The sequence below is a fragment of the Ammospiza caudacuta genome, chromosome 25 (assembly GCF_027887145.1).
Source record: "Ammospiza caudacuta isolate bAmmCau1 chromosome 25, bAmmCau1.pri, whole genome shotgun sequence".
NCBI classification, from domain to species: domain Eukaryota; kingdom Metazoa; phylum Chordata; class Aves; order Passeriformes; family Passerellidae; genus Ammospiza; species Ammospiza caudacuta.
This window is the reverse complement of record NC_080617.1, coordinates 2834508-2975502: the sequence shown is the minus strand read 5'-3', so window position 1 is coordinate 2975502 and position 140995 is coordinate 2834508. Positions and strand designations below refer to the sequence as shown.

The 140995-nt window shown below is 55.8% G+C and overlaps 1 protein-coding gene across 1 annotated transcript; it reads left to right on the top strand.

Moving 5' to 3' along the window:
* Positions 1-41159: 41159 nt before the first annotated feature.
* On the top strand, positions 41160-84962 carry FOXO6 (forkhead box O6). The gene is made up of 2 exons (XM_058819820.1): positions 41160-41582; positions 82884-84962. The coding sequence occupies exons 1-2, from the start codon at positions 41160-41162 to the stop codon at positions 84300-84302; spliced, it is 1842 nt and encodes a 613-aa protein (XP_058675803.1). The 3' UTR covers positions 84303-84962.
* Positions 84963-140995: the final 56033 nt, after the last annotated feature.

Below are 140995 nucleotides of genomic sequence, written 5' to 3'. Positions count from 1 at the left end.
GCAGCTCCCATCTCTGCTCTGGGACAGGGACAGCAGCCAGGGCACGGCTGGGGCTGGGCCAGGGCAGCTCAGGCTGGAGCTCAGGGCAAGGCTCTTCCCCCAGAGGGTGCTGGCACTGCCCAGGCTGCCCAGGCAATGGGCACGGCCCCGAGGCTGCCAGAGCTCCAGGGATGCCCAGGCTGGGCTTGCTGGGGGCTCTGGGCAGGGTTTGGGGTTGGGATTGATCATCCCTGTGGGTCCCTTCCAGCTCAGCACATTCCATGATTGTGTGAGAGTGAGGGATGGGGGAGATGAAGGATGGGGGAGAAATTTGGGCGGCACTGCAGGGATGGCCAGGGTGGGGCTGTTGGGGGGTCTGGGCAGGGCCAGAGGATGCACTGGATCATCCTGTGGGTCCTTCCATCCCAGGGTGTTCTGTGATTCCATGGCTGATAAAATGCTCCTGATGGAATCAGATAAAACAAACCCTCTCCTGCCCAGGATATGGGGATCACTCCCCAGCATTCCTTATCTGCTCCATTTTTCAAGGCAGCCTTTGGGATATGCCAGGGCTGCACGGGATGTCTCCACACAGCTGAAAAAAGTTAATTAAAATAAATAAATAAAACAAAACAAAACAAAAAAATAAAACATTAAAGCCATCTGTTATCCTCCCACAGTGACATCCACCACACTGGATGCCCTACAATCTCCCTGTCCCACTGCAGCAGGTCCTGTGCTCCTGGAGCTCTGCAGGAGGAACACTCACCCCACCTACCCCAGCCCAGGACACTCCAGCTCCATTCCTGCTCAGCATTGCAGAGAGAAAGCAAAATTCCTTGTCTGGGAGATGTAACAGGGCAGAATTGCATTTTCCAGCACTGAGGAGGGCTCTGTGAACAATGGAGATTAAAAAATAAATAAAAGCTATAAAAACTGCTCGGCAATGTCCTTTTAAATTATATTTTTTTCCTGAAAATATGCAATAAATCCCATGCAAGAGTCATAAAAGTACCTGAAATGCTCCTAGAAAGATTTATGGGCACCTTACCACTATTCTCAATAAAGTGAATATGCTGGTTCCAAAATAATTTCTCATCACCCATACTTCAAATTCCTGAACTCCTTTCAGTGAGCCTATCCCAAGAATTACTGTAACGTCAGGAGGGCTGTATTACATCCCCTCAGAAATAACCCTCCTGTCTGATTTATACACCCTGGGATCTTCCTGCTTTGTCCACGTTGCTGAATCCAGAAATTCTCAGCCCTGACCCTGTGCCAAAGAAGTGTCCCTGTAACTTTTCCAGGGAGCTGAAATAACCTCATCATGTCTCAAAGCAGTTTGGAAACTTGGCTTTTGGGATGAACATTCCTGGCAGGGAGCAGGAGGGGAGTCCTGACACCTGCAGATGGGATGGTGTTGGTTGTTGCAGACATCTTTTCATGAAAATCCTTTCCTTAGGATTTTTCCGCCTGAGAATATGGGAGGCCTCAGGAACAAAATGTAAACATTGATTATCTGCTGCTGTGGGATGCAACAGGTGGACCTTTGATTGGCCTCATGTGGTTGTTTCTAATTAATGGCCAATCACAGTCAGCTGGCTCAGACTCCCTGTCCAAGCCACAAACCTTTGTTATTCATTCCTTTCTATTCTATTCTTAGCCAGCCTTCTGAGATGAAACCTTATCTTCTATTCCTTTAGTATAGTTTTAATGTAATATATATAATAAAATAATAAATCAAGCCTTCTGAAACATGGAGTCAGATCCTCATATCTTCCCTCACCCTCAGACCCCTGTGAACACCGTCACAGTTGGTCAAGGGAGGTGCCCAGGAGAAGGTGGGGACAACCTCCCTGTCGTGATGGAAATGGAGACAAAGGGCTGGATTGGGACTGGAAGGGCACAAAAAGTCACAAAAAAGGGATCCTGTCCCCAGGGCCACCTCGTGAGAGCCCTTGGAGCTGAGCAGCCTCTGTGGGGGACAGGGAAGGGCCTGCATGGCTGGGTTTGGGGTTTGCCACAGCCACCTCTGCTCGTCCCCTTCTCCTCTTCCCTTCTCTACCTCATGCCTTGAGGGGCTCCCTGGAACAGGGGATGGACAAAATTAAGAGAATAAAGTGGGTTTTTATTAAAGGGTTTTTATTAAAGGCCTTTTATTAAAGGTCTTCAACAAACACACCTTGGGCAGCCAAAACCTCCCAGAGGCTGCACCCAAGATGGACAATGGTCACCAATATATCAGACAATTATCAGTTTGGTTTGTTCACATATTGGGGTTAATTCTCCAATTACACCTTCAGGTAATGAAGTAATTTACCCCCAGATTGCTCCCCCCAATTCGTTTTTGTTTGCACTTTTTGAGGTCTGAGGCTGAAGGGTATCCTTGGATCTCAGTCCCAGAGAAGAATTGTTTTGTCTGAATAAAAGGGGAGAACAGCAGCTGACAGGCCATGGAGTTTTGGAGTAATACCCTACAGCAGTACAGGACCTGAAAAATATAAAAGCTAAAATCCTAAGGCATCAACCAGCCAAGGCTTTCCATCCGTCTCAGGTCTGTCCCTAAGTGCTGCTGTGGGGCTGGGGGCTGTGGCTTTGCCCCACAAACACTCAGAAATCAGCTATCAGCACAGGGACAGGCTGTGGGATGTCTCTGTGCCCTCCTGTGCCTCCACAGAACCTCAGAACAGCTCGGGATGGAAGGGCCTTTAAAGGTCAGGTGTTCCAGCCCTTGTTCTGCTCCACTCTTGCAGCTTTGCTCCCCAAATCTCTGCCCTGGGCAGAGCAGTGCAGCCTCTGGGATGTTCAGAGACAGCTGCCAGAACCTGGCAGCACCGAGCTCACTCAGGGGTGAAATTTATTGAGGAGAAAGCAATAGCACTGGGGAAGAAATGCCCCAAATGTCTGTGGTTTATGTTCTTTCCCCAGCAGGAAGAATGGCTTTTAATTATTTGATTAAACCAGCCATGACATGGAGGAGATTTGGGCTGCTCATCCTCCTTCCCACCTTTCCCATTTCTTTCATTTCACCACTGGTAACCCCAAAAATGTGATGCCCAGATTTACCAAGGACTCTGGGTTTATTTTAGCTTTTCATCTTCATTCTTTGCAGCCCTTTTTACCACTTTTCTAATGTGGAGAAGCTTGCAAAATTGGACATTAGCAAAGGGAAAATTACAAAAAAACCCCAAGGAACAAGGCTGATGCCCTTCATCCTGTGGTAACCAGGGTCTGACAAAAGGATGTGGAAAATAGCAATCAGCTAAAACACCCTGAAAATGGGCAAAGGAAAAAGGAAACAACAACAATGGAAAATTAAAGAAAATCACATCCGTGGGGGTGTTGGTGAAATGATGGATTTTTGATGAGGGGGAATTGTGGTGAATTTCTTGGGATAAAAGTGCTGTTCTCAGAGGCACCTGGGGAAGGTGGCCCTGCTGGGTGGGCAGTGCTGGGAAAGCAGCAAAGGCTTTTTGGGAAGCTCCTCCCTTGGAGCCTGCATCCCCAGCAGCACTGTGGGAACCTCATTGTGCCTTTGTTGTGGGATTTGCTGGTGACAGGCAGTGGTGACACAACCCAAGGGTGGCAACACAGGGCAGGGAGGGATCCCCAGGAGGGCATCAAATCCATCCCTCACCCTTCAACAGGTTCTTCACTGGAGGGTGAACGACTATCCTGATTTGGAAGGTGCTGCTCTCTTATCTCCAGTGCTGGGGGCACTTTTGGGTGCCATAATATGAGAAGGACTTAGGGCCATTAAAAAGTGTTCAAATGAGAGACCCAGAGCTGCTGAAGGGAAAGGAAGAAATGAATTTCCATTATTTAATGATGTAAATTATATACATTTTTATCTATATATTATATAGTATACAAATATATTTATACATTATACAATAAACAATATATAATATATAATAGACAATAAACAATATATGATATATAATTAACAATATATGATATATAATTTATTATATAATATACAACATACAATATACAATATACAACATCCAATATATATTATATATTACATATTATATATTACATATTATATATTACATATTATATATTACATATTATATATTATATATTATATATTATATATTATATATTATATATTATATATTATATATTATATATTATATATTATATATTATATATTATATATTATATATTATATATTATATATTATATATTATATATTATATATTATATATTATATATTATATATTATATATTATATATTATTATATTTAATTATATAAATTATATAAATTTATATAACTAGAAATTATATGAAAATCCAAACCAAACAACAAAACAAAACAATACTAAAAACCTCCTTGCACTTTCAGAGATGTTTTATTTACATTTATAAAATATTTATATATTATATTATATTATATTATATTATATTATATTATATTATATTATATTATATTATATTATATTATATCGTCAATATATTTTACATTATGTATAATATAATATCAAAATATGTATATATTATATAGTATAAAATATAATTTATTATATTTAATTATATAATTATAGAAATGTATATAAATATAAATTATATGAAAACCCAACCCAAACAATAAAACACTAAAAACCTCCTTGCACTTTCAGATGTCTCAGTGCTATTCTCTTATTTTTAAATGGTAACTGCAGAGTTGGAAACTTTGATCTAGAGCCAGGGAAGGAAAGATCTGAGGCCTGGGCCAGAATCTGTGTCCAGCAGTGCCTGAGCAGGGGCTGAGGGACACTTGGGGCACAGGGTGGAGTGGCACAAGGGACACAGATCCATCACTCGCCTTCCAAAGGCACAAAGATCCTCCTTGCCCCAAAAAGCTGATGACAGCCTCAGAAATCAGCCTTTTCAGCCCTGACCAAACCTCTCTGTGCTGTGAGCACTGAGAGATGGAGCCTCCAATTTGGGGCCATTCTCAGCTGTCCAGTCATGCATTTCAGTGGTGAGATCTGGGTGTTTGCTTTTCTGCACTGCCAAATAAATCCTGCCTTAAAAACACATTTATTCCTCTCCACTGGTGCCTTGGTGAGAGTCGCAGCTGTGTCCCTCAGATGCTGCAGGAAGCCTCTAAGAAAGAGCCTGAATGAGGGATGCAGGACTCCAGGCTGCTCTCCAAAATGCAGTTTATTGTATCCAAGGTGTTACAGCAGTCCAGGGTCGTGGGTGACAGACCTGTGCCTACAGCTGTCAGCTCCAGCTGCAGGCAGGCCTGGACACCCTGAGGTTAGGTTACAAATGCATTATATTCATTTCTTTTGGTTGCAATGCATTATACACTTTCTTTGGGTTACAATTCTTTATATACTTTTCTTTTGGTTACAATGCATTATATACTTTTCTTTGCTGAGCATCACAATACAGCAGAACCAATCTATACCTTAACTTTTATCTATAGCCTATCATAACTACTATAATTCCCCTATTCATGTTACTGTTCTCCAATCACCAAAAGTTAGTACATTACAGTTTAAGCTAGAAGTTGGTTTTCAGTTTTCTTGCAGGGGAAAATTCTGAGACTTTTTTCTACTTGCAACACTGGCAGATTTGTTTGCCTGTGCTTTCTGCTTGGTAAAAACATCTTTTTGCTTGGTAAAAACATTTTTTATCAATTTCCCAATTGATAAAAACATTTTTTTGTGTGAGGTGGGTTTATCCTTTGCTCTAAGTCATAAAACCCCTTCTAACTAACATAGCCTCGGTTATCCTTGGTTATCCAGTCAGACTGGCCCAGCCATTCTTTACTTCTATATCAAAACTTGCTTTCATTTCTATTCCTTCTTCAGATTCTATATTTTAAAAAAATTTTTCTGCCAAGCATATACATATCTGTGAGACTTCCTTGTCAAACTTTCATCCTTCCCTACACCCCTGGAGCACCCTGGGCTGTCCAGTCCTGCTCCAGAGTTTGAGCCAGTCCATGCTGTGCTCCCCAGACATACCCTGAGGGGATGCAGCCGCCCCAGAGCCACAGCCTGACGTGGGCAGAGCTGCCTTGACCTTGAAGCAGTGGTGCCTGAGCCAGGAGTGATTTTCCAGCTGGTTGCCCTTGGCTGCTCCAGTCAGGGCTGGAGCTGACTGCCCTGCTGTGGGGAGTGCCAGGCTCATGCCTGCCTGTGCTGCCTGGAGAGCATCAGCACAGAAATAATCAGGGAGGGAAAATCCAGCGTGGGGAGGAGAGGAAGGACAGCAGCACACGGCCTCTGTTCTGGTGAGAGGGAGAGAAAACCCAGCACTCAAACACTTCAGCAATTAATTGGGAGTGTGACAGGGAACATGCACGGACTGTAAAGCGCTGCTGTGTCTGCAAGAACAGATATGTGAGGGAGGGCACAACACTGGGGATGGGAGGCTTTCCTGGCATTCCTTGACATTCTGGAGGTTTTTTTCTGCAATATTGACCTGCCTTAAGGGAGCTCAGCTGCCCCTCCTTTTGCTCCCTACCTGCCCTGCAGAGCCAAGAGCACCCTGTGGGCTCTGCCCAGCCCTCAGGGCACTGGCACCTGCTGCCCTCACACCCCACCCCTCTGATGCCTTTTGGGGACTACATAAAAGCACAGGCCGGGCAAAATTCAGGCCATAAAAGGCAGTTTTATTTATTGAAGGGCCTTCAGGGATATTTCAGGCAGATGAAGCCCCCCTGGGGCTGCACCCAAAAAATGGACTCAGGGGTTTTCATGCTTTTATAAGTTTGGGCCATTTGTATATAGGGGGTTCATCTTCCAATTAAAGCTTCAGGTAATGAAGTCATTCACCCCCAATTTGCTCCCCCCAACTCACTTTTCTCATTTAAATTTCTTAGGGGCTGAGGCAGTGAGGTGTCCTTGATTCCCAGACCTGGAAAGGAATTGTTGTGTCTGCCCAAAATGAGAAAGCAGCAGCTCACACTGTGTGTGGAGTTTGGAGTTACACACTAAAGAACTACAGGATTATGAATATATGAAAAATATAAAAGCTGAAATCCTAAGGCATCACCACCCAAGGGCAAATTCTCTCCTCCAGGGTGGAGGCACACGGCACAGAAAGAGCAAGTAAAGTTATTTGGAATGTTTGGGGCTGAGCAAACGGGTGGGTGAGGCTTCTGTGCCCCCTTTCCCTGCATCCCTGCCCCACTCCCCAGCGAGGGGACACAGGGACAGAGGACAGGGAGGGTGTGAGTGCTGCAGAGAGGCTCCTGTGTCTGCTGAGCTCCCTGTGGGACCCATGTCTCTAAGAATAAGTGTCTGTGTCTCCATGGCCTCCGGAAAGCAAATCAACAGCACTCGTTAGCTGCCATTTGGGCTCCCAGTGTCTCCAGCCTATAATTCAGTGGCTTGCACGCATTAATTGTCAAGCTTGGAGTGCTACAAAGAAGCCCAGCCTGGCTTTCTTGTGGTTTGCACTGGCGCCTCGCAGCGCAGCTCTCCATCCTTCAGCTCAGGGACTTGGCACAGCAGCCTGGGCCCAGGGCTCTGCTCTCTGAGCTGCATCCCTGCTCCACGCTCTGCTTCCAGACAGCTGCGCTGCCCCTGGGCTACCTGGGGGCTCTTCTCACCCTCCTCACCCCTTCCTCAACCTCTTCTACCCTTTCTAACCCTCCTCTACCCTTTCCTCACCCTCTTCTAGCCTTTCTCACCCTCCTCACCCCTTCCTCACCTTCTTCTGCCCTTTCTCACCCTCTTCTACCCTTTCCTCACCCTCTTCTAGCCTTTCTCACCCTCCTCACCCCTTCCTCACCTTCTTCTACCCTTTCTCACCCTCTTCTACCCTTTCTACTCTTCTTCACCCCTTCCTCAGCCTCCTTTACCCTTTCTGACCCTCCTCACTCCTTCCTCACCCTCCTCTACCCTTCCTCATCCTCCTCACCCCTTTCTCATCCTTCCAAGCAGATCTGAAGGGATTCATCCATGAGCAAGTCCCCATCCCAGGTCCATCTGCAGGAATTCATTCTCATCCCCAGGCCTCTTTATTAGGGAAGAAAATAAAAGGATAAAAGAAACAATGCAGTGAACTAAACCAACACTGGCAGAGTCAGAACCCAACCTGACACCCTGTGGGTCAGGCTGTTGGCAGCAGTGCCATTGGAATTGTGGCTCAGCCCTCCTGCAGTGTCAGGGCTGGTTCTGCTGGAGCAGGGATCCTGCAGAAAGGTGCAGTCTCTGCCTCTGAAGATCCAGGGGCAGAGGCAGCTGCTGTTCCTCTGGGCAATCCAGTGCAGAAGCCGTGCTGGTGTTGCAGAATCTCCAGATTCTATCCGGGTAGGAATGCTTGGCTCCTCCCTCTGGGCTCCCATCTCCCAATGGGATGCTGTAGTTCTTATCAGCCATGCAGGGACATTCCATAGCTGTTATCAGCAGGTGTCTCCCCAGAGGGAAGAGTGGGTGTGGAAGAGATAAGGCAAACTGCCCATGAACAGAAGCCAGCTGCCATACAGATGGTAACAGAATACAATAGAACACATCTTGCCCTGCAATCTGGGACACCCAGCCATGGCTGTGTTCTTGCAGGTCATGCCAAGCCCAGAGAGAGCAAACATGTGCTCACAGTGAGGGTCTGCAGCTGTGGGGGCATGTCCAGCATCTCCTGTCACTCTGGAGGCACAGAGGCTGATGAGTGAATTAACAAAGTACTTCAGTTTTTGTTCTTCAGCCTTTGCAAAGGGCACTGAGACATTCAAGCCCTGCCCCAAGAGCTTGGGTGCAGCCTGGAGCAGAGCCCAGTGAGTGCTGGGGGTGGATTTGTGCTGTCCCAACTGCAGCCCCTCAGTTCCTCAGGCGGGGAATTCCTCAGGCATGCTCTAAGCTCTGGAAACACCCAGAGGGTTTGGAACCAGCCCAGGGCTCTGCTTGCACTCACCCCTGCAAACCTGGCACTCCAATCCCTCCCCTTCTCACCATCCTCTCAGATCTCTGGCCATGAGAAGAGCAAAGCCTGGAGAAGAGGAGCTCAGGGAGACCTTCTTGTTCTCTACAATAAAAGGAGGGTCTAGCTGGGGGATGTCAGGGTCTATCCCAGGAAACAGGGATGGGACAAGAGGGAGCAGCCTCAAGCTGTGCCAGGGGAGGTTTAGGTTGGATATTAAGAAAAAAATTCTTTGCTGAAAGGGCTGTCAGTCCCTGGCGCAGCTGCCCAAGTCAGTGGTGGAGTCCCCATCCCTGGAGGGACTCTGAAAGAGGTGGAGATGTGGTGCTTGGGGCCATGGTTTAATGGTGCAGTTGTCAGTGTTAGGGAAATATTTGGATCTGATGATCCTGGACATCTCTTCCAACCTAAACAATCCCATGGTTCTGTGTTTCTATAAGAAAATGGTGCAACATGCTGTAAAACCCCTCGAGATGACACCTAGCTCTCAAAGGGATCCATTTGTATCCTTGTTCCTTCCCGTGTGCATTCCTTGCATTCACTGGTGCTGAATTTAACCTGCAGCTGTATTTGCCAGCAGCTCCTGTCTGGGTTCAGCCCACACACCCCAGCAGCTCTGTGATCTCTGCCCAGCCAGGTTTCCCCACGAGGAGTGGGAGAGCAGCACACCCAAGGCACAGCTCCCCCCATCCTCAGGCAGGGCAGCTGGGCCACCCCAGGGGCTGAGGGGTTGTGAGCAGCTCGAGCAGAGGCTGCTCTGGAGGAGGGAAGGGGCTGGCAGCTCCTCCTCCTCCTCTTCCTCCTCCTCCTCCTCTTCCTCTGTGAGCAAGGCACGAGGCTCGGGTGGGAGTGATAGGAGCACAAGTGCCGCAGTGCTGGGAGCAGATTTCCAGCTTTGTGTGCTGAAAAATCACTCTGATAGACTGATATTGCAAATCCCCAAACCCTGCACTCCCCACCAGCACAGGCCAGCCCTGCTCTGCTCTCAGAACTCAGTGCATCCCTCTGGGTGTCCAGAGTTGGGGAGCTCAGAGACCCTGGCACACAGCCCAGAACACCTGGGGATTTGATTTTGACCCGTGGAGCAAGTTACCAGCTTTGTGTGAGGACCTGAAAGTCACACAGGTTTGAATAGTGTAATAACAAAATGATCACAGAGTGAAAATGTAGATTTTAGGATTTTTGGTGTGGGGGTTATGGGGACAAGATGGAGGAATCTGGGCGTGTCCAGCCCTTCTTCTTCTTCCTCTTGTTCTCCATTTTCTGCAGTGATGTTGGCACTTTGGGATTGGTTTAGAGTAGAAGTGCACTGTCTAACACAGGTGATAAGTATTGGGAATTAAGTGTAAATATGTTATAGGTAGTTTGTAGTATAAAAGGACACCACAGAGAGTGCCTGTGGCTGCCCTGCTGAGCAGATCTCAGCTGGGCAGAAAGAAAATTTTATAGTTAAGAATTAATAAACAACCTCAAGATCGAAAAGTGAAGAGTCCAGACTCGTTCTTCAGCTGTGCAGGCTGAAGCAGAGACATCCTGCACATCTTGGGGCAGCAATTATCAACCAAAAACCCGAGACTGCCTGCCTGGGTCACCTCCCTGGCCTTCCTCAGGCGATGCCACCTCTGCCCTCCCCACTCCTGTGGCACTCAGTAGTTCAGTGCTTTCACCACCGGGTTCCTCAGGCCTCCAGAGCTAAATCCACCTGGTTCTGGTGCTTGGCTCCTGCTTGTGATGGATGGTTCAGTTTGAAATGCTTCCCAGATCCCCATCCCCAAAGAGCTGCTCTGGCACTGGCACCTCACACAGCTCCCCCTGTGAACGATGATGCAGATCATTCATCTGTGTGACCTTTTCCTCACCGAGTGTTTCTCTTACATCTTCACCATCTCTTGGCCCTGCAGACTTTTTGGCAGGCTCTTTGCTTCTGATGTATTTGAAAAAGCTTTTATTACCAGCTTTTACACCATTAGCAAGCTGCTCCTCCAAGTCATTCCTGGCAGGATCTGCCAGGCTTTAATTTTTAGCTCACTTGCCTTTGTGCCATCCCATTATGTGCACATGGAGAGGGGGCTGGTCCCAGCTAAACCTCCTGGGCCTCCTCTCTCTCCTCATTCCTGAACCACTGGTGCTCCTGGTGCATAAAAAAACATGGATGAAACCTTTTTATTCTGCTGCAACATTTGGTGCCTTTCTTAAAGATTCCATTTCTGGAATCAGGTAAATCCCTGGAAAATTCAGGGAAAATCTGGAATCCCTGGGAGATTCAGCTTTTGTTGTCACATTTTTCCCAGCTCAGAAGCAAGGGGAAAGGGAGAGATGAAAGGTGAGTGGAACAGGAGCTGCCTGGAAGCTGCTGTGGGGAGCAGGGGATGCTCATGGATGGGGATCAGAGATCAGCAGGATCTAGCAGTGGAGGTCCCTAAAGGGGAGATGGGATGTGCTATGGGGTCACAGGAGCTTGTGCTGGGATGTGGCTGAAGGCTTGGGCCTGCCAGGGCCTTTATGTAGCATCCAGCCTTGGGCTGGCAGCAGGAGACATGTCTTGTAATGCAGTAATTTACCCCAAATTTCTCTCCCCAACACACTTTTCTCATTTACATTTCTCAGGGCCTGAGACAGTGAGATGTCCTCAATTCCCAGGCCTAGATGGGAATTTTGTTTGACCAAAATGGGAAAGCAGCAACTCACACTGCGTATGGAGTTTAGTTTAAAGAACTGTGGGATTACAAATATATGAAAAATATAAAAGCTAAAATCCTAAGGCATCAGCTTTGGGATGGAAACGTGCCTCATGCTCAGAGCCACCTGCTCCTGATGGTGCTTGTGGCTCCTGGGACTGGAAACTCAGCACTGCTGGCAGCTTCTCCTGGTGCTCGTGGTAAATTCAGTGCTCATAAATCCCTGGGGATGTGGTTAAACCTCCATGGTGTTGCTTAGATGCATGTCAGGGGTTCACAGGGACATATCCAGGAGGATGAAGACTTTACCTCAGTGCTCTCCAAGGGGAGCTGCTGATTGTGGGCAGTGTTGGGAGCATTCTTCATCTGGACAATTGAAATAAGAGATGTTAAATTCCAGAGCTCCTGATCTGTGTGAGATTACATAGGCAATCACACACACATGTAATCCTTCCTTCCTTCCTTCCTTCCTTCCTTCCTTCCTTCCTTCCTTCCTTCCTTCCTTCCTTCCTTCCTTCCTTCCTTCCTTCCTTCCTTCCTTCCTTCCTTCCTTCCTTCCTTCCTTCCTTCCTTCCTTCCTTCCTTCCTTCCTTCCTTCCTTCCTTCCTTCCTTCCTTCCTTCCTTCCTTCCTTCCTTCCTTCCTTCCTTCCTTCCTTCCTTCCTTCCTTCCTTCCTTCCTTCCTTCCTTCCTTCCTTCCTTCCTTCCTTCCTTCCTTCCTTCCTTCCTTCCTTCCTTCCTTCCTTCCTTCCTTCCTTCCTTCCTTCCTTCCTTCCTTCCTTCCTTCCTTCCTTCCTTCCTTCCTTCCTTCCTTCCTTCCTTCCTTCCTTCCTTCCTTCCTTCCTTCCTTCCTTCCTTCCTTCCTTCCTTCCTTCCTTCCTTCCTTCCTTCCTTCCTTCCTTCCTTCCTTCCTTCCTTCCTTCCTTCCTTCCTTCCTTCCTTCCTTCCTTCCTTCCTTCCTTCCTTCCTTCCTTCCTTCCTTCCTTCCTTCCTTCCTTCCTTCCTTCCTTCCTTCCTTCCTTCCTTCCTTCCTTCCTTCCTTCCTTCCTACAAATTTCCTCCATAAAACACCAAATTTTGTCCCCTGACTGATGCAGACTCTGAAGCCACCTGCTTTGCAACCTCTGGGGAACTTTAACTGTGTCCTTGGTCCTGAAGCAGGTGGTGAATCCCCTCACATCCACTGTGTCCATTCCAAACACCCTTCCAATCTTTCCTCCCACTGCAGCTCTCTGGGTCTCCCAGGGTTGAGGTGGGCACACCTGGAGCTGCTCTCTGGGCTCTGTTGCTCTTTGATACTGAACATTCTGCTCCAGCTTTGGCTGCCAGCTGCCAGGGAGCAGGAAATGAATGGATGAACAGGATATTCCCAGGAGGAGAAGGAGATGAGCCTTCAGCATCCTCCTCCTGCCTTTTCCCAGCTTGCTTCCCCACCTCCTGCCACTCAGCAGCTTTGGGTTAGATCCCAGAGCCCCAATCCCTTCCCACAAGCTGTCCCCTCCCTGGCTTGGGGAACCAGCACATGCATGGCTGGAGAGGAGGGGGTGGCATGGGGGGATTTGGGACAGGACTCCCACCACAGAAGGACCCCCACCTTGGTCTCAGGCTGAGCCCTGCTTGGGCCAGCAGGGAAAGCCAGGATCTGCAGGGTTGGAGGAGCCCAGGTGTTGCAGAATTGCAATGCAAGATGTTTTCCATTACCATCTGTATGGCAGATTATCTTTTGTCAAGTGGGCAGTTTGCCTTATCTCTCTCTGACTGACCACATTCACTCCTCCCTCGGGAGGGGACACCTGCTGATAACAGCTATTGAATGTCCCTGCATGGCTGATAAGAACTACAGCAGCCCACTGGGAGATGGGAGCCCAGAGGGAGGAGCCAAGCATTCCTACCCGGATAGAATCTGGAGATTCTGCAACACCAGCACGGCTTCTGCACTGCATTGCCCAGAGGAACAGCAGCTGCCTCTGCCCCTGGATCTTCAGAGGCAGAGACTGCACCTTTCTGCAGGATCCCTGCTCCAGCAGAACCAGCCCTGACACTGCAGGAGGGCTGAGCCACAATTCCAATGGCACTGCTGCCAACAGCCTGACCCACAGGGTGTCAGGTTGGGTTCTGACTCTGCCAGTGTTGGTTTAGTTCACTGCATTGTTTCTTTTATCCTTTTATTTTCTTTTCCCTAATAAAGAACTGTTATTTCCTGCTCCCATATTTGTTGTCTGAGAGCCCCTTAATTTAAAATTTATAGCAACTGGGAGGGGTGGGGAGGGTTTACATTCTCCATTTCAGGGGAGGCTCCTGCCTTCCTTAGCAGGCACCTGGCTTTCCAAACCAAGACACCAGGTCTCCCCCAGCTCCAAGAGCCCTCCAAGGGAGGAGCAGGGGAGCTGAGCAGCCCCCACAGCCCAGCAGCAGCAGCAGAGGTTGAGGTTCAGCCCAAAAACAGCTCCAAGATCTGTGTTGAGATCTCCCTGGGAAGGAACACACAACCTTGAACATTTCAGTTTGATCTGAGGAAGGTGAGAAGCAGCACCTGAGCCAGCAGCAGGGTGAGCCTCCCCTGGGAAGGCAGGTGTGGAATTAACTCTCGCCTTGCTGCCAGGTGTTCCTGCCTGCTCGGGGTCTGGGGGGGTGACAGAGCCCACAGTTCAGAAAGGAGAACAATTAACAAGAAATAAAATACCAGCGAGCCCTGAAAATCACCTGCAAGATAATAAAAGGAAAACAAATCTACCCTTTTTCATTGAGAGCCCTTCTTAGCTCAGCAGATTTATTGTTGCCTTTTTAAATTTTAACAACTTGCAAGGCCACTGTGCTGGCTCCCATTACATTAAAACTTTTGCTTTTTATTCCCTAATTCGGAGCAGAAGAGAAGTGAAATCACCAGGCAGCGAGAGGTTTGCAGCTGACAGGTGCTGCTGTGAGAGGAAATAGGTTTCTCTCAAGGTGTCCCACTGGGCAGCAGGCAGTGAGAGGGGGGCTGCCTTCCCCTGCTCCTCGTGGGGAGTGGGGGCAGCAGGTTCCTGCAGTTTTGGGGGTCCCTGGAGTGAGACTTTGCTGTGAGGATCAGCTCCAGCATTCCCACATCACAGCTGTGCATTTTCCAGGGCACATTCTGGTATTGGAGATGCAGTTTCTGAGTGCCTGTGGCTCAGGTTTTGAGGTTATTTTTGTTGTTGATGATTTTTTTTGGTTTTTTTTTTTTTTTTTGGTGGGGTTTTTAAAGTTTTTTTGTTTTTGTTTTTTTAGGGTTATTTTTGTTTTGTTTTTGTTTTTTTTTTGGGGGTGTTTTTTTTGGTTTTTTTTTTTTTTTTTGGTTTTTTTTTTTTTTTTGGGGGTGGTTTTTTTTTTTTTTTTTGGTTTTTGCTTTTTGGGTTTTTTGAGTGTTTTCTGTGTGTGTCGTGAGGTGGCTCGGTGTGAACCATCTCTGTGCTCACACAGCTCTGTGGGCTCTGATCCCTCCCAGAGGTGATGAGGCCTTGGTCCAGCAAGGACAAGGTGATGGAAGATGTGCTTGACCACTCCCCTGACACAAGACACCTGCCAAGCTCCAGGTGGCTCAGGTTTTGGTGGGTGGTTTTTTTTTTTTTTTCCTTGTTTGTTTGTTTTTTGGGCGTTTTTTTTTGGTTGTTTTTTTTTTTTCACTTCAGCCAAACTTCATCTGCAAGATGAACCACCAAAAAATCCTTTCCCTTGAGTGCCTTGCAAGCTTTCCCCAGGTGCCACTGTTTGGGAAGGAGCTGGGAGGCCTCAGAGGGATGCCCATGGTAGTTCCCACATGCTCCAGCAAGCACAGGGCTGCCACACTCCCTCCCTGCTGTGTGGCACTGCTGTCACTCTGCTCATCCCTTACACTCTCAGTGGTGACCCAGGGCTCCATGGGCATGTCCAGCAACCTCCTGGGCTTTCAGAAGGCCTGGGTATGGCAGTGCAGGGAGATGTGTGGGCTGCTGGAGCAGGATGGGCTTTAAGGTCCTTTCTAACCCAATCCACCCAGTGATTCTGCAGTTCAGTGCTCCAAGGGGGCAGCCAGAGCCACCCTGGGGCTGGGAGTCTTGGGCCTCTGTGTTGCTGGCTCTGTGCACTGTGAGTAATTAATGCAATTTGCTGATCCTGGAGGCAATCCAGTGACTTCTTCATTAATGAGGGACAAGGACCTGTCAGTCTGTGCCAGTCTCACAAGCAGGAGGCATCAGCTCAGCAGGCCTGGGGCTGGTATTGAATTTGCAGGGAACCCCAATGAGGGGAGAGAATGATGCATCTGACTCCATCTTATCAGAAGGCTAATTAATTACTTTATTATACTATATTATTCTATACTATATTACACTATATAACATTACGTCTAAACTGAATGTGCCAAGCACCCAACCCTGCACACACTGCACAGAATCTCGTGACTGTCCTGACAGTCCTGATACACACACACTGATAGGCCAAGGAACCAAAACCCCATCACTGTGGGTAAAAAATCTCCACATTGCATTCTACTGTGGCACAAACACAGGCACAGCCAATGAGATAAGAATATTTCTTTTCCCTATTAAAGAACTGTTATTTTCTTCTCCCATATTTTTGTTGCCTGAGAGCCCCTTAATTTAAAATTTATAGCAACTCAGAGGGGTGGGGAGAGTTTACATTCTCCATTTCAGGGGAGGCTCCTGCCTTCCTTAGCAGACTCCTGTCTTTCCAAACCAAGACACCAACCTGCAGCCAAACAGCTCCAGGGCCCATCTGTGGGCTCTGCTGAGCAGTGTTCAGAGCCAGCCTTTCTTTCCTTACAAAGTAAGGATATTTCAGCAGGAAAACAGGTTTTCCTGACCTGGCAGAACTAGTGTCCCCAGTCCTGCAGGTGTCTTCAGTCTGGCATCACCCACATGCCACAGGGAGCTGCCAGCAGCAGCCAGGGGTGATGCCCGGGCTTTGGGTTTCGTCAGGGTGGAAAGGGGAGCGAGATGGCACAGGCAGGGCTTGTGCAACCACGGGGAGTTACTCATGGTCACAGGCAGCACCAGGAACCTGCTTTTCATGAGCAACTCGGCTTGCTAATGAGGCCTGAATCTGGGTCAGGCATTTCCCACACTGGGGATGGGTGGACACGGGCACTGGCAGAGCAGCTGGGCACCAGGAGACACAAGCAGAGCGCCTGGGAACCAACAGGGGCAGAACACTCAGGAACCTGCAGAGATAGGGGCAGAGCTCCTGGAGATGGGGGCAGAGCAGCTGGAGAACAGAGCAGAGCACCTGGGGACCTACAGACAGGGGCAGAGCACCTGGAGAACAGGGCAAAGCACCTGGGCACCTGGAGATGGGGGCAGAGCATCTGGAGAACAGGGGCAGAGCATCTGGGCACCTGGAGAACAGGGCAGAGCACCTGGAGAACAGGGCAAAGCACCTGGGCACCTGGAGATGGGGGCAGAGCATCTGGAGAACAGGGGCAGAGCATCTGGGCACCTGGAGAACAGGGCAGAGCACCTCGAAAACAGGCAAAAGCACCTGGAGACAGGGGCAGAACACCTGGGCATCTGGAGATGGGGGCAGAGCATCTGGGCATTTGGAGAACAGGGCAGAGCACCTAGAGAACAGGGTGGAGCACCTGGGCACCTGGGGACAGGGCCAAGGATCTGGGAACCTGGAAAATGGCAGAGCACCTGGAGACAGAGGCAGAACACCTGGGCACCTGGAGATGGGAGCAGAGCATCCAGGAACCTGGAGAAGAGGGCAGAGCACCTGGAGAAGAGGGCAGAGCACCTGGACACAGGGCAGAGCACCTGGAGAACAGGAGCAGGAACCTGCAGACAGGGCAGAGCACGTAGAGAGAAGGGCAGAGCACCTGGACACCTGGAGACCAGGGCAGAGCACCTGGAAACAGGGGAGAGCACCTGGAGAACAGGGCAGAGCACCCAGATCGTCTCTGGCTGCCACAGCCACGGGTGAATTTCTGCAAGGAGCTCTTGGCTCCTGCCTCCTGCCAGTTTCAGCAGGCTGGGGTGTGTGTGTCTCTGCTGCTGCTGTGAATCTGGCCCTGAGATCATCACAGAAACTTGGCTTTCAGCTGCAGGTGTCTGATGGGGACAAGTCCCTTCAGGCCCTGGCTCCTCCTGGCGACCATGGCCGCCTCTCTCCTGGGAGCAAAGCAAAGTTGCTTTGGAGATGATGCATTATTTTCTTCAACACAGATCAGCCAGACTGGGTGCTGCCCTTCCCGAGGTCATCCTGGGGTGGGGGAGAGGCTGACACCAACCAGACCATGCCAAGGGCAGGTCCTGCCCCAGGAGAAGGGAGCTGACACCTCTGAGGTGGCTGCCTGGGTCACCCCAGTGCTTGTCCAACGCTGCCAGGGTGAGAAATCATTCCCTGACACCTCCAGATGGCTGCTTTCCACATGCTCCTGCCATGCTGGGGAGATGCTCCAGCACCCAGGTCTGCTAATGCCCAGTGCTGCACCATGGGGCAAACAGGAGGCTCCTGTGCAGGATATGATTTATTCCAGTGTTACTCTGTTCTTTGACCAAAATTTTCAAGACTGGGTCCAGCAGCCTCTCTTGTTTGTGTGCATTCCTGGGCTGTGGATGTGAACATGGAAATGGTGCAGCAAACAGAGGTTAAAGCCCAGGCAAGTGGCAATCAGATCTTATATCCCATGTGCCAGCTGCGATGCCCTCACCTGATCTGCAGGTTACCATTTGCTGAATGCCCAGTGCTGCACCATGGGGCAAACAGGAGGCTCCTGTGCAGGATATGATTTGGGTATTTTATTCCAGTGTTGGTCTGTTCTTTGGCCAAAATTTCCAACACCGGACCCATCAGCCTGTTTAATTTGTATGCATTTCTGAGATCTGGATGTGAACACGGAAATGATGCAGCAAACAGAGGTTAAAGCCCAGGCAAGTGGCAATCAGATCTCAGATCCATGTGCCAGCTGGGATGCCCTCACCTGATCTGCAGGTTACCCTCACCTTGCAGTCCTTTAATTCCTTGATCCAAGCAGCCCATTCCATGGAAATCAATGTAAACAACACTCCTGTGGTTCTGCCTCTCACCATCAGCAGCCCTTGAGTCAGATGGTCCAAAACCTGCTCTCATTTATTTATTTTTAAAACGAATCCAGCCTAGAGCAGGATTGCCCGGATTAGCAGCTGAGCATTCCCCTGCCTTTACAGCGACCTGAGTGGGTCGCAGCTGGTGAGAGAGAGACGGTGAATCTTGTTTCTTGAATCAGAAGGCTTGATTTATTAATATATGATATAATACATTATAGTTATACTAAAAAGAATATAGAGAGAGGTTTGCAGAGCTGCTAGCTAAGCTAAGAAGAGATAGAAAAGAAACCACAACAAAGTTGTGGCCAAGGACTCAGTCCCCTGGTTTGAACTGGTGATTGGCTCTTAATTATAAACATAGAAAATGAGCCAATCAAGGTGAATCCTATTGCATTCCACAGCAGCTGATAATAATTGTTTACCTTCTCTTCGGGGGCCTCTGGCCTCCTGAAGACGCAGAAATCTGAAAGAAAGGATTTCTGTGGAGAAATGTCTGCGACACCTGCCTGCAGAACATGCCCAGCCAGACGGAGCCACGCTGACAGGAATGCTGTCCTGCAAATGTGACAGGGATTTCCGTGCCCTCCTGGCTGCTGCCATCTGAGCCCATCTGCTTGGCTGATGCCAGCTCTGCCCAGGAGTGCCAGCCTGGGGCAGGGGTGCCCCAAGCCTCTGCCTCTGCTGATAGAGCAGAGAGGGAAACCTCCCTGGGGCAGGGTGCAGGACGTGGCCTTTGTTAGCGAAAGCCCTGCAGGTTCGGGCTGGGGGATGAAGCAGGGAGCTACCAGGAGAAATGCCAGGGCAGGAGTGATGGACTGGGCTACAAAATTGGGCTGTGAAATCTGGGTACAGAATTGGGCTATAGAATTGCTATGGGAAACTGGGCTATAAAGTCTGGGTACAGAACTGGGCTACAAAATCTGGGTAAAAAATTGGGTTATAAAGTTTCTGTATAAAATTGGGCTACAAAGTCTGGGTACAGAATTGGGCTATAAATTTCTGTATAAAATTGGGCTATAAAGTTTCTGTATAAAATTGGGCTACAAAGTCTGGGTACAGAATTGGGCTATAAATTTCTGTATAAAATTGGGCTATAAAGTTTCTGTATAAAATTGGGCTACAAAGTCTGGGTACAGAATTGGGCTATAAATTTCTGTATAAAATTGGGCTATAAAGTTTCTGTATGAAATTGGGCTACAAAATTTGGCTGCAAAATCTGGGTACAGAACTGGGCTATAAAATTGCTATGTAAAATTGGGGTACAAAATTTCTATATAAAATTTGGCTACAAAATCTGGGTACAAATTTGGTCTATAGGATTGCTATATAAAATTGGGCTACAAAGTCTGGGTACAGAATTGGGCTAAAAAGTTTCTGTATAAAATTGGGCTACAAAATTGATTTAAAAAATCTGGGTACAAAATTAAGCTATAGAATTGCTATGTAAAATTTGGCTACAAAATCTGGGTACAGAATTGGGCTATAAAATTGCTATATAAAATTGGACTACGAAATCTGGATACAAAATTAGACTATAAAACTGTTATATGAAATTTGGCTACGAAATCTGGGTACAGAATTGGGCTATAAAGTTTCTATATAAAATTGGGCCACAAAATTGGGGTATAGGATTGCTATATAAAATTGGGCTACAAAATTGGTTTAAAAAATCTGGGTACAAAATTAAGCTATAGAATTGCTATATAAAATTGGGCTACAAAATCTGGGTACAATATTGGGCTATAAGATTTCTACGCAAAATTGGGCTACAAAATTCGAGTACAAAATTGGACTAGAGAATTGCCATGTAAATTTTGGGTACAAAATCGGCCTATGGAATTGCTATGTAAAATCGGGCTACAAAATCAGGCTACCAAAACCACACTGGTGTTTTTCCAGGTCTCAGAAGACACCTTGTGTGGGAGCATCCCCAGGAGCATCCCTCATGGTGTCCCACACGAGCGGATGGGCAGGAGACGCCCCCATGCACACAGGAAAGCCCCAGTGGCTCTTCATGGAGGGCTGCTGTGGTTACAACCCGGTGACAACCAAGAGAATTCTCAATCCTGAGCAGCCTGGAGGGCTGGACTGGCTCTGAGCCCTACAGGACAGAACAGGAGCCCCCCTCATGCTGGGTGAGCCCTGGATAGGACCCTGGAAAGGACCTGTCAACCAACCAGATTTGGGAGTGTGTGATTCTGGGGCCACAGCTGTGAGCGCTGTGGGTCCTGGTAGTGCTGGGAGCTCCTCACTGAGCTGGGCAGGTGGGCAGGACAGGGCAGGGTGGGCACACAAGGCAGGGCAGGGTGGGCACACAGGACAGAGCAGAGTGGGCAGGACAGGGTGGGCACACAAGGCAGGGCAGGGTGGGCAGGGGAGGGTGGGCACAGAGGACAGCACATGCAGATGGGCAGGACAGGGCAGGTGGGCACACAAGGCAGGGCAGGGTGGGCACACAGGACAGAGCAGGGTGGGCAGGGCAGGGTGGGCACACAGGACAGGGCAGGGTGGGCAGGGGAGGGTGGGCACAGAGGACAGCACATGAAGATGGGCAGGACAGGGCAGGTGGGCACACAGAGCAGGACAGGGTGGGCACACAGGACAGAGCAGGGTGGGCAGGGCAGGGTGGGCACACAGGACAGGGCAGGGTGGGCAGGGGAGGGTGGGCACAGAGGACAGCACATGCAGATGGGCAGGACAGGGCAGGTGGGCACACAGAGCAGGACAGGGTGGGCACACAGGCAGCAAGTCTGCTGCCTGCTGCTGTTCCCTGGGCACACAGGGCAGGACAGGCAGTGTGTGCACAGAGAGGAAGAAGCTCTTGGGAAGAACCTTCCCTTTGCTCCCAGGTGATGCTGAGCACTGGGAAACACTGTCACTTAATAAAAAATAAATAAAAATCGCTGTGTGGCAGAGCAGGCTGTCCTGTGTCCCTCTGTCCCTGTCCCTGCTGCAGGGAGCTACCTGGATCCCACAGCTCTGCCAGTGCCAGCTCCCTCTGCTCCCTGCCTGGCACAGTGGGAAGGTGCCCAGCCCCAGCCTCGTGCCAGGGAAGCCCGTTTGGCTAAACAAGTTTTCACCGACACCTTTTTATTTTTTTTTTCCTTCAGTGGAATCCTTCCAGCGATTTTTCAATTGCTCTGTGCCAGTGGAGAGCAGCCAGCTCCCTGCCCGCTCCTGGCTGGGAGCAGACAGCTGGCTCTGCCCTGAGCTGGCCTGCCAGGCACTGTGCCAGCTGGGCAGGACGTGTGTCCCACGCTCCCAGCATGGCCAGCGGGTGCCAGGCAGCTGCACAGCCCTGGCATCACTGCCAGCTTTGCCCCAGGACAGGCTCTGCTCTGCCCAGGGAACACAAGGGTCTGGCCCACAACCTCATCTGCAGCTGCCCTGGGTCCCCTCTGTGAGCCCAGAGGCCAAGGGATGGCAGTGCCAGGCTGGGCAGGTGCTGGGCACCACTGACCCAGTGGGCAGGACCTCTCTGCATCCCTCTGCCCACTGGGTCACACTGCTCTTTATCCCTCTGCCCACACCCAGCACTGCCCTGCAGCCCTGGCCCTCACTGCCAAGGAGCTTCCCAGGACCTGTCCCTGGGGTTAAAAACTCATTTTCTAAAAATTCATTTTCTAAGTGGTGCCCTGGCATCACTGCCAGCTTTGCCCCAGGACAGGCTCTGCTCTGCCCAGGGAACAGCAGGGTCCAGCCCAGCCCTCATCTGCAGCTGTCCTGGGTCCCCTCTGTGTGCCCAGAGGCCAAGGGATGGCAGTGCCAGGCTGGGCACGGTGCTGTCCCACTGGGTCAGACTGCTCTGCATCCCTCTGCCTGCTCATCCACACCCAGCACTGCCCTGCAGCCCTGGCCCTCTCTGCCAAGGAGCTTCCCAGGACCTGTCCCTGGGGTTAAAAACATTCTCTAAGGAAGATGGGCAGAGATGAGAAGAGCAGAGGCTGCATGGAGGAATGCAGGAATAATTCTGGCGTGTTTGATGGCTTCCCCTGTCAGCACAGAGCTGGGGGTTCCTGCCTTGCTCAGGCCAAAAGTGACACAGGATCCTTGTGCCTGGCTCAGCACAGAAGTGGAATAGAATTGGACAGAAGAAGTGGAACATCCTGGGCTGGAGGGACCCACAGGATCATCCAGTGCAGCCCCAAACCCTGCCCAGACCCCCCAACAGCCCCACCCTGGCCATCCCTGCAGCGCTGCCCAAATTTCTCCCCCATCCTTCATCTCCCCCATCCCTCACTCTCACACAATCATGGAATGTGCTGAGCTGGAAGGGACCCACAGGGATGATCAATGCCAAAGCCAAACCCTGCCCAGAGCCCCCAGCAAGCCCAGCCTGGGCATCCCTGGAGCTCTGGCAGCCTCGGGGCCGTGCCCATTGCCTGGGCAGCCTGGGCAGTGCCAGCACCCTCTGGGGGAAGAGCCTTGCCCTGATCTCCTCCCTGGCCCAGCTCCAGCTCGGGTCCTATCAAGGTTTGGACGTGCAGGATCCTGTGATTCACTGGGAAGCACAAGGGAAGGAAAGTGTTGAGCAGCTTTGTCATTCCAGACACATCACTCCTCCTCCACTGAACCAGGCAGGAGTGCGTGCTGATAATCTGGGATCTCGTAATTAAATACCCTGCAGCCTGAATATGGATAAGAAGGCACAGTTATGGTTTTGTGGACTGTGTCACTTGTGGCATTTCTGTGGGTTGGAGTTGCTTTGCTTTGCAACTTAAGTGCTCGTGTAGCTGCTGCGTGTGGCACGCTATCAATCACGGGTGTGAAAAATCCCCCAAGCCACCAGAAAATGGAAACAATCTCGAATGCTCCTGAAGTGAAAGCGCAAAGCCATTCCCAAGACATTCCTTCAACAGTCAAATGGCTTTTTAAGGAATTCAGACAGAAGATAGAATAAGGAGAAAACCGTACAGAGAGAGAGAACACCACCCCACCTGCAGCAGCACAGCACAACAGGAAAATTGAGGGTGGAGGACTCTGAAGGTCTCTTGTTCAACCTTGTGCTCCAAGCAGGATCAGAGCAGGCTGCTCAGGGATTTTTCCCCATGATCAGTCAGGTCCTGAAGGCCTCCAAGGACACAGAGGCTGCACAGCCTTTCTGGGCAATTTGCTGCCAGGTTTGACCTTCCCCATGGTGAAATATTCCCAACATATCCAGTTCAAAGTTGTTCTGGTTCATCTCTGCTGCCTTCATCCTCCTGGATGGACAGCTGTGCAGATCCTGGGTCTGCCCTCTTGGTGATCTCCTTGCAGGTGGCTGTGGAGGTCCCAGTCTGAGCAAACCTCATTGCCTCAGCCTGTCCACACAGTGGAACACACTCCAGCCCACAGGGCCTGTCACAGACATCTTTTATTAAAAAATCCTTTCCTGAGGATTTTTCCTCCTGAGAAGCTGAGAGGCCTCAGGGACAAAATGTAAACAATGATTATCTGCTGCTGTGGGATGCAACAGGTGCATCTGTGATTGGTCTCGTGTGTTTGTTTCTAATTAATGGCCAATCACAGTCAGCTGGCTCAGACACAGAGCTCGAGCCACAAACCTTTGTTATCATTCTTTCCTTTTCTATTCTTAGCCAGCCTTCTGATGAACCTTTTCTTCTATTCTTTTAGTATAGTTTTAATGTGATATATACCATAAAATAATAAATCAGCCTTCTGAAACATGGAGTCAGATCCTCATCTCTTCACTCATCCCCAGACCCCTGTGAACACGGTCACAGTGGGGTTGTTGGGGGGTCCAGGAGCTGGATCAATGATCTCTGTGGATATTCCAGCTCAGGATGCCCAGGATGAGGTTGTTGGGGGGTCTGGGCAGGGTTTGGGGTTGCAATCCATGCTCCCTGTGGGTCCTTTCCATCTCAGGCTGTTCTCTCACAGCCCAGGGAGATCATTTGTCCTCTGTGGGACAGCACCAAACCCACAGCACCTGCCACCCCCCTGAAAAAACGCCCTGGGGGAGTGTGAGGAGGCAGCAGCACGCAGGGTGGAGATGTCAGTGTGGGGAAATCAGCTTGGCTGCAGCTGCTCTGTGGCAGGGAAAGTGCAGCACCACCCTCCCATCCCCGGGCATGGGGCCAGCACGTCCCGGCACGAACAGGCAGCTCCCAGCACAGGCTGGGGGTGTTTGTGGGGGACACTGCTGAAACACGGGCTGCTGGAAGGGCTTCCCAAGCCTTCTGTGCCTCTCAGAGGTGTCTGGCACCACTGACACTGCACCCAAGGGCTGTGCCCGTGATGGTGGCCAGGGACTCAAAGGGCAGTGAAAGCTTTGGGCAGAGTTTGCTCCATGGTCCTGCCAGGACTCTGCCTGCAGCAGCTGAAAGGGATGGGCCAGAGGGTCACTGAACAGCCTTTGTCATCAATTTAGGTCTGATTAAAGCTAATTTAGTGCTGAGATTTCAGCAGCAGCTGTAGGGGATGAAGTGCTTGCCCCCTCCTTGCTGTGCCACGGCTGCTATGGGAGCCCCAGTGCCAATGTCCCTCTGAACCAGCACAAACTGGGCTCCTGGAACTCTGCTGGGCCTGGCAGCAACAGCCCTGGCAGCCTGATGGCCCCTGTGCCTGGGGGGGTCCGTGCAGAGCTCTGCAGGGTGGAGTGCTGGGGAAGGTGAAACAGGAAAGCCTTGTAAATATGATTGCCTGGCAAAAGATTGTGAGAATATGGAAACTAAAAGCGAGATTGAAATGAAAGCAAGTTTTGAGATCCCTCAGTTACTGAACAACTGGAAAACAATGGCATGGCCAGCTGAAGGTGATCCCCTTTGGATCAAACAATCCCCTCTGCTTGCAGACAGGCCCAAGGCTCAGAGCAGACCCTGCCAGCTTGGCAGAAGGGCCCAAAGAGGAGTTTTTAGGGTTTAAAATGTAACCCAGTGTGGTAATGTAATGATGCTTATAGGCTGTATGGAAATGCTGTAGGATTTGTATCTTGTACTAGATTGGTTAGTGAGAATCAGAATATTCAGCACAGAAGAAGATTTATGGTATTGTAATGAGAACTTCGCCCTCTTACCCTCTTACTCTCTTATGTTTTTGCTCTCTTACCCCTTTTACTCTCTCACCCTCTCACCCTCTCTCCCCCTCTCTTCTCTCAGCCTGCTCTGAGCTGTGGCTGGCAGCTCCCAGCAGGGCCCTGCACCCAGGCCCTTTGCAATAACCCACAAGTTCCCAGCCCTGGCTGCAGAGATCTCTGCTCTCTGTCCATCCCCACCGTCCTACCCCTGTCTCTCCTACAGTGGAGCACAGTGCAGGGCTGTCACTGTCCCTGCCTGGGGGTTTGGATGTCACCTGCAGCAGGTACCACCCCTTGGTGCCTTCCTCTGGTGCTCTACAGCTGCTGAAGGCCTGTGGATACCTGTGGAGATTCCCTCTGCTCTCCTTCGGAGCCCTCTGAGTCTCTGGAACCCTCAGACCATGCAGCAGATGATCTGCAGGATGTCTTGCTCGCCATTTGGATCCATTTGGGTCCCTGGGATCCCCTGGGAGTGGGGCAGGTCTTGCTGTGGGGACATCACAGAGGTGTGAGACGCACTGCAAGGGAAGAGGACAGTGCCTGTGGTGTGGGGTGGGCCAGTGACCCCAAAAAAGGCTGCACTGGTTCTGTTAGATCCATCCTATTGCAAGAAATATGGAAATTAGTGGGGTTTTGCTTTGCCTTTCGTGAGAGAAACGTGCCTGCTCTCAGGTTATGCCAGAGGACATTCAGGTTGGATATTAGGAGAAGTTTCTCCACTGAAAGAGTGGTCAGGAACCAGCATAGCATGACCAGGGTGGAGTCACCATCCCTGGAAGAACTCAAAACCCAGCAAATGTGGCCCTTTGTTACATGGTCCAGTGGGCATGGTGGGACTTGATGGTCTTGGAGCTCTTTCCCAGCCTGAATGACTCTGTGTCTGTCCCCTGACAGCATGAGGGACCTCTTGGAGCTGCCCATGCCTGAGCCCTGAGTGAGGACACAGCTCCCTGTTCACAGAGAGGGATTTTCCTGTGGATTCCCATCCTGAAGTTGCCTGACACAAATGAGGGAGCATGTGGGTGTAGGGGTGGAGGCTCAGGACGGGCAGGAGTGGCTCAGAGTAGGAGTGGGGACGTTGCCCTGCTGTGGGAGAGCATGGCAAAGTTGGGAATGAGGGGCCTGGCAGGATTTGCGATGTTCCTGTCCTGCTCCTGGTGCTGAGGGGCACAAAGTGCTCTCTTGGAGCCCAGGGACAGGAGGGCCGTGCTTCCAGAGGGGGCTGATTCTGCTTCCAGAGGGGATCCAGGGCAGGATCACCTGTCCAGAAAGGGCTCAGTGCTGCTGGAGAGGACAGGAGAGGCTGAGGGGATGCTGGGGCAGGGGTTCTGCCATGTGCCTTTCCTGCCAGCTTCCATCTCAGCTGCTGAGCCAGTTTGTCCACTGCAGCCCAGTTCCTCCCTGTTTATCCTGGGGCAGTGGTGCTGCAGTGTTTAAATCCAGATTTTCCCTGCAAAGAAACAGTTCATCCCACGCTCCCTGGTGCTGAAAGGGTTCATAGAATCACAGAATCTCAGACTGGCTTGGGTTGAAAGGGATCTCCAACCCCCTGCCATGGGCAGGGAAACCTTCTAATATATCAGGTTGGTCCAAGCCCTGTCCAACCCTGGCCTTGGACACTTCCAGGGATGGGACAGCCACAGCTTCTCTGGGCAGCTGTGCCAGGGCCTCATCACCCCATAATAAAGAATTTCCTCCCAATTGTCTCAGACATCTTTTATGGAAAATCCTTTCCTTAGGATTTTTCCTCCTGAGAAGATGAGAGGCCTCAGGAACAAAATGTAAACAATGATCATCTGCTGCTGTGGAATGCAACAGGTGCATCTGTGATTGGTCTCATGTGGTTGTTTCTAATTAATGGCCAATCACAATCAGCGGCTCAGACTCTCTGTCTGAGACAGAAGCTTTTGTTATCATTTTTTGCTATTCTATTCTTAGCCAGCCTTCTGATGAGAACCTTTGCTTCTATTCTTTTAGTATAGTTTTAATGTAATATATATCGTAAAATAATAAATCGAGCCTTCTGAAACATGGAGTCAAATCTTTGTCTCTTCCCTCATCCAAGAACTCCATCACACCCAATATCCCGTCTAAACCCACTCTGTCAGCTGGAAGCCATTCCCTGTGTGCAGTCACCGCAGGATGATCTGACCACCCCAGCAGGGCAGTGACTCCATCACCTCCCACAGCAGGAAGGGTTTCCCCAGGGTTACACCCCTGGAAGGAGCCCCGGGCAGGGCAGGAGGTGGTGGCCATGGCACCCACGTTTCCTGGCCCTTGGCTGGAGCCCATAACCCCAGGAAGAGTCTGGCCCCCAGCCCCGTGCGTGGGAGGAGGGCGGGAGCAGAGAGAACACGGGCTCCAATCCAGCAAGGAGGATTCCACCCCAGTCTGGCTGCAGGCAGCACTTCCCAGAGGCTGGGTCAGGAATTCTGCATCCTCCTGACCCTTCCCTGGGCTGTGGGATGCTCAGGGCACATCTCCATGTGCTGGGGACCCACTGGGGGCTGCATAGGGCTGGTGCATGGTGGAGTGAGGAGAGCTCCAGAGTCCTGCAAAAGGGCAGAGCCCACCTCACCACGGCCCCCTGCACTCTCTTGTAAACTACACCAGGCTTAGGGGAAACTGAGGCAGGCTGGGCAGGGCAGAAGCTTCCAGATTGCTGGAAGCAAAAAGTAAGGAGCAGGAAGTAACAAGGCTGTGGGGAACAAGTGACCACATCCACCGTGTCCCTCTGGGCAGGGTGGGAGCTGTTAAAAACGAGAGCAGGCTCCTGGTGCTAAAGTGATTTCAGCATTTATTATAATAAAAGAAAGGCCCAAAGCAGTGGCCTGGGCCGAGCAGGAGCATTCCTGTCGAGGATGGAGCAGCGATGTCCCTGATCTCCCAGAGAGAGTGGCACACCTTCCCTGGGTCAGATGCTTCTTTTTATCCTTTTTTTGTCCCTTTGGATTGTTTTCTGTTGGGATCCTTCATTTGCATGAAGGTTTAAGGTGCTTGATTGGCCATTACAGTTCTGTCTAGGCTGGTTTGTTTTGCTGGGGGGTGGTGCACTTTGCTTAAATGTAATTTCTTACAACTCCCCTTTTAACCCCTTTTACCATAACCAAACTAACAGTACATGTTAAAAACGGGACCAGGTTCCTAGTGCTAAAGTGATTTCAGCATTTATTATAATCAAAGAAAGGCCCAAAGCAGGGGCCTGGGCTGAGCAGGAGTGTTCCCATTGAGGATGGAGCAACGATGTCCCAGATGGAGTGGCACAGATTCAGGGGTCAGAGGCCCCTTTTTATCCTGTTTTTTGTCCCTTTGGATTGGTTTTTGTTTGGATCCTCCATTTGCATAAAGGTGTAAGGCCTTGATTGCCCATTACAGCTCTGTCCAGGCTGGCTCGTGGTGCACTTTACTGAGGTGTGTTATGGTACTTTAAGTACCTTATTTTTTTAACTCCCCTTTTAACCCCTTTTACCATAACCAAACTAACAGTACATGTTAAAAACGGAACCAGACTCCCCATGCTAAAGTGATTTCAGAATTTATTATAATAAAAGGAAGGCCCAAAGCAGGTGCCTGGGCCGAGCAGGAGCGTTCCCATCGAGGATGGAACAGCGACGTCCCTGATGTCCCAGATGGAGTGGCACAGATTCAGTGGGTCGGTCAGATGTCCCTTTTTATCCTGTTTTCTGTCCCTTTGGATTGGATCCTTCATTTGTACGAAAGTTAGGCCTTGATTGGCCCATTACAGCTGCGTCCAGGCTGGCTCGTGGTGCACTTTACTGAGCTGTAATTTCTTATAACTCCCCTTTTAACCCCTTTTATGATCTAACAACCAAACTAACAGTATCTTAGCTATCTTAAGCTTAACTTATCTTAAGATTAACTATCTTAAGCTTAAGTCTCAACTATTTCCCAACACTTTCCAACCTATTTTTACCAGCACCGAGGGCCGGGCTGTTTGCAGAGCTGTGAGAGGAGCGGAGCTGCTGATGCTGAGCAGGGCTCCGGCTCTGAGCCACGCCGGGGCGGGGGCCGGGCTGGCTCTGGGGATGTCCCGGGGAGGAGGAGGAGGATGCTCCGGGGAGCCGAGCAGCTTGGACAGCTCCGAGTTTCCTCCTCCCCGTGGGCAGGGGCCGGGAACGGCACGTCCTGGCTGGGCTGGCCGCCCTGTCCGGCCGGGTCAGCTGCAGGTCCCCGCTGGCCAGGGAGAGCCGCAGGAATGCTGGAGCACAGCTCGCATCCCGCGCTGCTCGGCTGCAGCTCGGTTAAAAATATCCTCTGACAAATACCTGCGCAAACAAGGGAAAAAAAACAAACCCACCTCGCCCTTATTAAAAAAAAAAAAAAGGAGCTGTAATTTTCCACAGCACCGAGGGGCAGTTTTTGGCCTCCCCGTCCCTTGTCGCAGCGCCCTGTGCCGGTGCCTTTGCTGGGGGATGGAGCGATGGAGCGGGAGCGTGTCCTGCCCGGCGGGGCGAGGCTCCGGAGGTGGGAGCTGCCGCCCAAGGCTTCCCGGCAGGCTCTGGCACCGGCTGCGCTGAGCTCAGCCCAGCCCTGCTGCTCCTCCGGCTCCCCATGCTCCGGGCAGGCCGGCATTGCCAGCGCTGGGCACATCATCATCATCCTCCCTGGGCATCTCACATCCCTCCCTGGGCATCTGCTCTTCTTCCCTGGGCACCTCATCATCCTCCCTGAGCATCCCCCTCCCTCCCTGGACACCTCATCATCCTCCCTGGGCACCTGCTCTCCTTCCCTGGGCACCTCACCTCCCTCTCTGGGCACCTCATCATCCTCCTTGGGCACCTCACATCCCTCCCTGAGCATCTCACATCCCTCCATGGGTACTTCACCTCCCCTCCCTCCCCTGCAGGGAGGACCCTGGGAAAGGTGGGCTCCCCTGGAGGGGCATCCCTGACCCCAGGCTGGGGCTTTGGCAGGTGAGGGATGCTCCCTGGCTGAGCCTCAAGCCCACAGGTGTGCGGTGTGGAAGCAAGAAACACCTCCAGCAGCACAGGCTGCCCATCCAACTGGGAAAAGGAGAGGAAGGAGTGGCTCAGCACAGGGGCAGAGAGTGCCCAGGTGGGCACAGGGTGCAGGGCTGGCACCAGGCTGGGCATGGGGCACAGGGCTCAGCCCTCTCAGAACAGCAGGCAGGCCTGGGCTGCACACAGCAGGCGAGGGGAAGGACCAGAGGGCTGTCCCTGCCATCAAGAGTGGCCCTGCCATGGAGTGTGTCCCAGTAAAGGTGACCCTGCCATGGAGCATGTCCATGCCATGGAACCTGTCCCTACCATGGCACTCTTGGGCAGGGAGCATGAGATGAACCTCCAGATCCTTCCTCCCAGCATGAGCTCCTGTTCCCTCCCTTGGAAATGCTGTTATTTATCTTCCCCTGTACCCGGCGCTGGTGAGGGCACACCTGGAGTGCTGTGTCCAGTGCTAGCCCCTCAGTTTGGGAAGGATGTTGAGATGCTTGAGAACATCCAGAGAAGGGCAACGAGGCTTGTGAGGGGCTGGAAACACAAACCCTGTGAGGAACATTTGAAGGAATTGGGGCTGTTCAGCCTGGAAAAGAGGAGGCTTAGAAGTGACCTCATTGCTCTCTAGAACTCCCTGAAGGGAGGTTGACAACTTACAGAACCAGAGGACACAGTCTGCAGCTACAGCAGGGAAGGTACAGGTTGGATATTAGGAAAAAAGTTTTTCACCAAAAGAATAATAAGGTACTGGAATGCTCTTCCCAGAGAGGTGGTGGAATCACCATCTCCGTGTTGTCATTACATTGCAGGGGTTCTATACTGTTGTCTCCTTATTGCAAGAGTTTCACACCTCCTTGATGTTTCTCGTGGACAACTCCTCAGAGCACTGACTCTTCCTTTGTCTCACTGACTCCAGACCCCCTCTCAACTAACCAACCCACTCTTTTATAGCACTCCTCATTGGCTACACCTGTGGCCTGTTAAAGTCAGGCCTGTTCCTAATCTCTAATAATTGGCTCAGCTGCAACTCCTTAGGGGTAAGATTACTTTCTATACTACCTTTATTTTCTAACATTCCATCCCCCTGCATCTCTGGATGTGTTTAAAACAAAAAAAAACAGACTGGACGTGGCACTTGGTGCTATAGTTGAGGTGTTAGGGCCTGGGTTGGACTCGATGATCATAGAGGTCATTTCCAACCTCATCATTCTGTAATTCTGTGATTTATATGAGAAAATATGAAAGCGCCTCCAGTCCCTGCTCAGTGACCTTCAAAACCATCCAGCAAATTGTGCTTGGACGCCGAGCCCGGCCAGATGGCCCCTCTCAAACCCTCTGGCCATGCAATCGGGGCTGCACTGCTGGGCTGCAGCTCCAGGCAGCCTCGGGAAGCGCCGGGGCTGAGCTCCGGGCAGGCGGCCACAACAGGCAGGAGCTGCTGGGGCTTGGCTGGGAGGGGCAGGGCCGGCAGCCCGCAGGCTCCAGGGGTGGAATATGCCTGGTTTAGCATTGGCTCTTTGCAAATATTCAAATGAATGCTATGTGTGTTGTGTTAGAAAGTGATGCTTAATTTTCTTAAGTAGTGTGTTGAATATAGTTTTATATTTAATATAATTATTATATTATATTATATTATATTATATTATATTAATTATGTTATATTATATTATATTATATTATATTATATTATATTATATTATATTATATTATATTATATTATATTATATTATATTATATTATATTTTGTTCATATCATATTATTATAATATAACATTAAAATAGAAACTATGCTATGTAAGATACTTTTTTTAAAGAAAGGACTCACGCTGAGATAGGAGCCACAGGACACCTAAATCTTTCAGAGAAAGAGAATTTATTGCTCTCTTATCATAAGAAACAAACTTCTTCCCGCCTTGCTCAGCCCTGAAGATGCTGGTTAGGATTAAGAGGAAGAAGTTGACACTGACCAGACAGAATGTGTTGTGTTAGAAAGTGATGCTGTATTAATTATCTTAAGTAGTGGGTTAAATATAGTTTTATATATAATATAATATAATATAATATAATATAATATAATATAATATAATATAATATAATATAATATAATATTATATAATATAATATATAATGTTAAAATAGAAACTATGCTATGTAAGATACTTTTTCTAAAGAAAGGACTCACATCAGATAGCAGCCACAGGACACCTAAATCTTTCAGAGAAAGAAAATTTATTGCTTCATTATCAGGAGAAATGAACTTTTTCCCACCTTGTTCAGCCCTGAAGACACCATCAGGATCAAGAGGAAGAAGCTGACACTGACCAGAGAGAATCCTGTGTTTGAATGGAATTTATGCATCATGTATGAGGTGTATGAATATGCAACAGGCTGTTGCTTTTAAGGGTTAATCCTCTGTTAATGTGTGTCCTTTTTTGGGCTTATTTTACCCAGAAAAAGGTACCCAGATGTCCGTAACTCTTTGTTTCTGTTGTCTCATATTGTCCTAACCCAAATTGTCCAAATTATCATTACCCTAATTATATTACTATTTTTATAACCATTTCATTACTATTAAACTTTTACAATTTAAAAAAACAAGTGATTGGCGTTTTTCACAGGGATGTAATTGAATTGGGAAGGGCAGAGTTAGGTGAGGGGGATCCCAAATTGGAGGGGACAGGGCTGGGTGTGGGCACCTGTGGCTGCCAGTGCTGTGCCCCGCTGGGATGGGTGTGGAGGTGGAAGGTGCTGGAAGAACCTCTGGTGCTGGTGGGGATGGCAGGGAATGGGGCCAGGGCAGTAGGGACTCCTGGAACACAGGAGAGCAGAGAGAAAACCGAAATAGAGTCGGGACGGGAAGGGAAGGGAAGGGAAGGGAAGGGAAGGGAAGGGAAGGGAAGGGAAGGGAAGGGAAGGGAAGGGAAGGGAAGGGAAGGGAAGGGAAGGGAAGGGAAGGGAAGGGAAGGGAAGGGAAGGGAAGGGAAGGGAAGGGAAGGGAAGGGAAGGGAAGGGAAGGGGTTAAGAGACCTGTCAGAGCAGTGCCTCACTGGAAGAACAGAAGACAGCAGGAAAAGATTTAAATATCTCTCTGCTGTGTATCTGGGAGCTGTGGGTGCCAGAGAAAGGTAGTCTTATTTCTGATAATATCTGGTCTGACACACTCAATGTGTTTAACAGTTTTCAGCTCACTCAGGCAGATGAGCCTAACTAGGAAGCGACCACGCAGGGATTCCAGGATGCTTCATTAGCATGCAGGCTGGAGAGGAGGCTCTGCCTCTACATGCAAAGGGAGGCTGCAGCTATTGCAACAGCTGTGCCTGAGGGATCCATCCCCCAAACTCAGGGCTGACCTGAGTGCCACCCTGCAGGGATGCTGGGGATGCAGTGCCTAGAGGGGTGCTGAGGCTGAGGGCTCTTTTTCACCAACCTCCCCAGCACCATCTCCCCCAGGCACTCCTGCTGTCTCTCCAGTCACCTCTCCTTGGTCAGGGGGAGGCACTGGGGGAGGTGGATGATGCTGGGGGCTTTGCCTCCAGGTCAGCAGCACCAGAAACCTGGGACATCTCTTCCATACAGACCTAGGAAGTGGAGGGGGTCCTGAAGGAGTTCAGCTGCTGATAAATGCTTCCCAAAGGGGTTGGCACAGCCCTGCTGGTGACCTGAGCCTCATGCCCTCACCTGTGGGACACCAGAGAGGAATCAACCATATCCCCTGAGGTCTCTTGCCCTTAGTTACTGGAGGGCTCTGCCTGGGGGGACAGGACTGTCACAAATGCCTGTGAACTGCCAGGGTGATGCTGAGTGTCTTGGTTTGGAAAGACAGGTGCCTGCTAAGGAAGGCAGGAGCCTCCCCTGAAATGGAGAATGCAAACCCCCTTCCTGAATTGCTATAAATTTTAAATTAAGGGGCTCTCAGGCAAAAAATATGGGAGCGGGAAATCTTTAATAGGGAAAAGGATAAAAAAAACTTAAAAGGATAAAATAAACAATGCAGTGAATTAAACCAACAGTGCCAGAGTCAGAACCCAACCTGACACCCTGTGGGTCAGGCTGTTGGCAGCAGTGCCATTGGAATTGTGGCTCAGCCCTCCTGCAGTGTCAGGGCTGGTTCTGCTGGAGCAGGGATCCTGCAGAAAGGTGCAGTCTCTGCCTCTGAAGATCCAGGGGCAGAGGCAGCTGCTGTTCCTCTGGGCAATGCAGTGCAGAAGCCGTGCTGGTGTTGCAGAATCTCCAGATTCTATCCGGGTAGGAATGCTTGGCTCCTCCCTCTGGGCTCCCATCTCCCAATGGGATGCTGTAGTTCTTATCAGCCATGCAGGGACATTCCATAGCTGTTATCAGCAGGTGTCTGCCTGGAGGGAGATGTGAATGTGGTCACTCAGAGACAGAGATAAGGCAAACTGCCCACTTGACAAAGACAACTGCCATACAGATGGTAATAGAACATATCTTGTCTTGCAATCTGGAGCACTGAGCCCAGAGGAGCTGCTGCATCCTGTTGGAATGCAGACAGGGAATGGTGAGCTGGGCTGCAGATTTCCCTGCCCTTGTGCCTGGCCAGGGTGGCTGCGCCAGAAGGGGAGATTAGAGGGTGAGTGAACTTGTTGCACGACATGCACCATTTTCTGTGCAGCAAAGGTGTGTTTAATCACATGGAACTGCTGCCAAGAATTAACATTCAAAACTATTATTAGGCATTGCTATTATTAAAGAACAGATTTCCCCCTAAATGCTGTTCTAGAGCAAAATACAATACCTGGAGTGAGCACCAGAGGTTGATCAGAAATTTCCTATCAAAGGTTGGTCAGCAATTTTCCACCCAAGTGGTATCACATGAAAAATGAAGCCATCAGCTACATGAGACTATTCTTAAAGTATCTGTCTGTTTTCAGCAAAACCCCAGCCATTTGAAATGCAACTATTTGGGTTTTAAACTAAAAAAAAAAAAAAATAAAAAAAACCTCTTGAAATTTCCCCAAATAAGAGTATGAAAGTTTAATCCCAGTGTGATGCCCTTGGTTTGACATGATGTGACCTTGAAGATGGGGACACAGAGAGGGGACAAACCCTGCTGCTGTTGGACACCTGTGCCTTGTGCATGGACTGAGGGTTCAGCATCAGTCCTCATGTGATGGTGGGGAATCCAGCCCAAAGGTGCATCCATCCCTCCCTTTAATAATATAATAATATCAAAATAAAATAATAATTTAATTATAATAAAAATAAAGGCAGATTGCCTTCCCTGCTACTGTTCTGGGGACTAAGGCAGGTGCAGGTGTCACCTGGAATCCTGTTCTCTGCACAGGGCTGAAGGACTCCCTGGAGTGGTTTTCCATCAGAAATCAGGGGTTTGTTGGAATCAGATCTTTCCCTGGGAACTTGTCGATCTCGCTGCCATTTTCCCAGGAAGAAGCCTCACAGAATCACTTTGACTTTCTTGTTTCAGCAGTGTCAAAATGTTTATTCCGCTCATGTCAAAACACGAAATTCATTTCAGCAAAGTAAAAATATTTCATTTTGACTTTATCATTTCCTTCACTTAACTTCCACTTTATGTGCCATGAAAGTGCTTTTTAATAGGCACTGCCTGAGATCTCCTTGTGCCACCATATCCCAGGGAGAGAGGGTCACACGTGGCATGTCCATGGCCCCAAATTAGTGTCACCCTGTTTTTTTAAAGTTTTTCTAAACCTTCTGTTGTTCACATTTTTGTAATGAACTTTCTCACACACTTTATGTAAATAACATTTTTTTGCGTTATTTTATGGAGGAGGAGAAATTTGATGGACTGTTGGTTTGTCCTGTGTCATTGGAGAGGTGGCACTGTCACCCTCCAATCCACTGTCACTTTTGGAAATCTATAAATGTTGGAATCAGAAATTAAAAGTTCTCTTTTTTACCTTGGAGAGCTGCGTGTCCACATCATTTTATTTCGTGTTTTACAGTGACAAAATCAGCATTTGGGGGAATTTTCATTTCACAGAATGTGCTGCACGTGTGGCTCTGCCTCCCAAAGCAGAGCAGGTACCTCACACACTGCTGGGGCTGCTTTGGTGCTTCCTTCCACCCAAAAACTGCTCTGCTGCTTCTTGGGAGCTGCTTGGGTGGTGAAGGGCATGGGGGCTTCAGGGCAGCCCCCAGGTGCCAGTTTGGGGCTGGCAAGGAGAGAGGGATGCATGGGATGTTGTGGGAATGAGATGGAGATGCTGCTGGCCTGGTGGGGTGGGATGGGATGGGAGTTGACACCAGCACCAGGTGAGGACACTAAGCCTTGGCTCTGCTCAAGGAGGGCTCAGGCTGTGGCCATTCCCAAGGACGTTGGAGATTTGTGGGACTGGGACCATTCCCAAGGACGTTGGAGATTTGTGGGACTGGGACCATTCCCAAGAACGTTGGAGATTTGTGCACCCAGACCCTACATCATCACCTGCCCATCACCATCTTCACTGTGTTGGGATCAGATCCCTGAAATTCCAGGTGCCACCCCACAGAGCCCCAGCTTCCCCAGGGGGACCTGGCATCTGGGACCCTGGGGTGTGGGGGACAGAGGGGACAGCTTGGTGCCCCCCAGCTCTGCCCCCTGGCCTGTGTGTGCCCACGGGGGGTGGCTGAGCATCGGGGCTGCAGCTCCAAGGGGAGGCGTGGCTGATGGAGGTGCTGCCAGGAGGGTGAGGGATAATTATCCAGGTGTTTGGGAAGGGGAGGCTGAGCCAGCCCCGAGTTTCTGCCGGGGGCAGAGGATTCATCACCCCCCCGTGGGCATCCCAGAGCTGGGTGTGCCCTGCACGCAGGAATGGGAACACCTGCACCCAGGAATGTGCTGCTCTGCATCCACGGGGATGGGTGAGCAGGTCAGGGATGAGCCTTGGGCAAGCCAGGGGTGGCATGGGATGGGATGGGATGGGATGGGATGGGATGGGATGGGATGGGATGGGATGGGATGGGATGGGATGGGATGGGATGGGATGGGATGGGATGGGAGCAGTTTTGGTTGAGAGGAGCCACAAAGCTGTCCAACCTGTCACCTTCTTTCACCTCGGGGAACCCCTCAGCTCCCCTGGATAAGCCACCCTGGCTCTCCTGTCCCCACAGGTGCAACACCCCCAGCATCTCCTGGTGTGAGGGGACCCCCCCACCCTTCCCATCACAGGCAGGGTCCCTCTGGATGCTGGGCTGGGGTCTCTGACCCTTCAGCACCACGGGGCTGGAGTGTGATCTCCCCAGCAGCGATGGTGGAGCCCACTCACATCCCCCTGATGTGCTGCAGTGCTGGTGTGGCTGTGAGGAATCCCCTTTCCTCCTTCCCACCTCATTTTGCTCTCTCCTTTTGGAAGTTTTCATCTTCTAATTTTTTTTTTTTTTTTTTTTCTCTTTTCCCTCTCTCCATGCCTGCCTGGAGGGGCTGCACAGGTGGGGAAACTGAGGCAGCAGGTGAGCCAGAGCAGCTTTGGGAGCTGCCAAAGCTCCAGGGTGAGCTGGCAGCGTGGGCAGGGAGCTCCCCAAGGGCTGAGGAGGCTGAGGGTGAGGGCAGGGAGAGGCACCTGCTGCAGGAAAAGTGCAGTGGGAGGAATGGAGCAGCACCAGGAGGGAGAGGCAGCCACGGGAAGGCTCTGCAGGCTGGGACCCTCTGCTTGGCTCTGCTGGGCTGGGAAAACAAGGCTGGGAGAGAGTGAGAAATGTGGGAGGGTTTTGACTAAGAAAGGCAAGACTGAGGGAAAAAACATCCCCGGCTCCAAGTGGGCAAAAGGCTGCGGAGAGAGAGGAGGGAACGGCGCCCTGGGGCCCAGGAAGGAGGCCACGGGTGTGTGAAGCACAGCCAGGGAAATTTGGGATGGATCCCTGGAGAAACGCTCTGGGGAGGAGGGAGGCGCAGGGCAGCACTCGGGATCAGGGGATTTTGGGGTCAGGTCCGTCCTGAGGGCTGCTCTGGTGCCAGCCTGGCTGAGCCTCCCCGGGGCAGGGACACCAGGAGCTGTCAGAAGGGGCTTGGTCACAGGTCCCCAGGTGCCGGGCAGGGGTCAGGGGACACAGCCCCCTCCCCAAGCCCCCCGCTGCTGGGATGTGCCCCCAGGGCCAGCTGGAGCTGTCACTGTCACTGCGGGTTGTGAAACAGAGCACTTGTCAAGTCCCGCCTGTGTATTGTATTATATTTATTACATTATATTCTATCTATTAGATTATATTCTACTTAATTATATTATTAGAGCTGTCAGGCCGAGCACTTCCAGGCTGGAAGCATCAGCTCCTTGAGTTGCTTGGGTAACCTCAGGCCGTCCCTTTGGGCCAGGAATGGGGCTGCAGGATCAGGATTGTGCCGTGATTGTGGCGTGAAAGAGCTGTCACCGGAACAACTGGTGGCACCGGGGGTGACAAAGAGCAGGAGGATGCGGGGAACGCAGTGACAGCGTTCCCCGGCATGGCTGCTGCGAAGGGACAGGGCAGAGCGGGCAGCGTGGAGGGTACCGGAGGCGGTGGGGAAGGGACAAAGATGGGGACAAAGCACAGACAGTTCTGTCCCTAGTGCGTGCAGTGTGTCCCCAGGGGATGGTGAGGAGGGGGATGCTGGGGTAGATGCAGGGGGCTGGGGTCAGGCGGGTGTCCCCAGTGGGTGCACGATGAGGGGTCTGCACCCTCGGGGGTGCCGGGCTGTGTGCGGATGGAGGAAACGGCGCTGTCCTGTCCTGCCCTGCCGGGCCAGGGGGGTCCGGTCCCTCGGTCACCGCATGGCGGTGGGGACAGCACCGGGAAGGCACCCGGCTGATGGGCCGCGGGCAGGACAGGCCTGAGGAGACCGGGATCGGGACTGGGATTGGGAACAGGGTCGGGATTGGGATTGGGATTGGGATTGGGATTGGGATTGGGATCGGGACTGGGATCGAGATTGGGGTCGGGATTGGGATGGAATCGGTACTGGGGTCGGGATCGGGGTCGGGATTAGGATTGAGGTCGAGATTGGGATCGGGATCGGGGTAGGGATTGAAGTCGAGATTGGGATCGGGGTCGAGATTCGGATCGGGATTGGGATGAGGATCGGAATCGGGATGGGGATCGGGATCGGGGTAGGATCGCCCCCGGGATCGGGATCGGGATCGGGATTGGAATCGGGGTCGGGACTGGCATCAGGATCGCCTCCAACGTAGGCGGGGGCGTGTCCAGTGGGGGGCGGGGCTGCGCGGCGGTGGGCGGGGCCCACTCGGGGTCTCCCCGACCGCGCTGCGGGGGCGTGGCCGAGGCAGCGGGGGCGTGGCCCGTAGTAAAGGGGCGTGTCCCGCCGCGCGGCCGCGTTGCCCGGGGTGACGCGCGGATGCAGCCTGCACCCGTGACGTCACCCGAGGGGCGGGGCCTCTCCCCCATTCATCCCCCCCGCGCGCGGAGCGTCCCGCCGGCGCCCATCCAATCAGCGGGCGGGGGGGCGTGGCCGCCGAGCCCCTCCAGCCAATGAGGCGGCGGCGGCGGCTCGGGGCAACAATGGGGGGCGCCCGGGGCGCACGTGGGGCCGCGGCGGGGCCGGGCGGGGGCCGCGGCCCGGGCCGGGCGGGGGCAGCGCGGTGCCGGGGCTCTCCGCCGGGGCTCTCCGCTCCGCTCCGTCCCGCCCCGCCGCTGCCCCGCCAGCCGCGGGGGCACTCCCCTCCCCCGCCCTTCCCCCGCCCCTCCGGGCCCTCCCCCTGTGTCACGGCGGCGCCCGCATTCGGGAACGGGCACGGCGGAGGGAGGGAAGGAGGGAGCGAGCGAGCGAGCCGAGGAGAGAACGAGCGAGCGAGCCGCGGCCGCCCCAGCATGTGGCCCGCCCGCGCCGTGGCGGCAGCGCGGCGGCGGCGGCGGCGGCGGGCAGGTGCGCGGCCGCTGAAGCGGAGCGGGGGGGCGTAGGGGCGGGAGCCGCCCGCCGCCGCCCTCGCCGGCGCTGTCAGGTGCGTGCCGCCCGCCAGCATGGCTCCGCCGCGCCGCCGGACCTAGCGCCGGGCCGCCCGCGGGAGACTGCGCCCGCCGCAACGAGGGCTCCCCACTATCTCCGTCCCGCTTCTCCCCGCTTAGCTGCCCCGCCGCCCGGCCCCGGAGCCCGCCGGTCCCCGGCCGAGGATGCCGCCCGCCGCCGCTCGCTCCAGTTCATCTGTTGCTGCCTGACCGCGCCGCCAGCCCGATGGATGCGGCCGCCCCCGCGCCCTGCCCGCCCGCAGCCGCCCCGCTGGCTACTGAGCCGGGAACCGCTCCGGAGCTCCGCGGCTGCTAAAAACCAAACCAAAACCAAATCCGAACCAAAAAACACCCCCCAGCTTCGGGCCGGACTGGAGAGGCGGCCGAGGAGCATGCAGCGTGTGCCCCGGCTCGGCGCTCCCGGCGCGGCGCCGGGCACAGCCGCCTCCTAAAGCCGCCGGAGCCGGGGCTCCCCGGACTCGGGGCTCCCCCCGCCAGGACCCGCGCACCCAGCGCCTCCTCCTTCCCTTCTCCCTGCAGCCGGGCAGGGAGCCCGCCTTCGCACTCCTCTCCCTCTCGAGATTTTGGGTTTTTTGTTGTGTGTTTGGGTGTTTGGTTTTTTTTTTTTTTTTTGGGTGGAAACCGCCCGTAACTCCGGGGGGAGCTGTGGGGTGGCAGCGGGGAGGCGACCATGGAAGAAAAGCTCCAGGCGCATCAGGTGGAGATCGACCCGGATTTCGAGCCGCAGAGCCGTCCCCGCTCCTGCACTTGGCCTCTCCCCCACCCCGACTTGGAGGAGGAAGATGGGGGCGCGGGGGGAACCCCGGCGCTGGCGGCCGGCGGGGACGGAGCGGAGAACGCGGCGGCGCCGGTGGAGCGCAGAGCGGCCGCCGCTCCCCCGCCGCCCCACGGCGCGGATGTGGGGCAGCTCCGCAAGGCCAAGACCTCCCGGCGCAACGCCTGGGGCAACCTCTCCTACGCCGACCTCATCACCAAAGCCATCGAGAGCTCGCCGGAGAAGCGCCTCACCCTCTCGCAGATCTACGACTGGATGGTGCGATACGTCCCCTACTTTAAGGATAAAGGAGACAGCAACAGCTCGGCCGGCTGGAAGGTACCTGACCCCCTGACCCCATCCCCAGCGCAACTTTGCCCTCTCTCCCGGAGCTGTGTCCCGGAGCTTGGAGGGTTCTCCCGGGGCAGCCGGAGCTTGGTCCTAGCGGGGAGGTTTGGGGGGATCCCCGCCGTCCTCGCAGTTGGCGAGATAAGGGCTCGGTTAAGTTTGGGGAGAGCTGGCGCTTCGTGGTGTCGTGTTTTGGAGCCGGGGTGAGCTTGTCCCTGTGTCACCCGGGATGAGGGTCGGAGCGGTGCCGCTGTCCCCCGGCAGGTCGGGGAGGGGGACGGCGACAGGCAGCGGGGTCGCGGGTGAGCCAGCACTGGGTACAGCGAGTGCCAGCCCCAGGTGCGGGGGTACAGTGGAATTACGGGGGTACAGTGGGTGATAGCCCCAAATATGGGGTGGTACAGAGGGTGATAACCCCGATTACGGGGGTACAGAGGGCGATAGCCGCAAGAACGGGGTTACGGTGGGCGGTAACCCCAATTACGTGGGAACACAGCCCCAAGTACGGGGTACAGTGGCTGATAACCGGGGTACAGCAGGTGATAACCCCAAGTAGGGGAGTACAGTGGATGATAACCCCAAATATGGGGTACAGTGGGTGATAACCACAAGTACGGGGGTGCAGTGGGTGATAACCCAAATACGGGGGTACAGCGGGCGATAACCGGGATACAGTGGGTGATAACCCCAGGTACGGGGGTACAGCGGGCGATAACCGGGATACAGTGGGTGATAACCGCAAATACGGGGGTACAGCGGGTGATAACCGGGGTACAGTGGGTGATAACCGCAAATACGGGGGTACAGCGGGTGATAACCGGGGTACAGTGGGTGATAACCGCAAATACGGGGGTACAGCGGGTGATAACTGGGGTACAGTGGGTGATAACCCCAGGTACCGGGGTACAGCGGGCGATAACCGGGGTACGGCGGGTGATAACCCCACGGCCGCAGCTCTCCGGGTCCCGGCGTGCCCGTGGCGTGGCCGGCAGGGCAGCCGGAGGGCGGGCTGTCCCCAAACAGCTGTCCCCAGACAGCTGTCCCCAAACAAACAGCTGTCCCCAGCCTGGCTGTCACCCGGGGCGTCCCCGCTGGCTCAGCCCCCGCCTTCCCCGCGGCCGCGTCCCCCTCCCCGGGGGCCAGGCTGGCAGCGCAGGGTCCCCGCGGCATTCCAGGCTGGCATTCCAGGCTGGCATTCCCCGGCTCTGCGCTCGCCTGGCACTGTGGGCTCGCTAGGATTCCCTGGCGCAGGCAGCGTTCCCCGCTCTGATGCTGCTAGTGGGGATCCGGTGATGGGTCTGGGGTCACCCCTGCCCCTCTGCTGCGCTCTGCGCTGGCAGGGGAATGAGATCGGCTGTGTCCAGATGGTGTCAGTAAAAAGGAGCCGGTTCCTCTAAGTCCTCCCCTAAGCCCTGTCACCTCCAGGGTGATTAGTGTGTTACCGGGCTCCGGGGCTGCCACACCAGCCTGTGGCCCTGGCACGCGTGTCCTGCCTCTGCTGGGGACACCCAGATCCAGCCCACTGGGTGCAAACCGGGCTCTTTTGGGGCATGAAGGCTGGGCTATGTGGCTGGTGTTGTGTGGAGGCTGGCACCCACTGCTGGTGGTGGCCTGGGGGCAGCTGGTGTCCCCTCGGTGCAGGAGGGATGTCAGGGCTGTGGAGGTGGCAGGAGGTGATGATGCCTGTGTGGGGCCTCTCCAACCCCCACCTGGAGGAAAAGGGTCTGCCAGGGCTTGCACACCATGGGGACATGCACTGGTGGGGTCTGGAGAGGTGTCAGGGGGCTGGCATGAGGAGTGAAGGGGTTCCCAGGCTGTCACACGTGTCACTGGGGGTTTCATGTTGTGAAGAGTGGAGGACAGGCTCAGAGTCCGGGATCATTTTCAGGGGCTCCCCTGTGTGCACCCCATCTTGGGGTGCTCTCCCCTTTCCTGGCCCAGCTCCTCTGCTGTGGCTCTGCCTGGGCTGTGGGCAGGTGCTTCAGCTGCCTGGCTGCTTCCCTCCTGGAGCCTGCCTTGCCCCCTGCTTTCCACTGGAATTGGAGCCCCCCAGCTGGGCTGAGGACTGTCCCCTGAAGTGCCCTGGAGTGCCCAGGAGCCTCTCCTGGTGCTGCAAGTGGGGCTGGCACTGCGGGGGCTGGCAGCAGCCTGAGTGAGAAGCAGAGACCCCCTTTGTGTGGTGGTATCATCAGACACCAGCATGTCAGGGGTTAAACACCGTCCCCACAGCCCGTGGTCCCTCCTGGCTGTCCCCTGCTGTGTCCCCCTCCTCTGTGTCCCCTCCCCAGGGCACTGGGCACTTTTCCCTGTGGCCCCAGGCATGGCAGAGGTTCAGCTTTTCACTGCCAGAGTCAGAGGCAGGTCTCACTCCTTTTTGGCTGGTTCCTTCAGAGCAGGATGGTGCTGGGCAGAGCAGGATGGTGGGGTCTGGGGGTCCAGTGTGCCCATGGGCATCGGCTGGGCTGCTGCCCTGGCAGGGCTCTGCAGGATCATGGAGTGCTTTGGGTCAGAAGGGACCTTAAAGAGCATCTCACCCCAGCAGGGACACCTTCCACTAGACCAGGCTGCCCAGAGCTGTGTTCAACCCGGCCTTGAGCACTTCAAATCCCACTCTGGACTTCTCCAAACCCTCTCTGGGGGGACCTTCACAGGGAGACCCCTCCCTGCATGCAGCTGGCAGTGGGGATGCTGTGTCCATCAGGAATGTGTGCCCCAGGCTGGTGTTGTCTCTGGAAAGGGAAGGCTGTTGGCAGGAGTTGCATTTTTGGGGTCAGGCCTCTCCTTCCCCGCCAGGCTGCGCATTGCATTTTGTGGTTTCATAAAGTCACAGAATCTTGGAGTGGTTTGGGTTGGAAGGGACCACAAGGCTCATCTCCTTCCACCCCCTGCCATGGCCAGGGACACCTTGCACTATCCCAGGGTGCTCCAAGCCCCGTTCCATCTGGCCTTGGGCACTTCCAGGGATCCAGGGGCAGCCACATCACTCCTGGTGAGGCAAACTGAGGGACAGAACCCAAACACCTCATCCATGACCAGCACCAGGACCTGTCTGGGTGTGCTGGAGAGCACAGTGGGGATGCTCTGCCTGCTGATCCTGGGGAATTGCATCCCCCAGGGCTGAGCTGGCTTGTTGGGCTTGTGCACCAGGAGCTGCTGCTGCTGCTTCCCAATGCAGGGCAGCAGGCGCCCGCTGACTGACAGTTCTGCTTAATTAGGGAGTTGCTATTTTATCAATTCCAAAGCGCTTGAAGTTTTCTGCTCCAGCTCACGCTTTCCTCTTGTTAATGGGAAACCAACACCCTCCGTCAGAAAGGCAGCGGCGCTGATGCATTTTAAAGGGTTCTGCTTGCTCCGCTTTGACATCCAAAATATAACAATCAAGCCATCAGCTGGTGGATGCCTGTTTGATGCGGCTCTGACAGTGCTGAAAACCTTAATTTCCCAGCCTTCCTTCCTTCCCTCCTCCTCCTCCTCACTTATATTGCGGGGTCGGTGGCATCGGGCTGGGTCTGCCATGCAGAGACACCCCCCTGCCAAGTGCCACTATCCTCCTAGACTGGAGTTAATTAGGCAGAAAAAGGTGTGGGAATGGTGTGTGAGTTTTAGTGTGGTCAGGGTTCTCATTGCTGCTCATGGGTTTGGGGGTTTGGGGTGCCAGGCTGTGTCCCCTCGTTTATATTTTGTGGGGTTGGTGGCGTGGCGGCCATGCCTGGCATGGGGGATGCCATGCAGAGACACCCCCCTGCCAAGTGCCACTATCCTCCTGGACTGGAATTAATCAGGCAGAAAAAGGTGTGGGAATGGTGTGTGAGTGGTGGTGTGGTCAGGGTTCTTGTTGCTGCTTGGAGGTTTGGGGTGCCAGGCTGTGTCCCCTCATTTATATTGCGGGGTCGGTGGCGTGGTGGCCGGGTCTGCCATGCAGAGATACCCCCCTGCCAAGTGCCACCATCCTCCTGGACTGGAATTATTCAGGCAGAAAAAGGTGTGGGAATGGTGTGTGAGTGGTGGTGTGGTCAGGGTTCTCATTGCTGCTCATGGGTTTGGGGGTTTGGGGTGCCAGGCTGTGTCCTCTCGTTTATATTTTGTGGGGTTGGTGGCGTGGTGGCCAGGGCTGCCGTGCAGAGACACCCCCCTGCCAAGTGCCACCATGCTCCTGCAGGGCAGGACAGGCATTAATTAGGCAGGAAAAGGTGTGGAAACAGTGGTATGGTCAGGGTTCTCATTGCTGCTCGAGGGTTTGGGGGTTTGGGGTGCCAGGCTGTGTCCCCTCGATTATATTTTGTGGTGTTGGTGGCGTGGCAGCCGTGCCTGGCATGGGGGCTGCCATGCAGAGACATCCCCCTGCAAAATGCCACCATGCTCCTGCAGGGCAGGACAGGCATTAATTAGGCAGAAAAAGGTGTGGGAATGGTGTGTGAGTGGTGGTGTGGTCAGGGTTCTCATTGCTGCTCGGGGGTTTGGGGTGCCAGGCTGTGTCCCCTCCCTGCTGCACTGACCCCCCTGAGCTATGGGCAAGGGTAAGGTCCTGCTGGGCGCCCCGAGGATCCTCCCAGGCAGCAGCTCCTGGCTCTGTGGCTCTCTCAGTGGTGCCCATCCCCTCTTGGATGGGGACAGTGCCTCTGGAGCCCTGCCCAGTGTGGCTGGAGAGGCTCCAAGCCAGCGCCTGGGAGCGATGGGGATGGCTCTGCCCTCACTGGGGCGTGGGTGCTGCCCCTGGGGGTGGCACAGCACTGAGGGGGCAGCCACAGGGAGGGTGAGGTGACCTGGTTCTGGGGTGACCTGGCTCTGGGGGTGCAGCCAGGCTGGCTCCTGTTTGCGCTGGGTTAGCGGTGCGGGCAGTGCCAGGCTCGGGGTGGGCACAGCCCAGGGCTGAGTGCGGGCTGGCAGCTCAGGGCTCCCCTTGGGCACTTTGGCTGGGCTCAGCTCGGCCATGGATCCCATCCTGGCCTTATAAGGAGATTTTTCCAGCAGCACAGGGAGCCTGATGCTCCCCTTGGGCTGCCCTGGGCTGGGAGAGCCCTGTCAGGAGCTGCTGGTTCCTTCCCCTCGGGGAACCCCTCTGCCCCAGCCCCACAGTGCTCCTGGATGAGCCAGCTGGGCTGGGAGCAGAGGGGCTGGGACAGCCCCAGGAGCATTCAGGGTTGGGGGAGCTGCTGCTTCTTCCACCTCGGGGAACCCCTCAGCTCCCCAGGATAACCCACCCTGGTTCTGCCGTCCCCACAGGTGCAACATCCCCTGGTGTGAGGAGACCCCTCCCCACCTTTTCCCATCACAGGCAGGGTCCCTCTGCATGCTGGGCTGGGGTCTCTGACCCTTCAGTACCACTGGAGTGGGGTCTCCCCACAGGGATGGTGGAGCCCACTCACATCCCCCTGATGTGCTGCAGTGCTGGTGTGGCTGTGAGGAATCCCCTTTCCTCCTTCCCACCTCATTTTGCTCTCTCCTTTTGGAGGTTTTCATCTTCTAATTTTAATTTTTTTTTTCTTCCTTTTCCTCCTCTCCCTTCTTGTGGAATCGCTTCTCATGCAGCGCTAACTGCTGAAGTAACACAAACCTGCTAAATGGTCCGGCTTTATGATGGCATAAAAATGATACTACAGAAGCGAGTGGGGCTTTATTAAACCCCAGGGAAAGGCTCCAAATGAACAGCTTGCTCTGCTCTTAGCTCCCCCCTCCCTGCACTTCCCCCTTTATTTTTAATAACCACTGGAATATAAACTACAGTTAAGATCCTGTGGACTAGAAGAGTGTTTGCAGCCTGGCATTCTCACCATCCTGGATCCCTGTGTGCATCCCTCCCTCTGTTTCCTGCTGCTGGGGTGGGCGGAGGACCAGCATTCTGGGCTAGAAAATGGATTTTGTGATTAAAAAGCCTTGTAAATATTTTTTTGGGATGCTGTGGGTCAGGCCAGGTGTGTTTTGGGGGTGAGCTGGCCAGGCTTCCCGTCCCAGTGGGAGCCTCACTGGAATGCTGCTGGCAGTGGGACGTCTTAAGGAGTGGGGTTGGGCACCTGTCACCTTGTAAATATTTTTTAGGGAGGCTGTGGGTCGGGCCAGGTGTGGTTTGGGGGCTCCTTGGCCAGGCTTCCCATCCTAGTGGGACCCTCATTGGAATGCTGCTGGCAGTGGGAGGAGGTCCTTGGGGCTGAAGGAGCGGGGTTGGACCCCTGTCAGCTCTGGTCCTTGCAGGGAATTTATAGGAAAGGGATGAATGTCCTCTCCCCATGCATCCACAGGGTCTGGGCATGGTTGGATCCCCATCCTCAGGCTGTCCCCTCCATCCCTGGGGTTCATCCCAGGCCTCACAGCCGCCGTGTCCTTGTCCATGGGGATGCTCTGGAGCTGGCTCGAGGTCTCCCCTCACTGTGTCCCCTCCCTGTGGTGACACAGCTGCCCCCTGCCCCTGCACCCACCTCGGTGGGCTCCCTGCTCCCTGCTCAGGTTACTTTTAATTATCCTGGCACTGCCGGCTCCCAGGGAAGGTGCCTGATTAGTGCCGAGGTGAAAGGCACTTTGGGTTACGGAAGGACACGCGGAGGCTCGCCTGTCTGCCGCTGAGGCTCATTTTGGACAGCATCTGTTCATTATTATGTGGTGCCTTGGCCGGGTGCCAGCCAGGGGAACTGAAAGCCCCGGCACAAAGCTCGCTTTCACTGCTGTGGGGAGCAGGAGGAGGAGGAGGAGGAGGCACCCGGCGCTGGGCGGGGAGCCCGGGGACCCCCAAGGCAGGCAGGGATGCTCCAGCATCCCAGGGCATCCCAGGCTGCTGGGAGGTGTCACAGAATCACCATCAGACTGGTCTGGGCTTGAGGATCATCTTGTTCCAACCCCTTACATGAGCAGGGATGACTTCCACCAGGAGATGTCCACCCCTGGGGCTGGTGCTGGCCTGGGGGTAGGTGTCAGCAGCAGAATAGGGGTGATACTGGGGTCCCCTTTGTCATTCCTCCCCTCCCCAGGAGCCCCGTGCCTCTCTGTGCATCCCTCCATGCCCAGCAGGGTTTGGGGTGGGGTGGCCCTTGGGCTTTTGCCCTTTGTGCACACTGAGCCATGGCTGCAGCAGTGATGCAGCCCCTGGGGCCTGTAGGGCCGAGGGGCTTTCCCAGGATGTGGCACTGGGGTGGCTCCACCCGCATGCCCTGGTGCTGCCAGACCCCTCCTGTGGGGCTGGGCAGATCCCAGGGGGGCAGGCAGCGGTGCTGCTGGGCACCTGCAGCCTCCCTGGGCACGTGTCCCCTCGTGTGTCCCCTCGTGTGTTCTTATGTGTGTTCCCTGTGTTCCCTTACGTGTTCTCTTGTGTGTGTTCCTTCATGTGTTCCTCTTGTGTTCCCTTGCGTGTTCTTATGTGTGCTCCTCCTGTGTTCTTCCTGTGTTCCCTCATGTGTTCCCTGTCTTCCCTCATGTGTTCCTCTTGTGTTCCCGTGTGTGTTCCCTGTCTCTCCTCATGTGTTCCCTCGCGTGTTTCTCCGTGTTCCCTCTTCCCTTGTTTCCATCTGTGTTTCCATGTGTGTTTCCATGTGTGTTTCTGTGTGTATTCTCTTGTGTGTTCTCTCATGTTCCCTTGTGTGTTCCTGTGTGTGTTCCCTCACGTGTTCCTTGTGCGTTCCTCGTGTGTTCCCTCGCATGTTCCCTCGCGTATTTCTCTGTGTGTTTCCTCTTCCCTTGTGTGTTTCTATGTGTGTTACCTGTGTTTCCATGTGTGGTTTCATGTGTTTTCCCTCGTGTGTCCCTCGCGTGTCCCTCCTGTGTTTCTTGTGTTCTCTCTTGTGTTTCCTCGTGTGTTCCTCTTGCGTTCCCATGTGTGTTCCCTATCTTCCCTTGTGTGTTCCCTCACGTGTTCTCTCACATGTTCCCTCATGTGTTCCTGTGTGTGTTCCCTCTGTCCCCTCGTGTATTCCCTCTTCCCTCGCGTGTTCCCTCTCACGTTCACTGTGTCCCCTCGCATGTCCCCGTTTCTGTGCCCGGGCTGTGCCAGTCTCCCCACACTCACTCAGCCCACGCCCTGCACCAGGCCGTCTCAGGTGTGCCAGGGCAGCACGGGAGGGACCCTCCAACCCCTGGTGGTCGCTGCACCTCCCTCCTGTCGCGGTGGGCTGGTGGCAGTGTCCCCTTGTCCTTGGGGACCTTGGGGACAGCACGTCTTGGAGACACAGCGTGTCTTTGGGGCGCAGGCGCTGCGGCATTCGAAGGCTGTGTGTGGGTGCATGGGGGTGACCCAACCACCTTTAATTTACTTGGGATGGGGGGAAAAGCGCCCCACGGATTCAAAACCACCCCAAACACCCCCCAAAAACGAGAGAGGCAGTGTGAGGGAGGAGAGGCAAGGCAGGGAGGGCTGTTGGCAGGCGGCTGGCGCGGTGCCAGCGCGGGGACGCTCCGGAGCAGACATGCCAGGCTGTAATTGCAGACAGGCTCATTTCGAGAGACGAGACGGTTATTTTTAACTCGCGTTAAGGTAATGCACTGATCTCCTGCCTGTGGGTTCAAAAGTTCACCCCCCCTCTGCCCAAAAATCCCCCTTTGCTCGCCTGCCCCACTCTGGTCAGGCTGTGGGTGACCCCTGGGATGCCCGTCCTGGTGCCCACAGCCCCTCACCCGGGCACTGCCCACAGCCTCGCCCAGCTCCGTGTCTCCCAGGGAGTCTGGCTCAAATCCTGGGGCACTGGGAGGAGGCTGCAGCCAGGCCAGCCCTGGGGTGTGGAGCAGATGGGCATTCCTGGGGCTGTGCCAGCTCCGTGCCCGGCCCTGGGGCTGCTGGGGCCCCCAGGGGATGGGTGCTGTGTGCCAGGGTGCCAGGTCCTGCTGGGGGCCCAAAGGAAGAGCCTTGCCATGCTCTCAGTGGTGCCACTGCCCTCAGTGGTGGCACTGCCCACGTTCCAGGTCCCCAAGCACTTTCCAGCCCTGCCACATGCACTGGTGACTGTGCTGCCCCAGGCACTGCTGGCATCTCCTCCAGACTGGCAGGAGTGGCAGGGCAATGGGGGGTGACAGGATGTGGGCTGCCCCTCCTCATCCTCACTGGGTGCCCACAGGAGGGCTGAGCCTGCAGGGCACCCCCTGGCTGGGGCAGCCCATGAGCCTGATGCCCTCAGTGCCATTCATTGGTGTGGCCGCCTCAGCCCTGGGTTTGTCCTTAAAACACATTGCACAGTGCCAGGAGGGCATTTGGGGCACCTTTCCCACCCTGAGACAGGCTGGGGAGCCTGCAGCTGAGCCTGGCACCTGCTCCCCAACCCTCTGCCCAAAACAGAAGGCAAAACAGAGCAGAAACGCCCCGAAATGTGTCAGGTTTGGGCTTGTCCTGGCTGTGATGAATCCTTTCCCCCGGCGGGGATGTGGCTCTGGTGTGTCCAGCCCCTGTCCCCAAACGCCCTCTGGCCCTGCCTGGTGGCGTCAGCGCTGTGCCAGACTTGTCCCCGGGAACTCCCTGCGTGCCTGGCATGGCTTTTGTCCCCGGCTGTCACATGGCCGGGGCTGCCAGCTGCAGGTGCTGCCGGCTCGGCATCGCGCACGGCACGGGAATACCGAGATTTGGGGTTTGGGAGATCTAGGGGCAGCTTTTGGGGATCCAGGGAGAGCTGAGGCTTTGGGGGGGATCCAGGGGCAGCTTTGGGGGATCCAGGGGTGATTATGGGGGAATCCAGGGGCAGCTTTGGGGATCCAGGGGCAGCTTTGGGGAAATTCAGGGGCAGATTTGGGGGATCCAGGGGTGATTATGGGGGAATCCAGGGGCAGTTCTGGGGGGATCCAAGGACAGATGAGGCTTTTGGGGATCCAGGGGCAGCTCTGGGGGAATCCAGGGGCAGATCTGGGAATCCAGGGGCAGTTCTGGGGATCCAGGGGCAGCTTTGGGGGTATCCAAGGAGAGCTGAGGCTTTGGGGGATGCAGGGTCGGCTTTGGAGGATCTAGGGGGAGCTTGGGGTGATACAGAGGCAGCTCTGAGGGGATGCAGGGGCAGCTTTGGGGATCCAGGAGCAGTTTTGGGGATCTAGGGGCAGCTTTGGGGGATCCAGGGAGAGCTGAGGCTTTGGGAGGATCCAGGGGCAGCTTTGGGGGATGCAGGGGCAGCTTTGGGGGATCCAGGGGCAGTTCTGGGGGGATCCAAGGACAGATGAGGCTTTTGGGGATCCAGGGGCAGCTCTGGGGGAATCCAGGGAGAGCTGAGGCTCTCTGAATGCTCCTTGGCATTTCACCGCCCGCCCCCGCTCGCTGCTGATAAATCGGCTGGAGCCCGGCTGTGCGGGGTGTGGATGGTGCTGCCATTATCCCTGATGGGCTCCCTGGGAATGGCAAAGCCTGGCACAGCGGGAGCCTGGCCAGGGCATTCCCAGACTGTGAGCCTGGCAGGGATGTGAGAGTGCACACAGCCGCGGTTTTGGGCAGTGCCAGCAGGTGGGAAGGGCGTCCCCACACAGGGATGGGCACTGGGGGTGTGGGGACACCCCTGGCTCCACACTGGCACCTGTGGATGTTGGGGGAGTGGGCACCACTCCATGGCACTGTGAGGTTTGGGGCATCCCCGGAGCCCCCTGGGGCTGCTGGATGGGTTTGACAGTGCAGGGCTGGAAACATCAGTGAGGTGGGAGAGCTGGGGACAGCGGGTTGTGAGCCTGCTTCGGATCCTGCTTAGGGCCCTGCTTCGGATCCTGCTTAGGGCCCTGCCTAGGACCCTGTTTGGGGCTGTGCTTAGACCCTGTTTAGGACAGTGCTTGGGACTGTGCTTAGGGCCCTTCCTAGCACCCTGCCTAGGGCCCTGCTTAGGACTGGACCCCGCCTAGGACCATGATTAGGGCCATTCTTAAGGCCATGCTTAGGACCCTGCCAAGACTCTGCCTAGGACCCTGCTTAGACCCTGCTTAGGACCCTGCTTAGGACCATGCTTAGGAACCCTGCCTAGCACCTTGCTTAGGGCTCTGCTTAGGACCCTGCCTGGACCCTGCTTAGGGCCTTGCTTAGCACCCTGCTTAGGACCATCCTTAGGCCCCTGCCTAGGACCCTGCTTAGACTGTGCCTAGGACCCTACTTAGGACCATGCTAAGGACTGTGCTTAAGAATCCTGCCTAGCACCCTGCCTAGGGCCCTGCTTAGGATCCTGCCTAGGGCCCTGCTTAGGATCCTGCTTAGCACCGTGCTTAGGGCCCTGCCTAGGGTCCTGCTTAGGACCCTGCTTAGACCCTGCTTAGACCCTGCTTAGGACTGTGCTTAGGGCTCTGCCTAGGACCCAGCTTAGACCCTGCCTAGTTTCCTGCCTAGGACCGTGCCTAGGACCGTGCTTAGGAACCCTGCTTAGGACCCTGCCTAGGGCCCTGTTTAGACCCTGTTTAGGAACCCTGCTTAGGAACCCTGCTTAGACTCTGCTTAGGAACCTGCTTGAGACCCTGCTTAGCACCCTGCCTAGGACTCTGCTTAGGGCCCATCTTAGGGCTGTGCCTAGGACCATGCTTAGGACCATGCTTAGGAACCCTGCCTAGGACCCTGCCTAGCACCGTGCTTAGGGCCCTGCCTGGGACCCTGCTTAGGGCCTTGCTTAGAACCATGCTTAGGACTGTGCTTAGACGTTGCTTAGCACCCCGCTTAGGGCTCTGCTTAGCACCATGCCTAGGCCCATGCTTAGCACCATGCTTAGGACCATGCTTAGCACCATGCTTAGGACCATGCTTAGCACCATGCTTAGGACCATGCTTAGGACCCTGCCTAGGACCATGCTTAGGACCCTGCCTAGGACCATGCTTAGGACCCTGCCTAGGCCCATGCTTGGCACCATGCTTAGGACCATGCTTAGCACCATGCCTAGGCCCATGCTTAGCACCATGCTTAGCACCATGCCTAGGACCATGCTTAGGACCCTGCCTAGGACCATGCTTAGGACCCTGCCTAGGACCATGCTTAGCACCCAGCCGTGCCCTCCTTTGTCAGGGCTCCTTCCTGCAGTGCTAGCAGGGCCCTGGGAGCTCTCCCATGCCATGACAGAGTCACCTGGAGCTCTGCTGGGAGCGCTCCCATCCCATGGCACAGCTCCTTGCAGCTCTGCAAGGGTTAGGGTTAGGGTTAGCAGGGCTGCCCTGCTGCTGGCAGGGCATTCCACCAGAATAAAGATGGGCAATGCCCATCTGTGCCCAGCCCCACCGCCAGCTTTGGGCAGCCATCATCTCCTCCCAGCCTGGCCTCCCTGCCCCAGGTGTGTGCAGGATGCAGGGGAGGGATTCACCAGCTCCTGGCGAGACAGACTTATAAATTTTGCCTTTTTTTTCCACACTGTCAAACCTCTTGCCTGTCCCAGGGATGTAAGACAGCATTTTATTGCTGCCTGCTTGATGGTTGTTCCCTTCCCCTCCGTGGCTGTGATTTATCTCTGCACTTTGCGCTGATTGGATTAGAAGTTTAAATGCTAAGGGTGCATAACAATATATTTTTCTTATTAATATTAAAAAATCATTATTGGATTTTTTATAGTTCTGTTTTGAATTGAATCCCCTTGCTTGATTTATTCTCTCTCCCAGAGTAGAATTTAATGCTAATAGGAACAATCATTGCTTTGTTTTGAATCTTTGACTGTTTGGAAAACTTTCCGTGCAAAGGGAAATTACAGCATTATTAAGAGTCCATTAAAAGAGGGTTTGCCCATTCCTGGCTATTACCTGTGAGCTGGAGGGAAAACAAAAAAAGCCAAGAGAAGGAGGGAAAACAAAAAAAAAAACAAGAGAAGGAATCTCTTTTCAGGGTTTGTGCTCACACCCTGGCTGAGGTGTCAGGCAGTGATGGTGCTGGATGGTAAATCAGCTCTGTTCTGTCTCAGGGATTCATTTTGGGTCCTGTTGGGCTGGTGAAGGTGTGTGTGGCACTGGAGCTCACAGGAGCTCACTGTGGGACTGGGGATAGCTCGTTTTCCCTCTGGATTTCAGGTTTTTAAGGAAAATAGGAGGAGCAGCTCCTGGCTGGTGTGGCAGCGCGTCCCCAGCACTGCGGGCACCAGGCAGAGGGTGCTGAGCTCCTCCCTGTGCTGCCCTTTCCCTCTGCCCACGTGTGGGGACCACCCAGTGCCCACCCAAGCCCTGGTACCCACCACGTTCTCATGGTTGTGCCCATTGTGCCTCAGGTTCCTCCACGGGCAGGGACAGGCAGAGGTGGCATGGGGCAGGGGCTGGGGACAGGGTGCCAGGCATGGGGCAGGGGCTGGGGACAGGGTGGGAATGGGGCAGGGGCTGGGGACAGGGTGCCAGGCATGGGGCAGGGGCAGGGGTTGGGGACAAGGTGCCAGGCACAGGGCAGGGGCAGAGGCTGGGGACAGGGTGCCAGGCATGGGGCAAGGGCTGGGGACAGGGTACCAGGCAGGTGGCATGGGACAGGGGCTGGGGACATGGTGGGAATGGGGCAGGGGCTGGGGACAGGGTGCCAGGAGTGGGAAAGGGGCTGGGGACAAGGTGACAGGCAGGTGGCAGGGAGCAGGGGCTAGGGACACAGTGCCAGGCATGAGGCATGGGGCAGGGGCTGGGGACAGGGTGCCAGGCATAGGGCAGGGGCAGGGGTTGGGGACAGGGTGCCAGGCAGGTGGGATGGGGACAGGATGCCAGGCAGGTGGCTTGGGCTGGGGACAGGGCACCACAGCTGCAGACGTGCCTGGGGCGGGCACAGCAGCAGCAGCAGCAGGAACAAGGAGCTGTGCCAGGCTTGGCACGCAGCAGCAGGGCTGGCAGGGCACCACAGCCTGCCCGGGCATGGCAGTGCAGGCCTGGGCACCCCCGGCCCTGCAGCAGTGGGGGAGCAGCAGGGTGGGGTGTGGGGTTGGGGTGTGGGGGGCACAGCTGGGAGTGGCAGGAGTGTCTGCCCCGGGCACGCAGGGGCTGCGGGGTTGGCATGAGCTGCTGTGCCAGGCACCACCCTGCACCCCAAAAACTGCACCTGGCACCCCCCACTCTGCTCCCCAAAATCTGCACCCGCTGTCCTGCACCCGCTCCCTGTGCCATGCACCCTTCACTCTGCACCCCAAACCTGTGCCCTAATCCTGCACCCCTCACTCTGCACCCCAAACCCATGCCCTAATCCTGCACCCTTCACTCTGCACCCCAAACCTGTGCCCTAATCCTGCACCCTTCACTCTGCACCCCAAACCCATGCCCTAATCCTGCACCCTTCACTCTGCACCCCAAACCTGTGCCTAATCCTGCACCCTTCACTCTGCACCCCAAATTTGTGCTCTAATTCTGCACCCTTCACTCTGCACCCCAAATTTGTGCCCTAATCCTGCACCCCTCACTCTGCACCCCAAACCTGTGCCCTGATCCTGCATCCTGCACTCTGCACCCCAAACCTGTGCCTAATCCTGCACCCTTCACTCTGCACCCCAAACCCATGCCCTAATCCTGCACCCTTCACTCTGCACCCCAAACCTGTGCCCTAATCCTGCATCCTGCACTCTGCACCCCAAATTTGTGCCCCTAATCCTGCACCCTTCACTCTGCACCCCAAACCTGTGCCCTAATCTTGCACCCTGCACTCTGCACCCCAAACCTGTGCCTAATCCTGCACCCTTCACTCTGCACCCCAAATTTGTGCCCCTAATCCTGCATCCTGCACTCTGCACCCCAAATTTGTGCCCCTAATCCTGCACCCTGCACTCCAAGCCTTGCTCCCCACACTCTGCACCCCAAACCTGTGCTCCTAATCCTGCATCCTGCACTCTGCACCCCAAATTTGTGCCCCTAATCCTGCATCCTGCACTCTGCACCCCAAATTTGTGCCCCTAATCCTGCACCCTGCACTCCAAGCCTTGCTCCCCACACTCTGCACCCCAAACCTGTGCTCCTAATCCTGCACCCTGCACTCTGCACCCCAAATTTGTGCCCCTAATCCTGCATCCTGCACTCTGCACCCCAAATTTGTGCCCCTAATCCTGCACCCTGCACTCCAAGCCTTGCTCCCCACACTCTGCACCCCAAACCTGTGCTCCTAATCCTGCACCCTGCACTCTGCACCCCAAATTTGTGCCCCTAATCCTGCACTCTGTGCCTTGCTCCCCTCACTCTGCACCCCAGAACGTGCATCCTGCACCCCTCAATGTGCTCCCCAAACCTGTGCCCCTAATCCTGCACCCTGCACTCTGCACCCCAAATTTGTGCCCCTAATCCTGCACTCTGTGCCTTGCTCCTCTCACTCTGCACCCCAGAACGTGCATCCTGCACCCCTCAATGTGCTCCCCAAACCTGTGCCCTAATCCTGCACCCTTCACTCTGCACCCCAAACCCGTGCCCTAATCCTGCATCCTGCACTCTGCACCCCAAATTTGTGCCCCTAATCCTGCATCCTGCACTCCAAGCCTTGCTCCCCACACTCTGCACCCCAGAAGGTGCATCCTGCACCCCTCATTGTGCTCCCCAAACCTGTGCCCCTGATCCTGCACCCTGAACTCCTGTGCCTACTCTGTGCCTTGCTCTGCACACTCTGCACCCCAAATTTCTGCCTCTAATCCTGCACCCTGCACTCTGTGCCTTCCTCCCCACACTCTGCACCCCAAACCTGCAGCCCTAATCCTGCCACCTGTCCCTGGGGGACACTGCCACCTTCTCCTGGTTTCCCAGTCAGCCCAGTGTGCTCTGACACTGGGACACTCTTGCTGGGGCTCTGTGCCCACAAATCCTTGGCTTATGCTTGGCTCTGTCCCCTCTGTGCTCTCTGGGCTTTGGGGTGTCCCAGGGGGCAGCCCTGACCCCCTGGCACTCCAGCAGAGGTACCTGGGATGGATCCCAGATGGTTCTGGGGTGTCACAGGGGATGTCCTGACCCCCTGGCACACCAGCAGAGGTACCTGGAATGGATCCCAGATGGTTCTGGGGTGTCACAGGGGATGTCCTGACCCCCTGGCACTGCAGCAGAGGTACCTGGGATGGATCCCAGGCTGTTCTGGGGGTGCTGTGCTGTTCCTTGCTGCCCTGGGGTGAGGATTCTCGCATTCCCACATCCCTGCATTCCCAGGTTCCCAGCAGGCCGTTCTCAGGTGTCCTCCCCCGTGCCAGCCCTCCCTGGCTGAGCTCTCTCTCTGCCCATTCCAGGCTGGGCAGTTCTGGGATCCCGGCAGGATCCTCTCACCCCACCCCGAGCGGATTTCTTGGCTCAGCCTCTCCTGTTTTCCCTCCACCCTGGAGCCTGAGAGCAGCAGCCAAGGAACAGGAGGCTCTGCCAGGGCTGAGCCTGTCCCTGACCGGGGGCTTTGAGCTGGGGACCCAGGCTGGGGGGACATGGGGTTACCACCAGGGCAGGCACTCTGTGCCCGTCCCTGAGGTCAGGGACACCTCTGTGTGCCCATGGGGGACTCGGGGGACAGCCCCAGGGCTGGGGATTGGGCAGTGAGCTGGGGACATGTGGGGTGCAGGGCTCTGGGAAGGCTGGGGTGCAGGGCTGAGGCATTTGGGGTGTGGACTGTGCAGTGTGGGGTGCAGGGCTGGGAGGTTTGGGGCTGCTTGCAGAGGTCCAGTCTGGCTCCCAGTTTAACCAGCAAGGTCCCAGTAAGGTCCCTGTGCAGTGTGGGGTGCAGGGCTGAGACTTTTGGGGTGTGGACTGTGCAGTGCTGAGAGATTTGGGGTATGGACTGTGCAGTGTGGGGTGCAGGGCTGGGAAGGGGCTGCCTGCAAGGGCCCAGTCTGGCTCCCCCAAGCTCCCAGTTTAACCATTGAGGTCCCAGTAAGGTCCCTGTGCAGTGTGGGGTGCAGGTATGGCACATTTGGGGTATGGACTGTGCAGTGTAGGGTGCAGGGCTGGCAAGGGGCTGCTTTCAGGGGTCCAGTCGGGCTCCCCAAAGCTCCCAGTTTAACCAACAAGGTCCCAGTAAGGTCCCTGTGCAGTGTGGGGTACAAGGCTGGGAGTGGAGCTGCTTGCAGAGGTCCAGTCTGGCTCCCCAAAGCTCCCAGTTGAACCATTGAGGTCCCAGTAAGGTCCCTGTGCAGTGTGGGATGCAGGGCTGTGGGAAGGCTGCGGTGCAGGGCTGGCAGATTTGGGGTGTGGACTGTGCAGGACTGGGAAGGGGCTGCCTGCAGGGGTCCAGTCTGGCTCCCCAGAGCTCCCAGTTTAACCATCAAGGTCCCAGTAAGGTCCCCAGTTGCAGGGCTCTGGGGCAGGACCCCCCAGCCAAAGCGCTGAGGTGGCTCCTCAGCAGAGACAGATGCCTGGGGTCCCCTCCTGCCTCACTTGGGGCACCCCCATGGTGATACAACCCAGGGGGGACAGGGCCAGCAGTGCTCCCTGGGACCCCCTCCCTATCCCCAGCCCTCCCCACAGCCCAAATCCTGTGTGGGGACAGTGAGCCAGGGACTGCAGCAATTCTCCTGGTGCCCTGAATAATTCATGGCAGCAGAGTCCAGCAGAGCCTCTCCCCGCCCTGCTGCACCCCCAGTTCCTCCCAGTGTTGCTTTGGGGGTGCTGTGGGTGAGGGCACAGTCTGGGGGGACAGAATGGGGTTTGTCACCTGCAATCTGCTGCCCCCAGCTCCTCCCAGTATGGCTTTGGGGGTGCTGTGGGTGCTGTGGGCACAATCTGGGGTGCCACAGAGGGGAGTTTGTCACTGCAGTCTGCTGCCCCCAGTTCCCCCAGTATGGCTTTGGGGGTGCTGTGGGTGGGGGCACAGTCTTGGGTGGGACAGAGGGGTTTTTTTGTCACCTTTAATCTGCTGTCCCCAGTTCCTCCCAGTATGGTTTTAGGGGTGCTGTGGGTGGCACAGAGGGGGGTTTGTCTCCTGCCCCCAGTTCCTCCCAGCATGGCTTTGGGAGTGCTGTGGGTGCTGTGGGCACAATCTGGGGTGCCACAGAGGGGAGTTTGTCACTGCAGTCTGCTGTCCCCAGCTCCTCCCAGCACGGCTTTGGGGGTGCTGTGGGTGGGGGTACAGGCTGGGGGATTTGTTATCTCCAATCTGCTGTCCCCAGCTCCTCCCAGCACGGCTTTGGGGGTGCTGTGGGTGGCACAGAGAGGGGTTTGTCTCAGGCCCCCAGTTCCTCCCAGTATTGCCTTGGGGTTCTGTGGGTGGCACAGAGGGGCGTTTGTCACCCACAATCTGCTGCCCCCAGTTTCTCCCATCATGGTTTTGGGGTTCTGTGGGTGGCGCAAAGGGGGGTTTGTCATCCACAATCTGCTCCCAGGAGTTGGGGTGGCACAGACAGGGGACGGAGGGCAGTTCCCCCATCACTCCTGCCCTGCTGCTCCCCCTCGCTGTGCCTCAGTGTCCCCGTTGTCACTGTGCCAGGGGTTGGGGACTGAGCTGGCTGTGCTGCCTGGCTCAGGACACCCCACTTTTTTCGGGGGTCTCTGCGCAAGTTCAGCCCTTCCTGCAGGGCTGGATTAGCTCCGGGGTGGGGAGCAGCGAGGGGTTAAACGCTCTAAATCCAGTGTGAAACTTTTGGCTGGGGAGCCGCAGGCACAAAGTGCATTTGTAGCCGCAAGTGGCTGCCTTGAAGACGATCCAGATTTGTCTGGGAGCCGTCTGCTGCTAAAACCCTTTGATCCACTTACTCCTCCCCGGGGAGCTCCCTGCAGCTCTGGTGCTAATGCCCCCGTGGCGACAGGGGCTGGGCTGCCAGACGGAGGCAGGGGAGACCCCCCTGCGCTGCCAGGGGGAGAGCCGCCGCTAGAAATGAGGGGGGACGCAAAAATAGAGGGGTTGGGGGATGCAGGAGTGATGCCAGCAGGGTTAATCCATGGGGTGAAGGGAGTGGGAGAGGGTTTGGGTGTTCTCAGGATGTGGGGAGGGATGGAGGGATGGGGGCTTGGAGAGTGAAGGGATTCAGAGATGCAGAGATTCAGGGATGGGAGCTTGGAGAGTGAAGGATTCAGGGATGGAGGGATGGAGGGATGGAGGAGGTTTGGTGTTTTTCAGGATGTGGGCAGGGATGGAGGATAGAGGGATGGGGGCATGGAGAGTGAAGGATTCAGGGATTCAGGGATGGAGGGATGGAGGAGGTTTGGCTGTTCCTGGGCTGTGGGGAGGGATGGGGGATGAGGGATAGGGGCATGGGAGCTTGGAGAGTGAAGGGATACAGGGGTTCAGGAATGGAGGGAGGGAGGGAGGGAGGGAGGGAGGGAGGGAGGGAGGGAGGGAGGGAGGGAGGGAGGGAGGGAGGGAGGGAGGGAAAGAGGGAGGGAAAGAGGGAGGGAAAGAGGGAGGGAGGGAGGAGATTTGGTTGTTCTCACGATATGGGGAGGGATGGAGGATGGAGGGATGAGGGCTTGGAGAGTGAAGGGATGGAGGTTTGGCTGTTCCTGGGCTGTGGGCAGGGATGGGAGATAGAGGGATAGGGGCTTAGAGAGAGAAGGGATGGAGGGATGGAGGAGGTTTGGGTGTTCCTGGGCTGTGGGCAGGGATGGGGGCATGAAGAGTGCAGGGATTCAGAGGGTCAGGGATGGAGGGATGGATGAGGTTTGGCTCTTCTCAGGATATGGGCAGGGGTGAAGGATAGAGGGATGAGGGCATGGAGAGTGAAGTGATTCGGGATTTGGGGATTCAGGGATTCAGGGATGGAGGAGGTTTGGCTGTTCTCAGGGTGTGGCCAGGGATGGAAGGAGCATTGCCCGGTGATTCCCAGGATGCCAGGGCTCGGGGGGATGGTGGTGCTGTGGTGGGCAGGGTTTGCATGGTTGGTGTCTCCCCAGGAGTGCTGATCTGGGGGGGTCCCAGCCCCAGGGCTGCCTGCCAGCAGCCAGACCTGCTGGGCTGTGGGATTCAGGGGGTGAAGTGGCTGAGAGGGGAAGCAGGAGAAGGGCAGGCAGGAACAAATCCAGGGGGTTAAATGGGATTCTGGCAGACTGGGATCATAGGGGCTCTTGCTTTTACCATAGGAAATGTTTAAAGATGGGGAAGCTGAAATCAGCTTCTGTACTGGGCCTCAAATCCCAGAATCCCAACCTGGTTTGGGTTGGAAGGGACCTTAAAGCTCAACCTGTCCCACCCCTGCCATGGGCAGGGACACCTCCCACTGCCCCAGGTGCTGCCAGCCCCAGTGTCCAGCCTGGCCTTGGGCACTGCCAGGGCTCCAGGGGCAGCCACAGCTGCTCTGGGCACCCTGTGCCAGGGCCTGCCCACCCTCTCAGGGAGGAATTCCTTCCCAATATCCCATCCATCCCTGCCCCCTGGCAGTTTAGTGGGAAATTCCCATTTCCCAGTGGGTGTCAGGCGTGCAGGTTGTGCTCAGCTCTCCCATGTGGGCAGCCCCATCTCCCACCCTCCCCAGACCCCGCTGTGGATGGGTGGGTGTCACCTGTGCCTGTGTCACCCTGCGCATCCTGGCAGGGCAGCAGCAGTGATGGGGCTGGCACTGAGGAGGGGGGGACACCCCCTGCAGCCCCATAACACCCCTGGGTGAGTTATGAATGAGCAGGATGAGGCTGGGGGCAGCATGAGGGGGACAGTGTCACTCTGGGGGCAGCATGAGGGGGACAGTGACAATGTGGGCAAGGTGAGGGGGAGACTATGGGGGCAGCATGAGGGGGACAGTGACAATGTGAACGATGAAGGGGATGATGAAGGGGACTGTGACCTCCTCCCTCCTTGGGTTGGCACTGGGATCTGTGCTCAGGAGGGGTTTGGGGGACACTGCCAGCATCCATGACCGGGCTCGTGGGGAGGGGAAAATCCCATTGAGGCGCCGGTGGAGCCACAAGATAGGCCAGGGGACGGTCAGGGTTGGGGACAGCTGGGTCTGGGGACGGTCACAGCCGGGGACAGCCGGGTCTGGGGACGGTCACAGCCGGGGACAGCCGGGGCTGGGTTCGGTCACGGCGGGTGCAGAGGGCTCCGGGAGGCTGCAGGGCTGGGCTGGAGGTGTGAAGGGAGGCGAGCGGGGAGCGAACAAAAGCTGCATTGAGTGACAGAGCCCGGCCGCCAGCGGAGCAGGAGCCCGGCCAGGAAAAACAGCCCTGGAGCGGGGAGCAGCAGCACATCGTGTCCCTGGCCGCGGCCGCCGCGCTCGGGACATTCTGTAGCGCAGGAAGCTGGCGCGGGCACGGCTGGCTCGGGCTGACCCCGGGACAGCGCGGGGGCTCCGGCAGCGCTGCCCGGCCCGGCGGTACCGCGGGACTGAAGCCGGTACCGAACCTGGGACCCTGCCGAGCCTGGTACCGCGCCCGGTACCGAACCTGGGACCCTGCCAGCTCCGGGTACCGCGGTACCGAGCCCGGTACCGAACCTGGGACCCTGCCAGCTCCGGGTACCGCGGTACCGAGCCCGGTACCGAACCTGGGACCCTTCCGGCTCTGGGCACCCGGTACCGAGCCCGGTACCGGCACTGTGTCCCTGCCAGCTCCAGGCACCGCAGGACCGAGCCCGGTACCGAACCCGTACCGAACCCGGTACACTCGGGCCCTGCTGGCTCTGGGCATCGCGGTACCGGCACTCGGAGCCTGCTAGCTCGGGGTACCACGGTACCGAGCCCAGTACCGAACCCGGTACACTCGGACCCTGCTGGTTCTGGACATCGAGCCTGGTACCAGCACTGGGACTCGGCCAGCTCGGGGTACCGTGGTACCGAGCCCGGTACCAGCATGGGACCCTGCCGGCTCTGAGTACTGCGGTACCGAGCCCGGTACCGAACCCAGTACACTCGGACCCTGCGGGCTCTGGGCGCTCGGTACCGGCACTTGGACCCTGCCGCTTCTGGGTACTGTGGTACCGAGCCCGGTACCAGCACTCAGAACCTGCTGGCTCTGGGCATTCGGTACCGGCACTGGCTCCATGCTGGCTCTGGGCGCTGTGGTACCGAAGCTGGTACCGGGACTCCATACTCGGAGCCTGCCAGCTCTGGGTACCGCGGTACCGAACCCGGTACTGGCACTCAGCTCTGGGTACCGCAGCACCGAACCTGGTACTGGCACTTGGACCCTGCCGCTTCTGGGTACTGTGGTACCGAGCCTGATACCAGCACTGGGTCCCTGCTGGCTCTGGGCACGGTGGTACCGAGCCCGGTACCGGCACTCGGCACTTGGAGCACTGCGGTACTGAGCCCAGTACCGGCTCTGGGACCCTGCCAACTCTGGGTACCGCAATACCAAGCCTGGTACCAGCTCTCAGGGCACCACAATACCGAGCCCAGTACCGACACTCAGACCCTGCTAGCTCTGGGTACCGAGCCGGTACCAGCACTGTGTCCCTGTGGGCTCTGGGTACCGTGGTACCAGTCCCGGTACCAGCACTGTGTCCCTGCCAGCTCTGGGTACCGTGGTACCAATCCCGGTACCAGCACTGTGTCCCGGCCGGCACTCGGAGCACCACGGTACCAGTCCCGGTACCAGCACTGTGTCCCTGCCAGCTCTGGGTACCGCGGTACCGAGCCGGTACCAGCACTGTGTCCCGGCCGGCACTCGGAGCACCGCGGTACCAATCCCGGTACCAGCACTGTGTCCCGGCCGGCACTCGGAGCACCGCGGTACCAATCCCGGTACCAGCACTGTGTCCCGGCCGGCCCGGGCCCGGCGCTGGAGCGGCCGCGGGCGGGGATGCAGCGGGGAGCGGGCGCCGTGCCCAGGAATTCGAGGATGGTTTGCAGGCGGCGCTGCCCGGGCAGCAGCGGCTAATTCAGGCTAATTCAATTACAGCTCCGTGTCACGGAGCCGGGCCCGGCTGCCGGGGGCCCCGCGGGCAGGGGCGGCCTCTGAGGGGCTGCCAGGGCCCCAGGACACCGGGATGGGGGTGTGCTGTCACCCCCTGCTCTGCCGGGAGACCCTCAGGCAGGAAAATCCCCATTTTGCCACTGCAAGATGGGAATTTCCCACTAAACTGCCACAGGGCAGGGTGAGATGGGGTATTGGGAAGGAATTTCTCCCTGTGAGGGTGGGCAGGCCCTGGCACAGGGTGCCCAGAGCAGCTGTGGCTGCCCTTGGAGCCCTGGCAGTGCCCAAGGCCAGGCTGGACATTGGGGCTGGCAGCACCTGGCACAGTGGGAGGTGTCCCTGCCATGGCAGGGGTGGCACTGGATGAGCTTTAAGGTCCCTTCTAACCCCTAGACTGGCACCACAGGCAGGATATTGTACCCAGACTGGCACTCCAGAGGCACGGTGTTGTACCGAGCCTGGCGCCACAAACAGGGCATTGTACCCATACTGGCACCATAAGCAGAGTGTTGTACCCAGACTGGCACCCCAGGCAGGACATTGTACCCAGCCTGGTACCATAGGCAGGGTGTTGTACCCAGCCTGGCACCACAGGCAGGTTGTTGTACCCAGACTGGCACCACAGGCAGGTGCCCACAGCCTGGGCATGCTGAGCTGTGCCCCCGGGTGCTCAGACCCCTCAGGCTGGGATTCCAGAGGGAAGAAGAGCCGTGAGGAGCTGCTTTCCTGCAGGGAGCTGTGACCTCCCCTTCCTTCCACACCTCCTCCCTTGTGCCTTCTCACCCGGGCATCCACCCCAGCCCTGCTGCACCCCCACCTCCCAGAAGCACCCCAAAATCCACACCCGGGGGCTGGGGATGGGCTCAATGCCCTGGGGTCGAGATTCAGGGCACTGTCAGTGCACTCCAGAGCTGCTTTGTGCTGGTTGCTCTGAGCACTGGCTCCTTCTGCCCGTCTTTGGGCATTTTGTGACACCCTCCCACCCAGACACCTTTTTTGGGTAGTTTTATTTCCAAGTGTCTGATTGCTCTGACTGCCACACAAACCCAGAGATCGGGGAAGGCCCTGGGGCTGATCCCACAGCCCCCTGCCAGTTTGTAGGGGACAGCTCTTGCTCCAGAGGGACCCATCAGCAATAAAAACCAGTCCTGAGGGTGCTGCAGGGCTTGCCCAGGGCATCTCCTGCTCCTCCTGGCTGCAGGAGGGGCTGTGGCAGTGCGGGGTGGATCCCGATCCTCCCTCGGGCAGCACCGGCTGCCTCTGCCTCGGCAGCTCTGGCTGATGCAATGTTTGCCATTACAGATCAAACTGCTCCGCCTCGGGTGGCAGACTCCCCCGGGGCAGGCAGGAGGGGTTGTTGTGTTCCCGTTGCTTTGCAGCAGCCTACGGGGATCCCGCTGCCTCCCCAGGGTGGCTGCCTGCTTCCCCTCCTCCTCCTCCTCGGGCTGCCTGTGCTGGCTGAGCCCTTCCCAGAGCCGTGCTTGGGGGGCAGATCCTGCTCCAGAATTGCCCCATTGGCTCCTTGTTACCCCTGGTGCTGCCGGTTTGTGCCAGAATTCCCTCATCCCCCTGCCTGCTCATGGGGAGCGTCCCTGGATCCTGCAGGGATCCCTGCAGTGGCCCTGCCTGTGGTTTTCCTGCCACCCCGTGTGATCAAACAGCCTCAGAGCACGGGGACACCCTGCCCGGGGGATGGAGCATCCCTGGGGGCAGAGTTTGGGATGCTGGGAAAAATCTCGAGGTGTCCCTGGTGCTTCCAGCCCTGGGAGGGAACAGCAGAGGCTGTGGTGGAGCTGGAGGTGGCACGGGGATGCAGAAATCCCTGGGAGGGAAAGCAGAGTTTGGGATGGAGCTGGAGGTGGCACGGGGATGCAGAAATCCCTGGGAGGGAAAGCAGAGGCTGTGATGCAGCTGGAGGTGGCACAGGGGATGCAGAAATCCCTGAGAGGGAAAAGCAGAGTTTGGGATGGAGCTGGAGGTGGCACAGGGGATGCAGAGGCTGTGATGGAGCTGGAGGTGGCACGGGGGTACAGAAATCCCTGAGAGGGAAAAGCAGAGGCTGTGATGGAGCTGGAGGTGGCACAGGGGTACAGAAATCCCTGAGAGGGAAAGCAGAGTTTGGGATGGAGCTGGAGGTGGCACAGGGGATGCAGAGGTTGTGATGGAGCTGGAGGTGGCACAGGGATGCAGAAATCCCTGGGAGGGAAAGCAGAGTTTGGGATGGAGCTGGAGGTGGCACGGGGGTACAGAAATCCCTGAGAGGGAAAAGCAGAGTTTGGGATGGAGCTGGAGGTGGCACAGGGGATGCAGAGGCTGTGGTGGAGCTGGAGGTGGCACGGGGATGCAGAAATCCCTGTGAGGGGAAAACAGAGACTGTGGTGGATCTGGAGGTGGCACAGGGATGCAGAAATCCCTGGGAGGGAGCAGCAGAGGCTCTGGTGGAGCTGGGGATGCAGAGCTCCCTGTGATGGAGCAGCAGCTCCCTGTGATGGGGCTGGAGGTGGCACAGGGATGCAGAGCTCCCCCTCGGTGCTGTGGGCTCTTTGCCAGCCCCTGGGCTGCAGGGAGGAGCTGCAGCTCCTGCTTGGGGCACCTCCTGCGTCCCTGCTGGGTGTCCCCGGGGTCCCTGGGCAGGGTTTGATGTGCCTGGCCTCAGGCTGGGAGCAGGGAATGTGTGCTGGGTGTGTTTGTTGGGGAGGGAGCGGAGGGCAGGGAGGGAGTGCCCAGAGCTGGGGCATGGTGGCTTCTGTGTCCCTGCTGCAGCAGCCCAGGTGGGGTGGCACTGTCCCCAAGGGGAATGTCCCCTCCTTGTCATTGCCCCAGGGGGCTGGCAATGGCAGAGCCAACCTCAGGGGAATGTCCCCAAGGGGAATGTCCCCTCCTTGTCACCGCACCAGTGTCCCAGGGGCTGGCAGTGGGAGAACCAACCTCAGGGCGGCCCAGATAGGGTGGCACCGTCCCCAAGGGGAATGTCCCCACCTCGTCCTTGCCCCAGGGGGCTGGCAATGGCAGAGCCAACCTTAGGGCAGCCCAAGTGAGGTGGCACTGTCCCTAAGGGGAATGTCCCCTCCTTGTCACCTCACCCGTGCTCCAGGGGGCTGGCAATGGGAGAGCAACCTCAGGGCAGCCTAGGTGGGGTGGCACTATCCCCAAGAGGAATGTCCCCATGGGGGATGTCCCCTCCTTGTCACCTCACCAGTGTCCCAGGGGGCTGGCAATGGCAGAGCAACCTCAGGGCAGCCCAGATAGGGTGGCACTGTCCCCAAGGAGAATGTCCCCACCTTATCCTTGCCCCAGGGGGCTGGCAATGGCAGAGCCAGCCTCAGGGGAATGTCCCCATGGGGAACGTCCCCTCCTTGTCGTTGCCCCAGGCAGAGCTGGCAATGGGAGAGCCAACCTCAGGGCAGCCCAGGTGGGGCGGCAATGTCCCCATGGGCAATGTCCCCTCCTTGTCACCTCACCCGTGCCCCAGGGGGCCGGCAATGGCAGAGCCAGGGCAGCGTAGGTGGGGTGGCAATGTCCCCAAGAGAAACGTCCCCTCCTTGTCGTATCCCCAGGGGGCTGGCAGTGGCAGATCCCCCCTCAGTGCCCCCAGGGCGTGTGGCACAGGGCACCAGCCCCCCGGGCTGCAGTGCCAGCCCCCAGCCCGGCACCCCCTCACCTGCAGGATGTCTCTGCAGTTTCCCTGGCAACGGCGGCGCTGCCATCCCGCACACCTCGGGCAGAGTTTCCCTTCCCTGCCTCCCCTGCGATGTCATCGCTGCTGTTTCCCGGGTAACCCAGCTCCGGGAGCTCCTCTGGCAGGTACGGGGGGTCCCCAGCTGCCTCTGCCGTGCCCAGCCTGTCACACAGCCCTGCTGGGCTGGCCTGCGCTGCTGGGCACAGCTGGCAAGTCCCAGAGCTGCTCTTCCCAAGGCAGGCATGGAAGGATGAGGCACCAGCCCGGTGGTGTGTCCCCATTTGTCATGGCTTAACCCCTGTGGCACAAAATGCCCCACCCTGGTAGGATGGGGAGAGAGCTGTGAGCAGGTAAAAAAAAACCATAGTTGAGATGAGAACAGTTTAATTAATAAAATAATGGAATAAAATGGGGGGGAGAGAGAGGTAAATAGATAAACTCCAATTAAAACATTAAACACAAGGTCTCCCTCCAGCTCCTGCCCTGAGATTGGTGCCTCAATCCCCCAGTTTAAATATTGGGTACCAATACCCCACCCTGGTAGCATGGGGACAGAGCTGTGAGCAGGTAATAAAAACCATGGTTGAGATGAGAACAGTTTAATTAATAAAATAATCGAATAAAATGGGGGGGAGAGAGAGGTAAAGAGATAAACTCCAATTAAAACAATAAACATGAGGTCTCCTTCCAGCTGCTGACCTGGAATTGGTGCCTCAATCCCCCAGTTTAAATCTTGGGTACCAATACCCCACCCTGGTAGCATGGGGAGAGAGCTGTGAGCAGGTAAAAAAAACCATGGTTGAGATGAGAACAGTTCAATAAATGAAATAATGGAATGAAATGAGAGAGATAAATAAATAAACTCCAATTAAAACATTAAACACAAGGTCTCCCTCCAGCTGCTGCCCTGAGATTGGTGCCTCAATCCCCCAGTTTAAATATTGGGTACCAATACCCCACCCTGGTAGCATGGGGACAGAGCTGTGAGCAGGTAAAAAAAACCATGGTTGAGATGAGAACAGTTTAATTAATAAAATAATGGAATAAAATGGGGGGGGGAGAGAGAGGTAAATAAATAAACTCCAATTAAAACAATAAACATGAGGTCTCCTTCCAGCTGCTGACCTGGAATTGGTGCCTCAATCCCCCAGTTTAAATATTGGGAACATCTTCCTGCAGGATGGGATGAGCCCTGCCCGTGACAGAGCTCAGCCCCGACTCTGCTCCCTGCAGGTGCCTCGTGGGTCTGCTCAGTGTGGGGAGCCATGGGCAGCTCAGGGATGGAGGAGCAGCAAGGCTTGGGCACCCCGTGCCTGCACACAGGGCTGGGCACCGTGCCTGGGCTTGTGGGCACTCGGTGTTCCCAAGGGAAGAACACCAAGGGATGCTGGCAGGGCTCCAGGGCAGCTGGCGCTCTGCTGGTCACCCTGGGCTGACTGGTTTGGGCAGGAGGGCACTGGGGAGGTGGGTAAAGCACGCCAGGACAGGCTGGAGCTGATGGTGCCTTCATGCCATGAGCCCATGCCAGCCCAGGGCAGCTCCCCATGCCCTGGGAGCAGCTGTGCCCTGTCCCACCCCATGGGGCATGTGCCCCTGTTGGAGAAGGTGAAACAGGAAAGCCTTGTAAATATGATTGCCTGGAAAAAGATTTTGAGAATATAGAAACTCTAAGTGAGATTGAAATGAAAGCAAGCTTTGAGATCCCTCAGTTACTGAACTGGAAAACAATGGCATGGCCAGCTGAAGGTGATCCCCTTTGGATCAAACAATCCCCTCTGCTTGCAGACAGGCCCAAGGCTCAGAGCAGACCCTGCCAGCTTGGCAGAAGGGCCCAAAGAGGAGTTTTTAGGGTTTAAAATGTAACCCAGTGTGGGAATGTAATGATTCTTCTAGGCTGTATGGAAATGCTGTAGGATTTGTATCTTGTACTAGATTGGTCAGTGAGAATGAGAATATTCAGCACAGAAGAAGATTTATGGTATTGTAACGGGAACCTCGCTCTCTTACCCCTTTTACTCTCTTACCCCTTTTGCTCCCTTACCCTTTTACCCTTACCCTCTTATCCTCTCATTCTCTCTCTCTCTCATGCTCTTTACCACTCTCTTTATCTCTCTCTCTTCTCTCGGCCTGCTCTGAGCTGTGGCTGGCAGCTCCCAGCAGGGCCCTGCACCCAGGCCCTTTGCAATAACCCACAAGTTCCCAGCCCTGGCTGCAGAGATCTCTGCTCTCTGTCCATCCCCACCGTCCTACCCCCATCTCCCCTACACCCCCACTCCCTGTACACATCCTGGGGACCCCAGACTCCCCTAAACCCCACGGGATCGGGGTTCAGACCCCGGGCAGGGCAGGCTGGAGCCTGTTCCGATGCTGTCTCCAGCCGTGGCTGCAGAGCCAGGACATTCCCGTGTGCTCAGCCCTGCCCGGGGAATGTGTTTGGATGAAACCCGAGCCCGCAGCGCCGCTGGCCAGCGCTTCCCCCGGGTCCTGTGCTGTGCCCCGTGGGCTGGGCTGGGAAATGCTGCGGGGTGGATTTGGGGAGCCCTGCTGGCAGCCAGCCCCTCTCATGCACAGGATCCCTTGGGAGCAGCACCCAGGGGATCCAGACACCCCGTCCTGCTGAGCCCCTGGGGCACGGGGGGGTCCTAAAATCCCCTTTTTCCCCCCCATCAGGGGGCTGTGCCCTTTTCCCCCTCATCAGTGGGGCTGTGCCCCTTTTCCCCCCCATGAGTGGGGCTGTGCCCTTTTCCCACTCTGTGCCTTTTCCCCCTCCATCAGTGGGGCTGTGCCCCTTTTCCCCCTCATCAGTGGGGCTGTGCCCTTTTCCCACCCTGTGCCCTTTTCCCCCCATCAGTGGGGCTGTGCCCACGAGCACAAATGAGTTCGTTGGTGATATCAGGGCTCTGTGGGGTGATACCAGGGCTCTAGGTGATATCAGGGCTCTGTGGGGTCACACCAGAGATGTCTGTGGTGGCACCAGGGCTCAGCCCCAGCAGTGCTGGGCAGAGCTGTACCCGGTGGGTGCCCGGAGGCTGCTGGGTGCTGGCAGTGCCTGGGTGGCACTGGGGTGTGTGGGAGGGCTTTGGCACAGGGGGGCTTTGAGCCCACACTTGGGCAGCTGCTGAGCGTGGGGGAAGGCTCCCCTCCTCATCCTCATCCTCCTCCTGCCGTCCTCTCCTCCTGGCTGGCTGTGCTGGGAGTGAGCACAGGCTGTGGGACCCACCTGGTGCTGTCATTGGCAGGAGCAGAGGAATGGCCAAAAAAGGGACAGCTCAGCCAGCAGGGGTGGCAGGAGACATGGGAGAGGGTCTAGGGACGGGGGACACGAGGGGGGCTGTGACTGTAGGTGCCCTGTGCAGAGTGGTGCCCATTGTGCCGTTGGGGTGTGACTGGAGCAGTGTGTGACACCCCTTGGCAGGCTGGGGACACCCCAGGCAGGGCTATGACCCCCCCAGGCTGCTGCAGGGCTGGGGGCTGTTCTTTCAGCCCCCTGGGATGGTTTTTACCTGTCCCCTGCCACACCTTTGCCTTTGGCTCCTGCCCAGCACCCAACAGGTGAAACCCCCCGGGCTGTGGCTGCCACCCCAGGGCACAGCAGGGATGGGCTCCCCATCCCCTTCACCCCCTGGACCCTACACAGGAGCCCTCCCAGCTGTGACCCCCTAAGAGCCTCCCCCTTGGGGAGACCCCAAGGTTGTGTGGGGTGTTCACAGAATCATGGTTTGGCTTTGAAGGGACCTCAAAGCCCAGCCAGTGCCACCCTTGCCATGGCAGGGACACCTCCCACTGTGCCAGGTGCTCCAGCCCTGTTCAAGCTGGCCTTGGGCACTGCCAGGGATGGTTTGGAGGGTTTTGAAGGGTTTCAGTGTGCCAGGGATGGTTTGGAGGGTTTTGGAGGGTTTCAGTGTGCCAGGGATGGTTTGGAGGGTTTTGGAGGGTTTCAGTGTGCCAGGGATGGTTTGGAGGGTTTTGGAGGCTTTCAGTGTGCCAGGGATGGTGTGGAGGATTTTGGAGGCTTTCAGTGTGCCAGGGATGGTGTGGAGGATTTTGGAGGGTTTCAGTGTGCCAGGGATGGTTTGGAGGGTTTTGGAGGGTTTCAGTGTGCCAGGGATGGTGTGGAGGATTTTGGAGGCTTTCAGTGTGCCAGGGATGGTGTGGAGGATTTTGGAGGGTTTCAGTGTGTGCTGGCATGGGGGGCTCTGCCTCGAGGGCTGCCTGGGGACAGCAGGGACAGCCCAGAGCCTGCCAGGGTGCCATGGGCTCGACCAGATGGACTCAACCTCACCACTGGCTGGAAACTGGCCCTTATTTCCAGAGCTGTTTTTTAAATAGTGCTTCTTGCCACATTTCTGCACAGCAAGTCCCCGTGGTGAGGATTTTCTCCCTTAGAGGCTTCACTGAACCCTCCCCTGCTCCACCCTCTGGGCCTGGAACCTGCAAACTGCTACAAACATTTGTTTGCCTGGGCAGCTGGGATTTAATTTTTTTTTTATTTTTAATAAAACTGTTCCATGAAGGATCTCCCAGCCAAGGGTGGTGGGGATGTCCCTGCTGTCCTGGCCACTCCTCAGGGATGAGAGCCCTGAGTTCTCCCAAGCCTTTGCCATCTGTGCTTGCTGCTGGTGGGGTGAAATCTCTTGCAGGAGGAAATTCCTCCCTGGGAGGGTGGGCAGGCCCTGGCACAGAGCAGCTGCGGCTGCCCCTGGAGCCCTGGCAGTGCCCAAGGCCAGGCTGGCAGCACCTGGGACAGTGGGAGGTGTCCCTGCCATGGCAGGGGTGGGATGGGATGGGATTTAAAGTCCCTTCCAAACCAAACCAGTTTGGGATTATCTGACTGTGTTTGAGAAGGAAAAAGCCCCTTCCCATGCAGGGCACAGCTCAGAGGGACTGGGGGCACCCCTGGGGGGCTGCTCTGCAGGGGTCACTGAGAATGTGGGGCAGGAAGGGAACCCCCAGAGCAGAGTGTGGGGAACATGGGGGGAACACGGAGGAACACGGGGGGACACGGGGGGACAGGGAGATATGGGAGAACAATGGGGGGGATATGGGGGATTAGGTGGGGAGCACAGGGGGGATATGGAGAGAACAGGGGGGACATGGGGGACATGGGAGGGATATGGGGGGAACATGGGGAAAATAGGGGGGAACAGGGAGGGTACATGGGGACAACAAGGGGGGACACAGGGAGACATGGGGGAACAGGGGAAGAACATGGGGGCACACAGGGGGAACACGATGGGACATGGAGGGACATGGGCGGAACAAGTGGGGACACAGGAGGACATGAGGGGACAAGGGAGGGATATGGGGGGAACAGGGAGAGAACAGGGGGGAACAGGAGGGGAACATGGGAACAACAACCGGGGACACGGGGGGACACAAGGGGACATGGGGAGATGGCAGGGAAACAATGAGGGAACAGGGGAAGAACATGGGGGAACACGAGGGGACATGGGGGGATTTGGGGGTACATGGGGGGACATGGGGGGACACAAGGGGACATGGGGAGATGCAAGGGGAACATGGGGAACGCAGGGAAACAATGAGGGAACAGGGGAAGAACATGGGGGCACACAGGGGGAACACGAGGGGACATGGGGGGGATTTGGGGGTACATGGGGGGACATGGGGGGGACATGGGGGGACATGGGAAGGATATGGGGGAATATGGGGGGAACACGGGGAGAGCAGGGGGAATAGGGAGGGAACATGGGGACAACAAGGGGGTACACAGGGGAACATGGGCGGACCCAGGGGTCATGGAGGGACATGGGGGGACACCAGGGAACATGGAGGAACATGGAGGGACACAGGGGGACACGGGGAGACACGTGTGCCCCGGTGCTGTCTCCCTGCCCAGTACCTCGCTGGGACCAGCCCAGCTTGGAGGCAGCTCCAGGCTGGAAATCAGGCCAGCCCTCTTGGTACAGACAGGGCAGGATGAAGGTGAGGATGAGGATGAGGATGAGGATGAGGATGAGGATGAGGATGAGGATGAGGATGAGGATGAGGATGAGGAGGGGCTGGACTCCTCGGCTCTGGGGCTCCTGCTGCTGCCCATCTCAGGGGGCTGTGTGGCTCAGTGGGCTGTCAGGACGGTGACACAGGGATGACACATGTGTCTGTGTCCCTCCAGGTGACCCAGAGGTGATGTTTCACGGCACCACACCCTCCCACGGGTGTCTGAGCATCGCTGTGGCTCACGGGGTGCTGCTCCCCCCTTCCTCCCGCAGGAGGAGGAGGAGGAGTGGGCGGTTTTCCTCCTGGGAGTAGCCCCAGGGCTCAGCATCCTGCTCGGGGCACCTCCTGCATCCCTGCCGGGTGTCCCCGGGCTCCCAGCAGGGTTTGATGTGCCTGGCCTCGGGCTGGGAGCGCTCCGGGCTCTCTGAGCACAGCCACGAGTGCCTGGGGGCACTGGGACACCGCTGTCCCAGCGGGGACATGCAGCGGTGCCCGAGGAGAAGGGAGCGCTGCTGCTTTAATGATCTGGCTGCGGTGAGAACTTGGTGTGGCGGAAATTGAACCCAGGGGAGAAAATCCTGTAATTCCATGCAAAAATGGCACGGCAGCGGCTCGGGGTGATTTACTGCAGCTGTTTTGGTGGGCAGCTCTGGGGTGTCATTAGAGCATTACGGGGTGACAAAGGGTCCCCCAAGGGTCTGAGCTGCTGCAGGGGGGGTCTGGGTGGGCAGGGAGTGTTCAGGGTGGGTTTCTCCCCAAAGGAGGGGGATGATGCCAGGGGCACAGAGCTGGGATGGGCAGCACAGCTGGCCCCAGGCCCTGCCCTCTGGGATGGAGGTGGGCAGGGGTCCTGGCTGTAGGATTGATGGGAGAAGCACGGTGGGGATGGACAGAGAGCAGAGATCTCTGCAGCCAGGGCTGGGAACTTGTGGGTTATTGCAAAGGGCCTGGGTGCAGGGCCCTGCTGGGAGCTGCCAGCCACAGCTCAGAGCAGGCTGAGAGAAGAGAGGGGGAGAGAGGGTGAGAGGGTAAAAGGGGTAAGAGAGCAAGGTTCCCATTCCAATACCATAAATCTTCTTCTATGTTAAATATTCTAATTCTCACTAACCCATCATACCCAAACAAGATACAAATCCTACAGCATTTCCATACAGCCTAGAAGAATCATTACATTCCCACACTGGGTTACATTTTAAACCCTAAAAACTCCTCTTTGGGCTCTTCTGCCAAGCTGGCAGGGTCTGCTCTGAGCCTTGGGCCTGTCTGCAAGCAGAGGGGATTGTTTGATCCAAAGGGGATCACCTTCAGCTGGCCCTGCCATTGTTTTCCAGTTGTTCAGTACCTGAGGGATCTCAAAGCTTGCTTTCATTTCAATCTCACTTATAGTTTCCATATTCTCAAACTCTTTTTCCAGGCAATCATATTTATAAGGCTTTCCTGTTTCACCTTCCCCGACACTGGCTGTGCCCTGCCAGCCCTGCAGTGGCACCTGCAGTGACCCCACAGCCAGGCAGGGTCCAGCACTGTGGGGCTGTGCCCCTGGTGCCAGGGCAGCTGCAGCTGTGTGCCCCCAGCTCTGTGGGGCTCCTGCAGGAACTGGGCGAAGGTTGGGCCATCCCCATACATCCCCCAATCCCATTGGGGGATCCCCATCTCCCCACACGTCCCCCAGTCCCACAGGGGGGTCCCCAGCTCCCAGCCCTGCCCCAGAGGGGATCCTGTGCCTGCTCGTTATCCTCAGCCCTGCTCTGATCTAATGAGTCCTCTGGGGAACCTGTGGGGCACCACGGGGTGCTGGGGATTGGCAGGGCTGTGGTTCTGCACACAGGCTGCACAGGGATCACTGCCTTCCTCATCATCATCATCACCCCCTGTGTGTGCTACCCCCGCGCTCCTCTTCTGCCCCTCAGGTCACCCCTTGCTGCCCACAGACCTCGGGGTGGTGGGGCAGGACAGAGTTTGGGGGATGCTGTGGGGTGATGGGACCTGTGCCAGCTGTGCTGGACCAGCTCTGGTGGCCCCTCCTGTCCTGACCCAGCCTGGGAACGGCTGTGCCTGGAGAAGGTGTCACTCAGGGCAGCTTTGGGGCTGCTCTGGCCCCATCAGGAGAAGCCCAAGGCGAGGAGGGGGTGTTTGTGCAGGCTGTGGGAGCTGGATTGACCAGGCAGGTGTTCCCCAGCACTGAAATCACTCAGTACCAGGCCTAATCCATCCATCCGTCCATCCATCCATCCATCCATCCATCCATCCATCCATCCATCCATCCGCAGCACACACAGGGGTGTTCAGGGGTGGCACGGGGGTGGCACAGAGGTGTCCAGGGGTGGCACACACAGAGGGTGGCACAGAGGTGGCACACAGAAGGGTGTTCAGGGGTGGCACACATAGGGGCTGGGGGTGTTCAGGGGTGGCGCACAAAGGGGTGGCACAGGAATGGCAGAGGGTGGCACACACAGGGGCCGGGGGGTGGCAAGGGGTGGCACACAGGGGTTGGGAGTGGCACAGGGATGGCACACAGAGGGGTCGGGGGTGGCACACAGAGGGCCCAGGGGTGTTCAGGGGTGGTACACAGGGCTTGGGGTTGTTCAGGGGTAGCACACACAGGGTCGGGGGGGTGTTGTGGGGTGGCACACACAGGGTCAGGGAGGGTTCAGGGATGGCACACACAAGGGCCGGGGGTGTTCATGGATGGCACACAGAGGGTCCGGGGGTGCTCAGGGAGGGTTCAGGGGTGTTCAGGGGTGGCACTCAGAGGGGTGGCACACAGAGGGGTTTTCATGGATGGCACACACAGGGTCCGGGGGTGCTCATGGCGGGTTCAGGCTGCAGCAGCCGTGCCCAGCTGTGCCGGGCTGAGCGCACACCCCGCGGGTGATTAGCGCTCCCTAATGAGCTGTCGGCGGCGCCGGGGGGAGGCGGGGATGCTCGGGCCGTGCCCCCCGGGCTCCTCGCGTGTCAGCCACCTGCCCCTCGCAGCTCTAATGGGCATTTGCTTCAATTAGCGGCGCGTCAGCCCCGCTCTGCTCAGCCCGAGCGCTGACCCGAACGCGCCGCCGCCGGCCAGACCCCGCGCCGGGGGGCGGCTGCTCCCCCTGCCCTGCTTCCCCCTGCTTCCCCCTTCTCCTGCCTCCCCCAGCCCTGTCCTTGTCCCTGTCCCTGCTCCCTCTGTCTCCCCCTGATTTCCCCTGCCCTGCTTCCCTCTGCTTCTGCTCCCCCTGCCCTGCTTCCCCCTGTCCCTGTCTCCCTCTCTGCCCTGTCCCCATGTGTGTCCCTGTCCCCCTCTCCCTGTTCCTTTCCTTGTCCCTGCCCCTATCCCTGTCCCCCTCTCCCTGTCCCTTTCCTTGTCCCTATCCCTCTCCCTGTCCCCCTTTCCCTGTCCCCCTGTCCCTATCCCCGAACCTACCCCTGCCCCTTTCTCTGTCCCTGACCCCATCCCTGTCTCTGCCCCTGTCCCTTTCCTTGCTCCTATCCCTTTCCTTGTCCCTGTCCCTGTGTTTCTGTCCCTTTCCTTGTCCCTGTGTCCCTGTCCCTTTCCTTGTCCCCGTCCCTACCCGTTGTCCCTGTCCCTGTCCCTGCTTCCTCCTGCCATCAGTGCTGAGCCCACACCAGATAACAACCAACGGGCTGCTTGGCTGGGTGGCCCAGCAGCCTGGACAGACAGACAGACAGACAGACCTCTGAGAGCAGGTGTGGGGAGCAGCTGGGGTTGAGTTTTGCGTGGAAAACACGTGGTGCTGAGCATAGGGGAGGGGTGGCAGCTCGGTGGGGACAGCACAGGGTGCAGGGATGTGCCAGGCATGGGGAGGGCCCCAGAGCGCCTGGTTTGCTCTCCCCTCTCTGCCCAGGGCCTGCTCCTGTTCTTGCACTCCTTTCCCCCCACCCTGCTCTCCTCGGGGCACGCAGGGGAGAGCTCAGCCCCACTCCCTGCACCCCAACACTCGTGGGCACCCCAAGGCTGGGGTGGGCATGGGCAGTGCCCGTCCTGGGCTTGGTACCCGTGTGGGTGGCTCATTTTGGGGTCTGAGGTTCATCTCGGGGTCAATGCTTGTTTTGGGGTCCGAGGTTCATCTTGAGGGTCAATGCTCATTTTGGGGCCAGGGGTTCATCTCAGGGCTCGATGCTCATTTTGGGGTCTGAGGCTCATTTCGGGGCCCGGGGTTCATCTCGAGGGTCAATGCTCATTTTGGGGTCTGAGGTTGGTCTCGGGGGTCAATGCTCATTTTGGGGTCCATACTCGTCTTGGGGGGGTCAATGCTCATTTTGGGGCCCGGGGTTCATCTCGGGGCTCGATGCTCATTTTGGGACCTGAGCTTAATCTCGGGGGTTGATGCTCATTTTGGGGTCCGGGGTTCATCTCAGGGGTCAATGCTCGTTTTGGGGTCCGGGGTTCATCTCGGGGCTCGATGCTCGTTTCGGGAGTCCGGCCTCGGGGGATGAAGCTCCCCCGCAGCACCGTTGTCATCCTCCCCGTCTCTGCCAGCTGCCCATTGACAGTCGAGGCACTCTCGCGCACAATGGGTCCGGCTAATCCCGTTACAATGGCACTAATTGCTAATCAGACCGATTTCACACTGCCGGCTCCCCTGACAATGAGGCTCGCCGGAGGAGGGCTCCGGGGGGGGTGAGGGGCTCTGTGGGTGCCCGCAGCCCCCCCTCCGGCCCCGCAGACGGGCACCGCCCTGGCACCGGTGTCTTCCAGCCTGGCAGAGCCTCCGGCAGCTGGCACGGCCTGGCACGGGCTCAGCCGCGTCCTGCCCTGGTGCCAGCCAGGCCGGGCAGGGGGTCCGGCGCACCTGCAGCCCCGGGCCCACCTCCAGCCCGCCCTTGTGCTCCACAGAGCATCCCGGTGCCCTCGGCTGAGCTGCGGGGCCGGGCGGGGGTCCGCGGTGTGGGTGTCACCCTGGCATAGGCTGGGTGTCATCCTGGCCCGATCTGGGCGTCACCCCTGCCACAGGCTGTGTGTCACCCCTGTCATGGGTTGTGTGTCACCCCTGTCATAGGCTGTCACCTATGTCACATAGGGGCTGTCACCCCTAGCACAGGCTGTGTGTCACCCCCAGTACAGGTTCTGTGTCACCCCTAGCATGGGCTGGGTGTCACCCCTGGCAGGGGCTGGGTGTCACCTCTAGCTCTGAGCCCAGACTGATGCCCTTGCCCAGTGCTGTTTGGGGTTTGGGCACCGGGGGCTGTGGGGCAGGATTAGCAGTGAGGGGCTGAGCCACAGGGATGGGCAGGGGCGACAGGGGGACAGAGGGGACAGAGGGGATGGGCAGGGGTGACAGGGGGACAGGCAGGGTGGCACAGCGGGGCACAGAGCACAGCCAGCCCTGCAGTGGTGCTGCAAGAAGCGATGCAGGGCAGGGAGTGGTGCTGAGCGTGTCGGGGTGCTAATGAGGAGAGAGCCGGGTGTGCTGCACCTTGCACTTAATTGCTGCTGGCTTCTGGCTCCTAATGAAGCTCGGCTGCGGGAGAAGCAGCAGCCTCTCCTCGTCTCCTCTGCCTCTGGCAGCCTGACCCTGCCAGCCCTGTGCCCTGCCTCGGGCAGTGTGGGGTGCCCTGTGCTCCCTCTGCGCTGGGAGGATGCTGAATGTCACCCCCGTGCAGCTGTGACGTGCCCAGAGCCCATCCCCTGTCCCTGTGCTCTGCATGGCAGCTCCAGCCCTGCTGCTGCATCTCCTGCCTGCTGTGCTGGGCAGGCTGGCAGTGCTGCCAGGGAGGGACTGTGGCTGTGGCAGGGCCCAGCAGGGACTGGGCATCACTCCTGCGAGCCCAGTTTGGCATCCCCAGCTCCCCACTGTCTGTGGGTGCAGGGCAGCACCATGGGGCTGAGCTGGATGGTGGCCTGGCCCTGCCAGACAGTGACAACCATTGCTGTGCTTCTGTCCCTGCTGCTTGGATGGTGGCTGGGTCCCGGATGGGAGTTTGGATCATCCTGTCCAATGATGGATAAGATGGGAGTTTGGTCGTGGATGGGATGGGAGTTTGGATCATCCTGTGGCTTAAGGAGAGCTGCCAGAGGGGTCTAGGGGGATTTTCCCTGCCAGGAACGGTGGCTGGGCCCTGGATGGGAGCTTGGATCCTCCATTCCAGTGATGGACAGGATGGGAGTTTGGTCGTGGATGGGATGGGAGTTTGGATCACCCTGTGGTTTAGGGAGAGCTGCTGGAAGGGTCAGGGGCACTCTCCCTGCTGGGAACGGTGGCTGGGTCCTGGATGGGAGTTTGGATCATCCTGTCCGATGATGGATAAGATGGGAGTTTGGTCCTGGATGGGATGGGAGTTTGGATCATCCTGTGGCTTAAGAAGAGCTGCCAGAGGGGTCGGGGGATTTTCCCTGCTGGGGCTTGACTTGCTCTGCTGGAAGGTGGTGAGCCCTGCTTGGGCAGCTGTGTCCAACCACCCCCTGGGTGCCCTCCCCAGCCGTGCAGGAAGGGGTTAATGGCTGGCCCATACCTGCAGTTGCATTTTAAAGATGTGAAATTAAAGCCCGTAATTTATTCTCCCCACACACGAAGGAGCAATTAGTTCTAAACACGGCTTAATCAGTCAGTGCGAGATTGATTTCTGTAGACTTGGATTTGGTGGCTGCTGGCGAGGAGCCAGCCTGGGAGCAATCTCCAAATAAATGAAGTGCAGAGAAGTAAGCCATTACATAATATGATAGATGAGGCTGGAGCTCACTTGCCTCTTCATTAGTATTCCACTGTACACCATAGCAGCACCAAACTTTCTCCCCTCTTCCTCCTCCTCCTCCTCCTCCTGCTCCTCCTGCTCCTCCTCGTCCTTCTGCCCCTCCTGCAGCTGGGAAGGGGCTGGGGAGGAGCCTCCAGCAGCCCCTGGCCAGCCCTGAGCCTTTGGGCAGAGCTGGGGAAGGGTCTCAGTGCTGCAGACTCTTCCCTGGGCTCTGCATATTGGCTTTTTCTCCTGGGGAAACTGAGGCACAGGGAGCTGGGGTGGCATCCCTTGAGATGCATGTCAGCAGCGAGAGGCAGGTGACAGAGAACCCCAGGGTGCTTTGGGCTGGAAGGGACCTCAAAGCCCATCCCATCCCATCCCATCCCATCCCATCCCATCCCATCCCATCCCATCCCATCCCATCCCACCCCTGCCGTGGCAGGGACACCTCCCACTGTGCCAGGTGCTCCAGCCTGACCTTGGGCACTGCCAGGGCTCCAGGGGCAGCCACAGCTGCTCTGGGCACCCTGGCACAGCCCAAACCTCTCTAACCAGGCCTTGCCAGCCTACAAACCCCCTGTGGCAAATGGCACTGGGGGCGCCTGGAACCAGCCAGGCAATCATTCTTTCCTTTCCTTTCTCCATTTGCTGCAATGGGTTTTGGTGCTGGTTTCCATCCTTGGTTGAGGAATGTGAATGCCAGAGTGGTTTGGGTGGGAAGGGATCTTCAATGGCAGCTGATTGCAGCCCAGGGCCACCTGCCACTGTGCCAGGTGCTGCCAGCCCCAATGCCCAGCCTGGCCTTGGGCACTGCCAGGGCTCCAGGGGCAGCCACAGCTGCTCTGGCAATTCCAGCCCAGCCCCTGCCCACCCTGCCAGGGAACAATTCCCAATTGCCAAGATCCCATCCAGCCCTGCCCTCTGGCACTGGCAGCCATTCCCTGCCTCCTGTCCCTCCATCCTTGTCCCCAGTCCCTCTGCAGCTCTCCTGGAGCCCCTTCAGGCCCTGCAAGGGCTCTGAGCTCTGCCTGGAGCCTTCTCCTCTCCAGGGCAGCACCCCCAGCTCTCCCAGACTGGCTCCAGAGGGGCTCCAGCCCTGCAGCAGCTCCATGGGCTCCTCTGGAGCAGCTTTAACAGGTCCATGTCCCTGCTGTACTGGGGATGGCAGGGCTGGAGACAGCTCTGCAGATGGGATCTCACAAGAGCCAAGGGGAGGAATCCCCCGCTTGCCCTGCTGGCCTCACAGGCATTTGGGGACAAGGTCTCACATGGTGCTAACAGGTTGTTTAGGGCTGTGATGGTGCTGATGTGCCCTGCACAGGGCAGGTGTTGGTGCTGAGGGTGGAGGGGAGCACATCAGGAGTGATGCCAGGCGGGGGAAAGGGCTTGGAGTCCCCTCCAAAGGGAGCCCCTCTGTCTGTGGAGCTGGTGGGGAGCGGGCTGGGATCTCCACAGAGGCGCTGGCTGTGCTGGGAACATCCTGTGGGATGTGCTGGGAACATCCTGTGGGATGTGCTGGGAGCATCCTGTGGGATGTGCTGGCTGCGTGGTGTCCTTGGGCTGGGAGGGATGGGCAGAGAAGCCCTGGGCCTGTGCGTGGTCCTGACCCCATCACTGCATTGTTGCCTCTTCACCCTGTCCCTCTGCTGCCTCCTGCCAGGGAAGGAAGGTCCCCTTGGTGCTCCCCTGGCTGCTGTGGGTCCCTGGGACCTGCTGTGGCAGGAACTGTGCCCCAGACAGAGCTGGGAGGTGCATCAAGGTGCTATGACCTGCGGGATGTGGGGGGGGACCTGCCAGCCAAGCTCTCCCAGCTCCAAACCCTCAGCTCTGGGGGATGGAGCCCAGGTGGGTCCCTGGGAGCTGCCATGGCAGGAATTGTGCCACAGACAGAGCTGGGAGGGAGGGATGGCGAAGCCATGGGCCTGTGTGTTGTCCTGACCCCATCACTGCATTCGTTCCCTCTTCGCCTTGTCCCTCTGCAGGCTCCTGCCAGGGAAGGTGGTCCCCTGGGAGCTGCCATGGCAGGAATTGTGCCACAGACAGAGCTGGGAGGGAGGGATGGCGAAGCCCTGGGCCTGTGTGTTGTCCTGACCCCATCACTGCATTCGTTCCCTCTTCGCCTTGTCCCTCTGCAGGCTCCTGCCAGGGAAGGTGGTCCCCTGGGAGCTGCCATGGCAGGAATTGTGCCACAGACAGAGCTGGGAGGTGCAGCAAGGGGCTGTGACCTGTGCGATGTGGGAGGGACCCGCTAGCTGAGCTCTCCCAGCCCCAAACCCTCAGCTCTGGGGGATGGACCCCGAGTGTCCCACGGTGTCCCACAGTGCCCCGTGGGTGTCCCTTTCCTTCGGGGTGCCCTCCCTGCTGCTGACCCCGCCCCTGTCCTTGCTGTCCCCTTGCAGAACTCCATCCGGCACAACCTGTCCCTGCACACGCGCTTCATCCGCGTGCAGAACGAGGGCACGGGCAAGAGCTCCTGGTGGATGCTGAACCCCGAGGGCGGCAAGACGGGCAAGACGCCGCGGCGGCGCGCCGTGTCCATGGACAACAACAGCAAGTTCCTGCGCATCAAGGGCAAGGCCAGCAAGAAGAAGCAGCTGCAGGTGACGCAGGAGCGCGGCGAGGACAGCCCGTCCTCCCAGCAGCCCAAGTGGTCGGAGAGCCCCGCGTCCCACGCCAGCGACGAGTACGACGCCTGGGCGGACTTCAGGACGCGGGCCAGCTCCACGGCCAGCACGCTGAGCGGGCGCCTCTCGCCCATCATGGCCAACCACGAGCCGGACGAGCTGGAGGAGGATGATGGCACCCCCTCGTCGCCGCTGATGTACCCCAGCCCTTCCAGCACCATGTCTCCTTCCCTGAGCGCCCGCTGCTCCGTGGAGCTGCCCCGGCTGACCGACCTGACCGGCACCATCAGCCTGAACGAGAGCCTGGGGGAGAGCATGCTGGAGGACCTGCAGGACGGCTACAGCATGAGCCCCTCGCAGCAGCTCCCCCCGGCCGCCCTGCGGCAGAGGAGCTCCAGCTTCACCTTCAACTCCAAGTGCTCCAGCATGGGGGCCGCCTCCAACACCTACTGCGGGACCATCTACAGCCAGCCGGCCATGGGCCTCATGCGGCGCCTGCCCATGCAGACCATCCAGGAGAACAAGCAGGCCACCTTCTCACCCTCCAGCTCCTACAGGAACGCCTCGCTGCAGGACCTGCTCTCCTCCATCTCCTACGCGCACAAGGAGAGCATGGTCCCGGGGGAGCTGCCCCCGCTGCCGCAGGCCAGCCCCATGGTGCCGGCCCGTGGCCACAGACACAACCCGCTGCTGTGCGGGGCTGGAGAGCAGGCCCTGTCCTCCTACCCGCCCCACCCGGGCTCTCTGATGAAGAGCAACGCCCTGTACCACCCGTCACCAGCCGGCCACCACCCTGCGGTCAGCACCAGTGCCTTAGCCAATCCTGTCAGCCTTATGAGCCTGCCCAGTGAGTCGTGCAGCATGACGGCCGTGCCGCACCACCACGGGCACCTGCATCCCTACGCCAATAGCCAAGGGGCACACATGAGCCTGCTGGATTCGCTGCAGGGCCCCTACCCGGGGGCTGTCCACCCCCCCGTGCTGGGCCAGGACAGGTTCCCAGCAGACCTGGACCTGGACATGTTCAACGGGAGCCTGGAGTGCGACGTGGAGTCCATCATCCTCAATGACTTTATGGACAGCGATGAGATGGATTTCAACTTCGACTCGGCGCTCCCGCCGCAGAACGGGCTCAACGTGCCTGCGCTGCCCGGGGGCCCGCAGCCCACGAACCAGAGCTGGGTGCCCGGGTGACCCTGCCCCTGCTCGGGCTTGCCACCAGGAAGCCACCAGGGGAACATTGAGACTCACTGTTTTTTTTTCCTTTCTCTTCTGCCTTTGTTTGTTGAGATAGGCGAGAGCCATCGGTCTGAGCTTAAGGTCGAACAAGAAACACAAACCGGAGGGTGAAATGTTGAGATGGGGGAGGACGCCCAGCCCCAGGTGTGCCAGGTCCTGCCAGCATCCTCTGGAGGACACAGGGCAGGTGGGAGGGAGAGGCAGCTGGAGCCAGGCAGATCCAGGGTGGTGGCAGGAAGGGAAAGCCTTTCTAGACAGTCCCAGTGCCCCGTGGTGCCAGTTGGGTTTGTCCTTGGGCTGGGGGACAGAGTGGTGGTGGCTGGTGCTGTGGGACCCCTGGGGAAGAGCTCTTCTCTGAGCCACCTTGGGAAATGAGTCCTCTGGGCAGAAGTGTCAGGAGTGGGGACCCTGCCCCAGGGCAAGGGGGGGCTCGTGGCCTCTCAATCCTGGTGGAGATGGGAGCTCTGCTGAGCCCACCCCCCAGGCCAGCTCTGCTGGGTGTCCTGGTGGCTGCAGGCAGGGTTCCTGGCCGAGCAGTGAGCAGTGAGCAGGCTGGGCACGCTCCAGGGGGTCCTGGTGGCAGTGAGGGACCCCTGGGCTGGCAGTGAGGGACCCCTGGGCTGGAGGCTCAGGGGCAGCTCGCAGGGGTGGGGAGGGGGAAGTATTTATTTGATTTCATGCACTCTTTTGCCATTGAGTTTTTGCATTGGAAGGAAGAGAGGGTCGAGCTTAGGGAGAGGAGAGAGGCCATGGGTGATGTGTGCCATCACATGGCTCATCCTGGCTTGGCCATGGGGGTGTTGGATGTTGGGGTGGAAGCTGGGGGCTGTGCTGTGGGCCACCCTCCAGGAGGGGCTCTGTGTGTGTGAGGAGGGAGGGATGTGGTGGCCCAGGCCTCTGGATGCAGCGTGGGGTCCATCCTGCTCCAAGCTGGGGGGACCCACATTGCTCAGGGAGGTGCCACGGGGGCTCCTGGGGGGGTCAGTGCCACCATGGCTGTCCCAGTGTCTCACTGCCCACCCCTGGGGTGCCAGGAGCTGTCAGCAAGAGGGGTGCACCCACCTGCCAGGGGCTGGGGCTCCATGGGGGTGAGGACCACAACTCACACATGGTCCTGCTGTGTGTCAGGACCCCAGACTGACCCCATTCTGTGGGGCAGGAGAGGGCCAGGCGTGTCCCAGCCATTCCACACAGCTGCCAGGAGCAGCAGGGTTGGGAGGGGGTCAGGCTGGTGAGCACCTGGTCTGGAGAGGATGGAGGGGCTGGGAGCTGCTGCTGTGTCCTGTGGGGTCTCTGCTCAGCTTTTCTGCTCCTGGGCACCACAGGCTCTGTGTGACCCCCGGCCCCTGGTCAGTGCACAGAACCAGCACATTTTCCCAGCCCAGCTCTTCCTTCCCCAGAGCTGGGTCCCAGCCAGCCACAGGGACAGTGTCAGGGAATGGGGACCCATGGGTGGCACCTCCTGCTCCTCTCCTGACCCACAAGGCTGTGACAGAGGAGCCCAGTGTGCCACTGCCACCTTCACCCAGGGCACACGGCAGGCACGGTCTCTAAAGACATCCTTACAAGTTAATTAATTATGTTTACATTATTTGATCATGTACAGAATTTAATATATTCTATTATATATAATCTTTCTTGAATGCTTTTTTTAAAAAAGAATTATTTGGTCAGGATCATTACCGCGTTCCTTTTATAAACACCACCTCTCCTTTCAGGCATCTTTCAAATCCTTGGAAACTGATTGCAAATGGCTCTTTAACCCCTGAACCCCCAGTTCGGCACGTGGTGTGAGGGACCCAGAGGCAGGAGCAACCTGGGGCCTCTGCCCCCCAGGAATGGGACACAGGGATGGAGTCCTGGCTTTTCCAGGCATCTGCCCTCCAGGAATGGGAGACAGGGATGGAGTCCTGGGTTCTCCAGGTGTCTGACGTCCAGGAATGGGAGAAAGCAAAGGGTTCCTGGTTCTTCTAGGTATCTGCCCTCCAGGCACAGATCCAGCAGCACACCAGCATGCCGAGCAGCAGTCGGGCAGTTGGAGATGGGATTCTCCCATGCTGGGGTCCCTGAGTCCCCTCCGGTGTCACAGACACTGGCTGGCCATCAGCGTGATGGGGGAGCCACCCCAACAGCAGGAGGGAAGTGTCCCCTTGTCCCCAGAATAGGAGGGAAGTGTCTCCTTGTCTCCAGCAGCAGGAGGGAAGTGTCCCCAGCACTGGAGGGAGGTGTCCCCTTAGTGCAATACAACATCTCCTTGTCCCCAGCACAGGAGGGAAGTGTCCCCGTGTCCCCAGCACTGGAGGGAAGTGTCCCTTTGTCCCCAAACTGCAGGAGAGAAGTGTCCCTGTGTCCCCAGCAGCAGGAGGGAGGTGTCCCCTTGTCCCTAGAAGCAGGGGGGAGGTGTCCCCTTGTCCCCAGCAGCAGGAGGGGAGTGTCTCTTTGTACCCAGAACATGAGGGAGGTGTCCCCAGCACAGGAGAGAAGTGTCCCCAGGAGCAGGAGGGGAGTGTCCCCTTAGTGCAGTACAACACCCCCTTGTCCCCAGCACAGGAGGGGAGTGTCCCTTGTCCCCAGCACTGGAGGGAGCTGTCCCCGTGCCCGCCGTGCCCGCCCCGTGCCCCTGCCCCGCTGCGTGGGCACGGCCCCTGGCCAAGCTGTGTCGTGGTTCGTGACCGTGGGGTTGTCGTGTGTGCGGTGCAGTCGTGTTGGTAACGTCAGTCAGTCAGTCAGTCAGTCAGTCAGTCAGTCGTGTGTTCAGTGCCCTGCGGGGCGAGGGGCGGCAGGGTGGCTATGGGCACCCCCGGGGGGCTGCAGGGCTGGGTGGCACAGCTGGCCCTGCCACAGAGCACCAGGGCAGGTGGGGCTGTGTGTCCGGGTGGGTGGTGGTGATGGATTGGGGGTGGCTAGCATGGCTGTGCCCCCCTGTGACTGTCACTGTGGGGAAGGGGACACCCTCCAGGGCTTTGTGTCACCGCCTGACACTCTGAGTTCCCTCTCTGCAATCAGCAAAGCCACATCCCACCTCACTGATCTCCATCCTCTCCATCAGCCATTCCCCTCTGGGACCAGGAGCTCCCTCCCTGCTCCCACCCTGCCCTGCCTGGAGCCAGTGTGGAGGGACACCCAGGACCCCCCAGTTTGCTTCCCCTGGCGGTTTTGGGCCCGTTTCCCTCGTATTTATAACTGTACAGACTGGGGGGGAGGGTCTCATCTCTCACACACATTTATTGTAGGCAATGGTAACTTTCTTGGTTGTGCTATTAGAGTTTGTGTATGTGGCAATGTAAAGAACTGTGTATAGTGCATTGTACAGCATATTTTCATGAATAAAATTGTTTTAAATATTACAAGGTGGGGCTGCTGCTGGTGTCAGTGCTTGTGTGTGTGGGCTGAAAGGGGGAATGGTGCCCCCAAAGAAACTGGGGAACATGGGAGAGTTACCAAGGGGAAAATGGGGTTTTGGTGGAACTGAGCTTGCACCCAGAGCATGGGGATGGTTGGGCTGTGGAGGTCATAGAACCACAGAATCATCATAGAAAAGGAGACTCAGGGGTGCCCTCATCACTCTCTGCAACTCCTGAAAAGGTTTTTCACAGAAAGGTGATAAAGTTCTGGAATGTTCTGCCCGGGGAGGTGGTGGAGTCACCATCGCTGGGGGTGTTTAACAAAGCCTGGATGTGGCACTGGGTGCCAGGGTTGAGTTGAGGGGTTGGGGCTGGGTTGGACTCAATGATCTTGAAGGTCTCTTCCAACCCAGTGATTCTGGGAATTCTGGGCAGAACATTCCAGAACTTTATCACCCTTTCTGTGAAAATCCTTTTCCTGATATCCAACCTGTATTTCCCTTGGTGCAGCTCGAGGCTGTGTGCTCTGGTTCTGTCAGTGCCTGCAGACAGAGCCCAGCCCCAGCTGAGCACAGGCACCTTTCAGGAGCTGTGACAGTGATGAGGGCACCCCTGAGTCTCCTTTTCTCCAGGCTGAGCACCCCCAGCTCGCTCAGGGGTTCCTCACAGGGTTTGTGTTGGCAGCCCCTCTCCAGCCTCGTTGCCCCCTCTGGATGTTCTCAGGCATCCCAACGTCCTTCCCAAACTGAGGGGCCAGAACTGGGCACAGCACTCCAGGATGATTGCCTGCTTCTCCTGGTTCTCTGGCAGGTCCTGGTTCTCCTCCCTGCACTGCAGCCCCCCCGTGCTGGGCACCCCCAGGCAGTCCCAGCACAGCCCCATTTCTGCATCCATGGCTGTCCCCATGCAGCGGCTCAGCAGTGCTGACAGCCTGTGCCTGCTCTGCACGCTCTGACCTTCTCCCAGAGCCATCTCTGAATGCCACCACGCCACCAGCAGCCCACAGCCCCCATGGGAGCCCGGCTGGCAGCCTGCTGTGAGGGTGGGATCTGATTTGTGCCAGAGGTTGGGCAGGAGAGGTCAGAGGCTGGGCTGGGCTGAGCTGGTGGGGAAGATGAAACAGTAAAGCCTTATAAATACAATTGCCTGGCAAAAGATTGTGAGAATACGGAAACTCTGAGCAACACTGAAATGAAAGCAAGCTTTGAGATCCCTCAGTTACTGAACAACTGGAAAACAATGGCATGGCCAGCTGAAGGTGATCCCCTTTGGATCAAACAATCCCCTCTGCTTGCAGACAGGCCCAAGGCTCAGAGCAGACCCTGCCAGCTTGGCAGAAGGGGCCCAAAGAGGAGTTTTTAGGGTTTAAAATGTAACCCAGTGCGGGAATGTAATGATTCTTCTAGGCTGTATGGAAATGCTGTAGGATTTGTATCTCTCCTGCCCTGTGCCAGCTCTGCCCTGCCAGCATGGCAAGAACATCCCTGAGGGACGGGGGACACATCTGGAGCCACAGAGATTTGTCTCCATTGCCAGCTGGGGCTGTGCCACTGACCCTTCACACCCCATCCATCCCACAGGGACACAGCTGGCTCATCCCATGGGCTGTGGGCTTGTCCTGACAGCATCACAGAGAATCACAGAATCACAGAATGACCAGGTTGGAAGAGACCTTCAAGCTCATCGAGTCCAACCCAGCCCCAACAGCTCAACTCAGCCCTGGCACCCAGTGCCACATCCAGGCTTTGTTAAACACCCCAGGGATGGTGACTCCACCACCTCCCCGGGCAGAACATTCCAGAACTTTATCACCTTTCTGTGAAAATCCTTTTCCTGATATCCAACCTGTATTTCCTTTGGTGCAGCTTGAGGCTGTGTGCTCTGGTTCTGCCAGTGCTGCCTGACACATTTCTCTGTTCTGGCAGATAACACTTGGGAGGTTTAACTGCAGAGTGTGCAGATTTCTGCCCCTTTGGAGACAACAGCCCCTGTGGCCACCAATGCTCTCTGTGCTGCACCAGCTCCCTCTGCACCTCCCCTTGGTTCCATTAGCTCTGGGATGAGCCTGAGGGATGCAGCCCACAGGCACTGAGTTATCCCTGAGGGGATGATGCCTTGGGAAGGCTGACCCAGAACAGAGACCAGACTGAGCTAAAGAATAAAGCAGGGATTTATTGAAAGGATCTCCTCCATGGATCCACCTTGGGCAGCACAAGAGCCCAGCCAGGGCTGCACCCACAATGAACCAAAATGGTCCCAAAATGAACCCCAGATGAACCAAAATGGCCCCAAAATGCACAACCGGGCACAGGGTATCTCCCTTGGATCAGTTCTGCTTCATTTGCATCTTGCAGTTCATTGTCCCATTCCAGCTTTAGCCCAGTCAGTCCCACCCTGCTTGTTTTTCTCTCTCCAGCCCATGGTGTTTGTGCTCTTGGGGCTGAGATTTGGATCATTTGTCCCTGGTCCCCAGCTGGAGCAGGAATTGTTTTGTCTCCCTGCTCTGCGCACAGAGCTCTCCATCCCCTAATGTGAAGCCCAGACCCACACACTAAAGCAGCACAGAACCTGAAAAATATAAAAACTAAAACCTGAGGCATCAGGGCCAGGAGCTAGAGGAGGAATTGTTTTGTCTCCCTATCTGTGCAGAGAGCTCACCATTCTCTCATATGAACCCCAGACCCACACACTAAAGCAGAATCTGAAAAACATAAAAACCAAAACCTGAGGCATCAGGGGCATGAGCCAAGGCAGGGTGCAGCATCCCCTTCCCAGATATCCCCACAGCTGCCCCTGGAGCATGAGGAAGGGGACAGGGACAGAACGGTGCAGACAAATCAGGAGCAAAGCCTTCAGGAGCATGTGTCTGTCATAAGATAGTCCCCAGCAGAAATCTTGGAAACCTTAGAAAGAGTTTTTGCTCAATGTTATTAATTAAGGCAAAAGAATCCCCATATGGAAAGAGAAACAGTCGAGTTATATTTTTGCTAAATACTTGGCACCATATGGTAACATACAGAGAATTGGCCACATAGGCAGCCTGCAATATATGTTACCATATGTTCATATGTACTTTAGAATTTCTTTGGTTTTGAAAAAGGGCATTGTCTTGTGGGGCAAAAATGAGCAGCCCACCCCAGGGAGGAGGAGAAACAGCACAAGCTGCTCGTGCTGAATGAAGCCCAAGGAACCAACCCAGCCACCTGGCCTGGGGCTGCCAGGAGGAGCCAAACCAGGGCAGGCAGAGCTGCTTGAGGCTGCTCCTCATCCTCCCTGGCACCCCTGGGCATGGGCTGCAGGGCTGGCACAGCGAGAGCAGGCTGGGCAGGAGGGGCTGTGCCCAGGAAACCTTCAGTGCCGTGCAGGGAAAGGGAGAAAAGGGTGTGATGGGGGAGTGTGGAGACCTTGGGGAGTGCGGAGATCCTCCATCCCCAGCCTGTGAGAACACAACTGCAGCCCTGGGTGTGCCAGAGGTGTGCCAGGGGTTTACCATGGGTGTGCCAGGGATGTGCCAGAGGGGTGCCAGGAGTGTGCCAGGAGTGTGCTGGTGTGTGCCAGGGGTGTGCCCAGCCCAGTGTTCTACACACACAAGGTTTCCTGTCCCCAGCAAAAAAGAGAGAAAAAGGTGAGCAGGGAAAGTGTGGAGACCTTGGGAAGTGCAGAGATCCTCCATGCCCAGCCTGTGAGCACCTGGGTGTGCCCAGGGTGTGCCCAGCCCGGTGTCCCCACAGAGAGGTGGCTCTGTGTGTGTGTGTGCTCTGCCCAGGTGTGGCTGATCCTGCCCCGCACACCCTGCGGGTGATTTCAGATGATTTCAGATCTCTCTGCTGCTCCTCCCATCCCCAATGGCTTTGGTGAGCCACCAGCTCAGGAGGAGCTCCAGCTGGATCCCCTGGCACCAGGTGCTGAGTGTGCCACAGCTGCAGGGTGGGCACAGGGGGCTCAGGGCTGTGCCCATCCCTGCTGAGCTCTCACTGAGCTCATCCCCCACAATAATTGGGCAGAGGGGCTCTCTGGGGGTCATTCCCTGCTCAGGAGGGTGGCAGGACGTCCCAGAGAACAGGTCCTGACAGAGCACAGTGCCAGGTGTGCCCAGGGGTGCAGGGCCAGGTGCTGCCTCCCTGCAAGGCACTGGGGACACCTGGGCAAAGGTGTCCCTGAGACCCAGACTGCCACCTTAAAACTCGAATACAGCATGGCATCACATGTACTTGGAGGAAGATGAAGCCATTCCTTAACTGCTTCCTGAATTAATTGGTCAAGGGATTCGAGTAGGCCCACATTCACCTCGGTGTGATCAGCCAGATGTCTCAGTCTCTGGATGGTATCAGTTCTGAGTATACTCACCTTCTGAAGGGGTTTAAGGGGTGAACAACCAATCTGATGGAGCCAGTCCATGAGCTTCTCTGATAGTCGAGGATCCGCAAAGCCAGTCCAAGGCTCAACCCACGTGCCAAGATATTTATCTGAGCTCCCTGGGTTGGCAGGATGTTCCAGAGAACAGGTCCTGACGGAGCACAGTGCCAGGTGTGCCCAGGGGTGGAGGGCTAGGTGCTGCCTCCCTGCAAGGCACTGGGGACACCTGGGCAAAGGTGTCCCTGCATTTGGTCCTGCTCAGGACAGCCTTAATCACTGAACAGAGGAATGGTTTGGGTTGGGAGGGGCCTTAAAGATCATCCCATCCCAGCCCTGCCATGGCAGGGACACCTCCCACTGTGCCAGGTGCTCCAGCCTGGCCTTGGGCACTGCCAGGGCTCCAGGGGCAGCCACAGCTGCTCTGGGCACCCTGGCACAGCCCAAACCTCTCTAACCAGGCCTTGCCAGCCTACAAACCCCCTGTGGCAAATGGCACTGGGGGCACCTGGAACCAGCCAGGCAATCATTCTTTCCTTTCCTTTCTCCATTTGCTGCAATGGGTTTTGGTGCTGGTTTCCATCCTTGGTTCAGGAATGTGAATGCCAGAGTGGTTTGGGTGGGAAAGGATCTTCAATGGCAGCTGATTGCAGCCCAGGGACACCTGCCACTGTGCCAGGTGCTGCCAGCCCCAATGCCCAGCCTGGCCTTGGGCACTGCCAGGGCTCCAGGGGCAGCCACAGCTCAATCTCCCACCTAACCCAGCCCTCTGGCAGTGGGATGTGCTGGCACTCCAGCTCCTTGTCTGAAGTCCCTTCTAAGTGCCTTTTCCCTGCTCATTTCCCCTCCATCTGCCCTTCATCCTCCTCCAAGGACAGGCTGGAGCTTTGTCCTTCCTTCCCCTGCCCAGCCCCAGCCCCAGCAGCAGCTCCTGGGGAATCCAGGATTTAATGCCTGCCCCAGGGCAGGGACTCTGGCTGCTGATTAAGCCCATGGTTCTGTGGGATTCTGTGGGGTTCTGTGGGATTCTGTGGGGTTCTGTGGGGTTCTGTGGGGTTCTGTGGGGTTCAGCTTTTCTGGCGTGCTGCAGGCAGCTCTGCCAGGCTGGGACTGTGCTGAGCACTGCAGGTGATGCCCTCTGAGTCCTCCTCCCCAAAACCCATCAGCACCAAGCTGGACCCTCAAAAATCCTTCCCTGGCAGGACCTGTGGGGCCAGAGCCAGGTGGGCAAGGCAGAGCTCTATGCCAGGAGACACCTTGGCTCCTGTCACTGGTCTTTTCTTGGTGCCAGGGGACATGCCAGGCTGGGCTCTGCTGCAGACACACCTGGCAGGTGCTCAGTCCCTGCTGGGAACCCAGGAGCTCCTCTCCTGGACGTTCTTGGCTCTCCTGGACGTTCTTGGCTCTCCTGGACGTTCTTGGCTCTCCTGGACGTTCCTTGGCTCTCCTGCCCTTTGCACTTGATGCCAAACACAGCCCTTGGTCCTGCAAGGTGAAGGCCGCAGGTCCTGGAAGGTGGGAATTCTGTGTCCCAGCAGGAACAAGGCCTGCTCAGAGCTGAGGGAGTGACACCAGTGTCCCCAGTGTCCAAGAGTTACCGGAGCTGGGACAATGTAGAAACTAAAAGCACAACTGTAATTTTATATCCGGTTTCATTCCAAATGGGGAATTGTGTGTGATGTGGAGAGAGAAGGACAAATAATTGGTTTGAATGCAAAGAAATTATTTTGATTGCTTTAAATCCTTTTCTATAAACGGTTTTCAAGTGTTAGACTGTAAAGGGAATAATCCCACCAGCGTTCTCAGGGCTGTCCCCACTCGCCCTGTGTGGGTTTCTGCAGCCAGGGGCAGGAGCAGGGATGGAGTCCCTCTGTCCATGGTCTGTGCAGGCTCTGGCACTGCTGCTGCAGCTCTGCCCAGCCCTGAGGTCCTTCCAAGGCTCTGACAGGCTTGGGAGCGTGCTGGGGCCCCCAGCCCTGCTCTGCACCTGCAGGAGATGCACCAGGTGCCAGGGTGGGTGTGAGCCCCATCCCCACGTGCTGCAGGGTGAGCAGGGAGGTTCCCCTGCCCCACACCCACATGGGATGTGTTTTTTAGGGGATGAGCTTTTCCCCTCTGATCTCCCAGAAAGAGGAGGGTGGGCTGTGGCAGCACCCAGGGCTGGGCTGGGGTGTGGGGAGCACAGGGAGCCTGACCCCGAGCAAAGCAGCTCCAAACCCACAGCCCTGCCTTGACGTGGGTCCCTCTGGGTGGTCCCAGCCTCACCAGGGAGGTGGGAGGAGGAATGGGTGGGTGCCCACCTACCCAAAGAGGAGAGACCCTTTGGAGGGGGAAACAGCCAAATGCAGACACAGGCAGGGCTGAGCAGAGCCCCTGTGCCCCCAGGAGCTCCTCAGCACAGAGCACAGGCAGGGTGCCACCCTGGTCCTGCAGGACCTCCAGGACCTCCCACCCTGGTGGGGCAGCAGGACCTCCAGGATGTCCAGGACATCCCATCCTGGCAGGACCTCCAGGACCTCCAACCCTGCCAGGGCAGGAGGACCTGCAGGACCACCTACCTTGGCAGGACCTCCAGGATCTCCCACCCTGGCAGGACCTCCAGGACCTTCCACCCTGGTGGGGCAGCAGGACCTTCCAGACCTGCAGGACCTCATAGCCTGGGAGAACCTCCAGGACCTCCTACCCTGCCAGGGCAGCACAACCTCCAGGATCTCCAGGACCTCCTATCCTGGCAGGACCTCCAGGAGCTCCGACCCTGGCAGGGCAGGAGGACCTTCAGGACCTCCAGGACCTCCCACCCTGCCCAGGCAGCTGCAAGTGAGCTCTTTGTGTGAGGGCTGGGTGGCTGTGGCCGCCCTCCCAGACCATCCCAGTGCCCTCCCAGCTCCTTCCCAGTGCCCTCCCAGCCCATCCCAGTGCCCTCCTAGCCCATCCCAGTGCCCTCCCAGCCCATCCCAGTGCCCTCCCAGCCCATCCCAGTGCCCACCCAGCCCATCCCAGTTCCCACCCAGCCCATCCCAGTTCCCACCCAGCTTCTTCCCAGTGCCCTCCCAGCCCATCCCAGGGCCCTCCCAGCTCCTTCCCAGTGCCCTCCCAGCCCATCCCAGTGCCCACCCAGCCCATCCCAGTGCCCACCCAGCTCCTTCCCAGTGCCCACCCAGCCCATCCCAGTGCCCACAGAGCCCATCCCAGTGCCCTCCCAGTCCATCCCATCCCAGTGCCCTCCCAGCCCATCCCAGTGCCCGCCCAGCCCATCCCAGTGCCCTCCCAGCCCATCCCAGTGCCCTCCCAGCTCCTTCCCAGTGCCCTCCCAGCCCATCCCAGTGCCCTCCCAGCTTTCCCCACCATGCACCCACCCTATCCCAGCTCCCTCTCAGTCTCCACGGCTCTCCCAGCCCACCCATCCCTCCCCAGCTCCCTCCCAGCCCATCCCAATGCCCTCCCAGTGCCCTCTAAGCCTTCCCCACCACCCACCCAGCCCACCCCAGCTCCTTCCCATCCCTCCCAGCCCACCCAGCCCTCGGCAGCCAGCCGGACTCCACACGAGCACAGGCAGCCTTTGCTTCCAGCCCCACTTCTGAGCTCCCCCTCGGCTTTGGAGCAGCTTCATTAAAAGGAAACACAAACCAGAAGCAGAAGGAAGCACTTTTAAGTTGCTGGCAGCTTTGCCTGTCTGTGAGTTATGAGGTCTTGCTTTATTCATGGGGCAGGAAAAAAATGCTTATCTCCTCGAGTCCATTATGTTTCATTTGGAGCCCGGGTGCAGTCGGTGCTTTGGCAGAAATATCCCAGTGCCCTGCTCACCCTCCCCAAACTTTATCTCCCTATTTCATTACTGGGAGTTGCACTCGCCCCAGTTTATCAGTGGTGATGGAGTGGATTGCTGACTTCTCTGCTGTCCTAGCAAAAATGAGGATGGAGACATTCTGCTCCAGGTTCCTGCTATTTTCAGAGACCTTGGCTGCATGATTTATTCATAAAAAAGCCATTATTTATGCCAAAGAAAGAAGACAGAATGGGTTAGCTTTTTAAGTGCTTATAATGCATTATATGGTACCTTAGCCTGCCAGACATCATTTATAATTGTAGAATCCCTTAACCTCCTTTTTCTGTTTTCCCTACCCTTCACATCAGTGCAGAGGGTGATAGCAAACTCGGTAATTAGCAGAAGTTGACAGATGTGGCAAGGAGAGGTAAGGTGAAATATCATCGAAGGAGACGTTTCTCCAGCACCTCCAGTGAAGGAAGACCCTCCCTCCTCCTCCCAGCCTTGATCTGCCAGCACAGGCAGAGCTGGGATTGGCTCATGGGGCTGACTCTGGGCTCCAGCCAAGCTGCTGACCTGGCCTTGGTCTTCTCTGGTGGCCTGGAGATCTCCCAGATGGCACTGGGATGGTCCTGGGGAGCCCATCCCTGCTGTCCTGATGAACCCATCCCTGCTGTCCTGATGAACCCATCCCTGCTGTCCTGAGGAGCCCATCCCTGCTGTCCTGTGTCCATCCCTGCTGTCCTGAGGAGCTCATCTCTGCTCTCATTGAGAGGAGCCCATCCCTGCTGTCCTGGGGAGCCCATCCCTGCTGTCCTGGGGAGCCCATCCCTGCTGTCCTGATGAACCCATCCCTGCTGTCCTGATGAACCCATCCCTGCTGTCCTGAGCCCATCCCTGCTGTCCTGATGAACCCATCCCTGCTGTCCTGAGGAGCCCACCCCTGCTGTCCTGTGTCCATCCCTGCTGTCCTGAGGAGCTCATCTCTGCTCTCATTGGGAGGAGCCCATCCCTGCTGTTCTGGGGAATCCATCCCTGTTCTCCTGATGAACCCATCCCTGCTCTCACTGCAGAGGATCCCATCCCTGTCCTGTGCTCATCCCTGCTGTCCTGATGAACCCATCCCTGCTCTCCTGATGAACCCATCCCTGCTGTCCTAAGGAACCCATCCCTGCTGTCCTAAGGAACCCATCCCTGCTGTCCTGTGCCCATCCCTGCTGTCCTGTGCCCATCCCTGCTCTCCTGATGAACCCATCCCTGCTGTCCTGTGCCCATCCCTGCTCTCCTGATGAATCCATCCCTGCTCTCACTGCAGAGAACCTTTGGGTTCCTGCTGCTGCCATAGGAGCTCCTGCCCTGGCCATCAGGGGAGGGACCTGCTGTTCCACAGCCCTTGGGAGCTCCCTGCTCCCCTCACCCAGACCCCAAGCCCCCCTTCCTAAGTTCGTGCACAATCAGAACAAATCCCAGGACAGCATCAGCCAAAAAACCAATGCCCCAAACCTGCAGATGCTGAATTGAAGAGCAGAGGGGCTGTGGGCTGAGTCTGACACAGGGGAAGGCTGGGTGGCCACTGGGAGGGCACTGGGATAGGCTGGGTGGGCAGCCACAGCCACCCAGCCACAGCCACAGCCACCCCAAACCTGCAGATGCTGAGTTTCAGAGCAGAGGGGCTGAGGCTGGCACAGCTGAGGGCTGCAGCAGCAGCTGCACCATCACAAGGCCACATTTGTCGCCAAGCAAGGCTGTGTTTGTCACTCTTGGGGCTGTGCTGTGCTGCTCCAGGTGAGAGCAGGTCCCACCTGGGCTCAGCTGGGCAGGCCAGGACAGCCAAAATCCTTCTTGCTCCCTGTTCCTGCCCCCAGCCCCAGCACAAGGTGGGAAATGCCTCCAGAGACCAATACCTGCTCCAGAGACCATCTTCTCCTGCAACAGGGCTCTGAGGGGACCTCAGGCCCCTCACAGAGTCATCAGGGGTGGAAAAGCCCTCCAAGATCATCAGTCCAAGCATTAAGCTCTTTGCAGGGCCTGCTGCTGTCACATCTGTGTCCTCTCATCACTGCTAAGGGCCTCATCAAGGCTGAAAGCATTGGGGAAGGGATTTATATCCCAGAGGAGAGCTCAGCATTCCCAGTATAACCCATCCTGCAGTGGGGAAGGGATTTATATCCCAGAGGAGAGCTCAGCATTCCCAGTATAACCCATCCTGCAGTGGGGAAGGGATTTATATCCCAGAGGAGAGCTCAGCATTCCCAGTATAACCCATCCTGCAGTGGGGAAGGGATTTATATCCCAGAGGAGAGCTCAGCATTCCCAGTATAACCCATCCTGCAGTGGGGAAGGGATTTATATTCCAGAGGAGAGCTCAGCACTCCCAGTATAACCCATCCTGCAGAGGGTGCGGTGATTTTAAATGCAATATGATTTTTAAAGCAAATTTAAGTCCCAGCTGTCAAATCTGAGTGTTTGGGACAGGCTGGAATAGCTGCCCTGTGCCTGTGTCCAGATTGAATGGATGCAGGGAGGGAAGGTGTTGGTTTTCCATGGGGGCCCAGTGAGTGCAATATGATTGCCACGGGGTCACAGCCCCCCACAAACTCACCCAAAATTTGGGGGGTTTTTTGCTGTGCTGTTCCCACCTGGAATGAGACGCCCACGCTGTGGACTGTGAGACAAACCACAAGAAAAACAATTAGTGATGGAGGTGAGAGGCAGCCTTCCCCTCCAGGCTGGATTCAAGTAGGAGAAAATCCCCATTAAAAGGCAGTGCCATTTCCAAGCTTCTCGAGTTCAAAAGCAAGAGACAGAAATCTCAGCTCTGATTCTGCTTTTTAAGCCTAAGATAAATAAAAATGTAAGAGACGGGAAATAATGTAATGTAATCATCAAGGAGAAGAGAAACCAAAGGCTCGGCTCTCACACGCACACCCAAATATAAACACACACGCAGAACACATTTTAAAACCAATTAAAATCCCTTTGCAGAGAAAGCTCTTTCACCCACTCTCTGGGATACAGGCTATCTGCTTCCTTGGCGCGCTGGATATGAATAATTAAAAGCTAAACATATGTTAAAAAATGCAAACAGTACATGATCCTGGAAACTTCCTCTCCTTATTATTATTTCCACAAGAAAAGCTGTTAAATGGTTATGAAACTCGTGAAAATGCGCCAACCTTGGTGTCTCATGTGATTCCCTGCTCTGGCTAGGAAGGAGTTAAAACCATTTGGCAGAGACTAACCCATTAGGCCTAATAATTATGAAATTATAGAGGTACTCAGGTGACTGTTAATTTCACACATACTGTTCAGCTCGGTGGCTAATGAGAGCCTGAAGAACTCAAGTGCCTCATCTTTCTTGTTGAATGGTGACCTGCAATTAATGAGCTTCTGCAAGAAAAGGCAGCATTTTGCACTTGGGGCTAATAAGATGGCTTTTGTGCAGCAGCATTGTGATACCAGGAGCTTTCGAATGAAGATTAAGAACTTTTCTCCTTATTTATTTATGAGCTCGACGCAGTCCAAGAGACCACACATGCAGAGAAGCGGCCCTGGTGTGAGTCTTGGAAGAAACTTAAGAGTACACTCGCTCCGAGGCAATGGCAAAAATCCTCCTTCCTCTGCACTGGGTAGTAATGAGAGGGAATTGCAGCCCCCCAGCCCTGCAAGTGTTCAAGGGCAGGCTGGATGAAAGCAGCCTGGGATGGTGGAAGGTGTCCCTGCCTGTGGAAGGGGGGTGGGATGGGATGAGCTTTAACCTTCCAACCCAAACCATTCTGGGATTCCAGGATTCTCTGGGATGAGCTTTAACCCTCCAGCCCAAACCTTTCTGGGATTCCAGGATTCTCTGGGATGAGCTTTAACTTCCAACCCAAACCTTTCTGGGATTCCAGGATTCTCTGGGATGAGCTTTAACTTCCAACCCAAACCTTTCTGGGATTCCAGGATTCTCTGGGATGAGCTTTAACCCTCCAGCCCAAACCATTCTGGGTGTCCAGGGTTCTCTGAGCTGGGCTTTAGCTCTCCAATCTAAACCATTCTGGGATCCAGGATTCTCTGGGATGAGCTTTAATTGTCCAACCCAAACCATTCTGGGATCCAGGATTCTCTGAGCTGGGCTTTAACCTTCCATCCCAAACCTTTCTGGGATTCCAGAATTCTCTGAAATGAGATTCAACTTCCAGCACAAACCTTTTTGGGATTCCAGGATTCTCTGCGATGAGCTTTAACCTTCCAGTCCAAACTGTTCTGGGATTCAGGATTCTCTGGGATGAGCTTTAACTCTCCATCCCAAACCTTTCTGAGATTTCAGGATTCTCTGGGATGAGATTTATCTTCCAACACAAACCTTTTTGGGATTCCAGGATTGTCTGGGATGAGCTTTAACTTCCAACCCAAATCTTTCTGGGATCCAGGATTCTCTAAGCTGAGCTTTAATTGTCCAACACAAACCATTCTGGGATTCAGGATTCTCTGAGCTGAGCTTTATCCCTCCAACCCAAATCATTCTGAGGAAAGGTCCTCAGAAAGGACCTACCCCCTTAACTAAGACCCTACTGGAAATGTGCCTGAACACCAAGGGTCACCATGATAAAGTGAACATGGAGGTGTAGCAGCCCTCTCATTTCCTAGTACTCATTTCCTTCTGGGATGCAGGATTCGCTGAGCTGGGTTTTAACCCTCCAGCCCAAACCTTTCTGGGATTCCAGGATTCTCTGGGATGAGCTTTAACCCTCCAGCCCAAACATGTCTGGGATCCAGGATTCTCTCACCTGAGCTTTAACCCTCCAGCCCAAACCATTCTGGGATTTCAGGATTCTCTGAGATGAGCTTTAACCCTCTAACCTAAACCATTCTTAGATTCCAGGATTCTCTGGGATGAGCTTTAACTTCGAACTCAAACCAGTCTGGGACTCAGGATTCTCTGAGCTGAGCTTTAACCTTCTAACCTAAACCTTTCTGGGATTAAGGATTCTCTGAGCTGGGCTTTAACCCTCCAACCCAAACCTTTCAGGGATTTCAGGATTCTCTGGGATGAGCTTTAACCCTCCAGCCCAAACCATTCTGGGTTTTCAGGGTTCTCTGAGCTGGGCTTTAACCCTCCAATCTAAACCATTCTGGGATCCAGGATTCTCTGGGATGAGCTTTAATTGTCCAACCCAAACCATTCTGGGATCCAGGATTCTCTGAGCTGAGCTTTAACCTTCCAATCCAAACCCTTCTGGGATTCCAGAATTCTCTGAGCTAACTGCAGAGTGATCACCTTTGGTGAGGAGGATGGGGCAGAAGGGTCTGGAAGAAGAAACAGCCCAAGCCCCCTTTTCCATCATGGGTTCCCACAAAGACCCCAAAATCAGGCCCTTATGTGACCAAGCACAGATCCTGCCTTCGTGACAATTTCCTGAAATCAATCCCGGAGGTTTCCAGAGGTGCCAGAGCATTTTCTGGCTGTTTCCAGAGCTGCATCAGTGCTGTGAAAAGTGCCTCAGGAAGGCCCAGGGCTGCAGCTGCTGGGCAGCAGAGCCAGAGCCCAGGCAGAGCTGCCCAGCCCAAACAGAATCACAGAATCACAGAGAATCCCTGAGGCTGGAACAGCCTCTGAGACCATCGAGTCCAACCTGTGACCATTCCCCACCTTGTCACCACATCCAGTCATTTCTTCTCCAGGGATGGTGATTGAGGCCCCTCCCAAAGCCTGACCACCCTTTCAGTCAAGAAATTCTGCCTGATATCCACCCCTGGCCCAGCCTGAGGCCGTTCCCTCTCCTGTCAGGAGCTGTGCAGAGCCACAAGGTCCCCCCAGAGCCTCCTTTGCTCCAGGCTGAGCCCCTTCCCCATCTCCCAAACCCAATCTGGCTGCAGCTCACCGAGCACAGACATTTGTCAGAATCCAAGCCATCCCTGCTCTCGCTCTGCAGTTATTCTTGGTGGCAGCATTATCATAATCATTGTTATTAACACCAATTTTATCTTGGAATGCCTGCGTGCAGTGACATTTGCTTCATGCTCACACACAGAGCACTGACCCCCCTGGAGATGAAGCCAACCAGCCCCTGAGGGTGTTCCCAGCCTCACCTGGGTCAGAGCAGCTCAGAAATGCCTCCTCCCACAGCTCTGGCTGTTCCCCCTCCTCCAGATGCCCCTCTGGCTCTTGCTCCAAGCTCAGGCATTCACAGAGAGAGGAGAAGATGGACCAGGAGCAGGGATCCAGGATCCAGGGGCTGCTTCCATGCTCCTTTGCCATGGGTGGGGGGCCCATGCTGAGCAGGTCTGGCTCTGGTTTGTGCTCCTGCAGTTCCCCATCACTAAAAGCTCCCCAGCCTCCAGGAGACTCCAGCTGATCTGCCAAGAGTTTCTCACACAGAAATCTGGTGGAGGAGATTTCTGCGCACCCAAGCAAGGTCTGTCCCCTCCTGCCAGGTGGGTCCTGGGTCTCCATGGGCTCATTCTTGTGCTGCTTTTCCAGAGTGAGCCAAAGATGGTGGATCCCAAGTGTCTCACAGAATCACAGAATCCCCAGAATCACTGGGTTGGAAGAGACCTCAAAGATCATCGAGTCCAACCCAGCCCCAACCCCTCAACTCAACCCTGGCACCCAGTGCCACATCCAGGCTTTGTTAAACACCCCAGGGATGGTGACTCCACCACCTCCCCGGGCAGAACATTCCAGAACTTTATCACCTTTCTGTAAAAATCCTTTTCCTGATATCCAACCTGTATTTCCCTTGGGCAGCTCCAGGCTGTGTGCTCTGGTTCTGTCAGTGCCTGCAGACAGAGCCCAGCCCCAGCTGAGCACAGGCACCTTTCAGGAGCTGTGACAGTGATGAGGGCACCCCTGAGTCTCCTTTTCTCCAGGCTGAGCACCCCCAGCTTGCTCAGGGGTTCCTCACAGGGTTTGTGTTGGCAGCCCCTCTCCAGCCTCGTTGGCCCCTCTGGATGCCCTCAAGCATCTCAACGTCCTTCCCAAGATGAGGGGCCAGAGCTGGACACAGCACTCAGGGTTTGCCCTCCCCAATGCAGGGGCAGAATGACCTCCCTGCTCCTGCTGGCCATTCCATTCCTGTTCCAGGCAGTCTCCCAGTCCTTGACAATGCACAAAACAAGTTTGGGTTGGAAGGGACCTTAAAGATCACTGACAGAAGCTGTTGACTCTGCTCCAGCACATCCAGACTCCTTTGAAACCACGGAGTGCAGCTGTGCTTTCCTTGGCCCCGGTTTATCTCCAAGGCTGCAAACACAGCACTCAGGTCCTGGCAGGTGCCTCCTCACTGCAATCCTCTGCATTATTTCTACAGTTTATCCTGTAAGGCCTGAGACAGGAGCAAACCTCTGCCCATGGCACAGGAGAGCCCACTGTTGAAAATTGCAATGCAAGATGTTTTCCATTACCATCTGAATGGCAGTTTACCTTTTGTCAAGTGGGCAGTTTGCCTTATCTCTCTGAGTGACCACATTCACTCATCCCTCGGGAGGGGACACCTGCTGATAACAGCTATGGAATGTCCCTGCATGGCTGATAAGAACTACAGCATCCCATTGGGAGATGGGAGCCCAGAGGGAGGAGCCAAGCATTCCTACCCGGATAGAATCTGGAGATTCTGCAACACCAGCCCGGCTTCTGCACTGCATTGCCCAGAGGAACAGCAGCTGCCTCTGCCCCTGGATCTTCAGAGGCAGAGACTGCACCTTTCTGCAGGATCCCTGCTCCAGCAGAACCAGCCCTGACACTGCAGGAGGGCTGAGCCACAATTCCAATGGCACTGCTGCCAACAGCCTGACCCACAGGGTGTCAGGTTGGGTTCTGACTCTGGCACTGTTGTTCTAGTGCATATTGTTTATTTTATCCTTTTATTTATTTTTTATTCCCTATTAAAGAGCTGTTTTTTCATGCTCCCATATTTTTTTGCCTGAGAGCCCCTTAATTTAAAATTTATAGCAAATGGGAGGGGTGGGGAGGGTTTACATTCTCCATTTCAGGGGAGGCTCCTGCCTTCCTCAGCAGACTCCTGTCTTTCCAAACCAAGACACCCATGGAGCCCTGCCCTGGCCAGGGATGGTCACCCAGAAGCACCTGCAGGCAAAGCCAGGCCTTGTCTCTGCAGAAAGCAGGTGCAGGTCATGGAATCCTAGAGCAGTGACCTTAAAGATCATTTAACTCCAGCCCCTGCCATGGGCAAGGCTGTCCCTCACTAGCTCAGGGTCTTCCCTGTCCCTGCAGAATTGTTTTCCCCCCTGAGCCTGGTCTGTGTCTGTCACTATTGAATTGAGCATGGGTGAATAAAGCACACAGAGATTCCAAGGCCTTCAGAAGGCAAATGCAATTTTATTAAAAACCACACACTTTTTATAGACAGCTATGATACAGGTGGGCCTGAGAGATCTCCCATCTCTCCCACACTCCTGGGGTGCCCCATCCTGTCCCCTCCCTTGGGGACCTGCAGGGTGACTGCTGCCAGCTGCCAGAGACAGACAAGTGTCACACGGGGCGAGGCTGTGGCAGCTGTCAGGAGCTGGCACTGCTGTTCCTCAGGTGCCCTTTGCTTGTTTTGCCTTCTCCTCTCCCAGTCAATCATGTGCAGGAACCCTGGGCCGGATGCAGCAGGGAGGGGGCACGGGATGGATGTGACAGGGGGGTGACAGCTGCCACCCTGCCAGGCTGGGCTGAGCAGGGGGGCAAGGGAGGGCTGGGACGGGGTCTGAACCCTCTGCAAAGGAGCTGGGGCACCGGGGGCTCTTCCTTGAACCATAAATTGGTAAAAAACATAAAGCGATTAAACCATAAAGCGGTTAAAACCCTAAACTGGTTAAAACCATAAACTGGTTAAAATCCTAAACCGGTAAAACACCTAAACTGGTTAAAACCATCAACTGGTCAAAACCCTTAACTGGTAAAAACCCTTAACTGGTTAAAACCCTAAACTGGTTGAAATCATAAACCGGTTAAAACCATAAAGTGGTTAAAACCCTAGATTGGCTAAAACCCTAAACTGGTTAAAACCCTAAACTGGCTAAAACCCTAAATTGGTTAAAACTATAATGTAGTTTAAAGCCTAAACTGGTTAAAACCCTAAACCAGTTAAAATCATAAACCATGGCTGTCCTCTGCCTCAGTTTCCCCATCCACATGATGTGAGCTATCCCAAGGGAATGGAGAGAGCAGCAGAACCTTTCCCTGTGAAGTCCTTGCAGCAGGCAGAGCCGAAGGGTTCATTTTTGTATAATTTTTGTGCATTTTTGCATCATTTTTGTGCATTTTTGTGTTGTTTTTGTGCATTTCTTTGTCATTTTTGTACATTTTTATGTGGCCAAGGAACACTGAAGAAGCAGAGGTGAGACAGGGAGGTCCCTCAGCTGCACAGAGCCCTGCAGGGCAGCAGAGTTACTGCTCCAGGGCAAGGGCAGACCCCTGGGGCAGAGCCATGTGGGGTGCTCTTGTTATACGACACAAAATAAAATGACATGAACACACAACTCTCTAAGGTAAAAAAAAAAAAGAGTTTTTAATTTCTGACTTTTTATAGTTTTTTATAGTTCTTTTGTAGATTTCTAAAAGTGACAGTGGATTGGAGGATGATAGTGCTGCCTTTCTGATGACACTGGACAAACCAACAGTTTGTCAAAAGAATGCAAACCAATAAGTGATTTACATAAAATATGTAAAATAAAAAAGTTCATTACAAGAATCTAAACATCAGAAGGCTTAAAAAATTTTGAAAAAACAGGGAGACAGGGTGGAGGGAGTCCTGAGGGGACACCCTGTCAGTGAGGGCAGGACAAAGCAGAGACTGCAGTGCCTGGGCTGCCTGGTCCTCAGAGGGAAGCTGGGAAGTGTTTTGTTTGCAGTGTGTAAGTGCCTTCATGGGGATGAAATCCTGTTGGTATCTTTAGCTGCTCAGAGTGACCTCGAGAAGAGTTGGAAAGTCTCTTTTCCCAACCCAGTGCTTGAAGAAGGAGTCAGGGATCTTAATTTCTTGGTCTCAAGGTTGTTTATTGTTTCTTATCTATAAAACTTTTTCTCCTGTCCAGCTGAGGTCCGTCCAGCAGGACAGACAGAGGCACTCTGGCCACCCTCAGGGCAGTGTTGTTATCTTTTATACTAAAAATTACGTGTACAATATTTACAATTACTTCCCAATACCTATCACCTATGTTAGACAGTGAGCTTCTACTCTAAACCAATACAGAAGTGTCACCATCACAGCAGAAGATGGAGGCCAAGAAGAAGAAGGAGAAAGGCTGGACATACCCAGTTCCCTCCATATTTCCTCCTGAACCCCCATACCAAAACCCCAAAATCTACTTTTCCACCCCATGATAACTTCACTAATATTCTACCTAAACTGTTGTGGCTTGATCATCTTCATCTAAGGTTGGTAATTTGCTCCATGGGTCATAATCAAACCCACAGGTGTTTTGGGCTCTTGCCAGGGTCTCTGAGCCCCCTAGCAGGGGTCTTGGCCGTCCTAGACAGCCAGAGGGATGATCTGGGTTCCCACAGAATCCCAGGAACTAAAGGGCCCTTTAATGTGGCTGTGCAGGGCAGAGCGAGGAGCAGCAGCTGGGGCAGATCCGTAGAAGATGCGTTGGGAAATGAGGGAAATGAGGCCTGGGGTTCATGGAGGCAGAGAGAGGGGAGCGAGCAGCCAGGGATGGCTCAGAGCAGGGCTGCAACCCTGGCAGAGCCAGCCCGAATCAGGGGGTGCACATGGGCTGCATGGGGGACACGCCCTGCACAGGTGCGCTGGGGCCCCATGACACCCATGGGGAAACTGAGGCACGGAGGGGCAGATGTTGACAATGCACCCGCATGGGCTGGGAGGGCCGGGTGTGTGCACACAGGGATCAGGTGTCTGTGCTCAGGTGTGTCCCCTGGCAGCCCCCTGCTGACACCCAGTGCCACCTGGGGCAACCCAGGGTAGCCCACATGGCCGCCATCTGTCACGCCAGAAGGGCACAGGTTTCTTGCAGCTCCTGTGCCACATCTGCCAGCCCTGTGTGCAGGGGAAGGTGAAACAGGAAAGCCTTACCAATGTGATTGCCTGGCAAAAGATTGTGAGAATATGGAAACTATAAACAAGATTGAAATGAAAGCAAGCTTTGAGATCCCTCAGTTACTGAACAACTGGAAAACAATGGCATGGCCAGCTGAAGGTGATCCCCTTTGGATCAAACAATCCCCTCTGCTTGCAGACAGGCCCAAGGCTCAGAGCAGACCCTGCCAGCTTGGCAGAAGGGGCCCAAAGAGGAGTTTTTAGGGTTTAAAATGTAACCCAGTGTGGTAATGTAATGATTCTTACAGTAAATATAGTATTTCTATATAGTAGAATACTGTATAGTATTTCTATACAGTAAATATATTATATCTATATCTATATCTATATCTATATCTATATATCTATATATTTGTATAATATATATGTATAATATAATATAATATAATATAATATAATATAATATAATATAATAGTAGTCTATCATAGAATATCATATATAAAAATAATATATATAATTAATATAATTATATATATATAAGTAACTCTAGTTCTTATAGTATGTAATAGCTATATACAGATCTTATAGTATGTAAAGGTCATCTACTAATCTTATAGTATGTAAATGCTGTAGGATTTGTATCTTGTACTAGATTGGTTAGTGAGAATTAGAATATTCAACACAGAAGAAGCTTTATTGTATTGTAACAAGAACTTTGCTCTCCCACCCTTTTACTCTCTTTCCCTCTCATCCTCTCTCCCCCTCTCCTCTCTCAGCCCTGCTATGAGCTGTGGCTGGCAATAACCCACAAGTTCCCAGCCCTGGCTGCAGAGATCTCTGCTCTCTGTCCATCCCCACCGTCCTACCCCCATCTCTCCCACACCTCTGGACATGGCTCAGGTCCCCCCGAGCTTCTTGGATTGCACCGCGGGCCTGGGCACCCCCGCTCCCTGCAGAGCCCACTTTTGGCACAGCAATTATTGTGCTCAGACTCTCAGATGAGCGAGGCCCTGTTTCATGTGGCTCTCCCCAGGCACTTCATTACACCAGCCCGACATGAGGAGAGCTCTGATGCCAGGCCCCTGGCAGGCTCCCTCCTGCCTCTGGGAGCTGGTGCTGCACGTGTGGCCGCTTCCCCTGGCGGCGCAGATGTTCAGGCAGGACATCTGATCCAGCAGGATTAGCTCAGTGGGTAATGAGCTGCCTAAAGACTCAGGTAGCCCTGGCTCCGGGCAGGTGCTCTGAGCCCTGCAGGGTCCCCGCGGGTCAGGCACTGCTGTGAAATGGGGTTGGTGGGGTGAAATCATCATAAAATCATCACAGAGATGGTTTGGGTCAGAAGGAATCTTACAGATCATCCCATTCCACCCTGCCACGGCAGGGACACCTTCCACTGTCCCAGCTTGCTCCAAGCCCTGTCCAAACCAGCCTGGGACACTGCCAGGGATGGGACATCTGTGGGACTGGCTGTTTCTGTCCCTTCTGGTGCTGGAGCAGTGCTGGAGGCAAAGGCAGGAGCCACGGGTGCTGCTGAGGCTCTGTTGGCTTTAGGGCACAGATTCCAGGTGTGGGAATCAACAAAGTCAGAGGGTTTTGGGAAAGCTGCAAAAGGCAGGCCCCAGAGGCAGCAGAACTGTGATTAGAGCTAAGTAGCAGCCATGAGATAGGTCAGCAGAAAAATTATTTAAAAAGTAGAAAAGCAAAGACAAATAGAACAATGGTCTCTGTATTAACGCTTGTCTAGAATAACTCCCTAAGCTACAGAAAAGTTTATCTAGCAAGATGTTAGGAAGTTTGAAGCATAATAATAATAATAAGCGTAATAATAAGTGTAGCCCCAGAAGGGTTTGGACAATGCTGTGAGGCACAGGGGGGATTGCTGGGGGTCTGTGCAGGGCCAGGATGATCCTGTGGGTCCCTCTCAGCCCAGGACATTCTGTGATTCTCTTATTGATTCACACCTCACAGGAGATCCCAGCTGGCACAGAACAGTCCTGTGAGAGGTGGGACTGAGCTCTGGGACTGACCAGGATGACCCTGTGGGTCCCTCCCAGGCCAGGACATTCTGTGATTCCCTGATTGATTCACCCCATTGGAGATCCCAGCTGGCACAGAAGGCTCCAGTGATGGTGGGACTGAGCTCTGGAAAGCCTCTGACTTTCTCCTATGTGAAGATTTGAGGGCACAGAGCCAGGCTGGAGCTGGGGCAGCAGCAGGAGCTGCACATAAGGGTCCTGTGACGGTGGGACTGAGCCCTCTGTGTGCTGGAAAGCCTCTGACTTTCTCCCATGGGAAGATTTGTGGGCACAGAGCCCGACTGGAGCGGCACAAAGGGCTGTGCAGTGGGAAATGTGGGCTGGGGGCCACCGGAGTCACACCTGTGAGCTGCAGGGAGGGGCTGAGGCAGCAGCAGTGCCCTCTGAACGAGCTGGCACCAGCAGGTGTGCCATTTACCCATTGTCTGCAGGCACCCAAACTCGTGCCTGCTGTCTGTGCCCTGCCAGGCTTCCCACAGAAACGGTGCTGGGGTGTGGAGGGCAGCTGGCAGATGCCCTCAGCCCTGGCACACCAGCCTGGGGAAGGGCTGCCGTGCCTGCCAGAGGAGCAAACTCAGTGCCAAGTGTGATGGAGAGGGAAGATCCTGCTCCTGATGTGCTGTTTTGCAGCAGCAGACAGTGGATGAAACTGTAAAACCCCAGGTAATGCTTCAACCTGCCCAGCTCAGGAAGGGCAGGGTCACAGCAAGCAGGAGCCTTTCCAAAACTGTGACAGGGCTCTGTGTGTCCCCCTGGCTCTGTCCCTGGCTGCAGAGCTGGGAGAACACCTGCCAGCCTGCCTGGGAGCTCTGGGGACGCCGTTTGCTGGCAGCTCTCCATCTGCACAACCTCTGCTGCTGACAAGCCCCACGGAGGGCTGGGAGGGAGCCAGCACCTGGCTGCAGCCCATCCCTCCCCTCCCTGGCTCCAGCAGCACAAAGGGCTGCAAATCACCACTAGAAAAGGGCTGGAGTGTGTGTGTCAGTGCCCTGGGGACACCCTGCCACCTTGTCACTGTGGCACTGTCACAGGTCGCTGCCCCTGGAGCATCTGGTGCCAAGCTGTGCCTGTGCCACAGTGGTGTCTGCTCCTCTCTGGGGACCCCTGGCTCCCTCCCCAGGACAAGAGCCCTGTGACAGGCTGGAAAATGACACTCCAGCCCCATTGGAGGCCTCCGAAGCTGCAGGTGATGACTTTACCCCAAGGGAAAGTGTGGCAGCCAGGCCTGAGTTGCAATGGGGAAGGTAACTGCTCTTTGACAAACCCCAACTTTTATTAGATGTGGGGGCACAGAGGTGTTTGGAGCAGCATCACAGCAAATGCTGCTGGGATCCTGCACACCCAGCCCACTGCAGGCAGCTCTGCCCTCACTCTCTGTTCTCTCAGGCGGCTGTTTTTGTTACCTGGCTGGAACCACACGCCAGGCAGCTCTGCCCCCACTCTTTTTTCTCTCAGGTGGCTGTTTTGGTTCCCTGTCTGGGGAGAGGTGCCTGGGTCAGGTAGTGAAGGCTCTTTCCAGTCCATGGTGCTGCCATCCCACAGAACCATGCTGTGGTTCCATCCAGGACACAAACCCCATAGTGTCCCCAAGCTCAGGAGCCCAGCTGGGGCTGGTAGGGTCGTTGACCCAGTTAGGACAGGACTGTTAGCCCAGGTAGGGCTGTTAGCCCAGTTAGGACCATCAGCCCAGGGCCATTAGCCCAGTTAGGGTTATTAGCCAAGTTTGGGCTGTTAGCCCAGTTAGGACAGGACTGTTAGCCCAGCTGGGGCCATTAGCCAGGTGGGGCTGTTAGCCTAGTTAGAGTTGTTAGCCCAGTTAGGACAGGGCTGTTAGCCCAGTTAAAGCGGTTAGCCCAGTTCGAGCTATTAGCCCAGTTGGGGCTGTTGGCCCAGTTTGGGCCATTAGCCCAGTTAGGACAGGGCCATTAGTCCATTTACGACTGTTAGCCCAGTTAGAGCTGTTAGCCCAGCTCAGGCTGTTAGCCCAGCTAGGATTGTTAGCCCAGCTCGGACTGTTAGCCCAGCTCGGACTGTTAGCCCAGCTCGGACTGTTAGCCCACTTGGGCAACTCCAGCAGCCACAGCTCAGCCTCTGCTGTTTGATACCCCCCAGAGCAGCCCAGGACGGGACATTTGCCCTGCTCTGAGCCGGGAGTGTGGCACGGAGCTGGCGAGGTGACAGCCACAGCGGGGCTGGGACATCCATTGGAGCAGAGCAGGGCCGCAGGATTGGCCTGGTTGACATTTAAAGGTCCTTTTCAACCCAAACTCCTCAGAGAATCTCCGGAGGAGTAAGGCCATGGGGGGTCTGGCTCGTAGCGCTCTCTCCTAATGACAACCAGCTCTTGCGGCTTCTCCCCGAGGGCAGGACCTGCTGCAGAGGGGCTGATGAGCTGCAGATGGGGCAGCCTGTGCCCATCCACAGCCAGAAAAAGGGAACTGTTGGGGAAGATGAAACAGGAAAGCCTTATAAATGTGATTCTCTGACAAAAGATTTTGAGAATATGGAAACTATAAGCCAGATTGAAATGAAAGCAAGCTTTGAGATCCCTCAGTTACTGAACAACTGGAAAACAATGGCATGGCCAGCTGAAGGTGATCCCCTTTGGATCAAACAATCCCCTCTGCTTGCAGACAGGCCCAAGGCTCAGAGCAGACCCTGCCAGCTTGGCAGAAGGGGCCCAAAGAGGAGTTTTTAGGGTTTAAAATGTAACCCAGTGTGGGAATGTAATGATTCTTCTAGGCTGTATGGAAATGCTGTAGGATTTGTATCTTGGACTAGACTGGTCAGTGAGAATTAGAATATTCAGCACAGAAAAGATTTATGGTATTGTAAAGGGAACCTCGCTCTCTTACCCTTTTACTCTCTTACCCTCTTACCCTCTTATCCTCTCATCCTCTCTCTCATCCTCTTTACCACTCTCTTAACTTCTCTCAGGCCTGCTCTGAGCTGTGGCTGGCAGCTCCCAGCAGGGCCCTGCACCCAGGCCCTTTGCAATAAACCACGAATTCCACAACCTGGCTTCAGAGATCTCTGCTCTCTGTCCATCCCCACCATCCTAGCCCGGATGCTCCTACAGGGAACAGCACAACCCTGCTCCTTCTCTCCCTCCCTCCTGGGGGGCTCGGGGGTCGCTGCCTTCTCACCACGGCAGCATTGCCCTCCCCAGGGATGCTCGGAGCACCGGGGCAGGCTGGAATTCGCAGGGAAAGCTCGCTGGCCGTCCTCCAGTCTCATAAGCATGACAATTGCTCTCTGGCCTGCTCTGTTTCAGATCCTACCCTTAACATTTAACCACTCCCCATTAATTTCCCAATTGCCACACACATCGCGGAGCCGCCGCTCTCAATGCCGGGGCCGGGCTATTCCCAGGGAGGCCGGGGCCGGGGGGCAGCCCTGGCTGCGGACCCCCGCTCCCGGGAGGGAGTCTGGGAACAGGAGGAGAAGGGAGCTGGGGAGCCGCCACTTGGCTTTGTCTGGTGGCAGACACATGGAGCACATTAGCAGCCTTTCAGTGGAAGTTTGATCGATGGGGAAGGCTTTCTAACTGACTATCAAAGCACGCATGGTATGTGAGAAGCAGACACCAATTAGTGATGTCTTTTTAAAGGCTGCCTTGTTAAGAGGGGAATAAGGGGAAAGAATGAAATTGGCCAGAAAACATGGAGCTATTTAACCTTAATTAGAAGAAAGGTGTGGGCTTTGTGAAAAGGCCATTTCTGAAAGGGGTTTTTCTCCCTGGGTATAAAGAGATCCTGCCTACTTGTTAGAGACTTGTTAGAGTTTATAAGGCTGGGCAGGAGGCTAACTTGTAGAAATGCCTTTTATGCCACTTGAATGTGTGGCTTGCTTATTATAGTCTGCCATCCTGCCAGGGTGGCTGGTGGAGAGGAGAGGAGAGGAGAGAGCAGCACTGCCAACTGGCTATAAATTTCATGAACATCATAAATGTAAGTGCTTTCTGGAGAGCTGTACAGATTGCACATAAAAGTCCCCCTTCTGTCCCTGTAAACTAAAAAGAGGGCTTTTTTGGCAAATTAAAAATTGTAGAGTGTCTTCCATGCTGAGCTAGGAAGCAGCCAGGCTGCAAATCCACAGAGCAGGGAGGTCTCCCGCACACGCTGGCACTGCCACTCCGTGTCCCCATGTACCGGGGGGAGCAGGACAAGCAGCACCCAGCGGCAAGACCGGGAGGTGCTGTGCTGCCAGAGCCCCTTGGGGCATGCAGGAGGTGCCACCCTGGTGCCCGTGTGTTCTGGTGTAGGGCAAATTTGGGAGAAAACCTCCAAAGGGTGTTGCAAAAGCACACAGCCCCTCCCCACAACAGGGCTGGGAAGGATTCCTTGGAGAGAAGTGGAAAGAACCTGATTATTTAACAGGCACAGCACCTCCAGCACACAAAATGAACAATACCGGATGACACCATGTCGCAGACATCTTTTATGAGAAATCCTTTCCTTAGGATTTTTCTGCCTGAAAAGCTGCGAGGCCTCAGGAACAAAATGCAAACAATGGTTATCTGCTGCTGTGGAATGCAACAGGTGCATCTGTGATTGGTCTCATGTGGTTGTTTCTAGTTAATGGCCAATCACAGTCAGCTGGCTCAGACTCTCTGTCCAAGCCACAAACCTTTGTTATCATTCTTTCTTATTCTATTCTTAGCTAGCCTTCTGAGGAAATCTTTATTTCTATTCTTTTAGTATAGTTTTAATGTAATATATATCATAAAATAATCAATCAGCCTTCTGAAACATGGAGTAAAATCCTTGTCTCTTCCCTCAACTTGAGACCCCTGTGAACACCGTCACAACACCACTCTGTCACCGCTCTGACAAAGATGACAAATTCAGAAAGTCTCTCTGGGGGTGGTCGCTCTGTTCTCAGTCCCTCCTGTGCTGGGGCAGCTGCTGCAGCCACAAGGTGCAAACTCTCGGTGTTCCCAGGTCCCAGTCTGGAGCAGGTTCGAGATGGTCCAAAAAAGGGAAAGGAGAAACAGTCCAGGGAAAATTTGGACTGCTTAGCTAAGCTAACTAATGAGCAGAAGTAAAAAGCAAGAGCAAAGCAGGAGCAAAGCAGAAGCAAGAGCAAAGCGAAAAGCAAAGCAAAAAGCAAAAGCAGCACCATATACTGCCCTGTCTCTGTGTCCCACCAGCCATGGGGGAGCGGCTGAGAGCAAAACCAAAACAAAACTTTCACTCTTCAGAGCCAGTCTTGAAGGCACAGAACATGATATCCAGCATGAACAGAGCACAGGAATGGGGATACAGCATCATAACCTCACCCTAGGACACTGTGCCAGCTGCTGGAGGCTGTGGGGACAAGAGAGGGCTTTTCTGGCAGCCGTGGCACCGAGCGCTGCGTTGGGCAGTCCCTTGGGGATTCGGGGCACCTTTGGGACTCGCTGTGCTGACAGCAGGCCTGGGCTGGCACAGGGGCATGCCTGCTCATGCCCTGTTGCGGGAATGTGATAAATAAGCCCAGAAAAGGGGCATTTTCTCCTCCAGCTGAACAAGCCTGAGCTTTATCCCCACTTTCAGGGTTTGTATAACTGTGCATCACACTCTCTGCCCCATCAGACAGCCCATGAAACGTAGGATAGTCCGCATCACACACTATGCCTCTCCATCAAAACCCCAAACATTATCTCCTAGATGGATGGTATTCAGCCAGCACACCCACCAGATACATTCTTGTTTCAGGTACCACGTAGCCCAAGTGTTCCTACCCACAGCCAAGCCACAAGCATTCCCTGCTCCTGGTACCAACCCAGCCCCAGGGTCCCTCCCTCAAGGGGCAGTGCAGGGATGGCGCCTGCTGTCTGCACAGCCCAGCGATCTCAGCTCCTCGCTGCACGGATCAGGGCTGCTTTCTCTGCCTTGCTGTTTAATAAGGATCATAAATATCCTCTAATGACTGCATGGAGCTGGCGTTCACAGCAGTCACGGCGCACACACACACGCTCAGGAGCTGTTCCCACCAAGCACCTGAGGCCTGGGGCAAGGTAGAGGGATAAAGGGCTCCAGCCCAGGCTGACACACACAGCCAGGCAGGGCACAGCCCCTCTTTGGTCTGGGTCACTGCTGTCTCTGCATCCCTGCCAGCTGTGAGGGCTGTGCTGCTTGCTCAGGGTCAAAATTGATTTTGGGGGCACTGCCAAGTGGGACTGCCCCAAAACCACACGCAGACAAAGTGATGGGGCCCTGGCACCACCCTGTGCCAGGGAGAGATGTTTTAGTCCCCTGGGGCAGCTTCAGCCTTTACCTCCTGTGGGCTGCTCCTGTTCAGTATTAGCCTGGAGCCTTGTGGAGGTGGGGGAATTTTTATTTGGAGACCACAGCAGGCACAGGTCCTGGATGTTTTGGAGTTTCAATCCTAGAACACCCTGAGCTGGAAGGGACCCACAGGGATGATCAATCCCAAAGCCAAACCCTGCCCAGAGCCCCCAGCAAGCCCAGCCTGGGCATCCCTGGAGCTCTGGCAGCCTCGGGGCCGTGCCCATTGCCTGGGCAGCCTGGGCAGTGCCAGCACCCTCTGGGGGAAGAGCCTTGCCCTGATCTCAGCCTGAGCTGCCCTGGCCCAGCCCCAGCCATGCCCTGGCTGCTGTCCCTGTCCCAGAGCAGGGATGGGAGCTGCCCCTCGGGAGGAGCTGCAGATCCCTGAGCTCTGCCCTCAGTGTGCCCTGCTCCAGCTGCACACACCAAGAGCCCTCAGCTGCTCCTTGTGTTGCCCCTCCTGACCCTTCACCATCCTCGTGTCCCTCCTTTGGATGTTCTGTAATATTTTTGGATCCTTCTTTTGCTGTGGTGTCCAAAACTGCCCCCAGCCCTCGAGGTGAGGCTGCAGCAGCACAGAGCAGAGAGGGACAGTCCCCTCCTGTGACCAGAGCCATGCTGGGCTCCACGAGGGCATTGCTGTGGAGCCATGGAGCTTGTCCTGCCATCTCACCTCCTCCAGGGTCTCCTGGGCCAAGCTGAGTGACAGTTCCAAGCCCCTGGGGCTCCTTTCCCTTTCTGCAGAGTGCACGTGCCCCAGCTCCCACTAGCAGCAGCAGCAGGGAGTTGTGGCTTCAGCTAAATGAGAACCAGGGCACAGCCAGGCTGCTCTCCAGCGTGACAGCACGTCTGTGTGTGCAGGAAGCACCCTCAGCTCAAACCCAAGGAAAAGCACGTTTCTGTGGGCCTGAGAGTTGATTCCCTCACAGCCACCCAGCTGGGACACATCACCCAGGCTCCCTCAGCCACCGTGCTGGGGATTTGGGCCGCCCTGCTCTGTGCCTGGTGCTTCTCCAGCAGGAGATGGAACTCCCACCTTTTGCTGGGCTCCAGGATGAGCAGGAGAGGTGGTTTGGAAAGACAGGAGTCTGCTAAGGAAGGCAGGTGCCTCCCCTGAAATGGAGAATGTGAACCCCCTTCCTGAATTGCCATAGATTTTAAATTAAGGGGCTCTCAGGCAAAAATATGGGTTAGGAATAACAGTTCTTTAATAGGGAAGAATATAAAAGGATAAAATAAACAATGTAGTGAACTAAACCAACAGTGCCAGAGTCAGAACCCAACCTGACACCCTGTGGGTCAGGCTGTTGGCAGCAGTGCCATTGGAATTGTGGCTCAGCCCTCCTGCAGTGTCAGGGCTGGTTCTGCTGGAGCAGGGATCCTGCAGAAAGGTGCAGTCTCTGCCTCTGAAGATCCAGGGGCAGAGGCAGCTGCTGTTCCTCTGGGCAATGCAGTGCAGAAGCCGTGCTGGTGTTGCAGAATCTCCAGATTCTATCCGGGTAGGAATGCTTGGCTCCTCCCCCTGGGCTCCCATCTCCCAATGGGATGCTGTAGTTCTTATCAGCCATGCAGGGACATTCAATAGCTGTTATCAGCAGTGTCCCCTCTGTAGGGAGGAGTGGGTGTGGAAGAGATAAGGCAAATCTGCCCAATTAACAGAAGACACCTGCCATACAGATGGCAAATAGGTACAATTTGCTTGGCCATGCAGGAGAGCAGGGGTGGTGTTTATGCTGGGAGAGCAGCCTGTGATGGCGTGGTGCCATGCAGGGGCACTCAGGCGTTGGCACAGCTCAGGGACACCAAGGAGACCCAGCGTGGGCACCGAGCCGCAGCCACTGAGGGTCCTTCCCAGGGGCACCCTGGGCTCTGCATTCCTCTCTGGAGGCTCAGGGAATTCCCTGGCAATCAGGGGCACTTGTCTTTGGCCTCAGTTTGCAGCAGCTCCCCTGGGCACATTGAATTCACTGCATAGAGGGTGAGCCCCGTGTGTGACCCTGGGGCCGGTGGGGCTGGGCTGGACACACTGGGGCTGTGCCAGAGGTGAGCTGGGAGCCCAGGGCACATCTGCCCACCCTGCCGTGCCACCCACAGTCCTGCACCAGTCCCCAGCCCCACTTTTGGGCAGCTAAGTGCTTCAGGGGACCATTTCCACCTCCCTGCTGATGTTCCTGAGTGCTACAGCCCCTCCCAGGCTGGTGCTGCCCCATTTTCCCCCGTGTCCCATGGGATGAGGGGGTGGCAGCAGCGGAGGAGGGCAGTCACGCTGGTGCCAGCCTCTCCCAGCTGGCAGAGGGTGAGGTCCAGGCAGCCCTTCTGGAGGGCAATCCTTGCCAGTGAGGCTGCAGGGACCTGCTAAGGGACAGGGACAACCAAAGCCCAGCGTTCTGGATGGGCAGCTGCCTGTGACAGTGGCTCAGGACTGGGATGCCACCAGCAGGGCTCATGTCAGCCTGTCCCCAGCTCAGGAATGTGCTTGGCAGTGTCCCCAGGGGAGCAGGGTGGCTGTGCCAGGGTGAGGATGTTCCCAAACTGCATCTGGAGCCCTGGGCAGTTTTCCTGGGGGTTTTTGCTCTCTCAGAGGTCTCCTTGTCCCTTCTCATGGACCCCCCTGTGCCGTGCAGAGACAGGCTGGGCTGGAGCATGACCTGTCCTCAGATGACTGAACTAAACCAAAATAACCCCAGCCCAAGCCAAGCCAGGCTGCCAGGACAGCCTTTTGCATCAGTTCCCTAAATTAGAATAATACTGAAGAGAAGCTGGCCCAGGGACAAGCCTGGTGCTGGGAGGGAGGCAGGAAGGCACAGCACATCCCTCACAGCCTGGGCTGGGGCTCCTCCATGGGGAAGGGGCTCTGAGGGGCAGGGCAGGGCTGGCAGCCGCTGCCTGGCCCAGCATGTCCAGCTGGGAGCACGAGTGGCCTTTCCTCATGTTAAAAACGGGACCAGACTCCCTAAATCACTAAAGTGATTTCAGCATTTATTATAATAAAAGAAAGGCCTAAAGCAGGGCCCCGGGCCGAGCAGGAGCGTTCCCATCGAGGATGGAACAGCGCCAGCGCTGGGGCTGCTCAGCCGCAATGTCCTGATGCCTTCCCTGGGTCAGATGCCCCTTTTCATCCTGGTTTTTATCCCTTTGGATTGGTTTCTTTTGGATCCTTCATTTGCATGAAGGTTTAAGCCCTTGATTGGCCATTACAGCTCTGTCCAGGCTGGCTCGTGGTGCACTTTACTGAGGTGTGTTATGGTACCTTGAGTACCTTATTTCTTATAACTCCCTTTTTCACCCCTTTTACAGTAACCAAACGTTAAAAACGGGACCAGACTCCCAGTACTAAAGTGATTTCAGCATTTATTCTAATAAAAGAAAGGCCCAAAGCAGGGAGCCTGGTCCGAGCAGGAGCGTTCCCATCAAGGATGCTGAAGCCTGCATTGAATCTCCTTGAGCAGCAATGGCCCTGATGTCCCTGGGGAGCAGCACACCTTTTCTTGGTCAGAAGCCCATTTTTATCCTGGGGTCAAGGTCTGGAGGGACAGGAGCCAGGGAATGGCTCCCAATGCCAGAGGGCAGGGCTGGATGAGATCTTGGCAATTGGGAATTCTTCCCTGGCAGGGTGGGCAGGGGCTGGGCTGGAATTGCCAGAGCAGCTGTGGCTGCCCCTGGAGCCCTGGCAGTGCCCAAGGCCAGGCTGGAGCCCCTGGCACAGTGGGAGGTGTCCCTGCCATGGCAGGGCTGGGATGGGATGATCTGGACGGTCCCTCCCAACCCAGCCCATTCCATGGCTCCATGATCTCTGATTCTCTGGTCCCACCATGTCCATGAGAGCCTTGTCCAAGCACTTCTCCACCTGTGGCAGGTTTGGTGCTGTGTCATTGGCCTGGGATGGCAAAAGGGGTTTAGTGTCACCCCCTGACCTTGGCACAGGAGGGGACAGTGGCTGTTGGTTCCCCACGTGGACCTGTGACCTCAGAGGATCAGATGCTCTGCACTGCAGAGCTCTCTCCAACTTGGCCATTTATTTGTGCCTTAAACAGCAATTAAGGAAAAAAAAGTGGAGCTGCTCAGCCTGCGAGAGGCTCTGCCTGACTCCTGCCTCCTCACTGCGGTGCTGCTCTGATTTCCATCTCATGCATATCTTATTTAACATTCTGGATACTGTTTTGAGTGCCCCAATATTTTAAAATAAATTGCTGCATGTAAAAGACTTAATGTCACATTCTGTTATTCTGACTGTTGAAAGAAAAGTGAAATCTTCAATGGGGCCAGTGGAGCAGAAGCAATCACGCAGAGGGAGGTCCTATTAATGTGTATTACGTTTCATTATTGCAGCTCTGCATGTCAGGCAGCTTCTCATCAGAGCTCACGCAACACATCACAGACTTAACTCCTTGCAAGCAAACGGGGGGGCAGCTTTGAAACTCCTGCTCTGCTCCTCGCCTCCGTGCTGCCGTTCCCTGGTCCCTGTCACCGTTCCCTTGTCCCTGGTCCCTGGCCCCGGTGCTGGGCACGCCCCGGCCCCTCCCGGCCTTGCTCCCACCCGGGAGGAGCCGGGCTGAGAGCGGGAGGGGCCCCAGGCAGGGAGGAGACAGCAGGAGGAGAGGGAGGAAGGGAGGGTGGAGAGGGAAGGGGGTGATGGAGATGGAGATGGATGATGGAGATGGAAATGGAAGATGGAAAAGGAAGGAGATGATGGAGAGGGAATGGGATGATAAACAAGGAATGGGATGGTGGAGATGGAAATGGAAGATGGAAAAGGAAGGAGATGGAGAGAGAGAAGGGGAAGATGAAGTGGGAATGGCATGATAAAGAGGGAACAGGATGATGGAGAGGTAAGGGGATGATGGAGAGGGAAGGGGATGATGGAGAGGGAAGGGGTGATGGAGAGGGAAGGGGATGATGGAGAGGGAAGGGGTGATGGAAAAGGAAGGGGGTGATGGAGAGAGGGAAGGGGATGACAGAGAGGGAATGGGAAGATGAAGGGGGAATGGGATGATGGAGAGGAAATTGGATGATGGAAAAGGAAAGGAGATGATGGAGAGAGAGAAGGGGAAGATGAAGTGGGAATGGGATGATAAAGAGGGAAAAGGATGATGGAGATGGAAATGGATGTTGAAGAGGGAAGGGGATGACAAAGAGGGAATAGGATGATAAACAAGGAATAAGATGATGGAGACGAAAGGGGTGATGGAAAAGGAAGGAGATGATGAAGAGAGAAGGCAATGATAGAGAGGAAATTGGATGATGGAGAGGGAATTGGCAAGATGAAGTGGGAATGGGATGATGGAGAAGAAATTGTATGATGGAAAAGGAAAGGCAAGACAAAGTGGGAATGGAACGATAAAGAAGGACTGGGGTGATGGAGAGGAAATTGGATGATGGAGAGGGAATGGGGTGATGGAAAAGGAAGGAGATGGAGAGGGAAAAGGATGATAAAGAGGGAATGTGATGATGGAGAGGAAAGGGGAAGATAAAGAGGGAATGAGCTAATGGGGATGGAAATGGATGATGGAAAAGGAAGGAGATGATGGAGAGGGAAAGGTGTCTCCTTGGCAGGGAGCAGTGAAGTGGGAATTCTGTGCCTCTGCCTTAGGGGAGGGGTGCTAGGAATGAACATGCCAAGGTGTTGGGGGTGCTCCTGGAGTCGCAGACGATTTTTTTGTGGAAAATAAAACTCCTGGAAATAATGTGTATTGTTGTGGCAAAAAAAGTTGGGTGGGTTTTATTTCCATTTTCTGTAGGTATGGTTTGTTTTCTGCCCTGGCTTTTCCCAGCCTTTCTTCTTGTATTGCTCTTTTTTTCTTTTTTTTTTTTTTTTTCCTCTTGTGGTTTTGAGGGATTGAGGCTTTTCTGCTGCAGCAGTTAAAGTTTGGGTTAGGAATTCCATGGGAAAAGAGCTCATTTTGCACTTCAGTCCATTTCAAGTTGAACACCTGATGCTCCCAGACCAGCTCAGAGCAGGAGGATGATGCATTTCTGCTGGGAGGGGCTGGGGTTGGTGAGGGCTGAGGGTTCCAAACCAGGGACTCACCCCCTGCACCCCAGGAGTGCCCAGAACTGCTCTGATGTCCCTTGAGCTGCTCCCCATCTTGTGTGGGTCCCTCTGGGCTGTGGCAGGGCTGAGGGGACAGCAGTGCCACCTCTGACCACAGCTACCTCTCCTCAAGTGAGACCTGAGAATCACAGAACCTCCTGAGCTGAAGGGACCCTAAGGATCATCCAAGCTAACCCCAAACCCTGCCCAGACCCCCACCAACCCCACCCTGGCCATCCCTGCAGCGCTGCCCAAATTTCTCCCCCATCCTTCATCTCCCCCATCCCTCACTCTCACACAATCATGGAATGTGCTGAGCTGGAAGGGACCCACAGGGATGATCAATCCCAACCCCAAACCCTGCCCAGAGCCCCCAGCAAGCCCAGCCTGGGCATCCCTGGAGCTCTGGCAGCCTCGGGGCCGTGCCCATTGCCTGGGCAGCCTGGGCAGTGCCAGCACCCTCTGGGGGAAGAGCCTTGCCCTGAGCTCCAGCCTGAGCTGCCCTGGCCCAGCTCCAGCCGTTCTCCTGTCCCAGGAGCTTCCCCCTCTGGATGAGATTTTGCTCTCCCTGAGCCTCTCCCAGCCCCATCCAGAGCCCACACGTGGGTGTGGGAGCGGATCAGAGCTCGGATTGTCGGGATTATTGAGCACTGAGCTGTCAGAGCAGCAGCCCTGACACACGGGACAGCCATGGGGACACATGGGACAAGAGCTGGCTGGACCCTCCCATAGTCTGGCATGGGCTGGCCATGTTCTGCTGTCTCTGAAGTGCAGCACAGCCTGGCCAGGCTGCTCTGAGTCACACTGGGGTGTCCCCATGCTCCGGCTTTTGTCCCCCAGGGCTGTCCATGTCTGTCCATGTCCTTCTGTCATTGAAGGCAGCACAGCCCATCAGCCTGGCCAGGCTGTTCTGAGTCACCCTGGGGTGTCCCCATTCTCTTGCTTTTGTCCCCCAGGGCTGGCCTGGGCTGTGGCACCTCCCGTGGCTGAGCAGAAGCTGTGAGGTGACCCCTGACATTCACCTAATTGTTCCCTCTCTTTGATTAGATGCACCACAAAGTTGGTAAATGGATCAAATTAAATTTGAGTGGCGGCAGCACAGCTTTGGAACGCTGATTAGATTTGAAAATACCACATTTAAATATCTTAGCATTTGTGGGGATTAGGAGAAACAGGGGAGGGGGGTGTGTGAGTGGGGAGGGGGAAGCAGAGTAGGGGGAGAGGCAGTGGCAGCCCCCAACCCACACCCTGTGCTGGGGGGCTCAGCCTGGGCACCACAGCAGCTCCTGCCTTGGCCAGTGGGAGGGATGGGGAGAAGCTTCCAGAATTGCACAGCTGGGAGTGCAGGAGCCCAGGGAGGGGCTGGGGGCTGTCATGGCAGCAATGGCATCCTGGCAGCACAGAGATCACCAAACCCAGTGTGGGGCCCTGCTCTGTCCTGCCCAGAGCCTGTGTGCCCATCTCCAGGGCCCTGGTCCCTCTCTGGGCACCCTCAAAGGGCTCTGAAATGCCTTTACAAGAGCCAGGGAAGGGAAGGAGAGAGCAAAGCTCCTGCTGGGGCATCCCTGAGCATCCCAGCACCGAGTCCAGCCACTGACCAGGGCCAAGTCCCTGCTCAGCTCCTTCCTCCAGCCAGGAGAGCTCCAGGAGAGGGAGAAGCAAAATTTCAAAGGAAAACCAGCATGGTTGCATGAGGAGGAGGAAGGGAAGAGCAGCCAGGGCTGGGGAGAAGCTTCCAGAATTGCACAGCTGGGAGTGCAGGAGCCCAGGGAGGGGCTGGGGGCTGCCTGGGCACTCCTGTTCTGGCAGCAATGGCATCCTGGCAGCACAGAGATCACCAAACCCAGCTCTGTGCCCATCTCCAGGGCTCTGGTCCCTCTCTGAGCACCCTCAGAGGGCTCTGAAATGCCTTTACAAGAGGCAGGGAAGGAAAGGAGAGAGCAAAGCTCCTGCTGGGGCATCCCTGAGCATCCCAGCACCGAGTCCAGCCACTGACCAGGGCCCCTGCTCCAGCCAGGAGAGCTCCAGGAGAGGGAGAAGCAAAATTGCCAAGGAAAACCAGCGTGGTGGGGTGAGGAGGAGGAAGGGAGGAGCAGCCAGGGCTGGGGAGAATCTTCCAGAATTTCACAGCAGGCAGAGCTGGAGCTGCTGGGAGCAGCTGGGAATGCAGGAGCCCAACCAGGGGCTGGGGGCGGCCTGAGCACTCCTGTCCTGGCAGCACAGAGATTACCAAACCCATCTCCAGCGCCCTGGTCCCTCTCTGAGCACCCTCAGAGGGGCTCTGAAATGCCTTTACAAGAGCCAGGGAAGGGAAGGAGGGAGCAATTCTCCTGCTGGGGCATCCCTGAGCATCCCAGCACCGAGCCCAGCCACTGACCAGGGCCCTGCTCTGTCCTCACTCTGCCCATGTGTGCCCATTTCCAGGGCCCTGGTCCCTCTATGAGCACCCCATCTGGGTGTCCAAGAGGAGATTTCTGTTAATAGCAGCAAGATGGGGGGCATTCAGCTGTCAGCAATAAATCCCATCCCAGGGAGGATTTACAGTTACACAGGGAACGTCCCACTGGAAATGTGGACATCTCAACACGATTTCCATGCTGAGAAAATAATGAGTGTTTTAAAAGTGCAGAGTCCCAACACCTCCACGAGGTGTGAATGCTGGGGTAGGATTGAAGGACGTGACTTCATCTGAGCAAAATGGTTTTGTCTGCCTGACATCTGAATGGGGTTGTTTGGGTCCATCACAGCCTGTGTGGAAGGCAGGAGCTCTTCCTCCCATCCCAGGTAGCCAAGATGTGTCAGGACAGGCTGGGGGATGCTGGGCAGAGCATCTGGGAGCCCTTTTTGGTCCTGCAGGGATCCTGTCCTGTGTGGAAAGCTCTGGCTCCTCCACCCTAAGGTGCTGAGTGCAGGGACAGCTCAGGAGTCTGAGAGGAGCAAGGACTGGGCAAGGCAAACTTCAGATTTATGGGGCTGTGTGAGGTTTGCAGCCTTGGTGCTGGCAGCTGTGAGAGTAGTGGGGATGGCTGTGCTCTGACAGAGAGAACATTTTGTTCGGATTTAGGAAGAAATTGTTCCCTGGGAGGGTGGTCAGGCCTTGGCTCAGATTGCCCAGAGCAGCTGTGGCTGCCCCTGGAGCCCTGGCAGTGCCCAAGGCCAGGCTGGGCATTGGGGCTGGCAGCACCTGGCACAGTGGCAGGTGTCCCTGGGCTGCAATCAGCTGCCATTGAAGATCCCTTCCCACCCAAACCACTCTGGCATTCACATTCCTCAACCAAGGATGGAAACCAGCACCAAAACCCATTGCAGCAAATGGAGAAAGGAAAGGAAAGAATGATTGCCTGGCTGGTTCCAGGTGCCCCCAGTGCCATTTGCCACAGGGGGTTTGTAGGCTGGCAAGGCCTGGTTAGAGAGGTTTGGGCTGTGCCAGGGTGCCCAGAGCAGCTGTGGCTGCCCCTGGAGCCCGGCAGTGCCCAAGGCCAGGCTGGAGCCCCTGGCACAGTGGGAGGTGTCCCTGCCGTGGCAGAGAGGTTGAAATAAGATGATCTTTAAGGTCTCTTTGAACCCAAACTTCTCTGGGATCCTGTGACTCAATCCAGGCCAAACAGGCTGAGCTGAGCTCTGGTTCCCCTGCTGGGCAGGTGAAATGTGGGTGTTCCAGCTGCCTCTCACCCCTCTCCACCCTCTGAGCATCCCCTGCCTGAGCCAGGGCCATCCTGCAGGGAATGCACAGACAGAATGTCCTTCTGAGCTTCCAACCTCCTGCATCCATCATCCGTCCCTGCCCTTCTGGGCTGTGGAGACCCAGGAGCTGTTGGACACCTTCCCTGGCTGTTGGAGCATTGCAGGTAGGACCGTGGGGATGGACAGAGAGCAGAGATCTCTGAAGCCAGGTTGTGGAATTCGTGGGTTATTGCAAAGGGCCTGGGTGCAGGGCCCTGCTGGGAGCTGCCAGCCACAGCTCAGAGCAGGCTGAGAGAAGAGGGGGAGAGAGGGTGAGAGGGTGAGAGAGTAAAAGGGTACGAGAGTGAGGTTCCCGTTACAATACCATAAATCTTCTTCTGTGTTGAATATTCTGATTCTCACTAACCAATCTAGTACAAGATACAAATCCTACAGCATTTCCATACAGCCTAGAAGAATCATTACATTCCCACACTGGGTTACATTTTAAACCCTAAAAACTCCTCTTTGGGCCCTTCTGCCAAGCTGGCAGGGTCTGCTCTGAGCCTTGGGCCTGTCTGCAAGCAGAGGGGATTGTTTGATCCAAAGGGGATCACCTTCAGCTGGCCATGCCATTGTTTTCCAGTTGTTCAGTAACTGAGGGATCTCAAAGCTTGCTTTCATTTCAATCTGGCTTATAGTTTCCATATTCTCACAATCTTTTGCCAGGCAATCATATTGATAAGGCTTTCCTGTTTCATCTTCCCCAACACCTGGCCCCAGGGCTGTGGACACCAGGAGCTGTTGGACACCTCCCTTGCCTGGGGCTGTCCCTTGTCCTGGCACAGCTCAGGTGGCAGCTCAGGGCAGGCAGGAGGGATCTGGGCTGGCTCTGGTGGCACTGAGGTGGCAGAGAGCCTGCCCAGGGTGGCTGCAGAGGGCTGGGGGTATGTGTGGGTGGATGGATGTGTGGCACACACACTGCTGGCACTGCCTCCTGAGCAGGAACATGCCCTGGGCACTGCTGGGTGGGTGTGCTGTGGGTGGGCTGCATTTAGGGTTAGAGCCACGTCAGGGTTAAGGTGCACTGGGGCTGGGCTGTCAGACCACCCTGTGCCCCTGAGCATGACCCCAACCCAGCAGAACCCCTGGGTGTGGGGGATAAACCCTGACCCATATCAGGAGGGTTTATCCCATCCCCATGTCCCCCCAGCACTGTCCCCAGCAGAGGGACAAAGGGGCAGAGGCATTTCTAGTGGGGCAGAAGCATTTCCAAGGGGCAGAGGCATTTCCAAAGGGGCAGAGGCATTTCCAAAGGGGCAGAGGCATTTCTAGTGGGGCAGAAGCATTTCCAAGGGGCAGAGGCATTTCCAAAGGGGCAGAGGCATTTTCAGTGGGGCAGAAGCATTTCCAAGGGGCAGAGGCATTTCCAAAGGGCAGAGGCATTTCTAAGGGGCAGAGGCATTTCCAAGGGACAGAGGCATTTCCAAGGGGCAGAGACATTTCCAAAGGGTCAGAGGCATTTCTAAGGGACAGAGGCATTTCTAAAGGGGCAGAGGCATTTCTAAGGGGCAGAGGCATTTCCAAAGGGGCAGAGGCATTTTCAGTGGGGCAGAGGCATTTCCAAGGGGGCAGAGGCATTTCTAGTGGGGCAGAGGCATTTCTAAGGGGCAGAGGCATTTCCAAAGGAGCAGAGACATTTCCAAGGGACAGAGGCATTTCCAAAGGGGCAGAGGCACTTCCAGTGAGAACCCTGCCAGCCTCAGCTGAAAAGCTGGAGAGAGGGAGCTGCGGAGGCTGGGAGGGAGTGGCGGGCAGACAGCAGAGTGGATTTCTGCTTGAGTGGTTATTATACCGTCGATTTGAAGAGACAGATGACGGCAGTGGCAGAGGAGGCAATAATTGAAAGCGCCATGAAACATTAATGAATGCCCAGGGACTGGATCAGGAGTTGTTAACGCTCACTTCGCTCTCTCTGTCTCGCTCTCTTTTTAAAGTCAAAATTGTTCCACTGCCCTCTAGGCGAAGGATTTATTTTATTTTTTTTCTCCCTGATTTAAAGGTGTAGGCGCCCACCAAAGGAGCCCTGGCTCGGTGGCTGATCATATCTGCTCCCAGTGGCTTTTCCACGGGCATGGTTTGGAGAGCAAACTGGATCTTGCATCCCTGTGGAATCAACAGGTCTGGCACCGAGCTGAGAGGGGCAGCGAGGGCTGCTGTAGGAATGTGCCCCCTGTTGATGGAGTGACAAAATTATCCTTTCTCTCCTTAAAAAGGAAAAAAGTCCACAAGTTTCTCTCCTCAATTAGGTAAAAAGATACCTCATAGTAACTGGGGGACTTCAGCTCAAACTTAAGGATAGCCAATTGGACAGAAGCCAATAAGTCCCACTTAAGCAATTTACTAGAAAAAGAAGAGAACAAAAGGAAATAATTGCTTTTGTGGGGTGTTTTACCAGGAGCAAGAACCTCTTGCCGTGGCTCAGTTTTCCTCTGTAAAGAGCTTTGTTATTTTGCTTTTTATTAAAACTTTTCTATTTCCAACACTGCCACAGAATCCATCCTGCTGATTTTATGCCATCCGAGGTGACTGATCTATCTCAGGTATGATAAAGATCTCCAAGAGCTTATGAGACCTGGCTGGAGGAGATCCCAAATCAGTGTGGCAGTGAGTGAGGGGTGACAGCACCATCACCTGTCCCCTTGGGATGAAAGCATCACTCCCATGGGATGGGCTTGTGCATGAGCCCACCTCCCTCCAGACAGGTAGGGTTAAAAATGGGACCAGACACCTGGTGCTAAAGTGATTTCAGCATTTATAATAAAAGAAAGGCCCAAAGCAGGGGCCTGGGCTGAGCAGGAGGGTTCCCGTCGGGGATGGAGCAGCACCAGCGCTGGGCTGCTCAGCAGAGATGGCCCCGATGGTCCAGGGGGAGCAGCACAGATTCAGTGGGTCACAAGCCCCTTTCTATCCTGTTCTTTGTCAGTTTGGATTGTTTTCTTTTTGGATCCTTCATTTGCATGAAGGTTTTAGGCCTTGATTGGCCATCACAATTTTGTCCAGGCTGGCTCTGGTGCACTTTACTGAGGTGTAATTTCTTATAACTCCCCTTTTAACTCCTTTTACAATATAACAACCAAACTAACAGTACATGCTTAACGATCTATCAACTATTTTACAACAGTTTCTAACCTATTTTTAACATCTGGGGCAAGCCAAGGTGCTACCCCTGGCCCATGGCTGCTGGGAGGAGCAGGGGGAGCAGCCTGGAGAGCATCCCTGCTCCAGGAATTCCTGATGTGGAGAGCAACTCTGCTCCAGGAATCCCTGCTCATGGAGAGCATCCCTGCTCCAGGAATCCCTGCTCGTGGCTCTGCAGATGCTCTCCGTGCCGTTTGCCACTTAGCAGGGCCTCAGGGGTTGAGGAACAAAGAGCTTTTAGCAGAGCTGTCAGCAGCACCGGGGAGGTCTGTGACCCGCAGGTACCGCGCTGTCGCTCAAGCAGGGCTCAGCCAGAGGCTGGGGATCCTCCAGCTCTGCACGGAGGGATCTGACATCATTTACTGCTTGCTGCTCTGGCCCTAAAAGGAAATTAAAAGCCCTTGCCTAAAGGAAGGGTAAAGCAGAGGTGAAGCAGTAAGTGGCTCTTCCATCCTGCTCTTCTCCCTGGAGACGAGCACAGGGATGACACAGAGGGTCCTTCTGTCCCCTGAGCAGGCAGGGCTCAGCAGGGAGGGGTGCAGGGGGAGCAGGATCTATTCAGGGCACAAGGACAAAGGAACCAGCCCTGGGGACAGCAGGGCTTGTGTAGGATGACGGGGGTAGGACGGTGGGGATGGACAGAGAGCAGAGATCTCTGCAGCCAGGGCTGGGAACTTGTGGGTTATTGCAAAGGGCCTGGGTGCAGGGCCCTGCTGGGAGCTGCCAAACACAGCTCAGAGCAGGCTGAGAGAAGTTAAGAGAGTGGTAAAGAGGATGAGAGAGAGGATGAGAGGATAAGAGGGTAAGAGGGTTAGAGCATAAGGGAGTAAAAAAGGTAAGAGCATAAAAGGGTAAGAGAGCGAGGTTCCCATTACAATACCATAAATCTTTTCTGTGCTGAATATTCTAATTCTCACTGACCAATCTAGTACAAGAAACAAATCCTACAGCATTTCCATACAGCCTATAAGAATCATTACATTCCCACACTGGGTTACATTTTAAACCCTAAAAACTCCTCTTTGGGCCCTTCTGCCAAGCTGGCAGGGTCTGCTCTGAGCCTTGGGCCTGTCTGCAAGCAGAGGGGATTGTTTGATCCAAAGGGGATCACCTTCAGCTGGCCCTGCCATTGTTTTCCAGTTGTTCAGTACCTGAGGGATCTCAAAGCTTGCTTTCATTTCAATCTTTCTTAGAGTTTCTGTATTCTCAAAATCTTTTGCCAGGCAATCATATTTATAAGGCTTTCCTGTTTCATCTTCCCCAACAGGCTTGGGGACTGGCTTCTGCTCCCTGGGGTGAACCTTCCCCAGCCCCTGTGTGGGAATAACCCACAGCTCCTGGGAGAGGGCACCCCTGGATGGAGCAGGGAGCAGGGATGGCTGCACAGGGACAGGGACACCAGGTGGCCTCAGCTCAGTGGGGTGTGGAGGCAGCTGCACACACTCCAGAGGCACATCTGGGCTGGAATGGGTGCACTGGGATGGTGGAAAGTGTCACTGCCCAGGCAGGAGGAGGAATGGGGTGAGCTATAAATGCTCTGGGATGGAGGAAGGGGTCTCTGCCCAGGATAAGGACAGGAGGGGAAATGGGGCGAGCTGTGAATGCTTTGGGTGCCAGGGTGCAGCAGGGCAGGGCAGCAGGAGCAGCTGGCCCCTGCCACTGTGCTGCAGCCCAGGACTGCAAAGAGCTCTTGGAGACAGTCCTGGACACCTGATCACCCCAGGGAACCCCGTGGTGGCTCAAGACCCCAGAGCACTCGTTTTGTCCCATCCCTGCAGGGCCAGCAGGGCAGGAACGGCTGAATGCCACGCTAATGACGGAACAGCTCGGTGCTAATGAGGGGAACAGCTCCTAATGAGGCGGGAGGGAGCCCAGGTGCTGCTCACTCGGCCCAGGTGAGGCTGTGCTGACAGGATTGGCAGTGACAGCGTTCAGCAGCCCCGCTGCAAATTGGCACCGTCACTTCTGCTCATTGTCACCGTGCTGGGGCAGCCCCGGGGCTGCAGGGAGCTGCTCACACGGCAGCTGGGGCCCTGGCCCTGGGCCACACTGTGTCACACCAGTGTCACACCAGTGTCACACCAGTGTCACACTCTGGGGCCCTGGCGTCACACCAGTGTCCCATAGCTGCCCTGCACTGGCTCCTTGTCCCTGGGGTCACACCGTGTCACACCAGTGTCACACTCTGGGGCCCTGGCCCTGGGTCACACTGTGTCACACCAGTGTCACACACTGGGGCTCTGTCCCTGATGTTACACTGGTGTCACACACTGGGGCTCTGTCCCTGGTGTCATACCAGTGTCACACGAGTGTCACATCAGTGTCCCACAGTTCTCCCATACTGGAGCCCTGTCCCTGGGGTCACACCAGTGTCACACACTGAGTCCCTGTCTCTGATGTCACACCAGTGTCACACAGCTTTCCTGCACAGGGTCCTTGTCCCTGGTATCACACTGTGTCACACCATTGTCCCACTCTGGGTCACTGTCCCTGATGTGACACTGGTGTCACATCAGTGTCACACACTGGGTTTCTGTCCCTGGTGTCACACCAGTGTCACACCAGTGTCCCACAGCTCTCCCACACTGGTTCCCTGTCCCTGATGTCACACCAGTGTCACACAGCTGTCCTGCACAGGGTCTTTGTCCCTGGTATCCCACTGGTGTCACACTGGTGTCCCACAGCTTTCCTGCACTAGGTCACTGTCCCTGGTGTCACTCCAGTGTCACAACAATGTCCCACAGTTTTTTCACACTGGGTTCCTGTCCCCGGTGTCACACCAGTGTCCCCCAGCTCTCCCACAGTTCATTCCCACAGGCAGGGCTGGAAATGCTCTTTGGGAAGTGCCAGTTGCCCATCCCTGGGTCACACCTGAAGCATCTCCACCACAGGAGCTGCTCTGGAGGGATGGCCCCAGGGCTGGGGCTGGGCTGCTGTCCCCAGAGCCCCCAGGGAGCAGCCTGGGTGCCCTGTGCCCATGCCACAGCCCCCAAGGAGCAGTGTGCCAACCCTCTGATGTCCCCACAGCCCTCAGGGCATTGCTCTGCCCAGCCCACAGCTCCTCTTCCCAGCCTCTGCCATCAGACCTAGGAAGGTTTGGCCTGGCAGGGATCTTACAGCTCATCCCATCCCACCTCTGCCATGGCAGGCACTCCTTCCCCTATGCCAGGCTGCTCCCAGCCCCAGCCTGGCCTCATAAAAATCCCTTAAATATGATATGCCAGAGGCACCATGAGTTGTGCTGTGAGGGCAGGAGTTTGCCCACCCTGTGCTGCCCCTGGGAGGCCGAGGTGTCCCAGGGTCACAGAGGAGCTGTTGGCTTCTGGAGCTGTTCCCAGCTGAGGGAGGAGCTGAGCTGGAAGGAGCAGAGCTCAGAGGCACAGCAGGAGCACAGGAACAAACCACGCTCCTGTCTCAGCTGAAAACCCAGGAGCACGGAGCAGCACTGAGAAACTCCTTCCCAGCACTGAGAAATTCCTCCCAGCACAGCTTTGAGGCAGCGCAGTGTCAGCTGGAGCTGATGGATTTGCTGCACCATGGAAGCACCAGGACACACATCCAGGGTGTGGGCAGCTGTGCCAAGGGAGCTGAAGATGTCCTGGAGGTGAAATCTCCTTCTCCTCCAGGAGCTTTGTCCCCAGGAGGTGATGGGATCTGTTGGGGAAGGTGAAACAGGAAAGCCTTATAAATGTGATTGTCTGGCAAGATTTTGAGAATATGGAAACTCTAAGAAAGATTGAAATGAAAGCAAGCTTTGAGATCCCTCAGTTACTGAACAACTGGAAAACAATGGCAGGGCCAGCTGAAGGTGATCCCCTTTGGATCAAACAATCCCCTCTGCTTGCAGACAGGCCCAAGGCTCAGAGCAGACCCTGCCAGCTTGGCAGAAGGGGCCCAAAGAGGAGTTTTTAGGGTTTAAAATGTAACCCAGTGTGGGAATGTAATGATTCTTATAGGTTGCATGTAAATGCTGTAGGATTTGTATCTTGTACTAGATTGGTTAGTGAGAATGAGAATATTGAGCACAGAAGAAGATTTATGGTATTGGAACGGGAACCTCGGTCTCTTACCCCTTTTACTCTCTCACTCTCTCACCCTCTCTCCCCCTCTCTTCTCTCAGCCTGCTCTGAGCTGTGGCTGGCAGCTCCCAGCAGGGCCCTGCACCCAGGCCCTTTGCAATAACCCACAAGTTCCCAGCCCTGGCTGCAGAGATCTCTGCTCTCTGTCCATCCCCACCGTCCTACCCAACGAAGTTCCAACAGGAATCACCTGCCCTTCTGGAGGTGTTTAAAAAATGAGATGTGGCACTTTGTAATATGATTTAGTGGCCATAGGGACATTTGGTTGAAGGTTGGACTTGATTATCTTGGAGGGCTTTTCCAGCCTTGATGATTCTGTGATTGCCTTGGTAGGACTGTCTGAGGAGCTTCGCTGTGATGTTCCTGCCAGTCACAGCCGTGGGGTGAGTCTGGGTGTCACCAGGAGAGCTGAGGGACAATGTCCTGTGCTGCACACCCTGGGCTGGCTGGGTGTCACAGACATCTTTTATGGAAAATCCTTTCCTTAGGATTTTTCCTCCTGAGAAGCTGGAGGCCTCAGGAACAAAATGTAAACATTGATTATCTGCTGCTGTGGAATGCAACAGGTGCATGGTCTCATGTGGTTGTTTCTAATTAATGGACAATCACAGTCAGCTGGCTCAGATTCTGTCTGAGACACAAGCCTTTGTTATTAATTCTTTCTTTTTCTATTCTGAGCTAGCCTTCTGATGAAATTTTTTTTTCTATTTTTTTAGTATAGTTTTAATATAATATATATCATTCAATGATAAATCAAGCCTTCTGAAACATGGAGTCAGATCCTCGTCTTTTCCCTCATCCTGTGAACACCATCACAGCTGGGTGTGACCGGGAGAGCTGAAAAGGGTGATGTCCTGTCCCTGCACACCCTGGGTACAGCTGAAGGACAATGTCCTGTGCCTGCACCCCCTGGACTGGCTGCTGTGAAGATCCCTGGAGCCAGAACAGTGGGGCCAGAGGGACAATCACACTGATTCTAAAGGACCATGTCTTGTGTCTCCAGCTCCCCACCTGTATCTCCCATCCTGTTATCTCCTGTTCTTCCCTCTCTCCTGCTAGAGTAGTTTCCCCGTCATCTCTGATGTTTCAGCTCTGGAGTAGTTTCCCCCTCCCCTCCTATACTCTCAATTCCAGCCTGGCTCTCCAGGCTGCAGCATCACCCCCTCCTGCCCTGTCCCAGCCGCGCCAGCCACCCTCAGACCATCTCTGGTGGTGTCCCAGCCCTTCCCTGCTCACACAGGGAGGTGACAGGAGTGGGAAGATCCCCTTGTGCAGATGCAGAATCCCACCCAGAAGTGCAGCAGCCCTGCTCACATCCCACACCCCCTTCCCCAGCGAGCCATGGCTGTCACTTCCCGGGAGAGAATTGCCAGGGAGGTGCTGAGTGTATTTTTAGCTTTGCCGTTCATGTCTGATAAGTGTTTTGACCTTTTTGAGCGGAGCTAATCATGCTGTCTGCTCCTCATTGCATCTCAGCTCGTGCTCTGCCTGTCAGGGAGCCCAGGGAGGAGCTGCAGCTCCCACAGCACCCCTGCCATGCTGGGAGGGGGTTCCTTACCTGGGAGCCCTCCTGTGTGCCAGGTGTGTGCCCTCAGCAGCCCTGCAGCCTCGGCTGTGTGCCTGGGGAGAGGGACACTGGGATTCCTGCAGGGATGGGAGCAGAGCAGCTCTTCCATGGGTGGGGTGCGGGGTGGGAATGGCAGGGGATGGGCAGGGAATGGTCAGGGTGGGCAAGGTGGGCAAGGTGGAATGGCAGGGATGGGCAGGGTGGGCAGGGTGGGAATGGTCAGAGTGGGTAGGGTAGGCAGGGTGGGCACCATGGGAATGGCAGAGGTGGGCAGGGTGGGCAGTGTGGAGGCAGTGTGGAGGCAGTGTGGGCAATGTGGGCAGGGTGGGAATGGTCAGGGTGGGTAGGGTGGTGAGGATGGGCAAAGATGGTCAGTGTGGGTAGGGTGGTTGGTGTGGTTGGTGTGGGCAGTGTGCTCAGGGTGCTCTGGGCAGTGTGGGCAGGGTGGGAATGGCAGGGGATGGGCGGGGTGGGAAGGGTGGACAATATGGGCAGTGTGGTTGGTGTGGGCGGTGTGGGCAGGGTGGATAGAGTGGGAATGGTAGGAGATGGGCAGGGTGAGAATGGCAGGGGATGGGCAGGGCATTCAGTGTGGGCAGTGTGGTTGGTGTGGTTGGTGTGGGCAGCATGCTCAGGGTGGGAAGGGTGCTCTGGGCAGGGTGGGAAGTGTGGGCAGGGTGGGCACTGTGGGAATGGCAGGGGATGGGCAGGGTGGGCACTGTGGGAATGGCAGGGGATGGTCAGGGTGGGCACTGTGGGAATGGCAGGGGATGGGCAGGGTGGGCAGGGTGGGCACTGTGGGAATGGCAGGGGATGGGCAGGGTGGCCAGGGGATTTGGCCTGCTGGGACACCCGTGCTCCCTGTCTGCCTGGGGGTGTGCACAGCTGCAGGCAGGGCAGGGCAGAGCAGGGTGAGCTCCAGGCTTCCCCAGGGCCAGCCCTGGCAGCCAGGCCTGTGGGGTCTCTGAGGATGGTGCCAGGCCCGGGGGGGGGCTCTGAGGGTGGTGCCAGGCCCAGGGGGGCTCTGAGGGTGGTGCCAGGCCCTAGGGGGGGACTCTGAGGGTGGTGCCAGGCCTGGGGGGGCTCTGAGGGTGGTGCCAGGCCTGTGGGGTCTCTGAGGATGGTGCCAGGCCCTGGGGGGGGCTCTGAGGGTGGTGCCAGGCCTGTGGGGACTCTGAGGGTGGTGCCAGGCCTGTGGGGGCTCTGAGGGTGGTGCCAGTCCCAGAGGGCTCTGAGGGTGGTGCCAGGCCCAGGGGGCTCTGAGGGTGGTGCCAGGCCCAGGGGGGCTCTGAGGGTGGTGCCCGGCCTGTGGGGGCTCTGAGGGTGGTGCCAGGCCCAGGGGGGCTCTGAGGGTGGTGCCCGGCCCTGGGAGGCTCTGAGGGTGGTGCCAGGCCGAGGGGGGCTCTGAGGGTGGTGCCAGGCCCGGGGGGGGGGCTCTGAAGGTGGTGCCAGGCCCAGGGGGGCTCTGAGGGTGGTGCCAGGCCTGTGGGGGGGCTCTGAGGCTGGTGCCAGGCCCAGGGGGGCTCTGAGGGTGGTGCCAGGCCCAGGGGGGCTCTGAGGGTGGTGCCAGGCCCGGGGGGGGGCTCTGAGGGTGGTGCCAGGCCCTGGGGGGCTCTGAGGGTGGTGCCAGGCAAGCCTCCAGCCCACTCTTGCTCTTGCTGCCTGGGAAATTAGGCAGAAAATGCTGCGATTGAGTGTGAAGGCCTCTGCTGTAATTTGGAGCAAGCAGATGACACGCACCCGTCGTCGCAGGGAGATGAAAGCTTTTAGGGCTGGTGAGCACTAGCAAAATCAGTGAAAAATCTCTTTTTTGTCAGGAGTGGTAGATACACAGGCAGATGAAAGACAGAAGATAAAATTAGCCCGAATGCTACAGAGAGAAAGAGAGAAGGAGAAACGGGGAGGGGGAGGAGGATATTTCTCAGAAGGCTCTTGGCAGGGGAGGTTTCAACACTGGTGACTCAAAGGCAAAGGGGAATTATATTTATATATTTATATAAAAATATGTTTATATATTTATATATTTATATATTTATATATATTTTATATCTTTATATACATATATATTTTTTTACATGTTCAATTTTTTAATATATTAATATATATATTTATATATATACATGTGTGTGTATAAGAATAAACATGTGGGGCTGTGTTTGGTGTGCCCCCACAGCAGCAGCATCACCTGGGCCTGATAATTTTGGGACTGTGAGCTTGTCCCCATCTCTGCTGTGTCAGGCAGGGAGCCCTGCTGCCCATGGCCCCTCCATCCAGGGTGTCCATGGCTGCTCCTGGAGGACACAATCCTGCTTCCAACAGGAGAAACCACAGTGCCCACTCCAGTGGATGGTGTGAGCATGCTGAACAGCACCTCACACTCTCTGAGGTGACTTTAATTCCATTTTTCCCGTGCTTTGGTGGCTCAGATGGAAGCGTGCAGCTCCAGGCTGCAGTGGGGCTGTGCTCAGAGGGGCAGGAGCAGTAGAGATGCCCTGAGCACAATCCTGGCTGTTCTGGAGCTCACCTGGGCTGTCCAGGTGAGGCAGGAGGGACTGGGATGTCTCACCTCACCTGCAGGTGACTGATCTGGGTCCAAAACCCCTCTGTTGCTCCTGCCTTAGCTGCTGGCAGGAGAGGAGTGCTGGTGGGCCTGCAGCCTGAGGGACACTGCCCATGAGGATGCTGCGCTGAGCCGCACACACCCACACCATGAGTCAAAGCAGCGTTAATAAAAACCACAGCATCATCCCAGGGCTGCTTCCCCCGCCTGCTCAGCCTGCCAGGAGTCACAGCACGGGCAGCTGGGGACAGCAGCTCAGCCCCTCTGCCTTGTCACAGGGTGCTGCTGTGGATGCAGGTGGTCCCTCAGGTGGGCAGAGGATGGGTGAGGCTGTTCTGAGCCTGGGATGAGCTTGGGGATGCCCAGGGCTGTGCAGGAGGAGTCATGGCATGGGAGGAACATCTGGGGACAGCAGCTCAGCCCCTCTGCCTTGTCACAGGGTGCTGCTGTGGATGCAGGTGGTCCCTCAGGTGGGCGGAGGATGGGTGAGGCTGTTCTGAGCTCGGGGATGCCCAGGGCTGTGCAGGAGGAGTCATGGCATGGGAGGAACTTCTGGGGACAGTAGCTCAGCCCCTCCACATCATCACAGGGCACTGATGGATGCAGGTGGTCCCTCAGGTGGGTGCATGATGGGTGAGGCTGTTCTGAGCCTGGGATGAGCTTGGGGATGCCCAAGGCTGTGCAGGAGGAGTCATGGCATGGGAGGAACTTCTGGGGACAGCGGCTGCCCCTCTACCTTGTCACAGGGCACTGATGGATGCAGGTGGTCCCTCAGGTGGTCCCTCAGGTGGACAGATGATGGCTGGGGCTGTCCTGAGCCTGGGCTGAGCCTGGGAATGCCCAGAGCTGTGCAGGAGGAGTCACAGCACGGGCAGCTGGGGACAGTGGCTCAGTTCCTCCACCTCCACCTTGTCACATTGCTCTGATGGATGCAGGTGGCCCCTCAGGTGGGCAGATGGTGGCTGGAGCTGTTCTGAGCCCAGGATGAGCCCAGGGATGCCCACATGCCCACCATGCCCACCCAGCTCCAAGGCTGTGTAGGAGCGCGGTGCCAGCGCCCGGCGTGGAGCGCTGCCTGCTCGGAAGGAAAGGAATAAATAACCCAGCCCTGAGAGACAGAGAGAGGAGCACTGGCCAAAGCCTCCCAAGCCGCCGTCTGTGGCTCCCAGCTGCAGCCCCCGTTGCCTGGCTGGGTTATCCCTCTGGGAGTGCCAGCAGGGATGGCAGCTCTGCAGCCGGCACAGACACAAACCTCTCCCTCCTCTGAGCGCTCCCAAATGCCTCTCACCAGCACAACAATTAGAAACCTAATTCCTATTTCTCCCGCTCAGCTAATTGTCTGTGGACAATTTGATTGTAAGAGTGCCCAGTGATGCAGAATAACCATCTTATTTCTGCTAGACATTGCCTTTGCAATTAGTGCTATTGATTGCATCGCTCTGCTCCCTCACCTGCCGGGGCCCAGGGGAGCAGCTCTCACCTGACTCATCCCTCCCACAGTGGCCAGGCCCTGTCCCCCCTGTGACAGCACCAGCCCTTGGCCACCAGAGAGGCTGAGGGCTGAGCTCCAGACACTTCTCTGTGCTCCACAGGGAGGAATTTCTCCCCTCAGGCCTCACAACCACCCAGGAGGGTCCCTCCAAAGCCACCACAGAGCTCCCACTGATGAGACATCTCTGCCTGCAAGGGACTCTAACCAGGCTGGCTAGAGCTGGGAGGACTTGGTTTGTTTTTATTTTTTTAAATATATAAAAACAAAAATTCAGATTTGACAACACCAAAAGGTTCTGGATGAATATGTCGATTATGCGGAATGGTTTGTTTGGAGGGAAAAAAAACCCAAAAAGATCAAAACATTTCATTTCAGTCTATTCAGATTGAAATGTTTTGATTTTTTTTTCCCCTTGTCCAAATGACTTTGTTTCAAAGTTTCCCTTAATTTTATTTTGCTAAACATCAAAAAAAGATTTCTGTGAAATGGCTGTGGTTGGAAGGAAATGCATTGGCTTGGGCACAGCCAAACCTTTGGTGTAACCGCCACCCGAAAAATTCTCCCCCTCCCTTTTTTTTCATTTATTAGAATTTCCAGGGATTTTTGTTTTCAGGCCAGCTCTGAAAGACACATGGTTGTGCTTTCCCTGTCACAAAGCACTCACAGATCTCTTGCTGTACACAGGGGCTGGGCTGTCCTGGGGGGCTGCAGACCTGCTCTGGTCCCCGAATTCCAGCCCTCTCTGCCAGGGCTCCATGTGGGACTGTCCTGGTTTAGGGCAAATTTGGTTGAGAATCTCCAAAGGGGCACCTCCAGAAAGCAAACCCACATGGCCCCTGTGCCCGAACTGATTTGGGAAGGATTCCTTGGAGAGAAGTGGAAAGAACCTGTTTATTTAACAGGCACAGCACCCCCAGCACACAGAATGAACAATACCAGGTGACATCGTCACAACACCACTCTGACAAAGATGACAAATTCAGAAAGTCTCTCTGGGGGTGGTCGCTCTGTTCTCAGTCCCTCCTGTGCTGGGGCAGCTGCTGCAGCCACAAGGTGCAAACTCTCGGTGTTCCCAGGTCCCAGTCCAGAGCAGGTTTGAGTAGGTCCAAAAAAGGGAAAGGAGAAACAGTCCAGGGAAAATTCAGGCTGCTTAGCTAAACTAACTAATGAGCAGAAGCAAAAAGCAAGAGCAAAGCAGGAACAAAGCAGGAGCAGAAGTGAGAGCAAAGCGAAAAGCAAAAAGGCAAAAGCAGCACCATGCACTGCCCTGTCTGTGTGTCCCAGCAGGCTGATAAGAAAACCCAAACAAAACTTTCACTCTTCAGAGCCAGTCTTGAAGGCACAGAACATGATATCCAGCATGAACAGAACACATGAATGGGGATACAGCATCAGAACGTCACCCTAGGACAGGGACCCACTTTGTCCCCAGTCTGTGGCCCAAAGGGCTGTGACAGATTCTGATTTTGGTGCCAGCCTGGCTCTGCCTGCTCTGGGCATCACCTGGGGAGGCCCAGAGTGCTCAGAGGAAGCAGGGCTGGCAAGGAGTGGGGTCCCTGGTGGTGCAGATGGATGTGGAGGCAGCTCTCAGGAGGAGAAGATGCTCCTCTCCTTCAACCCATTGAGTCACCTCCAAACAGCCACCTGCTCCGGGCTCCAGATGGCTGCAGCAGGGAGGAGCTTTCCAGAGCAAGAGGAGCTGGATGTGAATAGCAGACTGTGCAATTAACTCCCCCCACAGCAGATTTCTGTCCCAGCAGAGGGAACAGCCAGACTGTTCTGGCCATCCTGCTGCCTCCAGGCACCCGGGGGGTGCTGCTGGGCCACACATGCAGGGCATGGGCCAGCTCCTGTCCTGGAAATGCTGATGGCCTCACATGCAGGGCAAGGACCAGCTCCCACCCTGGAGGTGCTGATGGCCACATGTGCAGTGTCACAGCAGTGTCTGTCAGTGCCTGGCTAGGAAGACTCCAGCCCCACACTCCTCTGAGGGGCACTCCTGGTGCAGGTGGCTCATCTTGCTGTTCTCATCCACCTTGTAGTCCCTGAGCACTGCAAGCTTAACCTTATTTCTCTTATGCTTGTTCTTCTTGGGAGTTGTGTAAGACCTTCTTCTTCGTCTTCTTCTTCTTCTTCTTCTTCTTCTTCTTCTTCTTCTTCTTCTTCTTCTTCTTCTTCTCCTTCTCCTTCTCCTTTCTCCTCCTTCTCCTTCTCCTTCTCCTTCTCCTTCTCCTTCTCCTTCTCCTTCTCCTTCTCCTTCTCCTTCTCCTCCTTTCTCCTCCTCCTCCTCCTCCTCCTCCTCCTTCTCCTTCTCCTTCTCCTTCTCCTTCTCCTTCTCCTTCTCCTTCTCCTTCTCCTTCTCCTTCTCCTTCTCCTTCTCCTTCTCCTTCTCCTTCTCCCTCTTCTTAGCACTGCCACAAAGTCCCGGTCCCAGCTGAAGAGTAGATTCTTGTTTAATGTTGCAGTTGGACAGTGTGCATCCATCTCCAGCTGCTTCCCAGCAAAGATCAGCTGCTGATCTGGAGGGATGCCCTCTTTATCCTGGATCTTTGCTTCTACATTTTCTGTACTATCAGAAGGTTCAGCCTTGAGGGTGATGGTTTTCCCCATGAGGGTCTTCATGAAGATCTGCATGGTGAGGAGGGCAGGGGCAGTGTGGGGCTCTGCACGTAACAGTGCAGGACATGGACCAGCTCCTGTCCTGGAGGTGCTGCTGGGCCATGTATGCCAGGCATGGACCCAGCTCCATCCTGTAGGTGCTGATGGCCCCATGTGCAGGGCATGGACCCAGATCTTCTTCAAGCCCTTCTTGGGGGTCCTACCTCCATCTCCACAGCCTGGACACCCTAAATTCCTACAGCCATGATTTCCATCTGGATGGAGCATGGGACATGCCAAGGCTTGGGTCATCTGGGACATCCCAAGGCTTGGGTCATCCTGGCTGACCACAGGATGTCCCAGCAGCTGCACACAGGGAGCAGCCTCAGGCTGGGAGAGCTGAGCAGGGAGGAGCAGCTCCAGGGGAGGGAGAGGTGCTAGGAAGGAATTAACGTCTGGATCTATAAAACACTTGGTCCCAATTATTATAATGCACTGATTAGGGGAACTCAATAGTTCTGCTGGTGGTTAATGGCAGTAATTACCCAGATATGACTACAGTGGCAATATTAATAACTCTGGGCCATTAGTATTTGTGAGCAATGAGCAGAATACACATCCCTGAGCCTCGGGCTGGGTCTCTCCCCTCCAGCTGCAGCCTGGAGCAGGGCTGCCAGATGCCAGGGCTCAGCTG

What these genes read in the sequence shown, in the direction of transcription:
- FOXO6 (XM_058819820.1), top strand. Translation starts at nt 41,160, where the DNA reads ATGGAAGAAAAGCTCCAGGCGCATCAGGTGGAGATCGACCCGGATTTC. An exon ending in ACAGCTCGGCCGGCTGGAAG is followed by an intron (nt 41,583 to 82,883) that starts GTACCTGACCCC and finishes GTCCCCTTGCAG; the next exon opens with AACTCCATCCGGCACAACCT.